Source organism: Ammospiza caudacuta, chromosome 1 (genome assembly GCF_027887145.1).
Source record: "Ammospiza caudacuta isolate bAmmCau1 chromosome 1, bAmmCau1.pri, whole genome shotgun sequence".
NCBI lineage: Eukaryota > Metazoa > Chordata > Aves > Passeriformes > Passerellidae > Ammospiza > Ammospiza caudacuta.
In genome coordinates, this window is record NC_080593.1 from 97,304,302 (window position 1) to 97,448,480 (window position 144,179).

Sequence of the window (144,179 nt, forward strand, 5' to 3'; positions counted from 1 at the left end):
CAAGTAAGATCATTAGGAGCTTTAAAATCCCAATGAATTCTTGAGGATTGGCAAGCTGCCCATGTGACTTTCTGAACTCTCAAGCCTAATGCAGGTTATGTAAGACAAGCTACAGAGAGAAGACTAGATAATTCCAACTATTTGACACAATTTACTTATACACTATTTGACTATACTGTATAAGAGCCAGTGTCTGGGACGCATTTAATATGCTGCAGGTGCTTCAGTGCTAAACCACAACCTTCAAGTAATGACAGATGTGATGCAATCTGGGATGCAGAAGCCATTTATGAGTATTAATACTGCATGGGAAAAACAATTGTTTTTCTGGGCCCATCAGACTGGCTTTGATTAGAGGAACACAGAAAAAATATAAAATTAAACAGCGCTTTCAGAAAAATGGCCTGTGCATCTTATTATTTGAGTATTTCCAGTGTGTAACTGGACCTGTATAATTTCCTGTCAGACTTGCCAACTCCTGTTGAGTTTTAACTTCTGCCTTGCTTTCTTTAAATATATTTCATTTCCAGGCTTTTTAACAAGCTGAATTAATGTGTCATTGCAATCATTACTGAGTGAATAGCACAGCCTCACCACAAGGACCACAGCAGAAGGTAAGGAGACTGAACCAGCAGCTACTGCAGGGATCTACATCATTTAAGTTAAATTAGTCTTGTCTATAGATTGTGTAGGTGTCTTTCAATGTTGTGTATTTTTATAAGCAGCGAATGAAATGCCTTGTTATATTTAAGATGTAGCAATGATGACATAAAAATGTCCTCTCATCAAACTTTCACTATAGGCCTGGATTGCATTTCCTATAAGATGGGGAGATCTTTTCTAAGGCTCTGAGACATCACTGACCTTAGGAGTCCAGACTCCTAGTCCAGACACTGCAGCTGCTTTCAGGCACAATAAGCAGTGCTTTGTCAGCCCCTGCTTGCCAGCTCACTTGGGAAGATATTTGAAAGCACAAGTCAGAGCGACCATACTTCAGCAATTTCTGTTAGTAGGGCTTGTGAGTCTGAGGAACTGATGAGGAACCTGTCATCTTCTCAGATGTTTTTTACACATTTAACTCTCAGCTGAGTGTCCTGGCTGTAGGAAGGTTTTGGGTCAGACACAAAAAAAACCTCAAATCCTTTCTCTGTTATATTTATCACATTTCTTGCCAAATGTTAACTACAGATAAAAAAAGGGAGCTGATATTTGGGCTCTGTGATCCCTCATCATAGTTTGTCCCTACTTTGAAAATGTCCTTATTAGGGGAAACACTTTGCAAGTGGACAAAGAACATGAATATTCTTCCTTGACTTTGGGGTGAGGCACCTCCAAGTTATAACTCCATTTATTGACAGGCTGGCACTGATCTAGTCTGCTTAACTGTGAAACCAAAGACATAAGTTTGTAGGAGTGAATGTTTTCAACAAGTTATACAAATAATTGACTGATTTACTTCCCACCCGGAATGAGTAACGAGTGCGTGCTAGAGTTACAGGAATGAGCAGAAGTGTGTGAGTGCATCACTGTGTATTTGCAATGGATAACAACTGAATTTCTTGAAATAATTAATTTCTTTTGTCAGTCCCTCAGATTTGTTTTCTTCTTAGTATTTACCTTCTCATAGCCATCCTACTCATAACTGTGATAATACTGCAATAATCTCTGTAAAGAAGTATGTCTTTTCCAAGATAAAAGACAGCAGCTGTCAAAGTGAAAAGAGCTCCCATTTCTGACATTTAAAAAAAAAATCCCCTGCCAGTTAGAATGGGTATTCCTTCCAAAAACAGATTTTCTATAATACATGAATATATCTAGTTTGTTTCTCAAATAATATCTTTATCAAAATCACATGAATTGTGGAAACATTCAGATAAGCTTTGTTCAGCTTTGCTAGCTTTGTTGAGTGTGACAGGGTGGAGGATGTTAATTTTAGCAGAGATCAGCTGACGTACATTGTTATTCCTGGAGAAATTTGGCCATGTGCCCAAGTCCTTTCAAAGTATAAAGTAGGATCGCGATGGTAGAAAACCTCCTATTCTTTGAGATTTTGTGACAGTATATATATTATTTTGCTTCACTGTAGCCTGAGTATTCCAAATATTTTTTCTGATTCCTTCGCTTTCCCTTCCTCTCAGTCAGAAATAAAATTAAAAATTAACTAAGTATTTATGTGTAGTGCATAAGTGCCTCCCATATTCAACTCAAAAGGAACATAATCCTGTTCAAAGCACTGCAAAAATATACATAGCATTGTGCATATGGGATAGGCAGAACCAACTGAAGATTCTCACTTTTGCTTCTCTTTTAATTTAAAAATACCAACTAGAACTCAGGGTTTTGGGCACCAATTTCTCATACCTTTCCTAGCAAATATTGTATAAAATTTAATAACATTTCAATTTTCAGTGGCTCAGTTACCTGTAGCAGGGCAAGGCAGTAACACAGAGTGAATCCTTTAGACAGGGGTATACCCTAAAGGAACATTGGAGATTTGATGTCTTGCTGTGAAAATGTCCCAAGACTTTTCTCTGAAAACTTTGTTTGGTACAAAGTCCAAATTCCTTTCTTTAACATAAAATGAAAAAAGAAAAAAAAAGAAAAGAAAAAAAAACAACAACCAAAAAAAAAAAAAAAAAACCCACAAAGAAGAAAGCTGTCCTTCCTTAAACTTTTTAAACACAGTGGTCTGTCATGAGATTCATTTGCTGCTAAAATTGGAATCACTTGTGCCTGAACAGGTACCCAGGATGCTCTTTCCCTCAAATGGTCTCTGTAGAGTCCTTAACTGTAGATCAATGTTTCTGAATTTTTATAAAGGCTTTAAAGGGAGTACTGAAAGGAGATTCTCTCTTCCTAGATATAGTAATGTACTGTTGTATTTGGAGAGATTTTACAAAACAATTTCCTTGCTGGTTTACCTGAAGGACCTGTTGGGAAAAGCTTGATATACCTCATTCTTTCCACCCTGTTCATACTACTAGACACAGATAAAATCCTCAAAGTCTTTGTAAACATGAAAAGAACTTCCACTGCTGGAAAGACTGCTGGAGACAGTAAGGTGAGCAGATAGAGGTCACCAAAAAATGAAGGTATTCCAAATAATGAATGAAAAGTCATACGGAATCAGTGTTCTTTTTACTTAGTGCCTTGTACGGTGTGCTTTCTTGCACTCCTATTATGTATGGGATTTTTGTTTAAAATTTCATCCCAATTGTTCTTCAGGCCTGGCAACTTCAAGGAAACCTGAACAAAGTGAATAGGACAAAATACTTTAGATTTTTCAAGAATTCCAAAAGTCCTTTTACTTCAAATTCCTAGTTCATTCACAGTCTTATTAAGCTGACTGTCAGTAGGTTTGTTTTCTCTTCCAGCCCAAAGGAATAAACCCTAATTCTTTTAATTTTCTTTGATGTTCTTTGAATGCTAGCATTCCAAAATATTAGTCTTGTTGCACCTTGCACCTGTTCTCAATGATACAATAAACTGGTTTTGTGAAAATATTTATGTAGGAAATCCATAGGGTTTACACTGATAACTTTGAAACCACACATATTCCTGCAGGCTTATGTTAGCAACAGAAATCACTGACAAAGTTGTGCAGAACTAAAAATGAAAACCTTGGTTGATGCAGATTTTAAAGAGTATTCTGGTTCTTGAATATGCAAAAGTTAATTCAAAGATTCATGCCCACTGACAGCTCAGCATAAACTTTGTCTGTGTGCTCCCTGATTATTTGTATTAAATTTTACAACTAAATGTATTTGAAATCATGCTGACAACATCCTGTCTCTAATTTACCATACCTGGGATTTTTGGGGAGCATTGGTTTTGGTTTTGGTGGGCATTTTGTGGTTTTTGAGTTGTGTTCGGTTCGGTTGTGGGTTTGGGATAGTTTTTCTGGGTTTATTTTGTTGGTTTTTATGTTTTTTAATGTCTAAAATCTATCTGAACACAGACACAGCAGCTTTATATTTACAATGTGTTGAAGTGTAACTCTATAATCAGATCTTTCTGAATTTCAATCTTTTACACCCTTAGAGCTCTGGGTGTGGATGTAGCTACTCATGTAGATCTCTAGAGTGTTGGAATTTGGGAACTAGTAGAAACATTTAACTTGTTCCAATTTTCTTCCCATTTCTTCTTTTTTCCCTCCATCTCTCACAGGGGAAATAAAAAGTGTAGAAAACTAAAACTAAAACCTTGCACCTGTTTTTGACAGAGTTTTGCACAGTTTAAACTTTAAAATAAGAAATCATCAGGATCCAGACCAGAAACCTACATCAAACAGGAATATAATGATATGTAATATAATGTATAATGAAATAATACATCCCAAACAGGATGAAATATGATAAAATCATTAATAATGTTATGAGAATGTAATCTGCTTTGTTGTATGACACTCCCTACCAATCTTCAGTGAGTTCCTTAGGAATAAAGATGTCCTACCTCTCACAAGATTCAGGATTAGCAAAGCTATACTTATATAAAGGGACAACACACTTATACTTAATAAAGGAACAATACACAGTGCTTGTTGCTAAGGGAGCAAGAGAAAACCTAATGTGTCATGCTGTATTGTCACAACTGAAATCTTCATAAATGATTGCATTTGATCATTAAGAGAAATTATCTCTGGGACAAGATCAGAGAATTACAAAGTATTTAACTTGTGCTTTGAACAGAAGCAGAAATCAGTCAGTTGATGTTTGCTCATGCAGGAAGCTCAGCGCTGGCAGTTTTGTTCTGTATGACAAATATATCTGCAGGCATATGACCTTGAGTGCCATAGTTCAGCTCAGGAGCTTTTGAGCAAATTAAACTGCAATTAGAGGAGAACAAAATGAGGAAGTGTCGATCACTGCTCTCGGTCCATTTTTAGTGATTGATCTAAATAACCACTACCACTGTATCACTTCCACTGATTCAGTAACATTTCTGTAGCTGCAATACACATGTATGCACACACACAAGAGGGTGGCTCAGCTACTTGTCACATTGTTTAAGCCAGTGATTTTCAAGGGATTTGATCAAATATAATGAAGAAAGAAATCTCATTAGTTACATCAGACAAACAGATGTACTCAAAGGGATGGCTAAAATGGAAATGGTTTTGTCAGAGATTTTAGGGAGGAAAAAAGCCTCACAATTAGATTTATTTATTTTTTTTAAATGTCCATGAAAACTCTTGATGGGTATGTCCAATACAGTAATGGGCTTCTAAAATTCTGTTTTGGTTAGACTCAGACAATAAACTTATGAAGATCTTTCCTCTTAAATATCTTTAGAGAGCCAAAATCTGTACTCTACAAATAAGAGATTCTAGTTATTCTTCTGCACCCTTGTATGCCTGAGGCTATTCTACTTCCCTCATCAAGCAATTTAATTAGGCCATTGACCATTTCAATATAGCCTTCATCCAAGAAAACCTTCTCTGGCTGCTAGCATGCTAGCATGTTTCCAAAGCAACACAGAAGTATCTTGGATAAGAAAGGCCTCCACATGTTTGAGATATTTACTTGAAAAAGTGGAAACTGTTCAGTAAATCTGACCTATTGAGAATGAGATATTAATTTATTTCAATTCAGAAATCAATTCAACTTTCAGTCAAATCAATTTTAAATCAACTTGATTTTTTTTCAGTTTTGAGTTTCACTTAGACCTTGGCAATCCCTCTCTAAATGAAACCAATTTTTACCATGAGCTGGTAACTGGTGAAATGAATCAAGAATAAAAATTAAAAAAAATAAAGCCAGATCAGTTCCTACATCTGGTTCAGTGTCACACAAAGGCAGAAGTGAGTTGCTAGGCTGAAGGAAAAACAAGACTTCTCATAGACAGTGATGTCTCATTCTGTCAGATGTTTCAATAAAGATTTGAATTAATTCTTGTTGCTTCCCTCTGGCAAATTTTTCCTCTTTGACTTTTTTGTTGCACTCCCAACAACCACTTCAAAATGCAGATTCCTCAAAACCAGCCACTAACTACATTAGGCACTATTTGTCTCAACATTCTCAGTGTCAAATGTATGCCTTCCCTGTCTAATCATTACCAAAGACCAGAATATTTTCTCATGGGTTAAAAAGTTGAAAACTATAGCACTGCTAACAATATCTGATCAAGAAGTGAGAGCAAGTAATAAGTAAAGTACGAGAGAAAAGATGTGCTGGGAAGAAAGAAACTCGGGGGGTTTCAGGATAGTTGAAAATGTCAGAAGAAGAAATCAGACCCAGAATTGGCTTAAACCTCACCCTTAAATTAAATCACCTAAAGCTGGCATTTTCATATTAAAAGGTGTAGGATAATTAAAATTAAATTTGGGAGAAATTAAATTTTGACCCACTAGTCACAGATTATCTGAATGAAATGTCAGGGCATGTTGCCTCAGTCGTTGCATGTCACTACTAGACAAACCTAAAATATCACACATCATTAATTTAGTGTGGCTATTGGTTGATAAAAACCATGCAGGATATCCTAGATTACTATCTTTATCAAGAGAAACAATTCCAGATTCTCTTAATATCCTTTCTACACTTATGTAGTCTATGTAAACATATTTTTGATTTTTTTATAGTTCGTTAAGTTCTCCAATCATGACTATTTTATTTCAAATTATGGAATATATATACTTAATTTAAGTTGGTTTTTTGTTTTAATTTCACTGCATGTTCATCAATTCAATATAATCACAGCTAGAATAACTGCACTAAAGGCATTTGCAGAAGCAGTTTTAAAATAAAAACCCTTCTTGCCCTTCTCAGTGAGTGACTACTGCTTTGTAGGGCAGCAGTCAAAGATGGGTTGCCAATGAAAACTTCCCACATGTGAAGGAAACTTCAAGTACCATTATGCAGATCATCATTTAGGAGCCACTCATATCTGAACAGATGGTGAAATCTATTCAAATGAGTATGTAAACATATTTTCAAAGATCACAGCACCCTAAATAAGAGTGCTAGAATTTATTTATCTTGAACAGTTTTTGTTCTTAAAATAAGACAGAGGTAAGATTACTGACACAAAGATTTGTCAGGGATAAATGCCATTTCAGATGTCAAAATCCAAAATTTAGATATTTAAAATTTTCTCATGGCTACAGATGTTCCAGAATTACTAAAGCACCAACTTTTAATGCCAAAAGGATCTTTACAAGCCAGTATTTCTGAAATGTGTCATATTTCTGCCTGACAAAATTTAACCATGTCTTGATGCTAGTACATTTTATCTCATTAAGTGCTTTGCAGGTTCAAACTAATGAGCATAGAGAAAGCTGAAAACCTTATAACTTTGATGAAATCTACTATATATATGTAAAGAGACATTGCATTTAGGATATTAATTTATACAGAATGAATGGCAGATCTTCTTCCTGTTTTCAGTGAGTTTGAATGGCCATTAAGTATTTAAAGGAACGGAATCATTGCTCATATTTAACTGACTATATAATGAAAAAATTTTAATCTTGTTATTTTCACCGAGATCTATTGTTACCATGGAGAACAAAGTAAGGGCACTTCTTGCAGATAACTATCCTGTTACGTGCCTTTGTTGAATTATGACTTTTTGTTTTAACTGGTATACCAAGATACTTGAATCAGAAATTATGCCATTTATGGTGCAAATACATCATTTAAAGCCTCAAAGACACTAAAGATTCTGTCTAACAAATAAGGAGTCCATTCTGCTTCCCTATCTTCACTGATTTATACCCTGGAACTACCAGAGTGCTCCTGAGAAGAAAGCAAGGACTAGCTTTCATACGTATTTTGCAAAAGCATTTTGAATCATGCACAATCCTTATGTGTGACACTAACACTTGGAACAGACAATTTAGTCATTGTGAAAATCTTTTGAAGTGTAAATGACTAACATCTCTTTTTATCTTCTCCATGATTTCAGTTTTATCTGAAACATGTGGTTAACAGGAAAAAAGAGCATCCTTAAAGCCATCTTGTCATATTCTTTTCAGCTCTCACTGAACCAAGAGTTCCCATTTCAGTTCAGAATATCTTTTTCTATTTCATGTGGTTCTTTTCCTTGCTACTCTACAGTTGCAAGTACAGCAATTTAGAAGAAGTTGGCCAAGTGTTTGCATTTGGAGAGACAATATTAGACAAAGAAAGTCACTTGCATTTAAGTCAGTTAAGTACTTTTTCCTCTTGGCAGTGGTCTGTGTCCACCTGTGTTTAAAAGCAGTTTCCCTGTGCAAAAGGAAATCAGACTTTCTGATGTGAAAAGCAAACTTTATTTTTGTGTGTATTTATGAACACATATTTTTATTTATATAAATCGATAGTAAAGACAAATCTTACAGTGAAGGAATAATTGAAAATTTGTCATCAACTATGAAAGACTTTTATTTATATGGTAAGTTAGAAAATTTTCTGTTAAAATATATTGTATAATAGTTAACTGGAAAGAAAGGTGTACAAAAAAATATGTTTTTCTTATTACTCCAGTGTAATCAAAATGCATCTTAATCAAAAGATTCATTTTTATAATTTCATTTGTCATAATATATGTCTATTGCAGTCCTTTCAGTAGACAGTTACCAGTGTTCTGCTAACATAATGGTGATTGTCTGGGTTTAAGAAATCTCGTGTTCAAATTACTAAGAAATATTACTAAGACTGAATAATTTTAGTATTCTAGAAAAGTGGTAACAGCAACCTGAGGGAATAAATAAAGAAGGTCCTATTAGTTTTTAATATTAGTAATATTGAAAAATATAATGACAGTATTTTGAAGCATACTTTTCTACTCACTTTTACCTAAAGTTTCCAGCTTTCTTTTGCATGCGATTGAAAAAGAAAGGCAAATCTCTCATAACTCATACATTTGCTGTAGCTTTAACAAAGTTTTATTGCAGCTCATCCAGTAACAGAAAAATATGAAAGAAAACACATGTATTAAAAAGAAGAGCACTTTGCTGCCTGATATTATGGACAATTAACGCTCTGTAGCATGTGATTATTCTACCAAAAATGTTTCATTGTCACATGCAACCATCTGATAAAACAATTATCAAAGTATTGTTGTGAGAAAAAAAAAAAAATTCTTTTTGCAAATAAAAGCCAGAGATATTTAAATTTCAGTTTGATTTGCCTGTAATAATCAAGGTAAAGGCCACTGTAAGTTTACACTCCTTGTCAAGGGCTGAAGAGAATTAAGAACAACAACAACTGAAAGGCTGTTTTCCACAATATCTGTTTTTTAGATTTAGGTTTTATTGGTTTGATAAATCCCTTTCCTGAAATCAGATTGTGAAAAGATGTGGTGAGGTCTTTGCAACAAAAGGCTACCACTTCACACTGAAATAAGACTAATAATCTAAATTGGAGAAGATGCAGATTCCGTGAGACAGTCTCCTCACTTATTGTCAGAAAGAACTGAACCATGACATCAGTCATGGAAAGAGAAATATTTTTAGATGGCAAAACCACCACACAGTAGCTCATGAACAGCAGATGTTAAAGGACTTATTTTGTGTTTCAGCTCACCTTGCACAATATGATGAAATAATTTTTGCAATTACTGCAGTGCATCTGGAAATAGGATACAGAATTCTTACAGACTGAAAATCTTCTAAAACAAAATGCATTGAAATTGCAGTGAAACTAAGCAATAAATCCAATATATATTTGGGTAATTGAACTTTGAATGTTCATGGCAGATGATTTGTCTGAATATTAGAAACCTGTGCCACATAGCACTGAGACAATTTTTCTCATTTCCCTTTGCAATCAAGAAATTCCTGCCTGCCTACAATTTAAGGAATTGACTTGTCTGTCTTGTCTATTTAAGTATGCTCTCTGGAAAATCTTAACAATAGGTTTATTCTTTCTATATATTTAATGGCTTCTGAGTAATTTTTCAGGCGTTTGCATGCAGTTGTTGGGAAGATACTAGTTCTGCTTTTCTAAAACCATAATTCGGACATCCCTAACTGGGAGACAGTAAGGTCACAAATGTACTTGGAATTTTGAAGAAAATGGTCGCTGTGCCTAAAACATGCAAGATGTAGAAATTAGGATAATGAGGTGAAGAAAGTCTTTATTTTAGTGTATTTTTGTATATTTTTGTTCATGTGAGAACCTCTTTCATTCACATCTCTGAACCTGTGATGTCGAGACCTGTTGATAAGTTTAGAAATCCACTTTGTCACTAAAAAATTACTGGAAATTGTCTTGGACATAATCCCTATTCATTCTTCCAGTCTGTCATGGAAGAGAGATAGTAAGACAGCTCAATAATTTCTTTTAGGGCCTTAACATGAATATTTGCACAACCTTGTATCTATCTGAAGCTAGAAAAACTGCTATAAAATGTTGGACAACTTCTAGAGAAGTATTTCTTTAGCAGGATAATCATCTGCCTTGAATTAATACTGATTTTACCTTGAGAATTCAATTATCGAGATGGTAAATACAGAATGGTCTCCTTAGTTATAACTCAGCTTAAATGTATCGAGATTCTTCCAAAGGGTCTGCGATTCTTCCCAGGTCTGAGAAAACAGAGGAGCAGTTTAGGAAGATCAGAGAGACGATAACTCCTAATGTATCCACCTGTTATCTCTCAAAGTGTTTCAAAATAGAACCTCATGCATGGGTAATAATTCTTATACGAGTGCAAATGGTGCACAGAGCAATGCAAGGTGGGTGTGCTGGTATTGCCTGGGAGCTTGAGCTCCTGCAGGAAATTTTGGAGTTCAGATTTGCTGCGCTATAATTTGCACATATAAGACATTTTTCTGGTCATAAGCACATATGATCATAAATGTTTCAGAAAATGTTTTGAGAATATGAGTAAAGTAGGTTATGTAGCTGTTTCTTGGATCATAAAAAGTTTAATTTATGTACTTATGCAATTCAGTGTACTGGTTGTCTAAAATGAAATGAATGGAAATGTAACACCCTGCTGACAGTAAATATGATCAGACTTTTTTCTCTATGGACTATTAAACCATATGACAAAGAACACTTTCTTTAATGCATTTGAAAGAAAAAAGGTCTGGCTGTAACTTTTAGAGGTCTTCTGAAAGTGTTTTGATAAAAATAGATCAGAGTGGAGACTGAGACAAAAATGTGCTCAGAAAGAAGTAACTGTGACCTCATCTTATGTCAGAACATTTTTGTTGTATTGCATTGTTTCCCTGTGTTGGTGAAAACATTATCACAGGCTGATTGCTCAAGGTCATGACCTGAAGTTATAAGGTATTTTGAGTGAGATTTTTTCAGTGCAGACAAAAAACAGTTTTGAATCTTACCATCCAAATGAATATCCTAAACTTTACTCTTAAAAGCACACACGTAAAGTGAACAAAGGTTTCTATTTTATTTCCATCAAAAAATAAAATAAATTGTAATAAGAATCAGATTATTGTCTTCTGCTGTTCTATTTACAGATCTTGTAGCTTAAGGCAAGGATCTATATCAGCTTTACAGAGGATTACAGCAGTCACTTGGTAGTTCATAAGACACCAGAAATTCAAGTGGTTGCTTATTTTCAACTTTCAACAAGAAAAGGGCCAAGGCCCTGCTATTAATATCACTTTATAATTCATGTCACTATTACTAGGCTGCCTTTATCAACATTCTGAGTGCCATTTACCCATGAACTGGTACTTGAACAGCTTGTGTAGTGAATCTCTCAAAAATAAATCACTATCAAAGCTTTCATGTCCCCAGACAGGTGACCATACCCTTGGGAATATCTGTTTTCCTTCATGATATTTTTCCATATTTTCAGAATTGTCTTATTATTCTCTGCCATCAGCACTTGACACCATTTGAAAACCCCCAAAATGAGTGTATGTAGGTGTAAATGCTAAATGAAATCTTGTTTGACTTTTCATTACCTTCTGAAGGAGCTATATTCCCTTTTTGCTATGACTATCCTCTGGAAATAGTAGAGTATCTGTTCAAGGGTATTTTGCAGAGAGAAAGGCATTTTTTGCACAGAGTACTTTTACATTATGGAATACCCTGCTGATTTTGAAATGTAATGTTAATTTATCTGACAATGTAAGACACTCTTGTGACCACATGAACCCTAGTCAAAACCCTAAATATATCTGATCATCTCATTTTTTCAAGCTACTAAAGATTGCAGACATGAATTGTCACACATTGCCACAAGGACAGTCAAAGGTAGGTGCCAAAGCAGAGAAGACTAATTAGTCACCTTTCAGCACTTCAGGGCCAGAAGAACAGGTTTTTGTAGCTTGCATAAAGTGACCATCTACACTTTCTTATGTCACACTGTCCCTCTCTGTTCTCCCCACCCATTAACCTTTTTAAGGGAACCCATGGGGAAAAGACTGAGATACTGAGAACTTATTTTTGCAAAGTGCTTTGTTCATCATCACACCTTTGTGTAATACATTATTTTCTTCATGGGGTCAATTGACCTTGGCTGTATTTTGGTAAGTGTGTAGCCTGCTATTTAAGTCTGTTTATCCTCACATGTGTAGACATGTATTTTGCATCTTTTTAATGCATGTCAGGATTCTGAAATTTTAAAGCTTAAAACCATCTTGTACTTTTATATGTTTAGTGTACATGTGTTGTAAATGACTGTCCGTCCTTGTTATAACTTTCTTCTTATGTTGTCTTTGAAATAGCTTAATGCTACATGAATGCAGAAGATAAATTCTTCATACTTTCTAACACAGCAAGTTGGTTGTTCATTAATAGCTGTTCGGAATTTCACTGCGTGTAAGCCAGTCAAAATTATTTTCTATAAAGTATCCTATCACATTTTTAATCATTCATTATTTATTTAGCCATTACTATTACTCAAGTAAAAAATTCACAATTTAATAAATTTTGAAAAATCTCACTATACTCTTGTAGCTGTTAACACGCAATTGCAGTGCAGAGGCATAAATTCTTTTCTAAATAAGTTTATTTTATTTTTGAAAGTAACACAATTCTTCAAGCCTGGCCATTCAAATCAGATCGTTCACATCCATATTATACTTTGAAAAGGGCATATTATATGGATATGATAGATTTTCAAGAGAGTTTTTCTTTTGTGTTGTAGGAGAATGAAAGCAAAGTTGTGACAGATGCTTCAGAAAGACTTCTGCTTATTCTAAAACATGGCCAAATCTTATTAATGCAGTTCTTAAAAATGTTGAGTTCATCAAGAAGAAAACACTCTCTTTCATCTATGACATCTATTGGGCATATAATAGAATAAACTTATGAGCTGATGTCCTCATCATGCTTTTATTTTGATTTTCATTATAATCTCTCGTCATTTAGTCAGTCATAAAAAATCAGAACACTTGCTCCCATCTGAACTGCAGTTTCCAAACCTAAAGCTGCTTAAAAGATGAATCCATGAAGATGAATAGAGTTAGTCTGTAATTAAACATGGGGGAAAATATTAAAATCAGTGATGGGTCCATGTTAAATTAGGAAAATAAAGGAAATTCTGAGTGTGCTTAAGGATGAAAGAGGACTTGGAAATGTAGAATTTAAACAGTTTTTTTTTTTTCCTTACATATAGTTTAGAGTATTGGATTGTATGTTGTAGCTATAGCAAGATTTTGGGAATAGCATTCATTCAATGCATTCAAAATACATTTAAATGCAGAGCACATTGAGGACTAAGGAACAGCAAAACTTATGAATGATTTGCATTTCTTTCCTTTCACACATTGAGTCATACCAAGCAAGAGAGTTTCATTCTTTCTCCTTTAAATGTGCTATTAAATGCGACATTATGAAAAAAAGACAAAAAAAAAAAGCAAGCTCTAGTTTACTTAGAATTATGAAATGCAGAAAAAATTTTACTCAAGGCACAACTTTTATTATATCCAATCTGCTAACTTTTCTGTAAAGTTCTGTTAAGTGAATGTTGATCTGTTGGGTTCTATGGGTTCTGTTTGGTTGGCTAAGGTCTCTTTGTTCTTCACAACAGTATGTAGCACACCTGAGTTGTTGAACTAAGAGTTTGATCTCTATATTGATGAAATTTAAACTGAGATTTTGTCCCTGGGAATGTAAATGAAACAGAACAAATAACAGAGTGTATATTTCAAGGACTAAAGCTGTGTATCCCACTGCAGGCTTTTACTCAAACTGTAGAACAAGCACAGGCTGTGGGATGTTACTGGTGTATTGACAGTTAGTCTGGACGTCAGGATTTCCAGACTCTGAAGATACTCAGTGGCAAAACAGGGACTCCAGAAATCCCAGGAAGGGTGTTTGGCCAAGAAAAAGCCTTCCTGCTAACTCTGGAGGAAGAAGAACCTGAAAACTCCAGACTCTTGAGCTCACTCCAGGAAGACAAGGAGCCCTCGGGACTCAAGAAGGCGAAGAGCCCTTGAGACTCCGAAGAGTCTCAGGGAGCCTTGAATATTGTAAGGGCTCTTTGGTCACCAAGGTAGGAAATTGCTTGTCAAGACTCCCTTGGAGCTCAAGAATCTGAGGATATTCAAGCCCTTTTGAGCTCGTTGAGGGAACAGAGAAGAAAAAAGAATCATTTGGGTCTTTTGTATGAGCTTGTTTAACTTAACAGACAGACAAACAGCTTTGAAAGAGCCAGGATCACCCAAGGGAAGTGCAGTACTTGGCCAGTGATATATAATATGAACAGGTCCAGGTAAAAATTTCCTTCTCTTTAGGTTTTTTTATAGAGATTCCAAATAATATTTTGGTGTTCTTTATTTTTTTTAAACAGCACATGAAAAGCATGTTAATAAGAAAATTTTAAACTATTATGCATTGCATCAAACCAACATCTCATTCAATGTCTTGTCCCTCACAATCATCAAGAGCACATTATTAAAAAAAATAAATAGGAATTGTACTCTAGATTTCCCAATTCACCCACTTCATTTCACTAATAATTCTGTGGGCCTTCCATCTTCTGTCAGTACCCTTTCTCCAAATCTATAGAAGGTATTCCATTTCTCTCAACACAATTCCTGTATTTTGATCCATATTTTTTTTAAAGTTAATTTTTTTAAATGGGATGAACAGGAATGCAGGCAGCATGGAAGAATATGAATTCTAACCAAGTTCTTATTTGTTGCTTTTATATATTCCTGAATGGTTAACATTTATTTTACCTTTTTGACTGCTGAAAATTCTATATGATATTTTAAAGAGCTACCTGCAGATATATTAGCTCTTTCACATCATAATAAAGCAGAACCTTTTATTATGAGTATGTCACTGGTTGACTTTTAAAAAATTAATTACCTGGTATTATTTCATTTGAGTTAATTTGCCACTTTATCTTACATTATTTTGATGCTTCATTTAAATATGATAAGGTCCTTTTGTTATACTTCACATTCAGCTTTGACCCTTCTTCCTGATTTTGTATTCTTAGAGAGCTGTATCACATCATTGCTCCAATAATTTTCAGATTTATTTGTAAACATATTTGACAACAGAGAATAACCAAAAAGGTCTCTCTGACAAGTCCCTGTAGTTGCGAAAACTGACCATTAATTCCCATGTTTTTCTTATTACTATGGCTGAATCTTCCCTTGTATTTCTGACAGTTTATTTAGGAACTTTGTTCAGAATGTACTGAAAAGCCAAGAATACTTTATTAACCAAATTGCCTTTTATTTTCTCATTTATTGCTGTCTTGGAGAACTCTTGTGGATGTGTCAGACATGGTTTTTCTCCACAAAAGCTGTGTTGATTCTTTGTAGCACCAGTATTTATCCTCTTCTTTCTACCATTTGTCCACTGTGGATAATGGTGCTGATCTATAGTTGTCCAGATCATTATCCAGCTTTCTTTCACAAGCTGGAATTGCTACAGTCACAATTTATTCTCCTAACACCAACTCCAGTTTAAGCAGTACTTTGAACTCACCCATAAAGAATAGTTCCAGAGAGAAAAAATATTCATCTCCTTTGTAAGCAAAACCAATAAATGGGATTCGTCTTCTTTTTCTGATAAAACTTTAGTGTTCTCACGTATTCTATTTATTGTCTGTATCTGCCTTATATATCTGATTTGTCAGGTTTTCATTAAACTATGAAGCAATGAAAACTGAAGGAACATATTCCCTTTTCCTCTACATCATGTATTTCAGATTTTGAAAGCAGTATGAAATCCAATATTAATCCTATTAAAATTTTCATCTTGTAACTCAGAATGTGAATGTGACTCGTGGTGGCTTATTTTGGGAAATGCAGCATTTCATTAAATGAAATGAGTGAGATTATGATTTCATTCAGACCTACTGTGGAAATTAAACCTCTTCAGTAGGACTTTTAAAATTGAAATAATTTATTTTGCAAGGGTAGAGACAAGGTAGGGATGAATTTAGGTTAATGTTTTAAAATACATTTCCAAGAGCATTTAAGAGCAGAATACAGATATAGTGTGGGGAAAACCACAAAAAAAAAAAAAAAAAGCAAACAAAAAAACCCACCAGCACTCTATGACTTAGATGATTCTTAAATTAACTTCTAAATCATCTCAGAAATTGTATCACCTGTAATATCCCATCTGCAAACAGCATAAGTGGTGTAACTTAGCTAAAACTAAAATACTTTTCATAGACCACTGATAAATCACTTAGAGCATCCCACACAGAAGCTTGCAGAGGCAGCAGTTTGACAAAGTGTTCCTCTGCAGGTGATTTAGAGGGAAGAACTCTGAGTTTAAACCTGCAGTTGATGTTTGTGGATATCTCAGTTTTTGTACTCTGTTTTTCGTGATCTCAGAGCCAAATACTAGACTGATCATAATGTTAAAGTGCAAAATCCAGTTCCCTTAATGGAGAAGTAAGCTTCAACTGATCAGCATCACTACACCCTGAGTAATGTGAACCTGGAGTCTCTTATTGCTTAAACAGGCCCAGCTGACCTGTGTCATTTTGACAGTATATGGTGGATTTGCATCCAGAAAGATTCAGTCAAATATTAGCAAAAACAGGGTTACTGAAACATGGAAAGAAACCTCCCATTGAGACTTTGTTATCTCCTTCAGTAGAGATTTTAAGGGCAGGCTACATAAGCATGTATCAGGAATGACAAATATATAGCTCATCGAGCCTTGTGCCAGAGAACTCAGTGACCTCTTAAAGGCTCTTTCATTTTTATTTCCCTATGATTCCATGAAGATTAGAAAATAAATACAATAAAAGCTTTGAGATGCAGTAAAGGAGCAATATAATGTTTTGAATAGATGACACCAATGCTGTCTTCCTGGGACTTTTGCCAGGTAAGTGATTTTGAACAACAGCTTTTCTGAACACTTATACTACTGAATCCCTCAATTTATTTTCATTGAAGTCTTCATTCTTAAATCCATATAAAGAAATTAGGCACCTGAACAGAGGAGAAACACATTCTGATCTTTAGGAATTGAGCAATATGCTACAAATATTAATAAATGTAAATACCTCCATAAAGAACATTTCTGTAATAAAATCTTTTCCTATTTGACCACTCTCAATTTGGACTGGTGGGCAGGTCATCTGATTAGTAGTACGTGCTTGCAAATCCCAGGGGGTTTTATGAGTCTTTCAAGCCTTTTAGTACTGCCAGCAGAAAAAATGGTCATTTTCTGTGGGTAAATCCTCATTTTGTATAAATGTTAAAGATAAAATCAAGTGACAGTGTTAATTGATGCAGGGTAATTTAGATATGACAATATATATGAAATTGAAAATTACCTTGAAAAATACTTGAAAACATAAATATAACATAGACTTAAAAGTTAGGTATGCTATGTGTGAGATTATTTTATATCCTGATAATATCTCTCATTTGTATAACAATAATTTAGATCTTAATTGATTTATCAAAATCTATTTTCTTCTAAAAAGATTTTTTCACACAAGAGCAAAGCAATAGCACCATCTAGAAGAATCCTACTTTCAGTTATTTGTTAGTCCTTTCATATCTAACTTTTTTCCTCTTTCTTTTTTATTGGCTAGAAGAGAGCCCTTTTTTTGTTTTCAATTTGGTCAAATTTGTATAGAGTTTTACTACTGTAATTATTTGCATTAAATATTAAAAATTTAAATAAATTCATATTCTTCTATGTAAAGAAAGGTCTCTAAAACATTTCAGATAAAGAATAAATTAGAAGAATTTTATTTCATTATATTAGACTGAGAAATGATTCAACCATTCTTGACATTTTTACAAAGTATAAAGACAGAATCAGAAACTTGACAGAAAAAAAGCTTACACAGGTGGATAAAGCTTATAAAAATATAAGAAACTGAGAATAGACCTTAAAACCAAAAATTCTAAAACATTTGAGATAAGTCTTAATACTTGATATTCCTTCCAGGATTTTTTCTCATATTGGTAATACTGGACCAATATTAATGTGCCATGGGGCCATAGTGCAAATGAAAAAAGATTGTCTCATATAACACCATGATAATTCAGATTAAATTTTCTGCCAGAAGAAAAAAACACCACCACCACCACCAAAAAACAACAACAACAAACAAACAAACAAATGAACAAAAAAATTAAACTGACATGAAATTTTGTCTGGCGGCAGCAAAGAACAGTTGCTCAAGTGTCCAGAATACTAAAAGAATTCTGATGTCCAGCACTGGATTTTCCAGGAAATTTAAGTATATAATACAAAACCCCATGGTTAGATTCTTGATAGTTATTTAGAATGCAGCACCTCTAATTTAAATCTGTAGTCTAAATCAGGAGAAGAAAAACCAAAAACCCTTGAATCAGAATTTCACAGGTTTCAGATCCAGCTTTTCTGTCCAAATCTTTAAAAGTTTAAGAGAAGGTAAGGTCAAAGTGCTGAACCTTGTAGCTGGGAAGAAAGGGGAATATTTTTCTGTCATTTCCTTCACAGTGATGACAAAATTTTGCATCAGTTACTTAAATTTTGCAAGATGTTCTTGCAGGTTAGACATATAATCTGTGATAAAATTTTTGTGATAATCTGTGATAAAGGTTTTGTTTTGGGTAGGTTTTTTTCTGTTTTGTTTCGTGGAGATTTATTTTTGTTTGTTTTGCTTTTTTGTTTTGTTTTGTTTTGTTTTTAATTAGATGATTAAACCTGTTGTCTGTGTCTTCCTTACCAAAATTTGAATTGACCTTTTAGTTTCCCTGGGTTCCTGGCCATAAAGTAGCAACTGAATAAGGCATTATAGAAAAAGTCAAGTATTGTGGAGAGGGAAGGACAAACATAGTCTTTGTCAGCCATCTTGCACAAGCTGGAATTTTCTCCACATGTCATTGTGGGAACATGTATTGCATCACTGCAGTTCAGCTCTGAGGTGAGATAAGCATCACAGACAGGAGCAGTGAGGCAGAACTGCACTGTGCAAACGTCTGTACATGGACACCTGAGCCAGCCCCAGGCCGTGCTGGCACCACCATGTGGTACACACAGCGCTCACGTGGAGCTCTGCCAGAAAATCAACCCTGGGTGCCTTGCAGCTCCAGCTTCTTCAGGCCATGGTGATGATGATCCTGATGCAGATTTCTGTCAGGCAGTGAAGGAATCAGTGCTAGTTTAGAACCAGACCCACCAAAGATGTGAGACTGTAAAGTTGTACTAAATACCAAACTCCCTAAAAGTCTTGTTTCACAGAATCATGGAATTATGAGGGTTGGAAGGGACCTCTGAAGGTCATCTAACCCCACTGCTAAAGCAGGTTCACCTGCAGCACATTGCACAGGATCGCGTCCAGGAGGGATTTGAATATCTCCATAGGAGGAGACCTCACCACCCCTGTGCAGCCTGTTCTAGTGCTCTGAGCACTGCTTCTTCACATGTGAAGTGCCTTCCTTGTGTATAATTTAAGGTCTGCACAAGATGGAAATTGTAAATCTGCAAAGTATGGAAAGCACTTCATAGCTTCAAAAGAGAACCTCATATCTTCTGCGTTTTGGACCTCACATCTGCTGTGGGCTTATAGGTGGCAATAGTCACAGCTGCACTGCTGAGGTCTGGCATCCTACACTGTGCAATTATGGTGCAACTGTTGATATTCCTACTCAGAACAGACTGGAAGAGAATCAATAAAAGAAATGGCACAACATAACAAATAAATATGGCATATAATCTACTTTTTTTTGAGTCAGCTTATAAGGAGCAGGAGCAGGAGATGTGCCTTTCATGTATTTCAACTTGCATTTAAAATGTATTAAATGTAAGTGATTTAGACTTTTTTATTTCGTGTTCTAAGTACAAAGAATCAGGACATTAGTATTTAGTGTTCTTTTAATTAAAATAGCAGTTTACTCTAAGCCCTGGAATTAATTACTTTTTGAACTGCTTCTCTGCTCTGCTAATAATGTTTGACAGTTTTAAAATAGAATAGCTAAACTTGAGGCTATTCAGTTTAGTAGGCTGATGCAGAATGCAGTGAGAAAGATGAACTTTAATTTAAAAAACTGTCATGTGCAAGATCATACTAATCATTTAATGATGGAGACCTCTGTCAAAATTTGCATATGCACACTGTGAATAAAAGGCCATTCAGAAGATGGAAACTGAAAGTAATTTTAGCATTATTGACTTAATGATACTAAATTTTGTCCTAGCTATGACTTTAAAAAGAGCTATGATGTTAAAATACTGGGTTCAGCACATTTTTGTTAATTATGAAAAAGTGTTACAGGACTTAAATGACAGGACATGCATTTTAAACTAGAAACAGAAAAGTTCTCATGTGTAACAACTTGTTCATGTAAATAATAGTCAAAGAAGGACTCCATATTTTGAGTTGCCTTCTTGGAAAAAATGCAACTTTAATGCATACTAACATATTGCCCCAAAGCATAATGCAATAATTTTGTCTTATTTAGAATATTTTGATGCCAGTTCTCTAAAAAAACCCCATGTACAGAGATTCCTAGGTCTGCTAGTATTTGTAATCAATCAATTTTACCTGAGAAAATTCTTCAGTGTTATCCATTAATATCCAAGTATCTCCATTAAAACTGTGCTTACTTGCCTTATATGTGTACTCTTTGCATCTTCTGCCAACCTTCCCCTTTGTCCCCCATCTCAAGATTAAGAAAAGGAAAATACAATAAATGTCTAGATTATGTGTTAGTCCAGTCTTTTAAAATAAGACTTCACTTGGACTGACAAATGTGTATCCAGCAACTTCAGTGAAATTTTGTTGATTTACAACTGCCGATCAAGCCAGGCTTTTCCTTCTAATTCAGTGCTCCCAAATAACTCTTCCCACTCTGCCTTCATCTCAGTCTCGTTTGGAGTCCATCATTTATTTACTTGTAGCTTTGCTGCTTGCACAATGTGTATAACTCATGTGCTGGATATAGCAAAGATGCTGACTTGGAAGTTAGAAACTTGCATGCAGCTTTCAGACTCCATTCCCACAAGAGACTATAAATAAATGCTTTTTTTGAACCAGGTCTACAGTAATTAGTAATTTCATAGTATCTTGCAATAGCTAATTTAAGTCCAAAATCTATGATTTGCCACCACCTCTGCTACTCTCTTGCAAGAATGAAATGTTTGGCAAGACAGCAAGATTCATCCACTTCTTTCCATGGCAAAATATTATAAGTATTCCACTTAAATAATAAATATGACTCACCCTGCCTCCCTACTGTAAAAAAGACTATTTGTCTTAAATGGTAAATTGAGCCCTATTAACAATTCCCTCGAAAAATACATTTAATTACAGCATTCCACTGGAACATTAATGAAATTAGAATTAGTTGAACTTTCCAATTAACCCTTCTAAGATTCCTCACTACTGTGTAGGAGGAATGGTGCTGCTTTGTCTTATCAAGGAGGTAATTTCTTTTATCAGTACTAAAGAGAACATTTCTGAAAAAATCCAAACATCTATATAACTGAATTATACTTTCTCTTAAGTACTCTTCTTCATTCTTACAATGAAGAACAGATTCATACAGTCCATATACATGTCACATTATTTCTAAATACAGTTTTCAAGTGGGATCCCCACTGAGTATTTGTGTTTATTTACCCTAAATAGAGATATAGGAAAAAAGAGTGCAGTAAAAGCTGGAATAGAATGGCTCAGAGGTAAGTGTAGATGAATCAGCTAATTAAAACTAGTAATTTTTGGGTAATTTTTTTATTATGTAGTAATCATAGTAGTTTTGTAAGGAACTAATTATCTATTTTTAAACTAATTTTAACTTTAGACATTTCAGGTTTTAATTTTAAATTATGCATAATTCCCATGATTTATCATCTATTGCTGTCTTCAAATTCTTAACCTGTGATAGATGATTCAGAATACAGTCTTGGGAAGATTTGCCATGAGTTTCATGTGCTATTACAGTTGTTTCTTTGAAAACTGATTATTTATCATTTTTTCTTGTTCTTTTTCTTATTTTCAGGGGGTTTTATTTGATGTTAGTTATTTTAGAGTAGTAATCACAAAATTCTTACTAGATGACTTGCAGAAGTGAAAATTTTTTGAGTCTTCCTGTTCAACAGCTTTCTTCCAGGTTTTGCCAATAACAGGTATGGAATTTCTTGAGCTCTTTCAGATAGGAATATGTCTGTGTTTAATTCATAAACAAAATCAGCAACATGTGAATGAAAAAAACCAAAACAACTAACCAAACAAACCAAAACAACCCCACCTTCTGAATTGCCCTTGTTCTTGAAATGGTAGAATTAAAGGTTCTTGAAAGCTTTAATTTAAGTGACAAATTTATCTCTGTCCTAAATGTGGAATCTGAGCTAGCAGATTCCATTGTTTCAGAGGGGATAGCTGGCATTCAATGCCCTTTGCTTCAGAGGGGATAGCTGGCAGAACTTTAGTGTTTTTCAAACTCTTTTGGTAGCAAACCCTTGTTAGTAAGAGATTTTAAGTATGTGGCCCAATATATGTTTATTTATTTATTTAAAAAATACATACACTCACTACTGCACTAATTCATTGTATTTATAAACGACATACAAAAAAGAGAAATCAAGAAGGATGAGCTAAGGATGAGCTAACAAACTTTTTTAAAAAATAGTTTTGTTTTGTTTTGTTTTATTTCATTTATTAATGGTGTAAAAAAAAAGTTCTTTCTGCACCTAACAGGTTGTATTATACACTCTACTAGTCCACAATTTCTCTCCATTTTGGAGACCACTGTTCTAAATAAAGAAAGAAAACTGAGTACAGTAAGCAACCTTGCCAATTCCTGTATGACCCCAAATAATTACTTTTTAATTCGCTCCATTTCAGAGTGACACTAATCAAACAGGAAAAAAAGAATAAAAGAGAAGAAGAAATCAAAGTGTCCTGTAGAAGAGAAGTCTTTTATCCATTGAAATTGTGTGGTGTCATGTAATCCAAGTTGCACTTACTAAATACAAGACTAATTATGAAAAATTGTAGTTGAAAAGGGTCAGATTTTTCTTCATTCCTTGTTTAAGTTGCTTTCTTCTCATATTTAACGGTTATCCCCCAGACTGGTTTGAAAGAACAGAAATGCACTTTAATTTTCAAGAAAACTGTGTCAGAAGAGATGTTCTAAATATGTTGTATTCAGGAACACATTTGTTGAAAGAGTGCAGACCCAAAGTCCTTCTGCACTCACAAGAGACAGTCTGTGAATGACCAGGAAATGGATAAGAGGAAAGATGTTATTTTAAGGGACTAAAATGTTCCATTATCCTGATATCACACAGGAAGGTATATGTTATGCCTCTCTGTAAGTGTTTCATCACAAAAGAATGGAATATATTTCAGTTTTTCATGTTTCAGCTACTGGCACTGTTGAAAGCAATACTGAATAAGTCCATATTAATGTGCAATTCAGGGCAAAAGGAGCCTGTCTGGAAGGTGAAATTGTTGGTACTGAGCTCTCCATGCCTGCTCTGTCCCTGTATTTATTTAGCACTAGTTTTACTCTGCTCCTGTGGGGCTGCATGCCCTTTAGAAGTTGGAAAACAGACTGCTCTAGGAACACATCTCTCAGCTCAGTTTCATCTGTAAGGAAAACAGCTCACACACTCAGAGTCTGCTCCAATTTGCAATCCAAAATGCAGTAAGTGAGGGCAATTGGGAGATTCATTTTAGAACCACACTTTTTATCTGAACTAAACCATGAATGTAGATGTGCTGATCAGCTTGATGATTCATTTCAGTGTTTCCAAATGTCACACTGTGTATGTGTTATACTGAGCCTGTAGTTTGGATTTTCTACATTCTAGCAAAAAAAAAAATCATTCACAAAGTAATTGTGGCAAACAGTGCCTCTGTGATTACACATGACAGCATAGAATCCAAAATGTTTTTAAAGAAGGCATAAAGAAGAGAAATACTACTCTTGTATGTCTTCCTTCCCACACTCAGAAGCATAGACTGCTTTCCATAAATAAGGAAGCCGGTGCCTTCTCCATTTCATAACTGTGCTGTTTCTTCCAGTTCAAGGAATGTTTGGTTGAAAATGTGGGAGAAACTGGTGGCAATTTTGAATCCTTTCAGTGTTTTATCTATACAAAGAGGAATTAAATCACTGAGTTTTTATAGGCTATAGTTAGAACAGTTGTCAATGGCAGAGTTGGGATAAGACAAGACTATTCAAAGCAGCCAAGAAAGGATGGACAAATGCTGGACAGGTTTTGTTTTCACAAGAAAGAATTTAATTGAGAAAGGTATGGAGTAATTTACCTAAGGTTCCTCCATGCTGGAGAATTTTTAATTGTGAGTAACTTACCATTTTAACAGAGACTGAAAAATCTCCTCTGATTCAAGGAGAAAATAATCGAGATATATTATCTTCTTACACACTAAACTGAAAGCAAGCCAAGTCTGTGCTGAATATTAAGGAGTTTCTTTTTCTCACTGAAACAGTTCCCCCACTTTATGATCCATTGTCACCCACTGTTTACAGACTCAAAGCATCACAGAGTGTTTGAAGTGGGAAGATACTTTTGGAGATTGTCTTTTCCAAACCCCTCCCTGGACAGGGCCCCTTACAGCCAGTTGTCCAGGACTTTTGCTTTTGACATACAAATATATAGGCTAAGCACAGAAGAGGGATACAGCAAAGCAGAATTTTTATTTTCTTTTCCTGACATTGAAACACCAGCATAATACATTTCAGAGGCAAAAGCTTTTTCTTCTATCTATTGAAGAAAACTGTCCAGTACTTCCCATAGATCTCAACAGGAGATTGTACACTACTGTTTTGAACAAAACTGTTAGATATTTTCATGCTTATTTATCTTTTTTTCATCTTGTAATCTCAATTTGGAACTGTTTCACAGTGCTTAAACTGGTCTATAAATGAGTGATGTCCTTTCTGCCAAACCAACCATGCTCAAGCTGATCAGTGTCTTAGGCTTGCCCAAAGATGTTAGACAAGAGGAAGGAAGTGCTTCATGTCTTGCTGAATAAAATATTCTGGGTTCAAACATATTGCTCTAAAAATCAATAGAAAAATTCAGCTGTGAATGTGAAAGAGAGAGGCCGACAAAATGCTCCATATAAAGAGATTGTAATGTAATGGATAGTTTAAAACTACAAAGAATAGCATTGTATATACTGAATCAAGGAACATAGTTGTGTTGGGTTTTCTTGCTCATTTTTAAAAACAAGATTCAGCTGACAACCAATATAGAACTAATAAAAGTACATTTCTAATCTAAAAGTGTAGTTGTCATTCCATATAATAAAATAAGCCAATGTTGTTACTCTAAGAAAAATGTAAAATCTAAAAAACCCTTAAACTCATTTAAAAATCAGTAGGAATTTTACCAAGTAAATCCAAAGACTTCCTAACACTACTAAGATGTCATTTGACACAATTGTTTATGGTTGTTAGGCTTTCCTATTTTTTCAAAACATTTCACGTTTTATTAAATGTCAGTCCTTTTCTTCCTTTTTAAATTTGCTGCCTAGTAGAAGTTTAAGGTTCTGGCAATTGTCTAGTTAGGGGTGTAGAAATACACACTAAGTTTATAAAAATTTAGCTATAGAATTCCAGGGTAATGGAAGATGTGCCCACCTAAGAGCATGAGCTACTAGTTTACTAGAAGGAGCATTTACCAAAACTCACATAAAGAGATTTTGCGACAAAATGAGACATACAGCCAAAAAAGATGGTGGTGAACATTTCAGTAGTTGCATGAAGTTCAAAATTTCAAACTCTCTACAGAAGTGATATCTACTGAGGCAGAGAGCAATTTTGAACAGTCTCTAAATTGCAAGCCCTGGGTACTTGCTTATAAACACTTGCATAAGCTTTTAGCATTCAATGGTGTAGATCCTGAGATATCTCCTTAAGGTCTCATTGCTAATGAGAACACTCAGTGGCCATTGTGGTCATGCCTCATTTATTTTGCGGATGTCTCCCTCCATAATGATGGTTACTGATTACATTTTGGCATAAACACACTTGGTATGTATTACTTTCTGTTTCTCCATACTATTGCAATGGTGTCCTTAGAATTATGAGTGACCATAAAAGATCTAGGAATTTTAAAACTGGAAACATCCTATTTCAGAAAAGGAAAAATGTGAAGCTCACTGTTGTATTATGTGACACAGCACATTTCCCAGAACAGCAAAATCAGCTGTTTTGTGCCTACTTGTTCTATTACCTTTTTTTTAAGTAACTATAACTTGAAACTTAGCCATATGGATGTCTGCATCATCCTGCAGAAGAAACATCTGACTGTCTATAAACATTTGTATGACTATTTTCAACACAACCCTTTTTCTGTTACTCTAAGATAGACTGCACATCCGTATAGAAGTTTATCCTATGGATAAATCAGCTGTCTTTCAATTACTCTACAAATAAAGTTCTGTAACTCATTGTGGATGAGAATAAGGAAGGTCAGAGAAAGTGCTGAGAGGGTTAGAAAGCAGAGTAGGACAGTTTATTGAGATTAACAGCTGCAAACTTGATGTTGCTAATGGCAAGACGGATTACACAAAACACGTGAATGCCTTCACAAAGTCTTACATCTACCATATTCCTTATTATAAGGAGCTTACTCACAGCCCTGTAGCAAAACCCTGTGCCCTGCTCACCCTGCAGGATTTTTAAGAGCTCAGTCAGGTTGAGTGGGTGAATCCTGCTAGCCAAGATCACCTCTGCCTTACCCTAATGTGCACGCTGTTATTGCTGACTGCCTGCAATCCTAAGCATTGATAAGAGATACAGTCTTCATTCCAGAGTATGGGGCAGACCATCCACATGCTGAAAAAAAAACCACTAGGGTTTTTTATTAAAACATGGCTTTTTACTGAGAAAAACAAACAAATAAATAAATAAATTATAAATAAATATCCAGGCTTCCTCATCATGCAGCTTCCAGAATAGCTGCTGTGCTGCTCAGTGCTGTCCCAAAGGCAGCAAGTGTACCCACCTCATTAAAAGGTGCCCTGAAGACAATGTGCCTCCCGCCTAGGCTAACGCAGCCCCCAGCCCGCCAGCAGAGCTCGGGATGCGGGACAGACCCGTCCGGGATGCGGGACAGACTCGCCCGGGATGCGGGACAGACCCGTCCGGGATGCGGGACAGACCCGTCCGGGATGCTGACAGACTCGCCCGGGATGCGGGACAGACACGCCCGGGATGCGGGACAGACCCGTCCGGGATGGGGGACAGACACGCCCGGGATGCGGGACAGACACGCCCGGGATGCGGGACAGACCCGTCCGGGATGCGGGACAGACACGCCCGGGATGCGGGACAGACCCGTCCGGGATGCGGGACAGACCCGTCCGGCCCCGCGGGCACGCAGCCAGCGCTGCCCTCCGACCTGCGCTCGCCCCCCCGCGCTCTCCGCACCCGCGCCAAGCAGGATGCCGGGCTGAATTTCATTTTTAGTTGACTTCCAGCCTCCTTCCCAGCATCCCCCTCCTCTCCCCTGCCCCGGCCGCGCTTCCAGACACACTTTTCTTGTTGCAAACGGCGTGAGCAGCAGGTGCGGGCAGGGAGGAGCGGCGCCGACCCCGCCTCCGAGATGCTGCTGCGGCGCGGGGAGCCCGGGCAGGGGCTGCGGGAATCCCGGGTATCCCGGCTCTGCTCCCATCCCGCGGGGGTCGGAGGCTTTCCCGCAGCCCGGCCGCCGCAACAGCGGTGCAGAGGAGCCGGGGGATCCCATCCTGTTCCCCCTGCACTCCTGTGACACAAATCTTCCTTTCTCCGCGTCCCTCCCCGCCGCCCCAGCCGGGCGCTTCGCTCCCTGTCCTTTCCTGGCGCCCTCCCCTCTCCCGGGCCGGGAGCGCCGGGGCCGCGGCGCTGCGGGAGTCGGAGGTGTCGCGGCTCTGCAGGGCTGGGGACACAGCCCTTTCTGCCCATCCCTTCTTCCTCCCCTCTTGTTAGCCATTGAGACCATTTCAGGCCCTCTCAATACTCTTATTATCAATATGTTTTCTCTACTAGATTCATCCCCCGTCCTTCCCGCCCTGACCACTAGCCCTCCGCAATCTCGTCCAAGGGATGGGTGTTTGGGATGGGTTATAGCTCGGGTGGAAGATAAGTCCTAGACGCGGGGCGAGGGCGGGAGAGAAAGGGAGAGATTTTGCAGTCGTCTCTGGGCTGATTGGGAGAGGTAATCATTGTATCTGCGGCCGGAGGATTAGCAGATAAACTTTTATTGCTCCCTTTAGTGCGTGTGTGTGCGTGTCTTTGTGCGTGCGTGGGTGTGGGTGTGTAGAGGAAGAAGTCGTCTCTCAAGGGGGAAAATCTTTTCAATTTCTCTTTGGCAGGTGCAGGTCAAGGAAGAACTCATGAGCATTCTGTCTGATCCATGAACTGATTAGGAGAGGGGAAGCCATCCCTCTCCTCTTACCCTTCCTTTCCCAGTTTTGAAATCATTCCTTCCCCACCGCTGCCGCCCTCCCGTCCTTCCCCTCCTCTTTCCCTTCCCCTTCCCCTCCACTGAATGAATGGAAGAGTCTCCACGGTTTTCTTCTGCTTCTCGCCCTGGACTGGAGAAGTGAGGGGGCATCTCTCTGTCCTCATCCATCTCTTTCTCGCTCCGTCCATTCTCAAGGGGATTTCAGACCGTGCAATGTGTTTTCAGCCTCCTGCCGCTGCTACCACTTGATACTGTGTTATGCGCAGGAAGAGGGTTTTGCAAAAATGGATTTTTTCTATTTTAAAGGAATTCTTCTCTAATAAGGTTCTCATTGCACACAAATATGACTAAATCCCCTATTTGGTAAATCTTTCTCTACCCCACCCCTCCTCTTTGGGTTCCCTCCCGCCCGCCCCCACCCCTTCAGAGGAGCAAGCACAGGGAGCTGATGACGGACCCATTAATCCCTTCTTCAATGCATCAAAAGAAGCCGAAGGGCTGGAAGTCGCTGGGCTCGGAGTCCTGCAGGAAATGCTTCGATCTGCTTTTGGTTCTGTATGAAACTGGTGACTAGGGGCTCGGCTCGCTCCGCCGCCGCCCGCCGGCACCTGGATGCGCGGGCCGCCGCCGCCGCCGCCGCCTTACCCGCCGCCGCCGCCGCCGCGATGCACCGCTCGTGGCGGTGCTGGTGATCGCTCGGCTGTGATGGGATTGAGCCGGCGGTGATCATTTGAAGGCGGCGAGGGAGAGCGCGGGAGAGGAAAGGCTGCTCGGCTCTGCTGTGTGTGTGGGGGCTTTTTTTTTTTTTTTCCTTTTTTTTTCTTCTTCTTCTTCTTTTCCTACTTCCATCCTCTCCCCGCCACTGGAAGTCCTCCCGTATCTAAATGGAATTAGTGGAGACCGAAGCCCCTTGTGTAAGGAACAGACATGACCCATGGGCGCAGCTTCTTTCACAGTGAGTATCAGTCTCCCCCTTCCCACCCCCGACCGAGCTCCGCCGCCGCGCACGGGCTCCTGCCCTCCGCTGCCTCCGCACCGGCGTGGCTAACGGGACGCCCAGGCTCCCTGGGCCAGGGGGCAACTCCCCCACACCCACACCGCATCCTCTCCCGCACAGCGCTGCGGAGCTCCGGAGGGGAGCCGGTGTCTGCCAGCGCCGTGGGGCGGGCGGCGGGGCACGCTCCGGGGCTGGAGCTTTCACCTGGGCACCACGGCAGCTCCGGCGGCTTTGGCGACGCCGGGAGAGAGCGGCGGGAGCGAGCTGCCCCCGCTGGGGCCCGAAGCGGTGCCGAGGGTGAGGGGGCGCGGGGCAGCGCCGGAGCCGCGGCGGGGGAGGGGGTGGCCGCACCGGGCACGGATCCCGGAGAGCCGCGGGGCGGGGGCGGCGCTTTCGGCTGAAATCCACCAGGATTAGCAAGGAGGCACCGAAATATATCACCCGCTCTTCCAAGACCTTAGGGGCCTCAAGGTGCGAGGTGGGACTCCCTCTCCCGCCTGCGTTTTGCGTAGGGTCCGCTGTTCTGGAGGGGCTTGAGTGGCCCCCGTTCCTCCCAGCACTTCTCTGCGCGCCCACACCTGTACAATAGCGCTATGACCAGGTATTGCTTCTCCAACAACTCTTCGCCAGGCTAAGCCACGTCTGTGCCAAATCACAGCCTCCTAAAAGCCTGGCCAAGAGATAAATCACTTAATGTACAGCTTGTAATGAAAAAAGAATGCACAGATCCAAAAAAGATGGAAAGATGCGTAATCAGAGTGGCACTAGAAAGCGCGATTATAATTACACCCGTGATTAGGAGGGAAAGGGGGAGGAGGCAGACAGTGAGAATGCAACAAGAAATTTTGTGGAAACTTCTTTAAAATAATTCCCAAACCGAGATAATGACAATAATGTTGCTATGCTGCCAACACCTCCCAAGTAACAGTTTTCAGCAAGTGAAGGTTGGTCCCTTTGGGCTCTTGTTTTATTCCCCCCCCCCCCTCTGAAAAGCACTGTTATTTTTCTGTGGCTTGAGAAAGAAAAAGGCATGAGAAATTCAAACCTCAAATTGGGTATCAGGGGTGCATTTGTGCAGTGGGATCATAGAATAAAATGGTCTGCCTTGTCTACTTGAATAATATGTATTTGTGTTGGCTTTTCCCAAGAAGACCACAATTTTAATTACTTTCTGGCAACTTGCGTATTTTGGTGCTGTTGTTAATAACACTAAAGCAAGAGCCTTTTTTCTTTTTTTTTTTTTTTTTTTTTTTTTTTAACATGGGAGAAGTGTTTCACTTCATCTATACAAATGTTAGGTATTATGTGTCTAGAATAAAACCAAAACTCTCAAACACTTAGTTTTTAAGTCTCTGCTTGTCTATTAGACTTTATTATCAAGACTATTTTGACTGCTTATTACTAACAAATACTGATATAATGACATTTAAGTAAAGCTCTATGCTTTATGAAAACAGCTCTGTGGTTTGGAAACCTCTTTTCTAGCAGTTACAGCTGGAACTGAAAAGACCTGTGGGGCTTTTGTCATCTTGGTAATAACATATCTGTGGCTTGGACCAACTCTCTTTACTTCTCTGAACTTCCCTTTTTTTCTGTATAGAAAATGAGGGCACGCCTAATAGATAAAGATGCTTGAAATGAACGTGTAAGAATCAGATATGCATTGGTTTTGTTATTAATTGCCTAAAAGAAACACTTCTCACATGGAGTTTGTTCAGTTATCGTGTGTTCTATTCTAGCTTCCACAAATTTATGGGCAGACAGAACACCAGCAGCTGATTCCACATTTGAGCACCAATCCATTTTACACTATTGAGAAATTAGGTGTAGGCTGCTGAAGATTACAGGTATAGCTGCATTATGATCACTGAATGAAATGTAGCTAAAGGAAATGAGCAACTCAGTAAAGGGGTGACTTCTGCCTTGCCTTTGGATTTTGACAGAGTTGGCAGGCAGAGTCCCAGCAGCCTGTATTTCCAGAATTCATCCCTGAGGAGAGTAAAGGCATGAATGGCTAGGTAGCATTCAGATCCAAGCAGAAGGTGTAGTGTTCTCACTGAATGCCCATGACACACAAGAGTTTTAACTATCAGTGCTGCCAACATCCATCTCTAGAGGCTGTGAGCCTGAACAAGAAATAGTGAATTTGCTGCCAAGCCTTCATTTTCCCAGAATTTCAATCTTACCCTGCTTAATAGGGCAGCCATCATCCATGCCTCAAACCCTCTGTCACATGGGAAAGATCAAAGACATAGAAATAAGGATCTCAATGCCATCAGAATGCTGGAAATATGGAGAATGGCTTCCTTTGGAGTGAAAATTACACATAAATTGTGATAAAAAAGGTGAAAATGTTGAAAGCACTATCTTGTAAAGGATCATAGCTACTAGCCAATGGTGGCTTTTAGTGTCTCTTAGGGAAAATAAGAAGAAAGTATGTAATTTTATTAATTGATCAGTTCCTCGTCATAGTCATCAACAGAATGGTAGCTGACTGATCCAAAATGCTCTGAATAAGCATGCAGCTTCATTTCCACCTTAAGGTCAGTGCAGCCTGGGCACTGTGATTGGGCCTGATGCCAGACTAGCCGGGGCAAAGCCCTAAGCACTCCAAGAACTGATGGATCTGTTCTCTTCTGCACTTGCTATTCCACTTTCTCTGAGAGCCAAAGAAGATATGAATGATGGCAAGAAAAGCAGTGTGTGATTTCTTCATCAGGTAGCTAGCTAGTGACTTTGATCTGCCAAATTAGTCTCATTATGACTCTACTAAGTGTTTGCCTCTTAGCCTTTTCTAGTCAAGCTATTACATTTGGAAATTCCCAGAAACCCAGTCATTATCTCCAGGTCAAAGTCCATTTCAGAAAGGTTGTGTCTGTTTCCAAGAGGCACAGTTGTCCTATCACAGTTGGAGACAGCAGATACCTGTTTGCAAAGTGGGCTGCAGATTCACTGCAGCAAAAAAGCAACACCCTCTCGACAAGTCAAAATAGATTAATGAGATTGTTAAGCACACACAATAATTTACTTCACTAGAGATTTGCAAATGCTTTGATGGATGTGAAGAACCCAACCTCTCTCTTCTTTCCTACTCCCAGTACTCATTTTCAAATTTTATTATGCCATAGTGAGAGACATTAGTACATACAGTGGCACTGAAATTTTGTCTCCTCTGTTAAAAGCAGTCACTTTTCTACTACTGACATGAACTATTATTATATAAATAGGTTTTGGTAAAAATGTTTTTTCTCAAAAAAAGGATGAGAACATCAGTGCCTGTGGGTTTTCTTTTAAATTCAAAAGATTTCCTCTTTATTTGTCTACATTTGCAAAGATAAGTACTTAAAAGAACAGGCCATGAAGAAACTTGCTTATACAATATGTGCAATTAAAAGATGCAAGTAAAATGAAATTTTTCTTTACAGCAATGCTATTTCATTTGTATACTTGTGAGATATATGGGTACAAGTCATTTGACTGCAGAAACTATGACTCTGTGATATTTAATGAATATTTCTCTTTCAGTTGTAGCAAGTCTAATCATCCTACATTTGTCTGGGGCAACCAAAAAAGGAACAGGTATGTAAATATCAAACATTTTTGTTAGAAAATTTATTAGAGACCAAAATATGGATTTGAGTTTTTAGTTTAGTTTTTGAAATTTTTAGCAGCTCATTGACTTCCAGTGTCTACCCTTTGTCCATTTGTTTGGAGTATTCACATGACTGTATACACACAAAAAATCCAGGAGTGCTCATCAGGCTCAGCCTGACTCTAACTAAAGACTATAAAATACTCCTACTTTCAAATTGGGAAGTCCAGTTTGGGCACTCAGCTACCTACACTTAAAACCTTTTTTTCTTGCTGAAGTATAATTAATTAAAAACCTGAAATTTGGTATCATTAGTGCACTTGTGCAGGGGGAGTAGTGAAAGAGATTCTTTAGAGGCTTGGATGCTCAATGTGAGGAGAGCCTAGCAGGGAATGCTGCTAAGCACAGTGTGTGTCTGAACCTGTGTCTGAGTGCACAGTCCCTGCAGGCTGGAATTTATTGCAGGAAATTAGGCTCCATGTCAGACTCTGCCTGGATATGGACCAGGGTGAAAAAGAAATGTAAAGAAAATACATAGTATATAAGGAAAAACATAGTATAAGTCAGATCTCAGATGGTTGTTATCATCCTTGGAAAGTGCTTGTTTTCATCCATTGATCCTAAGAGGGAGCCTCAAACACCTTTACTCTACACACTGGGGACTTAAGTTATATGGGACAGCTCTCTGATTGTTGAAAACCTCATTCAGAGCAACATCTGTCTAGAACCTACTGTCCTTGCCTTTAATAGCAGCCCAGATATATTTCCTTCTGAAGAATCCATCTCATTTTAGCCTACTTGTCAAAGCAAGATGCTTAGGAAGGGATCCCTGATCTTCTTCAGCTTGAGCTGGCCCAAACCAGAAAGAAATGCAAGAGATTCAGGGCTAGGAAGAAAGCAGACAAGACTCTTGCTCTCTGAGGATTCACTGAGACGGAGGAGAGTTCTGGACTGTGAATTCTGGTCTCAGAGCTATTTATTAATTTTACAGCAAACAGTGAGATAAAAATAATCTACGAACCAGATTCCAGGAATCCCCCTGTCTACCTCTGTCCACTGAATATAGACTAAATATGCTGCAGATTTAAAACAACTTCTATATATGATCACAATTCTCTGGGTTATTTCCTCAATTTTGTGGCTGATGTATTCCTGTATTATGGCATGAAGATTGCTGATAGAGCACATGCTTGAGCTTTTTGAGAGGTATGAGCGGGAAATTCATGCCTTCCAATTCTCAAGCACGTGCTTTCCTTAGACGGTTATTATTTTAAAAGCAGTGCAAATTTATTTTCCCCTGGACACTCAAACCTCTCCTCTGCTTTGAAAACCATATTTTGAGTAAGAATTATATGTTTGTACCCCTAAAAAACAGCCTTCTTTTCCCCTAGATCAATTATCATACTCAGTCTCAAGAGATAAAAGGTTGAGGTGACTGACAGAAAAGGGGCTGTTGTATTTATCCTGTTAGAGAGTTCTAAGTGTCATGTGTAAATGATAATTTTTGGGCTAATTATATAATGCTTAATGTCATCATTTCACAGAAAAGCAAAGTGTTTCCGAAGGACAGAGACCAGTGCAGTGTGGAACTTGGACAAAATATGCAGAAGGAGGCATCTTCACTTCTCCAAATTACCCCAACAAATATCCTCCAGACAGAGAGTGTGTCTACATTATAGAAGGTGACCAAAAGAAAAATATTTATATTTTACCATCAACTGTATTAAAAAGAATATGTTTTATTATATGTGAAGAGTAGGTAAAGTCATGATAACAAATATTTTCCAGACAGAAAAAGATTTAGAGAAACCTCTTGATTTCTGTTTTGATATAGCTAATAAATTAGTTAAGGTGTTATGGATGTAAGACTCAGTACTTCAGGAATTTATTCCAGGATGTTTAGAAAATGAATAGAACCTTAAATGCAATGTGACAGAAGAAAAGATATTTTAAAATGAGTAGTAAAAGTGGACATGGGAAACAAAAATGCTTTTGACTTTCATGCAGATATTTTAAACTTATTGTAACTGAACCAGGGATGACAAGCTTAGTACAGTAAAAGAAGTCATAAGAAAAATATCCATGTAGTGAGTGTTAAAATTATTTTCCATCCAGTTGTTCATAAGAAATGAAAATGAAATAAACCCAACCTACAAAATAAAACTAGAGGAGACAAAGCATCTCTAAAACTTAGTTTTTAAAGAGTATACAATTGCAAGCATGGAAGTGATGTAGGAAAGGCTAAAGGTGCATTACAAACAAACTATGGTGTTTCTTTTCATCAGTCTTAGTCTCCAACAATGCATGTTGGAGAGATTTTTGTGATAATGAATCTGTGGAAAGTAATAGAGGTTAGATCCTCTCAGAGCTCAGAAAAGGTGAATCATGTACTGTATAGCAAATCCCTGGAATCAAAAAACTTCTTTCGTGAGTTGTGAATACATGTAGAATAAAACAGTGATAGTCTTCTATCCATGCTTCATTTAGAGAATTATTAATGAATTAATGATGGAGTGAGGAACTACAGAAATCATTATTTTACAAAAGATGCAGGTGGCACCAAGATATATTTCCAAAGATATATAGCTGATTTAAATTGAATGAACTCTTCTGGACCCACACACACTCTGTACTTTTAGAAAGTCAAAAGTCACAACAAAATGACTGAATTTCACTTTGGTGCTAGATAATTTGACTAAAGTCAGAAGAGGTGATTATAAATAATGTAGCCAAATACACTCTTAAAGTAAAATTTAAGCTAGTCTGTATATGTCTGGAATTTAAACAGATATATGGTAAATATTTAAATTCCAGAATAGTTTAGTAATTGGTTTAAAATAATAATTTTTTTGAAGAAGATAAATGCATAGGTTCGAAAAGTACAACTTAGCATTATTTTTTTTCCAATTACACTTATGTTGCTAGATCTGGGTCTTTTTGCATCTATTGACCAAATTATCTAACACTCCTGTGAGACTAGGAAGAACCAAGGCTGTTATATCTTCAAAGATATGAAACACAGGATGTTTTGTCATTAAAGTGAAATGGTGTTGGAAATAACCCACAATTTTGTAAAATTTAGTCCCACTAAATTTAGTCCCACTATTAGTCCCATCTCATGACGTTCTTCCTCACAGTAAGAAAGTGCTTGAAAGCCTAATATAGTAAAGACTTTTATCTTTATAATAGTAATTAATTACTTACAAAAATATAATATGCTGAAAAATTGCAAAAATACACTGTTGAAATAATGTGATCTAAAATATCTAAAAATGCCAAAGAACAATTTAAGAAGGAAAGATTTAATCAACAAACTTCTATGACAAAGATGAAATTCCACATGGACAAGTTTAGAGCAATGTATAAGGAAAAGAGTAAACTCAACAGACATCTTGTTATAATTTATCAGAAAGTTCAATCTTGTAAAATCCAGTTGAACACAATTTTTCTATGGCATGGGTATTTTCTTCTTCCCATCCAGCCTAATAACAGCTTAGATTGCAGCTGGTCATTTAAAAACCCACAATGAACCATAGGCATTGCACAACATTTTCAGCTCTGATCTCCCCATGTCTATTTCTGTCTTCTATAAAAATCAGAAATAGCCATGTCTGTCTGGAAAATGTCAACAAAATAAGCAGAGATATAGGAAGATGTCCGAATAATAATACTTTAAAATGTGTCAAATTTCAAAAAAAAAAGCAAAAGAACTACTGAAGGTCAACAAAAATTTTTTTGTAATTAGAATAAATCATTTGTCCATATTTATTCCTTTTGCAACATGCAGAATCACAGAAAATGATAAAGAAGTCTAGCAAGTATCAAATTTTCCCCACATCTTTTATATTCTGTGAAACTCATTGTCATAAGACACTGATATTAAAGGATTTATAAAATACTTATAGCAATGTATTTGAAATCAGATAATCTACAGAAATTGTGGATAACCCTGACTAATGGAGGAAATAAATATTTTAGAGTAAGACAGAAACATCTCTTTATGCATTTCATTTCTATATTTAGAATTGAAACTTCCATATGCTTGAACAGCTTCTGAATCTTGTTGAATGCCAAGTACCAAACTAGAGGGACTGTTGATATTGTCTATAATATCATCACCCTCATCACTATCTCCCTGCTGTATGCCTCAGGGAGTTCAGCCAGGACTGTATACAACATACTGAAAGCTGTATGATGTGAGCATGAATGCATAAATTAATCACTACATTCTTTCCTAGCTGCTTGCATTCATTCCTTCATTTATTCGCTATCAAACATAGTCTTGGGGCGAATTCAAACACAGTTCCTAGTGATTTTAATGGTCTTTATTGAGCACTCCAGCTTTGTAGTGTGTTGCAAACAGTTGAATTTCATCTCAATTTTTTTCCTCCCCATTGTAGCTCAATGTGGAGGAAAAACCTCCTTTTGTCATGTCAGAATTATTTTGGTGGCATAAAGGAGCTGGCAAAAGTTGCCATGATCATAGACTGTAAATTTCTGAAAGAAAAGGAGATTCCTGACTGCAGAGGCTTTTATCCTAGCAAAGACATAAGCAAGTCTAACAGTTGGAAGTTTCTTAGGTTATTCTGCTTTTTTTCCTTTTTTTTTTTTTATTCTGATTTAGTAGTAGTGATAATGAACTCTTAGAACGACTAAGAGTTGTTCTAAGAGTTCATTATCACTGGAATTTTAAAGTCCAGGTTGAATGCCTTTTTAAAGGAAATCCTTTAAGTCATCTAGAAATTATGGCCTCTGTACAAAAATTGTCATGCTACAGAGAAGTGTCATAAGTGAGGCTTGGAGGAGGGCTGATACAACTCCCCAAGGAGCTTCTGATGAATCCCATCTGCTTTTCAAAATGCAGTGAGAATTTTTTCTTTTTGTTTGGTGTTTTCTTTTTTTTTTTCTTTTTTTTTTTTTTTTGTTTCTATCTTAGTTGGTGTATAGAAAACATAGAAAATGAGCTGAGAAAAATTGGCCAAATTTCACCCTTATTTTGCATATTCATGATTCTAACCTGACAAAATTCACAGCTGCCCAGAACAATCACAGCAGTGACAGCAATAACCTTTGCCAGACTGCAGAACATTTGGCATGTGTGCCATAAAAGAAAATTTGCACAGGAGATTTTGTAGGAGAAAAGGCTTTTATTTGTATTAAAATATTTGGGGAGTGGGATACTAATACTATACACACGATAACTTGAGAATGGGTTTAACAATCCTATAAGAGGAAAACCTGTAAAATTGTAACCACTCTTCTTTTAATAATTGCTTGTTTATAAATACAGGTATGAACTAGAATTGATATATGGAGATATAAAATATATCTTCCACTTTACAAGTTTGTGAACATACAGAGTTATCAATCTTGAAAATCTCATGTTCTCACAAAAGACCATTAAACTCTTTCATGATATTTCACAAGTGTTAGAAAATTGTAATGTTATCACCAAGTGAAAAACCTCTGCTCAAAGTCTTTTTGTATTTCATAGTTATTTTTGTGTTGAGAAAAATTTCACCAAAACAATGAAAGAACCCTATTTTCAAATGAAGAAAAATATGGTTTCCTTATCAATAATAGCAGGATAACCAGAAGGAATGAGGATTATTGAAACTATTAATAGGGTAACAGCTCATAGAGATGGCAGTAGGTGTTGAGCTATTTCTCATTTCCATGCAGTGTGGCAAATTGAAACAGATTTTTGCACTTAACTTCAGCTGTCACTACACAGACTTAGAGGTTGATCAGAATTAAAACCTTAATTGTGCAGTTTTGCTGCAACTGTTCTACTGCACGCTGGAACCCAATGACTCCTTTATTTTTTTCCATTGGATTTAAAATCTTAAGACAGCACTTGTATAAGATAATTAGATGAAAAATATGACAAGACATGCAAGCATTAAGTAGGCCTTTCCATGGTTCTAAACATTTTTTGAAAAAAGGTAATTGGAAATTAAATATGGAAGTTGTGGCATTTGAAATCAAGTCATTTTATGAGACATTATTCAATATATTTCATTTGGAGAGGGCAACAACTTTGCCTGACATCATAGCCACAGAAGAAGGTCTGAAGATGTGAATGGACTTTACCTGTTAATTAGGATACCAGAAATAACCACTCCATCCCTCCTTTTTGATTAGATGGCCAGATGCGAATACAGTCTGGAAGATTTGCAAATTCTGGATTTTTTTTGTTTTGTTTTATTTTTCTATAGGAACACATACACTATTATTAGTGACTATTCTGCACTTGTCCCCAGTTTGTTTCTGTGACCTCATTTACACACACTTTGTTGCAAAAGGTGTGGCACAAGATGTGTGTTTAAACAATAGCTGCTTCTTCTACCTTGTGTCGGGTAAAGAAACCCCTCATTAAAGCCAGAGCATAAATGTGAAATTATATCATTTTTACTTAAAGGAACTTAAAGTTGAGAATTTGAATTATGTGTTTTCATCACTTATGGTCATATCGAGGAAGTTTTGATTAAATTTGTGTCTTACGTAGATTATTGTAAACAAAACATTTAACCATTAACTAAATATGAAGCACAAGAAGAAAAACAGAAGTGCTTTTAAAAGATCCTGATGAAAAGGTCATGGATGCTTGTGCTGCACCCTGGAGTTGCTGAACTGTTCCTAGTGTCATGGCCAAAATGATGCCAGAACATGACTTTACATTTAAGGATGTGAACGGGCAGTGGTCCAGGCCTCAAACTCAATCCCCAGCCTTGTTTTATCCCCAGTGGAGAAGTGCTGCTAATGAATATTCAATGCTCCATTCTTAAAGTGAAGTAGCCTCTACTCACAGGGCCTTCAGGGAAAAGTGGAAACTTGAGCTCTCCTTGAACTGATGTGATTCTCTCTGATCCTATAGCAAGATCTGAGCTTCACTAGGAAAAGCCTCATCTTGACTTTGTCAAAAAACAAATAAAAGCAGAATAGTGTGAGCTATAGCAATATTCTGGTCATAAAACTGGTTGGCAGTGTGAGATTCAGAGAGAGACACGGAGATTAGGGTTGTGGAAATTTTATCAGGTCATTCATTCGCATAGCCAATAGCTCTCATGTGTAACTCAGTAGGCCTGATTTTTATTTATACACAATCTTTCCCTTTACTTCAGAGCCTCCTAGACTGAACCTATAGTTGGGTCTAGGGTTCCTTTTTAACACCAAAAATGATGTCAAATGACTGAACTCTAAGGGGGCCTCGTGGCCTTTTTTGACATTACATGAGTCTTGGATACAGAGAAGACTTGTTAAGGATTTAACTATGGGCCAGCCCTTGTAACCTTCTTCTTGGTATCAAACAAGGCAGCAGAGAAGAAAGATTTTAAAGGATAAATGTGTTATGATAATGGCATGAGCCATTTTTGAAGCAATCACTTTGTGGCTATGGGAAGCACAGCAGCTATGCTGCTGTATGTCAGTGTAGCTGGCAGTCAGTAGTAGGAGAATCGATCTTCATATCTAGTTTGTGACATTAAAACATAATAATAAAGTTCTAGACAGGTTAATAGCATAACATTGGAGTCATGAATGTGTAAGATTTTCAAGCTATGATGAGCATTCTTAAGATTACCTAAAATGTTGTCAGGATAGAGTTTCTGATACCTGACTCTGCAGTCCCTTAGGTGGATGATGAAGAGCTCTCAACAAATCTCCTTAAATGGAATAGAGAATGCAGAATATGATCCCAAATTGAAAGTCACTGATTGCTCTCTTCTGTAGTAGTATTGCTTAGTTGAGTTTGAATCAATAATTTTTATAAAAGTGTAAAGTCAAGGATCGAAACTTCTGAATAAAATAAATCTATAATGTCTTCCACGTATTTAATCTTTTACTATAATCTAAAAAGATTTACTTTGATTTTCAAACCTCACCAAGGATAACATCATTATGATCTCCTTTACAGGCTTTATAATCTGACCTTACTTTTGTAAATTTTTTTGTATTTTCAAAGTAGCTTCATTTCCATAGACTGTGAATTTCATGCAATTATATGTAAAACATAGACCTCTGTTTTTTCTATTGAATTTGAAAGGGCATGAAGATCAAAAATTTCCCATAAATCGGTTTAAATAATGACAAGTCACTACTATTTTCCTGAATGTGAATGTCTTCAGATTGAGAACAGTAGAAAAAGTTTCTTTCTTATGTTAAATTAAATGTTTCAGTAAATATCAATCATCCAATTATATTACCATTGTAAGTAAAGCTGTTAAAATAATTTTCCTTTTCAAATAAGATGTTTTAATAACTTACTTCTTAAATGCTTCTTATAAAATGAGGCTGTATTTATCTACATGAAATAGTAGTAAGAGGGATCTGACTATGTGCTTTTATGTAAAGATTTCAAAATTTATCTGATATCTTCTTAGTTAATTTTAAATAATCTCTCTTCTTATGTGAGTAACAAGTTCATATCAAAAGCTTAAAATTTGAAAACATTTCAGAATCCAAACAAGATCTTTGTTCTTGTAACACTGACAGTTTTGTTATTATTCTTGAGGAAATAAATGTAGAGATACTGACTCCTGGAGTGGCATCAGTTTCTGTGCTAAGCAGTTTCCATGCTAATAACTCAGCATGCAGTTTGATCTTGCATATTTTCATGTGAAAAGAATGGTAACTCTGGCAAAGCTCATGGCAATACAAACCTCTTTTGATATGTGTAAAGTGTAGGACATGATCCCATGAGAGGCACAGCAGGCACTGACACAACAAATCCTTGTGTTAGCAGAAGGCTTTGTCAGCAAAAGGCTCCAATGCGCCATGCTCTAGACATTGAAGGCACACAGTGTTTGCTATGGCCAGGATTGAGTGTAGAAAACAGTGTACCTATAAAAGGTTGCCTCTGATAAAATGTATCAATCAAACCATGGTCTTCCCCCTCCTTGTAAGAATATACTATATTTCTACCTGTTTTTTTTTTTTTTTTTTTTTGCTTTATACAGGAGATCCCAGGAAATATTTGTTCTAGAAATAATTCTGAACGTCTCAAGACTTAAGACCTATCATTAAAGATGGATTTTTTAAAAATGTCTAATTAAATTGCCACTATGAACTTCCTTCAAGTTTTTCAGTATATCATTTGCTCTTCTAATATAATCCTTATCCAGGATCCTTATCCTTCTTTCTTAAGTGAAAATTCACTGCGTTTGTTCCTATGTTTCCAGTGAGAAGTAATTCTGAGTGTAAGCAATTACACTCCAGTTTGTCATTGACTGCAATACATGCAGGCAGATAATCTGTCCTTACGGTAGCACAGTTCTGATCAGCCTTTCCTTCATCATCTTTCTCAGTACTAGGTACAAAAAAAAGTATTCTGATTAACACCCCTCCCCAAAATATAAGAGAAAAAATAAATTCTTCTAAATATGTATGTTTCTTAGAAACATTTTATATTTTATATTTGAAGAAATTGTTCCTGGTTATATTTTTCTGTTCATCATTGGTATTCCTCTCTTACTTTTACTAAGTACTGCTGTCAAAACTACTTTTTTAAAAGGAGAACAGCAGACAAATAATCTGACAGTGTGAAATCTATAAAAAATATAGATGTACTAATTTTTAATAAAAAATATAGATGTTCCAATTTTTGTACAAGTTTTTAAACAAAACTTTAGAATCCATACGAAATGATAAATTTGATTTTCATCAGTTTTGCTTTAATTTTGAAAGGGTCTTGGGTTATAAAATAATAAGACAATTTTCTTTTTTTTCTCTAGCTGCTCCTAGACAATGCATTGAACTACACTTTGATGAAAAATATTCTATAGAGCCTTCTTGGGAGTGTAAATTTGACCACATAGAAGTAAGAGATGGACCTTTTGGCTTTTCCCCAATCCTTGGACGTTTCTGTGGACAGCAAAATCCACCTATGATAAAATCCAGTGGCAGATTCCTGTGGATTAAATTTTTTGCTGATGCTGAACTGGAATCTATTGGGTTTTCTGCTCGGTATAATTTTACACCTGGTAAGTCCAAACCATCACATTTTTAATAGAAAAAGCTTATAATTGTAACTTTTCTAATGATGTATAATCTTGCTGTTGAATATTGTCTTTAGGTGGGGCTTAGTTTATTGTCAAGGCAGGTATTAATAGATAGGAAATTGATAAAAGTCATATGTATATTTTGCATAACAAGTAAGGCTTATTCAACAGAAAGATTTTCAGATTCTACAGTTTTTAAGAGTATTATTTTCAAGTGAATGCTATTACAGAAGGTCATTCAAAATGTTTCATGAGAAGTTTAGTGTTTTATGCTTGGCTGTTACACTGTACAGCTTTTCTTTCAAAAAGATCATTGATAAAGTATTCTAATAAAAAATGTAATTATCTCAGAAAATTCCATCATTGCTTTTCCACTTCACCAATCATTTCTCCAGCTGAGAAGTGAAATAGTTCTCCTTCCTCAATAAAACAAACTATTACAAGTATTACCAGAGGATGTGTGAGGTTCAAATAGTAACATGTATTAAATATTTTTCTTAAAAGGCTGTAAATCTTAATTGCAATTGTTCAAATATTCCTTGTCACTGTTTAATTCATTACAGTAAAACAAAAATCATAGTCATACTTTCCATTAAATCCCCTGTTCCCCCACTTGTTAACAGAAGATTGGGGATTTAAAATTTCTTCTTTGGCTGCAGCTCCACTGTACTGCACTGCAACTGCACTGCTGGATGTGACGTAGTTCTGTGGCTTCTTATGTATTGAGTGATGAGTCATGCTTTAGTATAGCTGACTCTAAAGCACTGTAATTATTATGCAATTGTGTCAATTATGTCACTGTTTTTTCAGCTAAATTGTTGTATTAGGTTGTACAATGTTCTCTAGAATGCTGCCTAAAATTAGCAGACCCAAAATTCTTCCTTAATTATTCCGGTAGCATCATAGAAGATGGCAGGTCTACAGGCTCTGTGTTGTTCTTCTTTCTGGTTTTCTTTCATTAATTCAAGGAAAATCCTTATAAAACTAACCAGCACAGTAAAATTTTCTTTCAAGTCCATGATACTGTTTTTCACTGGCTAAAAATATATAGAAGTTTCAAACAGGAACAGTATGGAGAATTTCTGTAGCAAATAATCTGATAGCCAGGTATATGTATCTGCTGTACATTCAAAGAAAATAGACAAAATTTTGTTATAACCATGCATATCCACTCTGAAAAGAGAGTTAAATTTTTATCTCTCATTTAACATGGGCCTATGGGCTTTTGCCATTTCCTCCCCATGTGCCATAAGTCCTTTTCTTTGGATTTCTTTACTTGTTTTTTCAAAGGTTTGTACATTCTGGTTGAAAAGATATTAATAGCAAAATCTGCAAGTTATTCTGTCTAAAAACTCTGATGTAAAATACAATTTCATGGACCATGTTTTATCCTCATTCCTTTTCTACTGATGTAAGGAGAATTTCTACACAAAGATCAATGCTGGCAAACTAGTACAGCAGCATAAATTATTCTAGACTTCAGATGGAATAGTTATATCTTTTTTCTTCCTTGATTCTTTCCTTTACCCCCCTCCATACATTTCAATAGAAGCTCTGCAAGTAGTCAAGAGTTTCTAGGAATATTGGCCAAAATGAGAATATGATTAATCTGACAAGTGCAAAACAGCACTGCTGCCTCCTTGATCACCAATAAGAAAGAGGAAGAACTTCACATTCCACATTATTACTTGGACAGTCTTTTATTATGCAGGCATGGATAAGGCGTGACATTTTGAGATCTATTGTCCATAGGTGTGCACTGGGAGGGGCTCCTGCCAACTCATAAAACAGAATTATGGCTTTTGAGATTGTATAAGAGAGTAACAGAGAGAGGATTCCACTCCAGAGTATAACAGAGTAGCATAGACAGGACTCCAATACAGAAATTATCACCTGAACCACCTGGAATCAGCTTAGGTAGTGACAGCTTAAAACATTTATTTATGACAAGCGGAGGGATCAGAAGAAAATTTTTGGCTAACCTCTCTTTAAAGAACTTGAAGAAAATGATCCGTAGCAAAGACTCATTTGGAAGCTGTTGCTGTCTCAAGCAGCTGAACGCTCAGGGGAGATGTGGTTTTTGTTGCCACTCATCTCACTTGTCGAGAGCAGGACATTCTTCCTAACTGCAAACCTGCAGAGGAGGCTTTTTCCATCCAGAGACAACGCAGTTATTTCTTGAGTATCAGCAATCTTTGAGAGCCCCCACCTGCCCCCGACGTGTCTCTCATCTGCCTCTTTTGCATTTGAGATCTTAATGGAGAATAAAGAGACATGATGTTAAACGTGTGGGTGTGTGCCAAGATTTAAAAAATAAAAAGCAAATTTGGCTAAATTGAAGCTGCAACTGCTTATTGTTATTTGAATGGTACCTGGAGAAACAGGAAAAGAAATTATTTACTATGTCTCCAGGGTGTATAAAAACAGATAACTGGATGAAGTTGAAAAAAAGATCAGTTAGGATATAATGAAAAAGTCTGAAATGAATATCTATTAGTTTGTGCAAATGGAAAGAGTCCTGCACCTAAGGCATTTAAAATCTAGTTTGGACTAAGTCCTATAAAAAGAAATTATATCTAAAAATCCTAAGGGATAGACTAGTAATTTGCAATTATTACAACTTTTCAGTTCAATAATTTCTTTGACTCCTTGGTAGTGCAATGATTGGAAATTCATCCCCCAAGACAAAAGTCTGGTGGGAACTGTGGTTTCAGAAATAAACGTAACTCTTTTGCCATACATTCTTTTCCTTTTAAATAAACCTTTTTTCAGAGGTATTTTTAGTACTCTAAAAAGAGAGATCTTGCAGAAGAAAAACTTTAGCAACAAAGCCAGAGCTACACACATAGCCAACACAAACACACCCAGAAACTGGTAAAACTACTAAAGGTTTTGCAAAAAGTTCCTTATTAAGAGAATAATTTAGGCTTTTGTTTTTGTCATTCATAAATTATAATGTTAAGTGACACTATAATGAGGTGGATGAATGAAGTTGTACGTATGGTATAATAGACTATTTTCAATGTCAAAACTCTGTGCTAAGGGAAAAAGTAATAATCTTTTGCATAATTACAGCTAATATCAGTAATGAGATGCATTTTAATGTAAATTTTTAGCCATTTTGCATACATGGGAGTTTATAAACAAATGAAAACTTATTTAATTTTGGTATACTATTATAATTTATTTTTTATGTTAAAATTCTGATTAATCATGTTCATTTCAAAATGGATCTATCTGAACCTATTGAACCTTCATAAATGTATACAAACTTTTTTGTTGGGTTACTTTTTTTTAAGGAAATCTAGTGTATGAGAGAAACACATATCAGGCTGCAATATTTTCAGGTCCTGCTGGTTCATTTTGAATACCATATTGATTGGCTAGGGCAAAAAACATGACACAAGGATATTTCATCCTTGCTCTTGTTTTGTCATTCTTTGGGCCGCTGAAAGGCCTACACCTGAAATTTCATTTCACAGCTCTGGGTTCTTTGAATCAATCTATTGCACTCTTTTTTTCTAAAAAGTTTCATCTCAAAACTGTCTTCCAAAGTGGTGTTGAATCACTGTTTTGTGTAGAAAAATTTGAGTACTACTTCAAACTATTGACAGTTATTCTTTAAAAAGAATCTTTTTATTCTTCTTTTTTTTTTTTTTAGTACAGACAAGAATTCAGGCAGAGAGAGGCTGTGTTTATCTGGGCTTTCTTGCTCAGCTAGAATAATCAGATTTCTGTTTATCCTGGTCCCTGATTTTGCAGGACAGTGGCTTAAGATAGCACATCATTACTTTCAGTTCCTTCACTTAGTAGAAGCCATCTGTGTTTTTATTTAGCCTCATTAATATAAACGTCAGTCAGTAATGTTTTCTATTCAACCGCCTGATGATGGAAAATGAAAAAAGATTTATACTCTTGTGTCCCAAAAAGTGGAATATGAAACACTTTCTAACTGGAGTAAAAGTAATTTTACATTCCCATAGCAGTGAATGTCAGAGTAATAGAATAATTATGTCAGCTATCTTGAGGGAAAAAAATAAAAAACAACCCAAATTCCTCCTAGTTGGGGAATTTGTATATTTTAGAACTCATTAAAAATTTAATGAGAATTTATTAAATTCAATCACAATTCTAAAAAAATCTTAGCTAAAATATTATCAAATTATTTTGCCATCTAACATCCATCTTCTGCCTTGAATTGCAAGGGATATTTCCCAGACATCTGGAATAGCTGAATATCCATGTGAGCTAGGTCATTTATGCTTTTTTGTTTACACTTCTGAACCTGGTCTGATTACTTCTAATTTTGTACCAGCAATGGCGATCACTTTTTAGCAACTTGAAATCCAGTTAAACTTTTTGAGAACGAACAAACAATGCCAGAGCCATGTAACTTTAAACCAGACAATGTTCTTCTTTTGGATTCAGAGTTGGTTTGGAAGATGAGAAATGACTCATTACAACTTCATTTAAATTTTTGAGACAGAACCACATGATGTCAAAAAAGCCTGGAAAGTATGAATCTGTTTTATTTATTGAGATATAACTTCCCAGCACTTCAAATTGCAATATGCAGCTTCCTGGTGTTATGAACTTTTATTGTGTTTCTACAAGTGCACTTTGTAAGAGTCAGGCACTTCATTGCTGTTTACAAGGCATTAGGGCATCTGGTCTTGGGAAAGGGAAGAAATTTCTCTCAAGTAGGATGATGCATTACATTGAAAATCATGATCACAGGTTTCTATTAAATTTTGAGTGGAAAATAATTCCTTTTGTGGAGCAAATGAGTATCCAAAATGTCTCATGGTGTTCTTAGATCCCGTAATATTTCTTGCCATCACATACTTATATGTTTCTTTCAACACTACCCAAAAGACAAATACAGAACTTCCTAGTTTAGAAATCTCTGCATGCTGGGAGTTTCATATTACCAACAGAAGGAAGTTGAACACTTAAATCCCTACACTGTTGAACTTTGATGTTAAAACAAAAGCAAGAGAAATATAAGAAACAGTTTCAAGCATTTCTAGCACTGGAGTAAAGAAAAATGCCAACTTAACTAGGGACACTTACTGCTTCCCCTGCCATCAGTGCACTCTGTTCTCTACAAAAATGCCTTCCCTGTATTCATTCCATAGTAAACTGGACATGGACTTCTAGAGAAGGTTTACTAGGATATTCTACAGCAGTACAGGTACAAATAAATCTATTCCACCTCCACAGGAAACACCTTTCTTCATTTGTAGGTGACCTCCCCAATAATGGTGATTATGATGTTGCAATGATAAATATTCTTTTCAGAGGAGCCTCGTTTCTCTGACAAGACATCAGTGTGTTTGGAGTACCTGTGAGGGATCTTTAGGAAGCTCAGATGTACATTAAAAATTAGTCATAGAAAACTAACAGTTTTAGAGTAAGCTGCACTTTTATAATACCGTTGTCATTCAATAAATAGTTTATATTATTACTTGTTACAAAACAATGAAATCTAAATCTTAGAAGCAGCAGAGGATTTTCCTTAAATGTGGTCTTCTTATCCTCTTTTCCCTAAGGATAAACTTGTGTCTTTATGTAAATACTATGCTGAGTTAGATTAACCTTAGGTCTGATATAAAGTGACCAACCTTTGCTTTAAACACTTATAAAAAGAGGAAATAACCAGTGGGCCCTGGAAATTTGTTTTCCCTATTAATTCTTGATTTCTCTGTAACGTTTGTGAAGCACTTGGAAATGGCAGATCAGAGAGGATAATATGGAATTTGTGTTGAACAGAGAGCCTGGGTAGTCGCCTTCCACAAGTGTTTAAAACCAACTTATTTACAATGAAAATTTTCACTACCCACACTCAGCACCTCCAAAGCCTGTTGTTGTGTTACGTGGTAGTTCTCTTTCAAACATTATAGCGCTCACTTCTTCAGGGGAAAAATTGGAAACTTCTTGTCTCATATGTAATGAATAAGGAGTTTTTGATTACTCTTCAAGGTTTTCCAGGTCATCTGATTTTCTCATCTGGCAGATTTTCTAATAGCTCATGTTGGGATGCACTCTAGGGTGGTTGTATTGTGGTCTCCTCCTGGCAACTCTGTTGTCTGTAATAGTTTCTCTTAGGGACCTTGGAAATGTGGATATCTGGACACATTCTGCTGACATTGAAGCAAGTTTTTTCTTCACTAATACTTTTCCTAATTTGTTCAAATTTCATCTTTATGCATTATATCTACAGGTTTATGAGATATTACTGCTATAGCAAATAAATCTTAGCAATTGCCCCAGTGTTTTTGTCTAATCAGTCTGAATGCGCCCCATCAGAATAGTTTTGGGGCAGAAAAACTATTTTTTAGTATGGCCATTCAGTTGTGACAGGTTTGATTCTTTAGCTGTCAGTATTTATTAGGTGAAACCCATGTTTATATAATTTCTTTTCAGTCATTTTTTGCATAGGTTCAAGCAACTGTGATTGTAGATCGTTCTGTCTATTGTCTAATTTATTTAATGGAGCATTTTTAAATTCTAGCAGCAATAAGTAGTGATCTTTATTGAGATATTTACCTTTTTTTAACAGATTTTTTTACTGTTTGTATAGTGCTTCTAGCTAATTCTCCTTAAAGAAATATGCACAAACTACTGTTAGAAGTCACTCAGATCCCTGTAGCTAATAAACAGGCTTCTTGCCCCATATTTAGTAGCTTTGCAAACTTAAGTCTTTGCAAAACTGAGTCGTGTTTCTGTTTCTAGAACTGAATGTTTTGGCGGTATGCAATGTTTAGTAAATGACGAAATGTGCCAGATAAGCAAATTCTCTGTCACCATTTGTTAAGTGCACTCATCTATTGTCTAGTATTGGTTCATTTTCCAAGGGTAGTACTCATATTTTTGTAAAGAGGACAATCCAGAGAATCTCTTTTGCCTACTAGTACTGAGGTGAATGCCATTGAATATTATTTGCATATTTGTAGTTCTAGTAGGTGTTTGTTGTCATCTTAATATATCTTTTTCCATATTGATGGCTGAGACCTTGATTTGTTTACTTTCTTGTTGAGTAATGCAGGCTGTGTAATATATTTATTTCAGATATCACATTTGAGCTTCTTTGATGGTCAGATCTAAAAATAAGATCATGCTTCATTCAACTTTGACACAAATTTTGTTTCTAAGATTTTGCAAATAAAGTTACCTTGCCCATTAGAGCATCTATGCCTCTGATCCATCTTCTCTTTTTCCCCCATTGTGTGCTAAGATATTGAAGAGCCTCTAATTTTTAGTATCATACTGCTGTCATGGGGTAGGGAAATACTATCATGTAAAGTCTTTTGCATGTGTGAAACAGATCATACAATGATTCTGTGAGAAGTAGGTGTCATCTCTTTGATTAAATCTGGTCAATATATCTATTGCTAGACACAAAACTCCTGGAAAATCCAGACTGTGAATCAAGCTTATGAACATCCTGACTTAGTTTGATTTGTTTTTTCCTCCTTTTTTGTTTACTTTTCCTCTCTTTCTGTACAATTATAGTCTATCTGAATCTTCTGACAAACTTCCTTTCACCATACATACTTTTATCCTATACATACACTGAGGAGATACAAACAAACCTCCTATCAATAACATCTGTACAACAAGGTGTGCTGTCCTAAAAATGATCATGACAAGTTGAGGTAGTGAGGAGCTGATTTTTTTAAAGTCTTATTTTAAAAGGATTCAATTTTCCCTATAGTTGGGTTCATGCAAGAGTCACCTGCTCATTGTGGATGTTGTTTAATATACGTGAATACTGAATAGATTAAGAAAGGTTTTTTTTTCCTTATACTATTAATTCACATTGGATAGAGATATACTTAGTCTTTTGTTTGAGAAAGTCAGCAAATAATTCTTTTGTTCAATTGATGTTTAATGTGTACATATTTTCAATTTGCACTTTTTTGTTTTGGTTTTTGTTTTGGTTTTGGTTGTTGCTGTTGTTGTTGTTGTTGTTGTGACAAATCCAAATGCTAGGTGTCCTGATTTTTTTCTCTGCAAAACCTGTGCATGTCATAAAGGTCCTCAGGCCAAATAAAAATAACAGCTACCATAATTTAACACTGTAATCCATCAAAAATCTCTGAAATTACTTTCTGATATGCCCAAGGATAATTCCAAAGAACAGTTGCTTAAGCTTACTATACTCAAATGCTGCACTGACAAGCCACTAAATCTAGTCTCAATTTAGCAAAGAATTTCAGGGAGCCTACATATAAGTATGTGCCTAAATCCAGGCAATCTCTAGGCTTGGGTTCTTACTTAAAAGTAAGCATGTTTAAAGACTGTCCTCTACCTTTCTGTCTAGGGAACTAAGTAAAAATTAATATCTGGTAGTTTTGGAGAGCAAAACTACCAGTTTTTTAACTCTTATAATGAATTAAAACTAGTTATCTACCTTCACACAAATTATGTGGTAGATCTATATCAATTCAGCATTTCCCTATTTGATCAGTATCAAACTAAAATAAATAGGTTCAACTTACTCATTCAGTTGTTTGATTTTTTTTTGTTTTTATTTTTAAATATTCTGTTACAGTAAGCTGAGCTTTTGTTGGAATTGGAAAACCATGATTAATGATTTTTCTGTCTTCCTGTACTATTCTTCCTCTAGATACCCTTGTCTCTAAAAAAGCTACCCTGGAATTGTCTGAAATGAAATTATTTTCTTCAGTCATCTTCTGCTTAGAACATAATCCACATAAGCTTTTTTGGTTAAACTCAGTTGGTCAGTCAGATTTATAAGTTGTAAAATGAAGTTATACAAGTTCTGCAATCATTTGCAGTGAGTACTCGTTCCATTCCTTGGATTTAAAATTTGAAACATAAAATAAATTTCCAGTGCATTTTTTACCACATTCCCACTACAACTTTTGTTCATGCACCCACTGTCAGAGGGTCTTTTTAAAATAAAAATGGAGCAGTACTTCTGGATAGTTTTATGAAAGAGAAAATTATATTATTATATAATAATAATGCTATTATTCTTTCTCTGAAAAACCTTCTTGATTATTTCAGAGGCATTTTGAAATAATTTGCTTACATGATCACAGCATAGTCTGCAATTCACTTGGGAGATGAATGCCCGGCATTGTGGTTTCCTCAAAGAGGTTTGTAGAGGAGGTTTTAACTTCAGTGACAAAAAAAAAAAAAATTGTTTTGGAATACGCATTGTACAATGAATTTTCAATTAATTTTTGTCTTTTAATATATAGGGTGATGAGATTTGCCAAACGATTGATGATGCTATTGAAAGGAATAAATTAATTGTAAAATTGTGAAAATAAGTAAGCAAATACTTTTGATCAACACTTCCAAAGTATTGCTGCAGAGGTCACTACAAATTAAGAGATGCAAAAAGTTTATTTGAATACTTGGATGTCAAAAGTCTATGTAATATCCAGCAATTTCTGTTAAGAAAGTTTGCTTGAGTCATGAATAAGATGATAAAAAGGGAATTGCAAAATATTTTTTGAGAATTCATAAATAAATAAGCTCATTTTTGTGACACATCCATTGTTAAAATTTTGTGCTAGCATGATAGAAGCAGGCAGTGTGAAATGTGTTATTCCAGTCACACATCAGTCCCCTGGATGACACTGAGAAGCCAGAAGATGTTGTGTAACAGGACTTACATACATCATTTGCCAGATGTTATCTGATAGTTGAAGCTCAAGAGACAATGTTATCAAATCTGCTGGTTGCAGTATGTGGGTTAACAAAAGATTGCATTATACTCCTCTTGTTTCCTTTTGGGTTTTTTTTCCCTTTCTTTCCTTTTCCTGTAGCTCATTTCTCAAGTCTATGTGAAACTAATATTAAAAGAGAATGCAGAAAAATACTTCCTAAAAATATTTTATTCCTAAATGTTGATTTCATTATGAGGTTTAGACAATATGTTCTTAACTGCTACTAACTATGAATTCCATACTGAAATTCTACAAAATGATTTTATATATATATTTTTTTTAACAATACTGGCCTACAGTTTTAAAAATCAGATGTAGTAGTTTGGATCTCTGTAATTTTATGTGCATCCTCTACACAAATCATTTTTAGCAATAAAACAGTTATTTGCATTCTAGAATATTGCATATTAGTGATATTTCAATACAAATATAGATCAACGATTTACCAAGTACTTTTAAATGAAAGGTTTAATTTATATTTTACTTTTTTTTTATCTCTAGAACTTTAAATGACTCTTTTAAATCAAGCTAGGAAAAATCCTGTTGTTTGGCAGTCAAAAACTTGATCTGGTCAAATGAAATTTAATTATTGTCTACTTGTTGGGTAAGCGGCTGACCCCTGCTTAACAATCCTGAGAGCTGTGACTGGCCATCATGCTTTGACCTGTTCTGCTGCAAGTCAGAACTCCCCTGAGACCTCATTCCTTCTAAACATTACCACATCAGTGGTAGAACTAGACAATCTCTAATCAGCACCACTTTGCTGTTCTTTTCCCTGTCTCTTCAGCCACTTACGTAGCAGTATTGGGTATTGTGTAAAGCAGACATAAGGACTTATGAGCGCTGCCTTTCGAAATTGTGATTCAAGGAATCACAAAGCCTTTTTCATTAATGTGATGCAGAAGATCGCTATTTATTCTATGTATTAGGCTGAACAAGTCAGTTAGTGTAGGACTCAATCAGCTAAATTCAGCTCAGATTGTGGGCCTAAATTGGCTTCTTTTAGAATCAATATTAAAATTATGAATCAATCCAGTGAAAAGAAAATTACTTTTTCAGACCAGTAGATATTGATCAGAGAAGGAAAAAATGTAAATCAGTTAAATTCCATGTAAACAATAATTTTTAAACCTTAAATCTAAATTTATGATAATAGAATTTAAAATTTACTAATCTATACTTAATATAGTCACTGTATAGGGATAGCAGAATCTGGAGTTTCTGGGGTAAGGAAAAGTCAGAGGCAAAAGAGTTTTATAGACATGCATGTAACTCTGCTCAAATTCTAGGTTCCAAATCTCTACTTACCCACAGACTCGCTTGTTTTTGATGTTCTTGACAAACCACTTTGAGGTCATTTTGTGAACACAGACCATGTGGCATAAATGCTACTTAGAGAGGACTGAGGATCCACTAGAAGAATGTTATTAAAAGACAAAGTAAAAAAGATTGAAGACAATATCCCCTGGTTTAGAATTTATTTTCCTGTTTAATTTTTCCTACAGGCATGCAGTCAAAGATATGTTAGTGTTGTTTATGCCAAACAGACTTTAGTTATTAATTTCAATGAAAAAGTTTGGGACTAGAGTTGGTCTGAATTGTGTTTGGTTTACATGGTAAAGCATACAGTAGGATTTTTCTCATCAAAATAATAGAAGTCACAGATTACCTCTGTCTTGTTCCTAACAGTTTATGTCAACTCTAGATCAGTATAAGGAATTAAGTGTGGTTTGAACTTTCTCTGGCACTTTTAATTGCATGAAATTGCAGAAAAACTATCAATTTGAATAAAATTGAATGTCACTCTCATGAAATTATAACCAACAGGAACCAAATTAACTGTAAGACAAAAAAACCTGGCTGTAAAGTCTAGATTAACCAAAAAATATCTAAACTTTTTCCTCCCATAATCTCGGGGAAGCTGAATTGCACCTTAATGGAAAAAAGGGAATGATTATTACTTAAATCCAATGTATTATTTATATCCTTTTAATATCTGAATGCTACCTTGTATAATAAAATGTAAAATTCATGTTTGTGGGTAACGTAAGTGGGTAATTATGTAGGGAATTCACAGTTAACACATAGCTATGTTCTTTCTGAAACATTTCCTCAGAGAGAGCTGATGCCCTATGCAGTTAAAAAGATGAAGCAAACGTGTTAGAATGTCTCCAAAGATCCTCCCCAATATATTCTGCAGCTAAAGTTCTTAAAAACACATCTTCTCATTCTGTACATTTGGGGAAACTGCTGAGGTCAACAGCTCAGTGTTCCCTAAAAGGGCAGTTTCTAGCCAGAAAATCACCTAAGAGTAACAGACGAAGAAGGAAAGGTCTGGTGTCACTGAAATTTATACTGCTATGAATCCTAAAATGACAGGACAGAAACCTTACTCTTTGCACAGTTGTTTTTGGGACTCGGTGTGAATATGCCTTTCTCAGCAACTCACTGAGCTGTGTGGCTTTTACAATTCCCCTTCTTGTTCACTCAAAGTGTCTGTGGTGGGCATATATAATTACAATTGGAGGTGACAATTGGGTTTAAAAAATGAATTTCACTTTTCCTTTGATATATGCTACTTTTTCATTCTAATTTTTTCCTTTAGAAAGAGAACATTCAGGTTCCAGTGGGGATGAAAACCTAGATTTTTTCCCTTTGATCCTAAAGATTTCTACCCTGGATACAGAATACATTTTAAAAGCATCCTGTGACATTGACTTTTTGAATCATACAATGACTTTGTTACAGGAGAGTAGTAGAACATAATTCATTCAACAACGTGCAAAAATCTAGCAGTTGCACAGTAAACTAATGAATGGGGTTTTTTCCGTCTATGGCTATTTCACTTTTTTCTACTTTAAGAATCCTATTTTCTGTATCATTTTGCCTGTTTCATCTCCTTCTGATATATGGTGAGACAATTAAGCAAGCAGTTGTTTTTACAAACCCAATTCAGCTCTCTTTGGGGCTCTCTGACACATTTCTTTGCTTTAGCAAAAGATCACCTTTCGTGCTTTGCTTGTCTGTAAGAGAAAAAGAAATGGAGGCAGTGGAAGAATTAGCTTGTTAAAGTGGAAAGTGAGTTATTACACATGGAAACTATAGGAGATATTTGAGTTTCTCATGTGAGAGGCAGTTATCTTCAAAAAGATGCCATCACTGGCATGGCCAGCTACAGCAGGAGAATATTAGTAGGTGTAAATACTGTGTTGTATTTCTTTTTTAATTGGAAATGTGCCACAATGTGCAGTGAACAACAGGTTATAGAGTGCTACTTGAAGCAGTACGAGTAGTATATTCTGTTAACTGTAAGAGGTCTAAAAGATGTAACTATTCAAAAGAACACTACAGTGAATGCATTCATTCTGTTAAATGTACTGAGATAAAACTAGGAGAAAACATTTCTCCTATGAAAACAACAAAGGCTATTTTAAATCACAAAGTTATTCTCATAAGATCCTTTTGTCCTGAGAAATCCACCCAGCAGACTGGTACAGCATAAATATCCTGAAAAGGATGTGCAAATTCTGCACTCAGTGGTAGCAAGAAATAACCATGTGTAAATAGGTTCAGTCTGTAGAAGTAATGCCTGGTACTCAGTTGTGGCTAAACATTTGGGCTCATTTTTTCCTCTAGTCATCTGACATGAACTTAAAGTGTTATTTCCTTGGACTGGGCCGGGAGTCATCTATTAAAAAAATGATGAGACAAATCCTGAGCCTTTGGTATTATCCTGCTGAAATTGCATGACTAGGAATACTCAGAATTTAACATTATTCAGGAAAACCACTATAGCGTTGCACATCTCTCTTCCTAGTCCAGTTAAGAGGCCATTAGTCAATTAAAGGAAGCCTCCAGGATATTATCTTGGGGAGACACAGACAAGGTGCTGCCCTTGACTGATAGTCAGTCCTGGCGGTCAAGTCAGCTGCACTGTCACAGCAAGGCTGCATTACTCAGATAAAGTGCACTCCTGAGCTCGTTCAGTCTTGTTTCAATATTTTTGGGCAACCAGCAGGTGAAGGTATATGCAGCCCTTGAAATATTCATCATGGCAACAATTTTTCCCTGCATTTCCACACAGAGTGTGCTGCATAAAGGGAATATAATGCCTAAAAGGAGTGCTCAGCTGCTTGTGTAAATATTGAACATAATAAAAATGATCTCACACATAGCAAGGCTCCAGGAATTCCTCTTTCCACTCATCAGCCTGAGTATGACGTTGCCAATTCTTGCTCTCCTTTTTCACTAGGACAGTTCCAAAAAAGCGCTTCTCACTTCTGGGATTTAGGAGCACATATCAAAGGGTTGAAACACCCTTTGAGGATGAGACCTGGAATGTCATGGACCTTTTGCTTTCCGACATGGCTCCCATCCATAACAAAATTTACATGGGAGAAAGACCCTACTTTTTAAAGGGTTTGCGGAATAGGCAACAGAGACAAGCTGGCTAAAATCTCAAAACCTGCCATTGTGTGCATTAAAACAGGAATAACTGCAACTTCTGTTATGATGTGCTCTTTTCCAGTGGAATTTATTCAGGTGCTTCTTGTCTGCTCAGTTTGGCTAATCTTAGCAATAAGTTACTCAAAGACATGGATTTTGTTTTCCCTTTTTTTTTTTTTTTTTTTTTTTTGGTTGGTTTCTTTTTCTTTTTTGTTTTTCTTTTTTTTCTGATTTTTTTTAATTTCTAAATAGATTGCAGCAAAACAAAGAAACACCTAATTTTGGCATGAAAATGTCCAACTACTCCTAATGCTTGCAGTATATCTCATTTTACTGAGGTCACCATAGCAATACAGTTAGTTTACAAATCACTATATATATATTAATTACACTAAACAAATACATTGTAGGTATGAGCTGAGAGTAGTAAAGTGACAAACGACAAAAATAAAGTATTGTATAAATCAAACTTTTGGATAATAATTTGTGTTATGTTAACAATTTTTGCCTTCATATAACTTTTTGCTGATTTAATGACAGGTAGATGATCAAGGTGAAGTAGCGGGAGTTATATTCATTGCTACATTTGCACTTATCAGCTTTCTGTTCTTTCATGACTATGTTAATAAGGGGAAAAATTTGAGAAGCATTATTTTAAGTTCCAAGTATGTATTTTTCAAAAGAGCTGCAATTGATCACAATATTGTCCTCAAAAAGAAAACATAGAAAATAGAAAGCAAATACAGCACATAATATTGCCAGCTATAATTACTACAGAACTTTTCACAGTGTCTAGCTAACTAGGGGCTTTCTTTGAACACCTTTTGGTATCATTAGTACAAATCTAGAAATATATATGGAAGTTTCAAGAAGACTACAAATATGAAAGGAGCCATCAGAATAAATTTCATTTTAGGCTAATAAGAAATAGTGTGTGAGGGTTTGCATAGCAATTTAACTTCTTTTCTTTTTCTTGCCACTTTTTCTTTACTCTCCCCAGCAGAATAGCTCTTTCCTTTGAACACCACACAAAAAATTTTGCGTACAGAAATTATTTTCTATTTTACAATTATATTTGTAATTCTTTGAGAAGATTTTTATGCTTTTAAAATCTTTTGTCCATCTTCTTCCATTAATTTTACTCTATCATCAAATACTATGAGGCAATGACATAAAATACCTTAGAATAATCATACTTTACTGTGCTGAGCTGTGCAAGCTCTGCTTTTATAGAGAACTATGCCTCAAGCCCCAAGAGTACAAGGCTGGTTTAGGCTCCCAGAAATCATTGTAAAGGAACTTGACTTAGTAAACTTACAGATAAATAACTAGCGGCTTCCTGTACAGTGCAATTCTCTTTACTTTTCTCTGAGTATTTACATGCCAAATCAGGTCTCTAATAAGTTATCTGAAAAAAAAGCATGTGCAAGTGTTAAAATTACTTAAATATTGATGGATAGGAGTTGAATGCCTATTTCTAGTCAGAGACAGAGAAGTGAAAAGATACATCTACAGCTGTCTGATCATTGAATAAAAGTGGACACTTTCCCTACTTCTGATTAGGAAATATGGCTTCAAACTACTGTGATTACTTTCTGTATATATCCATTTAAAAGGAGGTTTTTGTATTCACAAATGGTAAAAACCCCCTTAGGTTTCAAACACCAACACTTTATAGTGTATGGTTTATTCAAATCATTCAAATAATTCCTCCACATCTCATTTATGGAAGAAAAAAGAAAAATACTTCAAAAGTTATTCAGCACCAGAATTTTGTATTACACACTTCATTCCTCTTGACTTTTAGCTATACAGCTATTGCTCATGTTCTTTACTGTATGTATTTCACTTCAGATATTAAAAAATAAAATTATGTAATTAAGTGTACTGTAGCCCAGATATGATCAGGAACACATAAACTCAATCTTCTATATTTTAAAAGAGATATTAAAATTTTGACTTGTATATCTTTTGACTTCCAGAGTGAGATATCTATTTTTTTTATCAGTGAAAGCAGCAGGTTTGAAGTTTGCTGGGTAAGAAGTGCCCAGATGAATTTTACATGAAAAGCTAAGGAAAGATAAAATGAGAGAGATGTACTTGGAAATTTTGCCTTTTTAACAGTAAAAATACTTTTATTTTTCTGTATTACAACATTGCTTTTAAAAGCATTGTGCCATCTCTCTTTGAAGACAAGTTGAATGATCTTTATGTAAGTGTGGGATTTTTAATTTGACATATGATCTTTTAAAATTGATTTGCAATAATACTTACCAGCAGAACATCATGTTGCTAGTAATTAGTTTGAACTTTATGCATTTCTCCTATGTCTTACAGAATTTATTCAAGTAATATAATTTTAAACAATTTCACTTTCTGTGTAAGTGACATGGAATGAGGTATGCATGGGTAGGTAAATGTATTTCTGTGCGGATATGCCTCAGCTGGGCAATCCCATAAGATGCTGCAGTGTACTTGTAAACAAGGTCATTTACATACTTTTTGAAGACTTAATCCAGCTGATGTGCAATTCCTTTCTACTTTACAATTTTCTTCATTTCATAAGATTTTTGAGCAACCAGGTACCCTAACTCCTTACAATTGGCCTCCTGTTTTTCTGTTTAAAGTCTATGTCTGCCAGATGCTTAGAAGAGCCAGACTTCCTGCATAGAAACCATGAAATGACAAATAAAGATATGTAGAATGGTTTACATGGAAAGTATAGATTCCAAAGCTAGCATCCGAAGTCTTGTTAGCCTCCCAGGCAGACCTAGTGGAGCTTTTTGAAACCAGGCCTGTATGTGTTCCTGCAATTCAGAGCAAATTCCGCAAAACCAAGTCTGCATTGTGATGGAGATTTGACTAACTTCTGCTGCTACCTCAGAGAACAGGTCTAGACTTTTGATTGGCTATTTCACTATTATCCAAATCTATTGTTTAGTTATTACAAAATCAGAGGATCAGAAAATGGTTGCTCTCAGAAGGTATCTCTGGAGGTTGACTTGTCCAACCCCCTTTTCGAGCAGGGTCACCTCAAGATGTTTGCCTAGGATTGTGTCTAGACAGCAATGAATACCCTTGAATATCCTTGAATATCTCCAAGCATAGAGACTCTACAACCTCTTGGCTACGTTGGTAGTCCTGAGTCACCTCATACTGGAGAAGTGTTTCCTGATACTCAGATGGAACCTCCTGTGATTCAATGTGTGCTCATTGCATCTTGTTCTGTCCCTGCAAACCACTGAAAAGAGCCGGACTTCACTGCTCTTTGCGCCCCTCCGTTAGGTTTTTGTACACATTGGTGGGGTCACCTCTGATCCTTTACTCCTCCAGACTGAACTATCCCAACTCTATCAGCCTCTCCTTATATATCCCTTAAAAAAACTCATGACCCTCTGTTGGATTGTCTCTAGAAGCTCCATATTGCTTCTTATTTTTCCTCTGTTTTTTTTTTTTTTTTTTTGTTTTTTGTTTTTTTTTTTTTTTTCCTACTTATAGGTGACACATCTTATTTTTCACAGAAAAGTTTTCCAGTCTTGGGTGTTTTCCTCACAGGAACATGATTTTGATCTATTGGAAAATCTGGCCAGTCAGCGTTTATATAACATTAATGTTTTGACCCAGCAAGACTGAGAATAACAATTTGATTGAATTACATACAGACGAGCTTCTAATATCTAATCCATTTAATGGGACACTATTTAAGAAGCAAATATTTGCTAGTTAAATATGCTCAAATATGGGTGAATTTTAAGCATGTGTGATAATACCTTATTTACAGATTTTGTTTTTATTATAGTAGTATTGGTATAATAGCAATATTTAATGAAGGGTTATCACCTCAGATTTCATAGATTTTATTTCCCTTTCAGTCTTGAAACTCTTGAAAGTTAAGAACTTGCAAAAATTTATTTTTTAAAACTGAGCAGGTCTATCATATTTCTAGAATGTTTACAGATTGTGCATTTCTGTTTGTGTTGTTCCAATGTTACTGAATTGTTAAAGGATAACATCCTTTCAGAGCTGTTTTGTGGGTCAAATTATATGGTCTAGATTGTACTTCAGCCTGGATTCTTGCTACTAACATTGTTTTATATGAAAACTCTCATATGGGGAAAATTCTGGCAAGACAGTTTTTGCTTTCTTTCCTCATATGTACTTTACTAATGTGGTGGAGTGTTCTCAGTAAATCAGAGTAATCCTTGCAAACTCAGTAAAAAGAAGAAATGCAATAGTTACATGAGATATCAGGATGGTAATTCAAACCATAAGTAAAAGTAGATTTCCTTTCAGTATCTCACTTTCAGAGCTAGATATCAGCATCCTCAGTACATGAGCTGAATTATTTGATTACCTTTAGTGTTGCTGATAATATCTATCTACTGATCTCTAAAAATATGCAACAATTAATAATAATTGCCTACTCAGCTAGATTTGGAGTCCTGTAAGCTCACTAGTATTTACTCATGATTTATGTTGTGCAACTGTAAAAGAAATTTGGGAAGAACAGCAGTCTAGTTATAGAGGGGCAATATAAAAAGTGATCTTACAACTCCAGATTCTGAAGTCAACACATTTTGACTGTTCAGGTTAAAATGGCTGATCTTGCTTATATAGTACTGAACTACTTTGTTTTATTATCTGGTTATGATTCTTACTGTTCCTAATTGACTAAGGCTAGAGGGAAAGAGAAGTTTTTGTGTCTTGATTGTGAGTTTAATTTTTTTCATTTGACACATCTCCTTCTTCCAAAGCTTCTCTTCATTTTTTGTATTTATAATTCTTTCTACACTGACCCAGTTCTGAAACAACATCAGTTTCATGTGTAAATGAGAAAAACAGTGCACAGCATTAATTTTAGGTAGAAAAGCAGTGCAAGTGATAAAAATTTCTGAGATAAGACCAGTCTATTTTAAGACATCACTTTTTGAGTTGTTTTAGCCTCCCATATTTCTGGTTTTGGGCAGTATCTTCAAACTGAGCCAAATTTTGTGAAATGATGATTTCTATATGGATGGTTGTCTATTGAAGCACATCCATCTAAGACCAGCTCATTTCATCTCTGTATTACACCCGACTCTAAAGGCATGATACAAGCCCTCTCAGACAGTAAATATAATCATGTTTATCTGATGGAAAATAGCACACATATTAGACTTATTAACTTGTCCCTACAATGACTTCTAACGGTAATTCTTATGGTATTTTTTTCCAAAAAGACCAAAAGAATGCTTCTGACAAAAAAAAAGTTTCTCCTTTGGTCAGTAGGGATGGCAAAGTATTCATAAACACAGAATTAAGTTTGGATTTCTCCAATTAAGTTGAGTGTTATTTTTCAAAATGCAAAATAGGCAAAAAGATTCTGAATGGATCTGTAAATATATCTTCTTTCACTACGCTGATGTATTAAAATGTCATGTGGTTAGCTATGTGATGTTCTCACTTGCTAATGTATGCAGAAATATTTTTGTACCCTTCTGAAAGAGAGAGACAGAAAAAAGCAGGATTTCATAACAGAAAAAAATGACTTGGTATGATGGTATCAATAATTTCTGCACTAATAATTATTGTGTTGCCATAGTTTTGAAACAGTTCCCATTTCCAAGAAGTATATGTATAATTATATAACTAAAGCGCATTATAAAATTTGAACATATTAGCATAACATCCTAGATATTGAACAAAACTAATTTTGTCTTTCTCTATTTTTAAGATCCAGATTTTAAGGACCTTGGTGTTCTGAAGCCCTTGCCAGGTTGGTATGTTGTTTTTGGGGTTTTTTCTAACTTGGAGGACTTTATACTCTGCTGTAGAAAACATTTTTGTTTGCTGTTCAAGTTTCATTTTTTCTGGTGTTTTGTTATTCAGTTTGTGAGTTTGAGATGGGAGGACCTGAAGGAATTGTGGAATCTGTACAAATTGTTAAAGAAGGAAAAGCTTCTGAAACTGAGGCAGTAGACTGTAAATGGTACATCCGAGCACCACCCCGATCCAAGGTCAGTCCTTCATCCACTTGCTGATTTACCATTTAATTTAAGAAATTGCCTTTTCTAATATATTGTGCATTTCTTAGTACAGTCAGATCTTGTTCAATAACTTTACAGCTTGAACTGTAAACTATTTTTTTCCTTCTCCTGTGGAAGGGTAATTTGTCATCTCAGCCAAAATAACCACCTTTCTTCATAAATGATGATTTAGGCAATACTAATGTGGTTTTTGTGCCATAAGTAATTTTCTTAAATTCACCTTTAATTTTGCTCATATTTTTAAAGAATCAATATGTGTTTTAAAATGGGATGTAATCTTATAATTTTAATTTTCATTATATTTCAAACACCTAACATAGAGACAACTAAGGGGGCACTGCTGGCTCCCTGAGGTCATCATTGTTTCTCATCTGGGAACTGTGAAAATGGACCTAAAGTAAATTACTGTTCCTCGGTATGAAGCCTTTATTTCCTTTGGTTTAGAGACACAGACAAAAAGAGTATTCTCATTTCTTTTCCTTCACAGTCAGCAAGCCAGAGCTTTGTAAGAAACATGAGAGGGCTGCAATGAATTCAAAAATACTTTCCTTGGATTCCCCTTGATTTTCTCTCTTATCCATAACTTATCAGTTATGATATGCATTAATTATTGCTGGCTACACTACCACTTCTCCCCTCTTTGCAACAGGAACAACTTTATGCCTCCCACCTACTTGCATTCACTGCGTAAAAGACACCCCACAGTATACTTTTTCTAGATATATTTTATTGGACAGGAAAGGTTTTAGAAAGTAGGATTTATATATTCACTACTCTCTGCTGCCTTTAAACTGATAAGGGCTTTTTTTGTATAACCTCATTGTGGAGACTGTACTGAATATGTAATTGTTTCATCATCAGAATGACACATGGATGAATGTTGAAGGGTTCTCTTCAGGAAAGATTTTCAGAAGAGAAAAAATCATTAGTATCAGCACTTTTGTATTGGGAAAGTGTAGGAAAAGAATTGGCTTGTAAAGACTACAGATAAATGATTTCCAGAATATACTTTCATCTTATAACACTTTTTTTTTACTTTTGGATAAAATTAATATTGATAGAGGTTTTCAATTAAGTAGATGAGCTTCCCATTTTGCTGCATTAAGTAGTGATATGGAATTATTGGACTGATGAATGATTATTCCATGTGTTATAGGCAGTTTATATTCATTCAGCGTAAATCCCAGTATCGATACAAACTTCAGGAAGAACAGGTGAAGGGCAGCTCTGCCGATAAGGTTTTGGGGATTCTGGTGGATAAGAGGCTGAACATGCCCCAGAAATGTGCACATCCAGCCCAGAAAGCCAATTGTGTCCTGGGCTGCATCAAAAGCAATGTCATCAACAGGGTGAGGGAGGAGATTCTGCTGCTCCGCTCTGGTGAGACCCCGCCTGCAGTGCTGCATCAGCTCTGGGGTCCTCAGCACAAAAATTGACCTCTTGGCCAATGTCTCCAGAGGAGAACCACAAAAATAGTCAGAGGAATGGAGAATCTCTCCAGTGAGGAAAAGCTAAGAGATGAAAGTTTGTTCTGTCCAGAGAAGAGAAGACTGGGAAGACCTTATAGCAGCCTTCCAGTAGTAAGGGGGAGCCTTTAAGGAAAAAGGGGACAAGTATTTTAACAGCAGTGGTAAGACAAGGTGCTTTAACCTAGAAAAGGGGACATTTGGATTAGATATGAGGATGATATTTTTACACTGAAGGTTCTGAAATGCTGGATCATATTGCTCTGAGAGTTGGTCGATGACCATCCATGGAAACATTCAAGGCCAGGTTGGATGGGGTTCTGAGCAACTGGATTTAGTTGAAAACATCCTTGCTTATGACAGGGAAGTTGGACCATTTGACCTTTATACATCCCTTCAAATTTAAACTATTCTATGATGCATTTAGGTATTAGTAGAAGGAAAGCAGACAAACAGAGAATTATTGTTAGAATCAGCACAGTTAATTAAGCCAATAGCATTTCCATTTCCCTATGGTTATGGTTGATCCTATAATGTAATTGTGATATTCTTACTTGGTCTTACTCTGAAGTTCTATATGATTCATAGCCCTGCTAAAATCACAATTTTACTTACCTGTAGTATTTATCCATATTTCAATTCTAAAATAAAACTCCAAACAAGGTATTTATGTAACTGAAAATACATTGTGTATCAGAAGAATACGAAACTACTACTCTTAGTAGAAGGCTAAAAATAAAGTTCATTAATTCTTCATAAACTTCCATATCTACATTTAGTTTTGTTGCATTCCAAAGAGCATATCCTAGCTGAAGGGCACCTGGAATGGAGAGCAACAAGGAAGTTTTAGAAAAATGAAGTAATACTGAATATTATTTAATGTCATCTAGAAATTATGTGAATGAGAGTAATATAATGCAATAACAGGCTCTTACAAGGAAAAGGAAATGCTGTGATGCCCATGTCTGTAAGATAACTCAGGGCCCCACACTCTGGAAGAAAGTTTCAGGTTAAATACGAAAGAAGAAAATTCAAACATCAGGGAGGGCTGATTGGTTCACTGGCATTGTTAGTGGTCTGAAAGTGCAGGTTGGATAACAACCTGTGACAAATGAGAGAAACATTAATAATCCTCCCTTTAGGCAGAGGGCTGGACTGGGTCATCTCTTGATGGATCCTGCTGTTCCCATCTTACAGAATTACCTGCTTGGAGAGATTGAGCAATATAAAAGTATATAAATCAGTATTTCCTAATGTGGAGTTGAAATGTTTCACAGCAAGCTAGGGAAAAAAAAAGATTTTTCAAGGCTAGATCCATCTTTGGGGGGTAAGTCCAGTGGTTTTTCAAACAGATGTATTTATGTACACACAGAAAAGTATATACATGTATACATGCACACCCAGTTATGGTTTCATCACAATGGGACAAGTTGAAAAATATACAGATATTAAGGGAGGAGGGACAGGTGGATGAATTTTTAAGAACTTTATATGAAGTCAGGTTTATGATAAGATTATTTATGGGTCTGATTCAATTGAATTGGAATCTGCTGTCCATTTTTTACAGTCAGCTTCCTTTGTCCCTACCTAACCTTGAATCAATGACATATTCAGTACAGTGACTTAATGACATCATTTTAATTTATGTCAGTTTGCACCTATGAAAACAAGCTCTCCTGCTAAGAACAGTGAGAACTACGCAGACGTCTTTAAACCCACACGTTCCTGTACCCTGGGCTGCACAGTTTGTTACTGGGAATTATGCCTAAAAGGCAAGAGTTTCTCGGAGAGAATTTGTGTTGGATTTTTTCATCTTCAGTTACTTAATTAAACTGTGCCAGAATGTGAGTTGCTTGCAATTTCATTTGGCGTAAGCTCATCCAGTCTAAACTGTCTGCAGAAGCAAGATGCAAGTGCTTCCCTTGGTTTCCAATTCCAGATTCCAGCCAAGTCTGAGCTCAATATATGAACAATGAGATCAGCCAGGAAGTATGTACTTGAGGTCTCTAAGCTTGAGCTTCAAACTGGCAGTCTGGGTCAAATGCTTCTATCCTCAGTGCTCTGGAATGGGACAGAGAGCAAAAAATTTGTTGCACACCCTTAAAATAGAGACACCATTAATTACCTTATATCACACACACACAGAAAAATAAATCTGAAATGCATGAAGAAACCAAACCTTCTCTTAAGTGCAGAAGGCAGTCTGAACACAACTTATATGCAGAGCTAGAGTCTTATATAGTGAAAGTGACTAGTTGTAAATTCTGTGTTTCTTGTAATCATTCAAAGTCAGTTCCTGCTGAGTAAGATAGCTGTGAGTTTTGAGTGGAATAACACTACGGTTCTGCACTTCATGTTGAATGTGACGGCAATTAATATTCAGAGCAAGAATGGAAAATTAAAAAGAGAGCTGCTGACTGAAAGTGCTAACCCATCCAGAACAACAAAGTTCTGGAGGGATTTCCTGATCTGAAAATTTGTTAGTGTAGAACAAAGCCCAAAGAAGGAAGTCTATAAGGTTATTGCGCAGTGATTTGAAAAATTTTTGGGACATCATTCTCTGCAAGACGTGGATACACAAAGATTTTGTATTTAGGACTAGAAAAAAAGAAATTCTTGCTTTCTGTTAAGGGTGAAGTATTGGAGGATAGTGTTTTTCAACACTGTGTTTTTCAAGTGTTTTTCTATGTTGGATGGGTCAGCATAGTTTGACAAAGCCCCCAGGAAGACAGAACCATGTTTGTGCTTTCTTTGGTGGGCAACTTTCCCAGCAAGGTACCTTTGTGTCATGCCTGTTTTTTGAGAGGCTCTGTAGAAAAAATAACACAGCAGAACTTGATAGTAAGAGTAATAAAATATTTACAAATATGATATTCTTATGTTGGGAAAAAAACCAAACCAGTAAGCAGTGCTATAAGAAACACCATTTATTATCAGATGCTCTGGGCACCTCAGGAAACAGCACCAAAACAGGAATTAATTTGAATCTAGTCCAGTGGAAATAATCTGCTCTGGAGGAATAAGTTAGAAGTACATTTAGACTGAATAAATAGTGGGAGTAGCCTCTTTATTTGCACCATGAGAAATAAAATGAAGTTATAAGGTAGTTAGACAAAATGGTGTCTGATTCTCTTGCCCAACCTAAACTGTGCTATACTGGACAAAGGTTATAGCACACGAGATTTAACACAAGAGACTAAGGAAACCCAAAGCATCAATTAATGAGTGTCTAGATTTGGCACATCATGGCAGCATTCTTAACCCTGAGCTGCCAGGCAGTGGTGGCATCTGTTTCAAGCAAATTCAATTGCTTGAGCCACGGGGCTGCAGTGGGAAGGGGATGCACAGCACATGGGAGGGGGCCAGGATGAGAGAGGCCACAGTGCCAGGACATGACAAATGAGACTGGGACAGGCCTGGCCATGGCGGCTGGGCTTGCCCAGGCAGTGGGGCCTGCCCAAACACAAGGGGGCCAATATAGCTTGGCAGGGCTGGGGTGGTGAGGAATGAGGCTGGGAGCAGGGCAGTGGGACCCAGTGTGATCAAGACACTTGTATATTTACTAAGGGTTTGCACTGCTACCTGGCATGCTCCTGACCCAATGGAGGGATGACTCTTTGCATCCAGGTGCCTGCCTTCATAGGGAGTGCAGTCTGGAGAGAGACTGGGCTGTTATATATGCATTTCCTAGGCAGTCAGGAGGAAACATCAGGTGAAGGAAATTGCAGAGCTGTGAGTGAGTCTGTTTGAACTGATCTGACTAAACCAAAACATTTGCTGCTCTCCCATGTGAAGTGGAAATTTGTACTCTTAGATGAGAGGCCTGTAAGACAAGCAGTTTAAGCTGTTGGCACTGGAAGACTAAGATGCACTAATTTTTGGAGGCTTCTTAATCAGTTGTAGAAGAGAAGCTTTAAGTAGTGCACTAAAACTTAATAAGAGCCATCTGAGTGGTGATTCTTGAAATGTTAGAGAAAAATAAAATTTAAAGGCTGAATAACCTAACAGCCAGAGATACTTTTGCAAACTTTAGATGATCTACTTCTTTGAAGAAACTCTGAAGCTTACTAACCCACAGATAATGCAAAAACCATTATTATTTTAATTTTTTAAAGTACAGCATTATACTTTTAAATTATATATAAAAGTATTATAATATATATTTATATATAATAATAAAAATTATTATTATAATTTTTAAAAGTATGTGTATATGGTGAGTACAAGGTGAAAAAATTATGTTTAAACAAGTAGAAAATATTGTTTACCTACATTAAACTAATAAAATCCCTTATGTGAAATAGTTTTCTGAGATGAAGGTGCAATACAAGTACATGTTTGGAATCATGTATATAGAATCTCTGCTATGAAAGCATGTCAATGCACATGCCAGAGTAACACTGTCAAAACCCCCACTTTTAAATCACCATTGATCTATTCCATTCAGGTATAGAAATATAATGAAACTCAGCATCCTCAAACCAAACAGCTATTAAGAAATGTAATTTTGAAAAGGTATTAAAGAAAGTAATAAAATGTCTGTCAAAGAGAACAGCAGAATCAGGATTTGATTTCCTGTTTTCAGTGTTAAAAAGCAGAATAGTTCCAAGGAGTTGTAAATATTGCTCACTTGTGAGCATTTTTGGACTGTAAAAGAAAAAAATGAGGATGACTTGACAGAGTAAGTGTCAACTATTGGACAGTCACAGAAGTTTGAAGAAACAAATAGGACAAAGCAAAGAAATCCAGGGTTTTACCTGTCTAGAAAAACTGGTGTTCTGATATGTGAGCCTTGGCTGTGAATCCCAGTATCTTAGAAGGACCATATAAAATTGTCATCTTTGACAGACAGTATTCTCCAAGCTCCAGAACAGAAGAAAATATGAGGTATGGAGCTCTCTGTTTGTACAACATGGTCCCAGACTAGTAACAGAAAGACCAAAAATGTAGAATAATCCCCCAAAATAACGAACAAAAATGCAATAGATCGTTTGTTATCAACACTTTTGCACTGAAGTAAGGCTGATTGAAAAAAAAAAAAATAGCATCCAAGCCATAGGACAGACCATTTCAGGTGACAAATTCAAGCCTCATTCGTAACATGCTTTTTAGGCTGGTGTACTTGGTGTCTGGTTGCCTTGAAGGAGTTCAATTAATGTTGCACAATCTGCTTTAAAAAAACTGTGTTTCCCAGGCCTAAATACTGGAGGAATCATCTTGAAAGTACTTTGTTAATCACACAGAGCTGAAAAAGATGCAGAATAAAGTAGGTGTCGTGACTTACCACTGAGCAACGGGACAATTTAACCCAGTCCCGTGCTTACAAGTGAATTGACTGAACCAAGAAGGAGAGTGTGTGAAATCTGGACATTACACTAGGATGAAGAGGAAGTTCTTTTCTTATGTTTAAATTACTTTTGGCAGATGAATGATGGCTTTTTGTTTGGTTTGGTTTAAGGCGACTGAGTGTCTCTGCAGATATATTGAGTCTGATATGCTGGGATATGGTTTGAAGCTTTTCCTGACTGGCCTGATCAATCATGTTGTCATCCCTAACCTTCAGTGATTGATTAAAAAGCAGAACTCATCAGAAGTGATTCACTATGAGGAGATTATAATCTGACTATTTTACTGAGGTGATATATTATTCATAGTTTACAATAATCTTGCAGGTTTTTTCCGAGTATGTTCAGTCAGAGATTTTTGTTGTTTTCAAATTTAAATGAAAATAAATAGTAAAACTTTCCCACTGTTTCCTTTTTTGATTATTATTTATGGTGACCAAACAAAACTTACAGGCGACAAGAGAATTATTTAAAATATTATGTGACTGAGTGTAATATGACACAGTTGCAGTGAGGCTTTATCAGTTTTGTTGCTAATGACATTGGCATTTGCAGTGACATCTCAAAACTCAGTTAATCTAATACTTGAGCAGCCCCCTCTCCTAAGTAATGTGGAGCTGATGACTTGACAAAAATGTCTTATTAAAACTTTGCAGCAAAAATGTGAAAGAAGATATGGCAGTTATGCTTCTTTCAAATAAAATGTTCTCTTCAGCAAGAATGCCTCGACTATGCTAATATAACGTGTCAGTATCTATGGAAATGCTCATTCCAAAAGCTTATATTGGCATCAATGAAAAAATGCTTAATGAAGGCAGATGGTGGTGTTTGAGTCTGTGACCTTTGGTTTAGTTCATTTTCTTTCAGGGGAACAAAGTTTCTTATCCACTGATGGTAGAAGTAATGGCTAAGAACTCTGTAAATGAAATAACCAGTAATATTGATAATTTTTCTCTCACTTTCTGATCCATTTGTTTTAGTGAAATCCACATATCAGCAAAAACAATGAGAATATTTCTCTGATTTCAAAAAAGCTATGTACAGGGAACATTTTGCATTAAATAAGAGTTTGTCATATAATCAGTTTTATTCTTTCCCTGGGGAACTCAATTTATTATTAGTCATTTTCTTCTGCCAGTGTGGGTCTTACAGCCAGTGACAGGAACAATGGCAAATATATAGCAATGAAACCATACAAGTTGGCAGAGGCGTGCAGATGCAATTAAATTATTCCAGCTCTTTAAAATAAAATCTGATCCAATATCAGGTTGTCAGTTTGTGTAATCAGTTTCCAGCTTTTAAAAATACACTGCAGTCTTAAGCTAAAGGTCTGATTCAAAAAAATAGATTGAAATATACCCCCTGATTTCAGGGTGAGCTGTACAAAGTCCTCAATATTTTATATAAAGTACTAGGAGGGGTCATCTCCAAAGACAATGAAAATGAAGCTCCAACTCACCTCAGAATATCAGTAGCTTATTTTCTCTAATTAATGAAACTTCATGGCACTGGAGAAAGTGGCATCTTTCTTCTACAGGCTAGACATATATTTCTAAGTCAAATATTTCTTTCTAGTGGTTCCATTTCCTATCAGGTCTATATACGTTACGGTGTTGGCTGAATTTCCCACACAGAGGAATGAACAGGTATGACTGACAGCAGAATTCAGGCTTGGGAAAAATGGAAGGTTTTGGCTTCTTCCCCTGGAAGACTCAAAACAAAATGCTGAGTTATTATTCTCTTGATTCCTTTTCAGTATTTATGACTGCTACTCTAAGAAATGCTTTACTATTTTATAAGGCTGGTATGCCTCCAGAAACTAAAGAATGTCAAATGATAAGCCCATAGAAATAAGATTTTATCTGTGCTGCTATATGAACAGTGTTTTTGAACAGATCAGGAATAATTGATGAATGCTGGAAATTGCTGGGAGAGCTGATATTTTGTAACCGCAGTGAGGATTAGCACACATTTCTTGTAAGAATGAAAACTCATAAAAATTACATCTCCATGCTGAAATGGGGTACCCTTTAAAAGAAATACATGTGCTTATATATATGCACATGCAATTGTACATATAAATGCATATATAAAAGGCAACAGGATAGAAATAGAGAACATGTGAACAAGTGTGCAAGGCCTTTCACCCAGTAGGTATAGTTTTATCATTTTTCTGCTGTCAGATTAATGTAATATTTTTTGCTGGAGTAAATATGAGCTTCCCTGAAGAGGGGAATAGACAAAAATGTGATGTGTTACATTGCAGTATAACTTTGTGGTCTGTCATATACATATATATATATATATATGGCATATAAATATAAATGGTGTACATATGATAGGCATATGCAGACAGTAAAGTAATGATTCATGACAAAGCATGTTGCAAGCCCTCTGTTCTTTGAGAATAATCTATCTGACTCATTTCTCTTCCTGGGAAACAGTCATATGTATGCAATAATGCCTATAATCATTGCAGGAAAATTTCATTGCATTACCTGTGACAAGGCTGGCAGGCACTGGGACACCTGTCTGAAGCAGAGTGCTTCACTTAAGTGAGAAAAGAAAAGCAAGGGGCACACTTATTTCCCTGAGTGATGCAGAGATGTACTCTGGGCTGTCTCAGCAGCTGCCCATGAGAGGCTGGCACCAGGGTTGCACAGTACCTGTTGCACCCCTCCTTGAGAAGGAGGATCTGGTGTCTGGGACACAGAAGCAGCTCTCTGGTGTTCCCAAATTTGGTCAGTTGCTGGGTGTTGGTATCATGACCCTGTCTATTCCCATACCTCCCTCTCCCTTGTGAGATTCCCCCATGTGGGATCTTTCTCTCTCAGCACAGTAGTGTGTATCATTTCACTGTTTTACTGAACAAACAGTAATTGAAGTGAAAAACACTGTAAAGACTATACCTTGATATAAGATATTTCCATCTCCCTACGTCTTTGTGCATCTCTGTTAGTTGCTCCATTTTGTAGAGACTAGCACAATAGATTCCTTAATTTATGGTATGCAAACTCCAGGATACATGGGGAAAGTAAAGTAGACTTATCTGCACTTTAATTGAAATATATTCCTCTGAACTTTTCTGGAAGATGGAAATGATGGAATATGAGTAAGAATCACTGTAAGAGTAACAGATTAAGGAAAAAAAAAGTGCTGTTGGTATACCTAATTTCATTGGCTAGTTAAAATTTGTCACAGCTATTTTTTTCAGAGGGACATTTATGCAAAGCATAACAAGGAATGAAAATATACAATAATAAAATACCTGAAAAGGCCCATTAAAAAATCTGGGCTATTATTAAACTGTAGCAGACTGCTTGAGAGCATATAATTCTTAAGCCATAAGAGTTTTAATATATTAATGAGGTGAAATTATGAGGCTTGTTGCTACTAGGATATGCACTGCTTGTGAACTTTCTGCAAAAGCAGAGGAGCTTATAAAACATTTGTTTTTTGCATATGAAAAATAACTAAAGTCAATAAAATTGTTTGGAAATAAGTATATTCGATGTCTAATACAGTGAAGCTTCTTTTTTTAGTAATTTTTTCAAGTGAAGATGCATACAGCTCTATGCTGTGTATGCTTATTGACTTTTTATACAATTTCTGGCCTAATTCACCTTTCTGTATCATTCTCTTGAAATCTGAGGAGGACCCTTGGCAGCTTGATTATGTATCATGTATCTATTGAAAATAGTACTTCTCTGTGAATTGAATATTTGATGTTGCTTTTATAATCAATTGCTTTTAAAATTGGTGGTTTACCCTAAAGTCCTTATACACTTGAATATGAAATAATAGTCTTTTATCCTCACCCCTGTTTCTTTTTAGGTAGTTTTAAAGAATTCTTTGCAAAGGGCAGTGTATCTTTTACATTGTGAGACAATTAACTTGTATGCAAGAGACATAAGTTTCTAGGAGTTTACACAAAATATGCTTGATTTCAATCCACTTAAATTATAAAATGTATACCATAATGCTTTGTTTAGAAGAGCTGAGATGGTGGCCAGATCCTTGAGGAAACCTAAAAAGATTAACGATGGAGTTTTGCCTGGCTCTTAGATTCTCACTTCCTGAATCAGTGTAGCAGAAACTTATAAGATGACACATTGACTCTGGGGAGGGAGCAGCAATGATTTGCCTTATTATTTCACATGTCAGTCATGTAATAGAGCAATACTGTGCCAAGCAGTAAAAGAAGAAATTTCTAGCTTATCTATCCTTCAGCTTGAAGAATCATTGCACACAGTTCTGAAAAAAAAAGTATGTATTTGCAAATTAGGACCTTACTGTAGGTAAGAACAAAGAAATATCTAGATCTTCTCAGACATTCTACTTGGAAGCAAGACAAAATACCAGGAAGTAGAAACAGTGCTCAGTTTGCATATTAATGGCCTTCTGAAGAAGTGCCCTGCGGATCACCAGCTCCAGAAAAATTATTTTGAGTGAATTGCTATGTACTCTTTCTCCTTCAAATGTAGAGCAAAGTTGCTTAATGTTTTTTCAGTCATTCTCAAATGTCTGTACATGTTCCCTTTGTTGTTTGATTGATTTATAGATCTATTTGCGATTTTTGGACTACGAGATGCAGAATTCCAACGAATGCAAAAGGAATTTTGTAGCAGTGTATGACGGAAGCAGCTCGGTGGAGGATTTGAAGGCAAAGTTTTGCAGCACAGTTGCTAATGATGTGATGCTGAGGACAGGCCTGGGTGTAATCCGCATGTGGGCAGATGAAGGCAGTCGAAACAGCCGATTCCAGATGCTCTTCACATCTTTCCAAGAACGTAAGACCCTAATCAATGCATCTTCCTTTCAGTTTGTTCAATGATACAAGTCCCAAAATCTGTTAATATTTTCTTCATGCAGAGCAGACACTGAAGTATGTTGCCAAACAAGCTATATAAATATTTAACCAGTTCTTATTCCAAGCATTTGTAGTGAGTAATATTTTTTAATGCAGCAGACAGACCACAAGATTCAAAACCAAGAAAGCAGGTACAAGTGGTCATGACCTGTCCAGTCATATAACTGTGACTTTTGTCTGATCCTCAAGCTACATGAAAGTTTTTCCTTACACAAGATGGAAAATAATATAACTCTGAAAGTTTTTATCAAGTCAGATCATTTTCTCTGAATTTGGTTTTTTAGATCTCATTATGATATGCATTTGAAGAATACCTTATGATTATTTTAGCACAAGTAGTGGGTGTGTGCGTATAGCAGTGAACATATGTGTCAGATATTGTTAAGCAAAGAGTTTAGGGTTTTTTTGTAGCAACAAAAGCTTTCTAAAATCCTTTCATATTTTGGTTAATATTCTCTTCATGTGCCTTACTTGTGTTAATATTTTATATGACATCTGGACTCAGATAATAAGCAATATAACCTGTAAAAGAAACAAAATGTAGTTCTAGCCAGTTTAAGAAAAGAAACAATCAAATCACAAAAATCCCTCAACAAAACCCAATAGCTCCAATCACTGAAAACTATTGACCCAGATAATCCTGTGAAAGCCCTGTGAGAGATATCTATTTGTTTCCTTTGATAGGAATAATACATATTTGGCCTCTTTAGAAAGGTGCATTTATTTTCACGTGCTGGTTCGTGTTAATTTTTATGTGTTTTTGGTTTGTGTATCGTGTGTCTGACAGAAAGAAAGATTTCTTTGTGACTGTCAGTGGTTGGAATGAAGGCTCAACCCACCAAACACATTCTTCATCTGTATTCTATGTGTGTGTACCCTGCAATGAGGCAACGAGTCTCTGTTGAGAACAGGCTCCGTAATTCCTTAATTATGGCTCTGATTAAAAAATTTCTGACATTTTACATGCCTGAAACTGCATGCACCACTGTACTCTCACACTCAAAGCCTTAGGGTGGATTATATTGTTCTTGCCTGCAAACCAGGCTGGGGTCCAAAAGACATTGAGAACCCTTGGTTGAGATATATTGCCCTTTTCTCATTTCTGCAACTGGAGATGTCTTGAATATTCAAGATCTGATTCATTTTTTTCACAAGGCATCTTGATCTGTTACCTTAGAAACAACTGCATAGACACTGGAGGTTCACGGCATATAAAAAGCTGGAGAATGAAGCACTATGATGACTAACTTGAACTGAAGGTTTGAATAAGTGTATGTTTGCAAAGCTCTCATATTTTAAAGGATAATAAGGAAAAATGTGGCATTTTTTCCTCTTACAATATTCCTAATATATTTACCTGACATACTACATCTTATAAGCTACTCCTTTCTTGTAAGCAGGTGATAGTTTATAGTGAAAAATATTCTGACTGAGAAATTTGAAATACTAACATAATGTGCTTTCTGTAAATTTGCTCTGAAGAGTCATTGCTCACTAAAAGCAGAAAATTTATTAAAGGCTAAATAATATTTTGAAATATGTCTACATAGCCTGCTCATAAATAGTAGAAGATACTGCATCTGTGATTTTAATGCTGGGAATTACCTTTAAAGATTTAAAGGTGATGCAGATGGTATTTTCTGTGTCTTGTCAGTTGTCCCTAAGTGCTGCCCTATGCCACACACTGGTGCTGGCTGTCAGGAGCTGGCTAGAACAGATGTCAGTGAGACACACTGAGACACAGCTCATGGCATGTAGACTGCAGCGCCTTTCAGCAGCGTGTGGGAATAATTAGATCATCTGCATGGAAGAGAAGGAATGCCAGACCTCATTCAGGGAGATGTGCATCAGGGAACAGACACCTGTGCGTCTCTTCAGGGACAAAGAAAGAGGAAAAAAATCTATTTTGTTTATATAGAGCTGAGAAAAGAATAAAATAGAAGATTACATTTATGTTGCAGTAACGCGCATGGTAAAGAGTGACAAAGTATTTTCTGTTCCTGTGGGAATGACCTGGAGGTGTTGTGATCGGTTTCTCCTATAGTTCTCATTGTGGAGTTAGGCTGTTGAGACTCTGAGTTTTCCCTTACACAAGGCTCTGTGTACTGGAAGTGGTATCTTGTGGAAACAAGCTACTAAGCCTGAGCATTGTTTTCTTTCAGTGTAAGTCTATTCAGTGTTTATTCCAGTTACAGACCCATTTCCTGGGGACTTGACATTTGTGCAGAACAGAGAGATCTTAAAGAGATTTCTTCTATGATTTTTTTTATATGTTTCAATCAGGGTGTTCCAAATCCATTTAAAATATGTATGCATTTTTTGTTGGCATCTAAAAAGTGCTCTTATAAGTTCCCAAACTTCTCACAGTGATGCTTTCAGAGCAGCAGTGCTGTAAATATGTCTGAAGGAAAGGCATACAATGCATGAGGTTGTTAAATTTCCTGCACCAGAAAATCAGGAATGATTCTCATCATTGTCAAAATAGTAGTTGAGCTCTAAGTAACTCTTAATAACTGATTAATTCTTAATAGATGATAATTTATAGGGATGCTCTGATATTTCATGGTCAGCATTATTAACTATTCCAACTGTCATTTTGGGGTTTGACTCTTTGTGTCCTTACTTTTTTATTTTTTAAGATATCTTCTAACCATGATCATATTTTTGTGCATGGGATTCAGTATTACACTAGTTTTTAAATATCCAGCAAATTAATATAAGAATCAGTAAAAGGTAAACAAAAATCTGGTATAATCAGTAGGTGTCTGTTCATCTGATAAGAAGACTTGAAAAATGAGTCTTTGTTTTCCCACCCACTGACTAAATGTTCATTTCATTTTCCATGATTGAAGAGTGATCTCCAGCCTGATTAATGACAGACATGCTACACCTACAGCTTCTTCAAAGAGCTGCTCCTCAGCAGACACACCTACGCTTTAGCCTAAAAGCAGATTTGTAGAACCAGGGCATATGGCATAAGAGAAGAACCCTCTGTATGCACAGCAGACAAGATATTCACTTTCTCACCTCTGACTGCCCTTTGGTAGCACGACTTTTGTGCCCAAAACCCTGCACCAGAAACCCCCGACCAGAAAGACTTCATTCCTTCCTTATTGTCCCGTTGAGCTCAAAGTCTTTCTTTAGAGCCCTGTCATATGCAACTTTCCTAATGAAGCACAAGTTCTATCATTCTTATTTTATTTCTATGAACAAAACTCATATTTGGACAGAAGTCCAAGGCCATGCTTAGAAGAGTAGTGTCCAGTTTGATCAAGGAACAGCACTTAAGTTCTTGTTGACGGACTTGAAGAGGATCACCCAGCATGGGCAGTTCTTTAATGGGGAAGAGGGACTGCAGGTATGCAGCGCTAGGGACTGTGTTTTTGTGACAAAGCTAAGTACTGAAAAAGGGAACGGCAAGTTGTTTAGTGCAACCTGTGGAGAAGCAGTTTCTTTTTGCAAGGACTTAGGCATGTAAAGAGATTGCAGCTTTGCTGGTTTTGCTCTCTGCTTCCACACTAATATTTTAAAAGGAAACCATTGGGATTGTCTTGTTACTGGTGAGCACTCATCTGTGATTTTCTTCCCTTCTGTGCTATTTGCAGCTATCTCTAGTGAAAAACCCTCACTGGCTAAGCATCCCAGTGACTCTCTGACCCTGAACAAAATAATTCTTTATGGTGCCCAGAGTGTATTAACAGAACACAGGTTGGAGCTCTGAGCACAGGCTCCTGACCTGCCATTCTCTGGTGAGTTTGTATATCAAAAAGAAAATCCTGAACAAAAACCCATGAAACCACACATTGGTGTTTTTGAAAGACTAGATTATTGATCTGTATATGATAGTAACTACCCATAAAAGTTACATTTATCTTTCACAGAGCTATCTGAAAGTGACTGAGAAAGCATCAGTATTAAGTCCATCTCATTTTCAAGTTTCTCATAGCTGTATTTTAACAAGCCTTTTTTTTTTTATTAGTGGCAAATTATTGTATTGCACAATCCTATAACAATCTTAATAATTTTATTATTTTAATAAAGCAAGTGAAACTGTCTCTCAATAAATATTTTTCCTTGAAGAGACTGATAGGCAACTTCTGTTTCAAAGATGATTCAAGGAACATCTGAAGAATTTAAATTTTCCTTCTCTTATGGAGGAAAGTCTTATTTTTCATTAAAGAACAATGGGAAAATCCAAATGATCTGTACGTAAAGAATTCGTGTGTGCAGAGCATGAGGCAATGAGCTATCTTGAGGAGAGGAGGAGTAGGTGTGAAATTTCCAACAACTTCAGTGTAAAATGTTTCTCACATCTAACCATTGTTAAGATTTCAGAGTTTTCCCATTCACCCTTAGGAGGAAGCAAGACCTTTGAAAAATGTTATGACAAGAAAGGAAAGGGAGAAAGGAGGGAGAGAGATAGGCCTAAAAATAACAAGTAGGGTAGGACATTTGTCTAAGATTATCCCATCCTGGCCTGAAATCCCTGCCTTGAAACAGGCTCAAAGGGTAAATCCACAGAGTTCAATGAAGTACAGCATAGACACCCAAGCTGGCTGGCTCAGCTAGTTCTCACCCTGGAAGCAAAGGAGCTGCACTAACTGTGGATGGTGCTGAGAAATAGTGAGAAATGCACTCGAGAAAGCGTTGCACTGAAGAGGAGCAGCCAGGCTGCACACCAGTTCCATAACATAACAGATCTGCTTTTAGCTCCATCTTGTAAGAATATTTTGGCCTGTCCATGACTGCAGTTGATATCCAGAGTATCCTGCAATGCCCAACAAAATGATTCTTAATGCACAGAGATAGTGTGTTTTGTTACTTATGTAATAATATCTCAATGGTATAATAATTATTAATAACATGGAATATTTAATTTCTATACTGAAATGAAGAACTGTATGGAAGAACTATTAATACACTTTATATTTCTCTCTCTTAGGGCTATTCGGGATTACAATATTAAGGTTTTTTAATAAATTAAAAAGTGTAGATTATGGGCACCTGTATTTCTAAAACCTTCCTACAGTAAGAAAATATAGGCTACTACATTGGTTTAATTTTTAAGAATTTTGAAAGCAGTAACCTTCAAATACCAAAGAGAAGCTTTTTTTGAATACTGTGGTGGAAACCTTCTGGAAATACAAATAATATAAGTATCTCCTAATTTGTTCTAGAAACAGAACTTTTTTACATATGTTCAGATGTACTAGAAACAGAACACATTTACATTCTCAGTAACAGAGAGAGGGTTGTTATCGTTACAGTTGGGGTTTTTAAACATTTCCTATACCTGAAAAAGACCAGTATAGCATATCTATTCCTGTTAACATGCTTATATATCTTCTAGGATGAGAGCACCATCTTGTGTTCAGTGTAAATAGCGCTGTTGCAAAGCAGGAAATGTTGCATATACAATGAATTCAAGAACTATAAAATTTGTTTGAATATTAAGATACAAGGTACTCTTACATATAGCGCACACAGCCATAAAAAGAAAATATTTTCATTAAAAATAATGCGGAATGCAAATGTTTAGTATTTTTTATATTGTATATATGATTTTATAAAAACATTTTATATAAAATTAATTATTGTTTAAATTATAAACTAGAAAGAGAGCTTTTAATAAAATTTTTCTTTAATTATTGATTTAATTTAGAATATAGTATTTTAGTCCTGTAAAAATCAAAGAATTTATTAGAGACCTTATCAAAATATATCAAGTTGAATTATATGTGTAGTTCTAATTTTCTCAGTTGTGTTACAATTATTATTAATTATTCATTGTGCTGAGTATGCTATCTCACTTCTAGGCCAGTACCTTGGTAGAGCTTGACTCAAGGCAGCTTTGAGGCACAGGAGAAATAATACAATTGTGTGTTCCCAGCTGTTACTTTTGATCTAAATATAATCAGGGGTTTTTTAAGAGCCATGGAAGGGATGGAAGGGACTCCAGGATATGGTCTAGTCCAATCCTTTTGCTCTAATCAGGGTCAGCTACAGCATGTGACTCAGGGCTGTGCCCAGCTGGGTTTTGAATATCTTCAGTGATGGAAACACCACAACCTCACTTGGCAAACCAGCTATTGCACACTGTTTGACCAGCCTCAAAGTAAAAGTTAGTTCTTGCATTTAAAGGGAATTTTCTATATTTCCTTTAGTGCTCACTGCTTTCTGTCTTGTCACTGGGCATTGCTGAGAAGAGCCTGGCTCTGTGTTCTTCACTCCCTCCCAGCGGGTGTTTGGATGTATTGACAAGAGCCTGCTCGAAACAGTCCCAGCTTTCTCAGCCTCTCCTCTCACCTCCAATATCTCAAGCCTTTAAAGGCCTTCATGGCCTCTTGCTGGGCTCACTGCAGGCATCTCTGTCCCCCGTGTGCAGAGGAGCCCAGAACCTGACACAACACTGCAGATGTTGTCTCTCCAGTGCTAAATAGAAGGGAAGCATCAAACCTCTTGGCCTGCTGACAATTCTGCTTTTAATGCAGCCCAGGACGGTGGTGGCCTTCTGGGCCACAAGGGCACATTGCTGGCTCAAGGTGATTTTCAAGGTGACCTTATTGCATACCAGAACATTTTCTGCAAGCTTGCTTTCTAGTTGGTCAGTCCCCAGCACATACTGGTGCATGAATTCATTCCTCCCAAGGCACAGACATTTCCCTTTGTTAATCTGCTTGAAGATCCAGTTTACCCAGCCCATTGAGGTTTCAGTCAGCAGGACTTTTCAGAGATAGCCAAGAGTGGCTTCTCAGTGATGTGAGTCACCTACTGGGGGAACCATATTAGGACCCAGGAGTTCATGTCTGTCCAGTTGATTGAACCTTCCTTAACCTTAGCTCCTTCCACTCAGAGAAGTCATATTTCTGCTGGGATCATGCTGCCCTACTGCCACCACTTATATGTATCCTTTCTAACTTTGAGCTTAGTCAAAGTTATTGACTAAGCTCAAGTTATTGACTTGATCATAGTCCATCCATGCAGGATAACTGCAACCTTCACCTGATTTTTGGGCACTCCAGATATTCAACTGCTGAGCTCGGAGGAGGTGATCTTGCAGAATCAACCAACTCTCCTTGAACTTGTATCTTTCCAGGACCACCTCCCATGGCATTTGTCCCCCCATACCCTCAACAGTGAACTTTTGCTCTTCTGAGGCCCAGAATTATGACTGTGCTTTTTGGTTTGTTCCGTCTTTGAAACATCCCAAACTCCATCATCTCATGCTCCTGACATTCACCTTCCCAAATGATTCTTGTTTAACAAAAGTATGAGGAACAGCAGAGCTGCTCTCATCAACTCTTTGATTAGCTGTGTCAGGAAGTTATCGATGCACTCTGGAAACTTCCTGGCTTGCTTGTACCCGGCTGTGTTGCCCTCTACAGATTTTACGTGGTTCAAATCCCCATTAGGACCAGGGCCTGTGATTGTGAGGCTTCTTCCAGCTGCCTGAAGGTTTCATTGACTGCTTGTTCCTCATCAAGTAGTCCAGACACTAAGTATAAAGTTGGTAGCTTTCCACTGGGCTTTCCACTGATCATGACCAAAAAGTCACTTGGCTCCTCACCTGGATGAGCTCTCTGCATTCCTGCTCTCCTCTATAAAGGGCATTTATATAGTGATGGGTGAGACCATGGAGTGATAGAGGACGGCTTCTGGTGTGTGGAGAGGTTTGTGCTGCTTTATCTAGTTGAAGTTAATGATAGCAGTAGTTTCCTTTTGTGAAAACATCTACAAGCTTGCTGTCACATACTGCTTGATTCCACTGTCATGCTGGATTCTGTAACAGCTTTAAGACTGCATCAGGACCAGATCCATCTTGTTGTGAAAGAATCTAGTTTTCCATCAGTTCATTTATCTTTTTTGTATTACTAGAATGTCCTTGATGTAGCATCCCAAGACTCCTTTGCTGAGCCTTTTTTTTTGGGCAAGAAAGCAAATTTTTCCAATGTATAACAGGACTGACAAGTTTTCAGCTACCCTTTATGCTTTCATTCATTTCAACAAAATACCTTAATTAGAATAGGGAAAACATATTGACTTCTTGTCCAGTTAAATCACTCTGCGTTCATGGGACCATAGAGAGAACCTGGCTATTTTTATTTTACAAACATGAACAAGGGGGGCCTGTTTGTCATTAGTTTTCTGAATTTTACATTTGAGTTTCTCTCATGCTAAGTTTGCTGTAATGTTCTGAAATTGCTTTGCTTCACTATTCATCTTGTTTTGACATTTATTCACATACTATTTTTTTTCTCCATCATTCAATAGCACAATTTCAGAAAACTTAAATTTCCATTCTTTTTTCCTCCTTTCTCTTGCTTTTCATTTCCAGAGATCCCTGTCACCTATTTGCAGAATTATTCCTTCTTAAATCTGAAAAAAGGTCTTTTTTAATTGCTCTTTATTTTTCTCTCATCTGTGAAAAATTTTCTAATTTTTTTTCATTTGATAGAAAATCTCACTATTTCTTTTAGTGCAGAATAAAATAACCATTTGACACTTTTTTTTTTCCCTGTAGATGCCTCTCTTTCTTTGTGTTATTTTCACTTCCTTGCTGCCTTCTTTTAGTTCTTCTTTTCTACTTATCACCACTATGCTTCTGAATTCAAACAGCACTCTGTCCTTCTGACTTCATTTCTAAGATCCTTCATTCCACTTGGAATGTTTTTTGGCATTTTGGTTGGGGTTTTTTGTGTTTGTTTTCTTGTTGGTTGTTTGTTTGTTTTTTTTGTGGGCTTCATTGTATAACCTATATTAATCCTGCAAATGATTGTTTGTTTGCTTTTGGTTTTTAATATTTCCCCATTTTTCCTGTGTCACTTTGTGAAGTTTCTCTGTTTGATATTTGAGTCTTTTTTTGGATACACTTTGTATTTTGAATGCATGCCTCTTTAGATCTTCTTAGGTTTCTCACTTCTTTTTACTCAGAGTAGGCAGTGAGACTGTTCCTGCATGTGGGAAACATCCTAAAAGATCCTCACCTTGCCTGGTAACAGGGATTGCAGCCAGAGCGTGAAAGGACGATTATGCCTTTGATGTGTTATCTACGTGATGTGTCACATCAGGATGTGGCACAGCATCCTCCAGGCTCAGCCTTCATTGTCCCCAAATGACAGCAACAGATAGATAAGGACTGTCCCTAAATATCCTCCCTTTCTAATATTCACATGTGCTCTTCTGATCTGCCCAGCATAAAAGTAGAATCCTTTCTGTAACAAACTTAAAATGTGACCAGACTCCCTGCACTTCAAGAGATGGTATCCCAGATTTAAAAACAAAAATTGAACAGTGGACAGGCTGCTTGATGTCTTCTGGCTAAGAGATAGATTGTATATATAGTGTTTTATCTGAGTGAGGAGTTACATGTTTGGGGTGTGCTTTTTGATTTTTATGGCATTTATTCTTTGCTTAACACACCATAACTGCTCCAAATATGCCAGTTATGGATATCTTAAACACTTATTGGTAAGTAGATTTATTGACATGATCTATTGAGTCATACAAATCCTTTGTGCTGTCCTTCATTTGCAAGCCACTAAATCATTCTCTCTGCTATGCGTTTATGTTGTCATAGGAACTGCTTCTAAAGTTGCAGAGGAGAACAATTTCCGTGAAGTATCAAACTCGAAGTTTCAGTAATACTGTGATAGGAGCATCATAGCTGCTTTCTGATTAGCTAGGGGTCTTAGTTTATTATTTATCTCTCCCTTAAAAATAATTATAATAACACTTTTGGGTTGCTTGAAATAAAAAAATAAATACATAAGGAGTTAATTTTTGACAATTTACACTGACAAAGTTTGTAGCTCTTCTAAGTTATGGAAGTCTTTCTCTTTTAAAGAAGAGATATGAGGAGTAATTTATCTCTACTATATTATGCACTTTTGGAGCAATAGCTTCTCAGCCCCAACACCTAACGATCTCCCAATACTTCCATAAACACCACAGTTTAGCAGCATCTTCAGTACCTTCCAAAGGTTTTCAGGCAATTTCTTCATAGTAATAAAACAGAGCCATCAGTAAAACCATTTTCCTGCAACTTTAATCTGCATGATTCTTCCGGGCCATGGAAGAATAGCCTTTTTTATGATTAAAAGGTTTTTTAAATAATTTTACTTTCTCTGTGTATAGCTGGTCAGACACCATTGATATGTGCCATCAAGTACATATCTTGTTTGAGTCACAAAAGTTTTCTTATAAAATTGAGGTTTCAGCAAAAAATTTAGAAGATGTTATCTGTCACTCATTGGATCAGTCTGGGATACAGTTAACTCTTTTCATAGCAGCCCATAGGGTGATATGTTTTGGATCTGTGGTTAAACTGTTGATAACACATTGGTGACTTCCTAACAATGTTTAGAATCCAACCTGCTACATCCAAGAGAGTCATACTAGGGGAAGGTTCAGTCATTTTTGGCAAAACTGCGAGCTTCCTGCCACAGAACAATAAAAGAGTTTATGGCTTGACTGCTCTCCATGTTGCATGTCAAATATTTAATATGCACAAGGAATATATGCTGTATAGCTTTGTCCTATTATAGAATACATGTCCGCTCCTAGATGTCTTTGTAGAGGAGAGCTGAATGGTTTGCTAATTTAATATCCATTGTCATTTTTCTCATTTTTAGCCCCTTGTGAAGCCAACACATTCTTTTGCCACAGTAATATGTGTATAAATAATACACTGGTCTGCAATGGACTCCAGAACTGTGTGTATCCCTGGGATGAAAACCACTGCAAAGGTAACATGTAGAATTGAAAAAGTTGGCATTTGCACTGCATGAGATACAGCATATAATCTTCAGTTTCTTGTTAAGTATGTGCCAAATGGGTGAAAGCTCAGAAGAGTGATTCAGAGAGACCATACATTAAGCAATAGAGAAAATGAAGGAAGGTAAAAAAATGCCAGTGGATTTTACTTTCAGTGTTTTCATATTTTTTTTCTCTGATGTTGCATTGGTTATGTCCTGCTGTCTGTTTATGCACTTCTAGGAGGCTTTCTGATCACTTGGTCCCTGCTTTCCATACAACCTAAAGTATAATTAAATGTAATCTTTTGGTTCTTTTGACATATTTGCCTTTGTAGTGGAGTAATATATGAGTAGCAGGTGTCTTTTAGCTGCATGCTATGCCCATAATAGTAGTCTTATAAAGGAAGGTGGAATTAACACTGTAAGAAAGCAACCAAATCTACCTATAATCTTGTGAAATTGAAGTGCAAGGAACAAGCTTGTAAATACTACATCTGGGAATCAGATGTAATTTTTATTTCATAGGCAGGGAGTGATGTTCCTATCCATGATTTCTAAATATTTCTGTGGTTCTGTTACAAAAACCACACAAACAAGCTCCAAAACAGCATCTGTGTTGTCTTCAGGGAAAAGAGCTTAGCAAACTTACATTGCAGGCTAGGGAGAGAGTTCACTTCTGTCTTGTATCCCCCTGTCTCCCCCCTACTGAAGATTTGTTCCTGAAAGCATGGGATATGCCAAATTTAGGAACCAATCAAGAAAAAAATTCAGAATGAAGTGGATTAGCAGTCAGCCCATAAATCTACTGAAGCCTGTAGAATCCTGACAAGCAGTGAAATAGGGTAAAACACAAATGAAAACGTACACTTCAAAAGAACACAGCTAAACTGTGGCATAGCTAAATATTCTTCAAAGAAAATAAACAGACAATTGGGAAATTATTATTCATTCTCTAGTTCTTAACAATAGAGGAAAACAGAAAACTTTCATCACTCTGCAATTTCCAGAATGATTTTTGTCTTTCCTTCGTCAAGTATCTTTTATCAGGTCTTGTGCATTTATCCTCTCTTGTTTTTCTGACTACAGAAAGGAGGTTTGCTGATTCCAGCAAAAATGTTGCTTGCCGCAGTGTTGCTTTTCCTAACTCTGCTTTTTCTCCAGAGTCTGTGTCAGTCAATTAGAGAAACACTGAGTGAATCTGCAAGCTTAGACAATGATCTACTGAAGAGTTAAGTTTTGGTAACTAGGAGATTTTGAAGAGATGAATGCTACTCTTTTGGTGCCAATAATCTCCATTTCAAAAGCTTTTTCTTAATTCCCTTTATATGTCTTGGGTTGCCAGGAAAAATAACACTAAACTGGATGTTGAAACTTAACCACAGTTGTCTTGCTATGCCTGAGAGAGACTGATGCAAACACTTTCAACTTGAATTTCTACAAGGCTCAGTCACCATCTTGTGCCTGCAACCTTGTGAAAGCCAATCACAGAGAAAGATGCACAGGAGGAGGGGAACTAGTTTTATTTTATTATTTTACTGTGTTTTTCTGCCTTATTCACAATGCAGAATTTGCTGATTAACATATTAGAGGCTTCTGAGCAAAGGGTAGTAGGTATGATCAGCTTTTGGATTTTTATGCCTGTTTAGAAAGGTTCTGGTAATTAATGGGGGAGGGGGGAACAGAAATAACTTGCACAAATTTGCTTTTTTTTTCCTTCTGAAATCTAAATTTGAATAACTTTTCTATTTTCTCCTGATTTAGCTTTTTCATTGAATGCTGCCAAAATTCCTACTCAGCTCACAAATATTAGACTTAAATCCTGTAAAATCTTGTTCTTTCATAGGACCTAATGTCTTAGCTGCATATATTTACTGGGAGAGAGAGAAAATAATGAAGAGAACATCTGTAAAAGTCTTGGGGGTTTTAGCAGCCAAATGGAGTTCAGAGGTGACACTGAAGCCATCTGCTTGTTATGGTGGTTGTTTTTTACAAAAAATTAAAATAATTATGTTGTTTAATTAAACTTGCAAGATACCCTGAATAAATAAGTTTCTAAGAGAATAGACACATAAAGGATTTGTGTGCTGCTTATTTGGCTTTCACAAATATCTGATTTCTTCCCCTTTTTTGTTGGTGAGATTGATTAAGTGAACTCAGAAATAGACTATGCTCAGCCTTGCAGTAATCTGTGAACCCATCATAGTTGTTTGTATTCTTGAACTGCAATTAATGCTGTGCTTTTTTTGTTTTTTTTTATTCCCTGTTGCACAGAAAAAAGAAAAGCAAACCTATTGGACCAACTTACCAATACCAGTGGGACTATAATTGGGGTGACATCTTGCATTGTGATCATCCTCATTGTTATCTCTATTATAGTACAGATCAAGCAGCCTCGTAAAAAATTTGTCCAAAGGAAAGCAGACTTTGATCAAACAGTGTTCCAGGAGGTGTTTGAGCCTCCTCATTACGAGTTATGCACTCTTAGAGGGACAGGGACTGCAGCTGACCTTGCTGATGTTGCAGATGACTTTGAAAATTATCATAAACTGCGGAGATCCTCTTCAAAATGCATTCATGACCATCACTGTGGATCACAAGTGTCTAGTCTTAAGGGCAGCCGTAGTAACCTCAGCACAAGAGATCCTTCTGTCTTGACAGAGATACAACCCCAGCCTGTAAAACCACTTGTTCAGCCCATGAACAGGAGAAACATCCTTGTCATGAAGCATAGCTACTCACAAGATGCTGCTGATGCGTGCGAGATAGACGAAATTGAAGAGTTGCCAACCACAAGTCACAGGCTGTCCAGACATGATAAAGCTGTTCAGCGGTCAGTATCAATAGATTTTTGATGAAGACTAACTATTGTGTAAGGACTTGATTGCCCAAACATATTCATTCTTTGATCATTAAAGACATATTTTTTTCCTTCTTTATTTATTGTTTAAATTTCTGTTTCCTGATAGCACATGCCATTATATTATCTATTTCTGTCTCTCTTTCTCATCTCTGGTCCTCTTTCCTGAAGGATCCTGTATCTCTGTTTTACCTTTCTACTTTCTTTCTTTCTTTTTCTTTTACTGTTTTACATATACCCCTGTGCATACACACACAGGTCAACAGAGAACAGGTACAATTTTTAAAAACCAAAGAAGACTGTGTGAGTTCAGATTTTTGGAACAGCCACATTACATTTCCTTGTAACTGAAGTGGCCTTGAATATCACCCACTGTTGGTCTAACCATCTCTAAACAAATTCATCAATAAATAAAAGATACATGTATCCATTTTGAGGCATGGCACAAGAATGAGGAACACAGTCCTGGGGCAAGGAAACCCCTTTCCTCATGGCACATTACCTTTTCTGTAATGAATGACAGTATTTCCAAAACTTAACTGTATCTGTTCCATTATTGATCACAGAATTTTGGTTTGTCAAATAAACATGGATAGATAGATTAGAACACGAGACCACATAATGAACACATACATATTTATATATAAAAATGAATTAAAGGGAATATTTCTAATCAATAAAAAAGAAAAATCAAGCATAATATTTTTAATAAAAGAACTATTTCTTCTGTATATTGCACTTTGAATCACTGTAAATACGAATGATTAACAGTTTACAAGTAAAAGAAAAAGAAAACAAAAAAAATTATGAACAATTTATTTGAAAAAAAGTACATAACCTTTTATTAATAGATTTGTGTTTTCTCTTGCATGCACTATTTATGCATTTCTTCTTATAGTTTACATACCCTCCATATTTTCTTTGCACATTAAGGCATTTCTTTATCTTAAAAATAGACAGGTTTTTGGTTATTTTAATCCAATTGCATGTCTGTGTAAATTACTTCATGAGTAATATCAGACTATCAAAGTGTACTGTTTATAAAGTATCTATATGCAGATATTTATTTTCTTCTATGCAAACACTATTATTTTGAATGAAATAGCCGTAACATTCCAGGTTCTGCCTCATTGGGTCTCTAAGCAAACATGAGTCTGAGTACAACACAACTAGGGTCTAAGAGAAAAGCCTGAGGTAAGTAAACATATCTATACAGCAATTGAACCATCTGTTGCTTTCCATTTTATTTGTTACATTGCTAAAATGCATATATAGGTCTCAAATTGTATGTCATCTTATACAGAAACAGGTTTGAATCTTAAAAAAACTGAAAGCCAGATGACCACTTCAGCATTGCAAACTAAACAAAATCTGTTAGTTCCTTGTTCTTGACAGAATTGCAGTCAGCCCTTAGTAAGAACTATCTTAATTCCAGCTGCATAATAGTCATGTGCTTTGCATGGCTTTTGCATTTCATTTATTTCTTTCTTAATTAATATTTATGGAAATAAATGTTAGAGCCTCAGTATGTGAAATAGAATGTAAAACTTGGCCATTTAATTCAGGTCAGTAAGATGTGGAAGTATTTGTTTTCAGTTAATTTTTTTCTCATCCAATCTTGTGAAGTGTTGGGGGAAGAGTGTGTGTTAGTACTTATAAATTTAGAGGTTCTGTAGCACTAAGGTTAATGTTTCAAATTAAACTTACTTTCTCGAGTATTTTCTTAGACTTTGCATTTTGCATAATTTTTATCAGCACTTAATAAACATAATTTCAGATGTTTATAATGGAGCTATGGATAACTGCTAGTCTGTCAGTTTATATATGTGTATATATAAACATAGATATGCGTATATACATTTTTATGTGTATATATGTATAAAGCAGTTTTACAGTGAAATAATCTATTAATGGTTTTATTGCCTGTAGATGGTTTAAGTAAATATTTTTCTGCATTTTTTTTCCTCAGAGACAGCATATTTTAACTTAGTTTTGATTTCAGAAAACTATTCATGCAGTAATGCAAACTCTGAATGGAGAAATCTATGATGAACTATCTCAGCTCTCTGAAAGAGAGAGTGGACAATCTTCCAATTTAATTTAATTGCCTTTATGCAAACCTAAGAGGTATAGACATATATATATACCTCCTTAGCAAGATATTCCCATTGCACAAAAATACATTTCTTTTTTAATCTGGTTTCTGGCCACAAAGTGCTCCTTAGTTATTAAATATATTTGCAGATTCGCTGGAAACTTTAGGAAGAAATTAGTTCCTGAGATTGTCCTTTTATTTATTTATTTATTTATTTATTTATTTTAAGTCATAGTTTTCTTTAAGTTAATCTATGTCTGTTATTTACTTCTGTGTTGTGTGATATGTGGAAGAAGATTTACATTGAACTTTTGTTGTATGTACATTGTTTTCATTATATAGACTGCTTGAGAATAGTGCGCTCCTGGGTGATTTTGAACATGCCACAGTGAAATGTGAAACTATCGTCCTTGGAAACACCAGCTAGAGGTTTTATGGACTCTGACCAGCTATTCTCTTATCATGAAAAAATTCAGCAGTGTTGAGTAAAATTACTAGAAGGCAATAAGACTTTGGTTATTATGCTTATCAGTCATTTATCTTTTTGTTTTTCTCTCTTCTTTTTGTTGCAAGTAAAATTCCCAATTTCAGGAACAATTTATTGAAATCAGGTATTTAGCCATTCATAATCACTTCAATAGAAACGTTTGTTGGATAAGCATCTAGCAATATGACTGAATTTGACATTGAGAAATTAATCTGCATGTATGTTACTGAATATTTGAGTTGGCAAAAATCCCTTTATTAGATACATTGTAAAAAGCATGCATTCACAGTTATTGCTGTTACTGTTCCATTTCTGTGTCATATGCTTGCTACTTGTAACTTTTATATAAAAATACATAAAATAATGTATAATAATTTCGTACCTTGAGTTTAATGCAATGTTTTCTTTTACCTATTTATCAATCCTCAGGAGATTAAGCTCAAAATGTAGTTTCTAGGAAGTTGAAACACAGATAGAGCAGAGAAACAACTGTCTCTCATCCCTCAATTACTGAACAGAATACATTAATTTTTAGAGATTTGAATGAATTCATAATAGGTTGATCACCTAATTTCAGTTAAAAGCTGTGTGATAATCTATGTATTCCATTCTGTACTCTTAACTAATTTATTTCCACAACATTTATTAGGAAGTTTGCTTCAGTAGAGTAGCAGATTTTTGTCAGTTACACAAATCTTATGGTTGGGTTCCAACTTTAGAAATACAGACACAAACCATTTCCTTATGCAAGATGAAATTATGTCTGTAATTCCAGCTGTATTAGTAACCAACACCAAAATCAAAATTGAGAAGTTACGTTTTTATAGAATTACTATAGTTTGAAGAGCCACTAGTATGTAAAGCTGAAAGCCTCCTCAGCTAAGAACTCAAAAGCCATGCATAAAATCATAGTATCATTATCAATTTAAAGTCTATCTTTCACGTTCCCTTCCAAAACAAAGCTCAGCTCCTTCTGAATTATCTTGCGTCACTCATGGTTCTTAGGTTTTTCTGCTTAAAAATGTTGCTAGATTTACTAGAAAAATTGTAAAGAATTCCAAATATGTTCCTCAACTATAAGTACATGGGGAAAAAAGAAAACCTAAAAGACTGATGTAAAAAAATAAGGTGATCTATATGAGCTATTTAAATATATATTTGTATAATTAAAATACAGAAAATCTGATTTCTAAAACTGTGACATAATAGTGACATGAGAAGAAGGGTTTCAGGTATTTGACTAACTTTTCTATTTACAAGGTATTTTAAACTTTTTTTTTACCTTGAATAATTTGTTTTCACATATTAGCTGAAAAACAGTCCTCTCTCTTCTGCAGTCATTGAGAGTCATTGAGTCATCCCCCAGTTACATGGGTTTGCAGCATGCACTAATAGTTCATTTCCAGATCAGTATCTCTTCACAAGTTCATATGATTTATCCCTGTTTTTTTCCTTAACCTTTCCAAGTCCTAGTTCATCATCCCCTTTTTAAGTATATGTTAAAATATTTGCCATGTCCATGCTTAAAATGGATGCACCCATGCGTCCTTTATAAAATAAAAGTAGAATTAAAGGCTTGGTAATAGAAATACATATACATGCAGACACTTGTGTGTATATTTATAGATATTTAATATTGGAGATAGTGTATAAAATAAGGAAAAATCTAAATATGAGTTTAGTTTTGAATGAATTACATTGTTCACATATTAAAATGCTGAACTTGTTTTTTAAAGTTGCTGTATAATTATATCTAAGTGCCTCAATCCCACTGTTACATGGTGTTTGTCTAGTCCCTCCTAGACAAGTACACAATAAAATTAAGATTTTTCCAGTGAAGTGTTAACTGAAAGAACTGAACTGGAGAAGTCATGGATATTAATAATTATATTGCATGGGCATCCTTCTTTTCTTTTAAAAATATCTAATTCCACCACAGAAAGAGGAGGGAGAAACATAAACTGCTGTGTAAATGGAACAAGTCAAGCCAAGTGAGAATGTTAATGCTTGATCCTGGAAAGTCCTTTAGAAACATAGTGTCTAATAGCTACATATACCCTTAACCAAACAAACTACTGTAAGTAAAAAATACATGTATACTGGAGTAACAGGGTCAAATTATATCTATTCAAATATAAACAAAAATTAATTCAAACACAGATAAAATACTATAATTAAAATATTTAATTTCTAGTAATTGAATTCTTTCTGTAGTCAGTGTGAATAATAGCCTAGTCCACCATACTGCAAACAGTAAAGATAATATTTGCTTCTTATCACAAAATAGTAGAATATTTTAATGTGATCTATGAAACTCAAAATATTTTAAAAAAGGGGTTGCTGCTGGGGGTAAATAGTTTTCCTTTCTTATCAGTATTTTTCATTATTAGAAATCCAGTTGTTTAAAACCAGAAGGAAGTTCAAACAAGCTTTAAATTTTATGGAAAGGACGTTTGGGTTAAATTTACAGTTGCATGTGTTAATATTGTATAACACAGTGAATTACTGAGGATTATCTGAGCTACCAATCCTAGCTTCATGCAATTTACCTCATGTTTGCCTTAAACTAAAATTAAGAATTATATTTTCTTGATAATTTTGCTTTGACTGGTGCAATGAGTGTGATCTACAGCTATGTTTACAGTATGGTTATTTCTTACATACTTTTTTAAAATGAGGTTTTCTTATCATAGTGCATTGAAATATTATTTATAGTTTTGTGGTCTGTTTTTTTTTTCCTCTCCATGGATACAGTATTATGGATATACTTTTCTTTTTGCATGATAGTTGAACAGCCACGCCAAACCTTTTTTCTCTGCTCCAGGAAATATGGTCTTTGCAATTTGTCAAGAACTCTCTGCAGCATCACTTAAAAAACTCAGGAAGTTCATACTGTAAATCATCCTCATTTAAACTTTTTCTATCTTCACAATTCTAAAAACAGCTTGGAAAAAAAAAAAGACTCTGATAAATGTTTGCACCTCATCCTTCAATTTTTCTCAATTTTTATGCTGGAGATATTCTCTTGAACCTATCAACAATGTAGCCAGTAAAAGGGAATAAGAGAAAGTAGGAAGATTTCTTGTTAAAGAGAAATTGTTAGCCCCCACACCCCTCCCACACCCCTCAAAAAAATCAGACAAAGAAAAGAAACACAGAAAGGTAGTATAATTAGAAGAAGAATATAAAGGACTTTTGCTCATACCTATTCCCAAATTTGCAAACATTTTTAGGACAGATAAATTCTTTAACCACCAAATAAAAGCATTCTGTTTATGTCCAGCTCCAAAGGACATAATTAATACTTCACAGAACACTGTCCTACAGACAAAATTTGGGGATTTTGGTGTGTCTTTTACTTTATGTGTTAATCTCCCTGATACCACAAAGATATTTCAGCTGAGAGAGCGCAGCTTAAGTATACAGGCTTATACAAAGGATAAAAGCTGCACCATTCAAAACTCTTTTGAACATAGAAGTCTATATCTGATCTGAAAATATCTCCTCATTTGTAGCTCAGCACTTGATGTGAAGTCTTACATTCACAACTCCACTGCCCTTCATCATTACCTTAGGATCATGTCTCTTTACTCTTTGATGATCACTTTACATCTTTATCACTTGCTGCCTTTCATTTCTGTCCACAGTGAGTTTAGTTCCAGTTTAGTTCTGTTCCCATCTCACCTCAAGATTCACTGAAAATGCTGGAGTCCTACCAGCTCCCTGCCTTTGTGTTACCCTTGAATCCATCGCTTCTTTTCCCATCTGTCACTTCAGAGCCATCTTAATCACTCCTTGCCTATAAACAGCAAAACAAAAACATGAGATCTCAGCATATCCTAATCACCCTCAATTTATGTAAAACAAAAGCTATGAAGGTGCACTGGAATGGACAGGAGGGTGGGCTCATTGGGGTGTACAGGGTCTGTATTTTAATGACTGTGCATCAGTGTTGTCTGGGCTGTCTACCCCCATGAGTTGGCGTGACTGCTCCTGTGATAGCCATGCCTCAGTGTTCACCCACCATTTTTCTTCTCCCAGTTAACACCATTGTCAAACCATGTCCAGCACTTCTAATTTGTTTTCTGTGCTGTATTTATATTAGTATGTATCTCCACACAACATAAATCCATGTCGTTGCCTCCTTCACATACCTATTAAAACAGTGCACAGCCTGGCAAACACCTGCCAATGGTGCGGCAGAGGTAAGGTAAGAGCAGCAAGGTAAGAACATCAGCTACCAGAAAAAGCAGGAGTTGCTGCTTCCATCCATTTTCTTTCCCAGGAAAAGGAATTGTGCTGTTCCACAATCTCCAAACAAGGTCACTATGGGGGAAAAAAAGGAAAATTGCTATCCCCTTCAAGCAATGAATCCTAGCTGGGAGAACAGAGATAAATTAAGAAGCCCATGATGAAAAAACCAGAAAGAATGAGACTGCTTAGATTTCTTTACCAAAGTAAAAGGCCTGATCAACTCTGTGCAGCATCATTTCATCCCTTCATTCTCAGATAAAGGAAAACTGTGGTTCAAGTCTTCTGTATCCCAAGGAGAAGGATGCTACAACTGTGAGTACCAATCCTATTCAGACCTCTGGAAGGACTTAAAAGCTTCTTGCATAAATGTGGGCAGACAAGGACTGGGCCTATCAGGGTAGTCTTGTGCTGCTACATGCAGCTTCTGCAACATCGAGTTATTTAGATCTTTTAAGTTTTCCATTCTTGAGTCAGTCCTCCAGGAAGGTACATAATAAACAGACTAAGCTACTTAAAAAATGGTGGCTTTACAGGAAAGCAATTACTTGGTATTTAGTTTAGTTGGATGTAAAAATACTTGTGTGAAAAACATCAATAGCTATTGTGAAAAAAATAGGTGCTTTTCTTTTTCAAAGATGCTAGATTAATTTATCTCATTAAATGAACCATTCAGTTGGATCAACTGCATCACTAAATGAAAACACTTTTCATCTGAGATTTTACTTGTGAAACTGCAGTGTCTGATTCATACTTTAGTCATATCCTTCGTCTAGATTCTGGTTTTCTTCTGAGTTCAGTGAAAGTTTCAGTTAGGAAAAATCAGTTTATTGAAAGTGAATGATTTCCACTATCTTTAGTGAAGCCAAAAATTTGATTTATACTGGGTAGGGAGAGCTTCATTCTCATTTCTCTGTGCTAGAGGAGCTTTTAACACAAGTCATCTACTCTTTCTCTTTGTTTTAAAAATCAGTAATTTAAAGAAAATTTAATGTTCCATACTTAGGCTACCCATATAAGTTTGAAAAGAGAAGTAAACAATGGAAGAGAAGATTAGAAATCTAAAGTAAGCCTATTTTCCCAATGATCAAAACAAAAATAATATTTTCAGAAGTTACAGTTGAACCCTTGGTTACTATACAAGCCCAATCCTAGCCTTCATTTTTAAATTAATTTCATATTATCATAAGATAAAATTCAGCTCAGTAATATGAGTGATTTTTATTTTTATATCAATTTAAAATTAAAAATTTACATTTAAAAATATGTAAAGTGCTGATATCCTTTATTTTAAGCACAACTTATTTTGCTGGTCAGAAAGAATTACTGTCCTTCTTTTTTTTCAGAGACAAGTCTCTGCATTTTGAGTTTTCCTTGCCAAATGGAAGACATTTTTAATTTCTTTCCAACATTTTCACTCCCACATTCTACTGACTAGTTTTGGTGCAGAAAACACCCATGGGGAGATTTTGTTTGATATTCTGAGCATATCTGGCACCACTTTAGTAATGAAACAGTACATTACAGCTCTGCCTGCAGGAAGAATTTCTTCAACTCTTATCTAAGTTGCATGGCCAAGATCCAGGCCCAGAGACTTGTGCCGTCATTTGAGAATAACTTCAGTGACATAAAGTATCTTGTTAGCTTTTAGTATCTTGGTAGAAAGTCTACACTAATCTTGGCAAATATTATTTCACTGGAAATAATTTAAATCTTACATTTTTAAAATGTCAACAAGAAATCTCCATTTGTTCATATCACCAGCTCTTTGATGATTGAAAAAGAGAGTGATGTTAACATGGAAAACTGTTAGTTCATAGCAGAAGGCAGCAAGGATTTTGTGACATTTTTATTAAATATGCAACAGTTTTCAGATCTGGGATTTTTTTCCTATAATTCAGCTAGGATTCTTAGTTTTACTCCTCCCTTTTGTGATACAAACTTCGTAGCCTTTATGTGTCTATCAGATTAGCATCTCTTTTGCAATTCAGTAGCTTACAGGGACTCAAAAAGACAAAAATTCCTGTGCTGGCATATAGTATACAGATTTATAAAATGTCTATCAAATGTCATTAGAGTTTATCTTGATCACAATGTGCTGCTAGAAAATTATCAGATTAGAGATGCATAAAAATAAAAATAGGAAATTACTCTAGAAGTTCTGCAGAATTTTAGTTTTGTAAGATTTTATTATTCAACTGGATTTGGTCAAAAGAGAAATCTCAACAGGCATAAACTTTTATGGAAATCTCAACAGGGACATAAACTTTATATAGCATGAAGTTTTAAACACACATCTGTTTGGAGTATATGGAGTAAAAAGTAAGGGAACATTTAGAAACTTTTTTAATGCTTTGAGAAAATGAGTGTTTCTTCTGTCTCAGAATTAATCAAACAAATTTTCCACAAGCTACTTTCTATACAATCTTTGCATGGTGGTGAAAAATTCATTTAAATGGGGGGTATAAAATGCAATATTTTAGAAGGAACAGAAATAGATCATGGTAGTGAAAATGTTTGGAAGTATGGTGTGTGATTCTGAACCTAGTAAATACACCTTGAAATACTGCAAAATTTTAGTCCCTTTGATTTCCTTACTATAAGGCATATGATTTAAAGCTGTGACATACCAAGGGCATAATAGCCAATTAAGTAAATGGGAAGGTTCTCTCTTAGAGTTCCTGGATCAGAATCTTGTCATTCACACTCTGAGCTCAGCACCCTCTGCTGCTGGTGGGACTAAATGAGCTGATGATAATTGAGAAGGCTCCTTCTGATGGACTCTTGTCATTTTTCTTAGCACTACACAACCCACCTCCAGCTATGATGGTAATAACAGAAGTTAGTACGTGATGAAAACTGGTTCAGTTAACCTTTAACATAACTGTATTGCATTTTATTTGTCTTTACATTTTACCAAATTAAAGTAGAAATTAGAGGGTAGCTAATTTAATTTGAAATACATTCTGTCACTCTCTCTGGATTTTCTTTAGTGTTCTTGAAACCTGTTCACTGATAAACATATATCAAATGTTTCTTATTTTATGCCACGGCTCAAACGACATTTAGCTTGAGAATGAAGTTCTGAAGATTTAAATTTTGTTGTTTTACCTCACCACTTGACATTTATTAACATTTCAAAGCTCTCCAGCCTCTCAGGATCTACTATCCAGTTTGAAGCTGATTTTTGTCAGCGCTGAATACCAGCAGTGCCAGAAGAAAGGAGAAAAACTTTTCATCAGAAGATTAACAATCCATTTTCTCAATGAGAAGAAAAATCCGAGTACTAGAGCCATGTGGGGCCTTCTACTGCTAGGTGGAAAAACCCCTAACATTTCAATTCACCAGGCTGTATTTTTGCTATGTGAAAACAGTCCTTGTCTTCAATTTCAAAGCTTATTGAGGAGAGAGTGGAAGTCAAAGAGGATGATAAGGGCAAAAAAAAAGCAAAACCCCAGCAGTGGTAAGTAAATAAATAATTGTACACTTGTGCTTAAAATTAATGTACAACATAATATGGGGTGGAACCATTTCTGTTCCTTTTGGGTAATTTGTAAATCTTCTAATGAGTTTATGGAGAGTGTTTTTAGACCTGGATTGGGCATTGTCTGCTAACACTTTAGTTAAGTTGTCTTCATCTACTTCTAAGACTTATGGACTCTCTACATTCCTAAATGCTGTTTAAAGGTGTTAGAAGGATAGTTCTGACAATTTCCACTACTTCACTAATTTTATAAATCATATCTAGATCATATATAGATCACAGGAACTACAATATGGAACTCCTCTTGAGCCTAGACAAACATTGCATAGCTTTGGCATCTAGTCAGTATTGTAATCATCGAGCATTGTTTCAACAATGGGGCAAAATAAAATGCTGTTTTATAATGTCACATTCAAGGATGCAATCCACAAAAAAACGCTAGAAAAGGACCTTTTAGAGAAAAGGCAATACAGAGTCACCTAGAAGGAGTTTTCTTTGTCCTTGTTCATATGCAGATTTCTACAGTAATAGCAAATGTGAAGCGAGAACAAAAGCATGAAAGAGATTTTTTCTTTTATGATAATAGTAATGCTTATCTCTGCATCTACTGCTCGGGTAATGTATTGTTTGGGGAGAATTCTGTGCTGATAGAGACTTTCAATCATAACATGCAAGGATGATACTTATGCAAGCCTTCCCCAAGATCATTATTGAAGTTTCATAAAATTCATAAATGCAATAAGCATGAACTGACAATATTGCAGCATTTTGACTTTGTTGATTTCAGCAGGAAATTCATTCTAGATTAAAAAATCTGCAGAAAGCTCAAGTTTGAACAAAAGTCATGAATCTCTCCCCTGTCCAAGTCATGCATATTGTGGAGTTTAATACTGCCTAATTTGTTAAAATGTGGTGCTTATGCTGACATATGCAATCAATTTTCTCTTGTGGCATGCTTTCCATTACTTATTATGCACATCTCCCAGATACATGGGTATTCCATTATGAGCACAGGAGTTTGTATGTCCCCAGACAGCAATAAGCAGTCATCAGCTTGCTGAAAACTGCAAATGTGCCCAAGCCAATGCTCCTGCAAGTATTTGGACTGATATTACACAAAGAAGTTGCCCAGAGAAATACAAAGGAAGTCTTTCATCTGTTTCTGGAATATTTTATCCTTGGCATTACAAAACGTATTTCAATTTATATGATGATGAACATACATTAAAAAGACTTATCTGTTCACTTTCTGAAGGTGCTGGTAGTGTTTTATTCTGGGGCAAAAAAGATGCAGCTAAAATATCATGATGTTTAGGAAATATCTGTTCAACCAGCTCATGATTAAGGAAACTCCACCCTAACTTTATTTGTATTTTGTTATTGATTTCTGTGTCTTAAATGCCTCTTCATGAATGCTAGTTACAAGTATTTAGTATCTCAAAGCTGAATCTTGGTTGAAATCTTGGAGAGTTGGACCTTTTCTGGCTTAAGCACAACAGAAGCCAAAGGAAAGATGGGTCCTTGTCATTTCCCCAAGTCTGTGCCACTGCAGGGAGACTCAGGAAGGAAACAGCCTCATCTGAAAAACTTCAGGAGTTTTTTAGACTCTTCAGCCTATCAGAAACCAAAGTACTGTAAATAAAGTCCTGCATCTGTAAAATGCTTTTTTTACTGTCATCAAAAAAATCCCCAAAAAACATGAGAGGAACGTTAAGGCTCTCTGACATTCTTCTAATGTATTGGAGGTGACATTCTTCTAATTTATTAGTAGGTGATTGATCATCTGCATTCATTTTCATGAAACTCTGAAACTGCTGTGGGAAGTTTCAAGCTTAGCCTGCCACATGAAAGAAAATGGTCTCTAACCAGTGGGCCAAGGAATGGGATGCCTCTTTGCTCCTTTAATTTTCCCTATTAATGTAATGAATGTTTGTCTTTAAAAAGAAAAGGAATAATTCTCACATGAGTTATTTAACAGAGAATTATGCAAGAACAACTACAGTGTTGTGCTTCAGGCAATTAGTTTTATAATTTTTTTCCATTAAGCTGAATTCACAGCTTCAGGTAACAGTATCTGAAACCCCTAACAGTTGAAGGCAGTCTCTGATATTGCTTTTGTCTTTCCATGTTTAAATTCTGCTATTTCAATAGAATTTGGGAGCTTCTACTTCTGAGGGCTGTAAGAAAATCCCAGGAGAAGAAGAGATGCTTCACAGCACATGCCTTACACAGCAGCCACCCCCGCTCCATGCCGTCCCTCTCACAGATGACCAAGGTCACAGCGTAGTAGTAACCAGCAGCAGCTGGAGGAAAAAGACCGTGAGGGGGTGTTGAAAAAGGGAAACTGAGGTCTTTTCCTACTGTACTATTGCTGCTGCTTTACCAGTAACAACTGATAGGTCATCTTGCAAACAGTAAAAGGGAGAGAAGTTTTCCTTTGTCAGCCCCTCCTTCTGTGAACTTGCACCTTATCTGAGCTTACAGCAAATGCTGACTGGCAGAGGGGATTATAAACACAGTAGTGATCTTTTCCTATCAACTAATCTTGTATTTTCACTTATTTTTTAGAGGACAGTTCTGTATTTTTTGTGTTTAAATAGACCTACCCTGTCTCCAAGGTTTTCAGACAACTTAGGTTTTAGTGCAGGACAGGTTTTAAACACTTCAGTCGAGTAGTCAGTTTCTACTGAAAAGCTCAGTGTCCAGTATTGTTATTTAAATGAATTTATAGTCAAAACTGCTCTCCTCATGAATACTTATTTCTTTTGATCCAGGTCAAAACAAACTCAAGTGACTGCCTCTGTGACGAATTTCAATAAATCTTTCTTATTTCTTTTTGCTAAAATGGGAAGATGAAGGAAAGAAGGTAACATATTTTATCTGAAGTCAGTTTCTAATTCAATTAGAGCTTCATCTTGGCCCCATTGAACTCACTGGGCTTTTTGCCACTGAATTTAATAAGGTTAGAATCAGACTCAAAACATGCAGTTTCTTATTTCTTCCAGATAACCAATTAAAATATTAAATATCTCAGGGTGAACATTTCCTTCTCGTCCACATGTTCTTTGATATTGTGTTATTGCTTTTTCGTCTGTCCTTCTGTAACTTTTAATTAAGAGTTCCTTTGTGTGTAGGTAAAGGGAGGCTGGTTTATTTCAAAACTTTTCAGGATATGCTTTAGTTTTGATGGTTTCTAAAGAGAGAAAAAGCAGGAACAATTTTTTTTTCCTAGTGGAGGTTTAATCTACCAGATGTGCTTGCTTGAGGATGAATTGGGAAATGAGATGATGAATAAAGGGTATGAGAGCAAACATACACTTTCTCTCCTATTTTAATTTAAAAAAGAAAAAAAGGGAAAAATGTATTTGATTATTAAGAATCCTTGTTATCAGACTCTCCAGAAAAAATAAACCTCCATTATATTTAACAAAATGTTCATTGTGAAAACTAGATTATTATTACTGATAGTTGGATTAATTTCTGAAGCCTTATTACATTTATCCATTCATTCTTTTTAAATCTATCAGATCAGTGCTTACACCAGGGATAAGTGAAAATAAGGCCTTTTGATCCAATTTTTTGTCATTAGTTGCTATCCCTGACAATACAGGTAAATGGAATGTGATATCAGGGGCTGAAGATTCAGATAAGAGCTTGAAGGAGGACATGTGGGCAAAGCAACACCTCTAAAACATTCCTGAAGTTTGGTCCATTCTTGCACAAAGAAGGAAGCTATTTCAGTGGTGGAGAGAAGAAGGGAAAGGGAATGTGGAGGCTGAGGGGGGACCCCACTGCTCTCTAAAACTACCTGAAAGGAGGTTGTGGTAATGTGGGAGTCAGTCACTTCTGTAATTTTTTAGTTAAAAGAATGTGAAGAAACGGCCTTATGTTGTGCAAGAGAAAGTTCCAATTAGATATTATAAAAACGTTTATCACTGGGAATGATGGTTAATCATTGAAATAAGTTGCCCAGGGAGGTGGTGGAGTCATCCTCTCTGGAAGTGTTCAAGAGCAGTCCAGGTTTCTCACTTGGGGATATGGTTTAGGGGTGATTATGGTGGTGTGAGGCTGATGGCTGGACTAGATGATCTTGGAAGTCTCTGACAATATTTACGATTCTGTACGACTCTGGCTTGATTTTCCTTCAGGTTTGTTCTGGTGACCATGTTCTTGTTGGATGGCAGAGCATGTACCAGTAGCACTGCCTGGCTAATACTAGAACAAAGATACCCTCCATTCAGGCAAATATTTGAAAATCCTAACTTTGCTCTAAGCAAAAGTTTTGCACTACAGTTATTGGTTTGGGCTTAGGTGCAAGGCCAAAAAAATGCTCGTTATCATTTTTCTGTGCACATTCACACAGCATATTGGTATATGTGAGATGGTAACTGAAGGTCTTCCTAGAGCGTTTGAAATTAAGGAAAATTTAAATTTTTACTTGGGTTTAATAATATAGCAGGGGAATAGAAGGGGAGAAATTAAAATTCCACCCAAACTATTGATGTGCCAAGTCAGTAAAACATAATTTTTAATTGGGTGATTAAGTCTATTTTTTTTATTTTAAAACCTAAATTAAAGAGTCTAGGGTGATAGATGCATTAAGGCATTTCCCATTCCTTGTAAGAATTAAATTATTGGCTACTTACAAGGTTTTCTAATGACAAAACTGTCTTGTAAATTCATTATAGCCTTGTTTATTGATTTTCTAGGTCTCTAAGGAATATTACAAACTGATCTGAAGTACCTGTCTCATATATATTGAAAAGACTTAAAACTGCTGAAAAACAACCTATTTGATGTCTGCATAACTTTGTCTAATTGTTGACTTTAACACTATATATTGGATGCTACCATGTCATTAACTTTTCCCTCTGATGAGGGTTCTTGAGTATTTTCCTGCACACTCTAAGTTCCTTGCTCTAAATGTAGTAAGGGTAAGAAAGAATTTTTTTCAATTCAGCCTTTTGCTGTGAAGATCTCTCCAGTAAAGCATTTCCTCTTGACTGATATTTTTTCTTTTGTCTGAAAATCAATGTACAGTCTTTTCTACACATTGTACATCCTGGGCAGCTTCCGGGTTTTGAAATCTTGCCAATGTCACTGTAAGACAGGAATGTAATATTTATTTAGTTAAATCAAATAGGAGCCACAGATCAAGATATTATTTATAACCCAATGGCACGGGCTAATTTTAGTAGCTGAGCTATATATGTGTTAAGGAAGCAGTTGCTAAACCTTGCTTAGAGAGCTTTGATGTCTATTGATCTTGCTGATTGTAGCCACACCTTTCATCTGAAAGTGATAAATGGATAAATTGAAAACCACATGAAAACAAATTAATGACTTTTATTTAAACAAGTAGAGGGGAAATTATTTTGTCTACATTAGCTCCAGAAAACAGCATTTAAGCTGTGCTAATTTTCTCTTTTTTTTCACCTGATCCAGGTGGTGGGATCCTTTCATTTTCTTTTTCAGACTATGGCTTGGATGAAGCAATGTTGAATAAAATTAATTTCAACAAGAATGAAGGGATGGAAAAAAGACACTGAGTTAAACTGAAAAGAGTCCTTGGATTTGTTCAACGAGTTGCAATTGGGGTAGTTTCTGTGCTACTAAATACTATATTCTAAGCTAAAGTAGTGTATCTGGCCAAAATTTTTAGATGGAGGAGAAAAAGGACTTAGAAGGACATGTTAGACTCAACTCAGGTGTTCCTTGACGTTGGTCAATGACTATGTGAGTTTCAGATGTCATTAAATTTACCTTGTATTACAAGCAAATTTTCCTTTGGCAAAAACTAGCAAGATTTGAAAAATTGCATGTTTATTTTACAGCAAAGGAATAAGATTACCTTTATTTTCAATTCATCTAGGCAAAGAAAGAGGTAAAAATGACATCATTTTATTATTCAGATATTTTGGAGAGAAATATACGTGTCCATGATGATTCATACCATGGATCCAAACATGAGTTTTTGGGAGAGTCCTTGGCTGAGCAAGTTTTTATTTATATATATGGAAAATAAACTTATTCCTCTGGAAAACTGATGCATTTTGATGTGAAGATTTAAGATCTCCTTCCTTTATCTCTAAAATTATTAAGTATAAGAGTTGCCAGCAGGCTTTTAAATTGCTTAAAACTAAATGTGAGTGGTCAAAGAGTATTGAAAAAATGTCACTAAAAAACAAAGTAAAACTGAAAGCACAAAACCTTAACACTTCACTGGCTTATTGGGAGGATGGTGACATGTTTGCAAGAATTTATAGGTCAATAAATATATTTTAATAGCAAATACTATTGAATTTATGGCAAATTTCCATTGATTTCTTAAGTCCTAGAATAAAACTTTATAAATATCCTTATAAGGTACATGGCAACTCTGCTACTATTTAGCAGAACAATTAGTAATTGGGTTAAAAAACATGCTTCAATTTTTGATCCATTTTTGTCAGTATGAATAATCAATGTAAAATAATAAATAATGCTAATGGCAATTTAATGAAATATGAATAGTGAATAGCACTAGAGATCTTTGGAAATGGCTGATCTATCCATCACTTTATCAGAAATGCAATTTTTAAATAGTAATATAATAAACTGTGTTTCAGATTTTTATTTTTGAATAAAATGAATCCTATTACAGATATATTTTATATCTGATTTAATAACACTATTCTTATTCTATCCAGTTTCTGTCTGTCTGTCAAAGTTTGTACTAGTATTACATTCACAATTCACATCTGCAAGTTCAAAAAACTTAGTGGTACTATTGCTATTTGTAATGTCTTTTTATCACTTTCATTATTTATGAACTGATGGTGCTTTGTTGTGCAAACTGAGAAAACACTTTGAAAAATGTCATGTCTCTCCTTATCTGTTAATTTTGAAAAGTAGAGCAAAAACATTATATATTTAAGTATGTTATAATTTTTTAATTTGCTCTTTGTAATCAGGCCTCTTGCTGATCTCTCCAAAAGCGTGAACATTCATTGGTCAAACCAGAGTCTACACTGTATTTCTAAAGTGTGCCCTGAAAAACATAAATTTCTTTGGCTCTATTTGCTCTTCCTGTTTTCTCATTAGGATGCCCAAGGATTTTCACTGAACTGGGTGGATTGACTATAACCAGGAACTGAAAATTTAAAGTTTTCTTCTCACTGAAAAAGATCAAGACTTCATATTTCCAATTCCAAATGGAATGACAATCTACAGTAAACTTGTTCAGCTGAAATTTCCGGGATCTTAGGCACTCCAAGCTACTGGAAAAACATCCTGTTATTAATCCTGGATTAATGAAGAGAACGGACTTAGGGCATGATCCAGAGCCCATTGTAGTCAATGGGAGACTTTTTCCATTGACTTCATCGGGGTTTGGATCAGGCCTTTACTACCTAAAATGAATAAACTCCCAGCAAAATCTGCTCTAAGCAAGTGGCATCCTTTCCTGAGATCTTAGAAGATATTGAAGACAATAATAGCCATGCCTCCCCCATGACTATGGCTGTGTGTGTGGCTCACTGCTCATGGGGAGCACCCAGTGTAGTTTAAAAACACAGAAAACCCTTAAAAGTCTAAGCATTGCTGGTCACATTCAGAATATTTGGTCTAGGAAGTAAGGATTTATGTTCCTAAAATAAATTGTGAAATTACGAGAAACATAGCTGATACATTTATGAATATTTCTTAGTTTCCAAGGGAAAGGGGATTATTTAAGTTTAAAACTCTCAGAACTTTAGTATGTGAATTCTTGATGTTCAGAAGTAAAAACATTAATGTCAACAGAGACTTTAATTTCTGTCACCAACCTGTAATTATAGTACTAACACAAATTCATCAATTAGTCTATGAAGAGTGATGATTTTCAAGTTTCTCTAAAGAATGTCAATATGGTACAAAATTGAAGGCAAATAAAGGATTTGTTTAAAACTAAAAAATAGATGAGATTTGCAAAGTTCTTGTTTAGTACTGGTTGTGGGTTTCATAGGAAAAAAAACCTCCCCTAACTCTTGAACCTGTGTACTTTCCAAATAAAAAGTGATAATTAAGTCATGTAAATGTCTGAAATTCTGAATTCCTGATAATACAGGCAAAGCAATGGCTTCAGGGCTTTTGGCTTCATAGTCTTGATTAGTTACATGATATCTGACTTGGGTATCTGCAGGACTGTCTCTGTCTGAGATGCCTCTAAAGATAACACTTTTGTAGCAGAAAACTTGTCATGCTACTGCAGTTGTTTAATATTGATCTGATTAATTGTGTCCCAAAATTACCTCTATCTCTATATTTGGTTATGAAAGAAACAAATATGGCAACTAAAAAATACTTTATATATTTGAGCACATAATTTGCTTTCTACTCCATCTTCATGACACAAACTGAGAACCTTAAAACACTTCAATCAGCACCAACCAAAATCCAGAGGTTGAACAGTGAAGTGATTGATACAGCCTTTGGACTTCCAGAAATCCTTCTTGTAGCAGTAGAGAGAAGTTAGACACTGCCAATTGTAATTTTTCACAACTTCGAAGCAAGTGATTTACAAAGGGAAGAAGAAAGAGCTTGAAAGATTTTTGAAAGATGTTCTTAAATCCAGACACCCTTGTTACATTCTTCTCCTTTTCCTCCTGTGTGAAGGTACTCATATTTTCCATTTCTTGCCAACACTCTGAAGTAATTGCTGCCTTGTACTTGTAGAAAGTTCTGTCAAAATGCGGCATTTTTTAACAGACCACTTTGTTCCTCATTTCCATGGCATAATGACATGCATAGAGAGGAAGAAAATTTTTTTATATGGCACCTTTGAAAGAGTTATTTGTAATGCTTTATTTTTTCTTTTTTCTTTTTTTTTTTAATCAAAACTAATAAATAATATGGGGCAGATTGTTGGTGCTTCTGAGGTAATTAAATCTTTTACAGTAATTCCATAAGGACTGAGTTTCTTGGTTGACTAAAAGAGAACTTAAGTGGAAATGGACCTGCTTGAAAAATCTCTTTGGGAGATATAATGATACAGTGAAACTCCTCAAGAACTCTTGCTTGCTTATAATTAGATATTATAATCTAAATATAAATTTAGATTCTATTTAATCTAAATTTCTTTTCCCATTAGAAGTTAAATGCATTGATCTTGCTGGTTTACACACATTTTGGGGAAACATTATAATCAAAGCATGTATTGTAATTGGGATCATTATTTCACCCTATAATTTGTTTTCTTATAAGAAGTTCAATGCCTTGCTAGGTGACTCTTGTCATGGTTTGTATCTCCCTTGATTGATGTGATCCTATTAGACCCCATTTTTGCAGCTTAAAATGCTGTATAGGACAAAAATTCTATTTGAACACTGGAAAGATTCACCATTATATTTTCCATTTTCCACTTATATTCTATAAGTCCGATTGATATGACTGTAGATGATAATGCAATTATACTGTAAATCTCTTTATGTGAATTACAGATACAGTTTTGAGGTTGACTTTGGGCCACTGGTTTTTGAAATTTGCTATTATATTGGCTAATTTTTAAATAAATGTTAAGACTCTTCTTTTATATAATCTCTTCCTTTCATTGTATTATTTTCTTATTGCTAGTTCTTAGATTTCAGTAATAACACTTAAATAACACAGATTAAAACTATTTATATATTTCCCTCTGTAATTAATCTGTTTTCCTAACTTGCACAAGAATGTTGATAATATGCATCTTCATATTCTTGAAAAAATTCTATGATAATACTGCCAAAATATTTTGGAATTGTTTTCCTTTAAGCTCTGTAAATTATTTCTGTCATTTATGTTAATATATTTTAATTCAGTAAAAATAAGCAAACAAACTGTGAAGGGCAGAAACTATAAACCTCTCAACAACTTTGGCAAGCAAGAAAAGGCATGAGAAAATATGAATGGGGATTTGGAGGATCTGTTCTCTGAGTGAATGATGTTATAAAATAAGGACTTTATGGATGATGAGTTGCATCTACAGCTTGAAAAAGAATCTGCATGTGTTTTACAGCACATAAATTCAAAGTGACCAAATTACAGGGCTGTCACTAAACTTCCTTTTCAGTTGTCTACCTAAGACAAATCCCCTTTTTCCTTTACATCTGCTTTGGTTTTGAGGTTTTTTTAAGCATACAGAAACATGAAATGTAAGAATTCATTCAAGCATGTCACTGTGGTGGGGCAAATTGCATATTATCCTGGTTCAGACAGTGCTCTGCAGAAAATTTATGTGTTATATCTAGAAATTTGTATTATCTACACACCACCTAAGACTTGCACTCTTAAGAATCTTTGCAGTGATGTTAGCTCTGAATTTATCTATGAAATTATCACTGTTTCAAATATATCTGGAATACCTTATTGCTAGTTTCTCTTTTCAAAATAATGTGTATGCATTAGCTCAGAAGAGAGGTGAAATGGCTGAACATCAGAAAACCATGCTGATGGACAAGATGGCATAGAAAATGAACTGAAAATTATGGGGAAGTGAATATTTATGTAGGTTGGTCTCATTGGTTAAGGTTTATTTGCTACTGAAAGTCACAAGCACGCAGGAAAATAATTCTCCTCATGTACAAAAAGAGAGCAAATGGATTCTGATATGAAAATTAGTTACTTAAGCAGCTATTACATAGAGGGATATTGAATGAAGCATTGTTGTTGAAAAGTGGTTTTGATTTTTTTGTACATCATGTAATGGTTGAAATAAGGGTATAAAGCAATCCATTAATGTGTTGTGGCATTTTTTATAAATACCAGAGAGAGAGAATTTTGATTTTGTATAGGAGCAGTGCATGTATCAAGACCTCTTAATCTGACAATTTATACCCAGAAACTGAAAAATTATTTTGATTCACAGCTGAGATTCTCAAATTGATTTCTCCTAGGAAATCAGTTTCATTGCTCAGAGCTTATATATTTGAAAGTACAAGTAGTACATAGGAAATCCTGTGTCCTGAGAACTTGAAAGAAAGTTTCAATTGCCATACTTACCTACACAAGGGAAAAACACTGTTCCTGAACTGAGATGTGAAAATCTGCCACACACACACAAAGACATTCAGACACCTAAACACCCTCTTCACACACAGTCAATACATTTGCTATTCACTATTTTAATGGCTCAGTTTCAGTACTTCTGGCATATCTTATTTCTGAGAGAAGTTTTTGAGAGAAAATATTCCATTCATTATAAGAACAGCAAATACAGATATGACATTGTCACATGTAAGAATAAGGTTTAGGAACAAACTAGGTCTAGTCTGAGAAACACAGGTGTGTTTCTAAGATGGTCTGCAAATGTCAATTTTTCCGCCTTGAAACCTGCATTATTCAGATCAGAACTAAAGTGGATAAACCAACGCCTCTTTACTTTGATAGCCACACACTGGGGTGTTTCAACAGTTTCATTGTGTACAAAAAATGCAATTTTTGGGCTTACAGTGGTCCTCTCCTGTTATTTCTCTAGCTAATGAAATTCTCAAAATGACATATCTTAATTTTTGCTTTCTTCCATATCCTTAATAACTGGTTATCACTAATAAACTTTGAAGCTGAATTTCTGTATTGTTTTCAACTCATGAAAGCTACCAAGTGAAGTTGGCAATTGTAAATGTCATGTCAATATGGTGTTGAAGAAGACAATTACTGCAATTAACAATTTAAATTTAAAATTCTCTTTTTTCAGTATTCACTTAATCTCTCAGATGAAGACTGAGAGTGTGATGTTATTGAATTATTTTTAATAGAGAATAACCTGCCCATACATTCTTTATGGTATATTAGCCTGAAAACAAAGATGATGAAGGCAGTTTAGGTTTTGAGGGACAGACTGGAACCTTTTCATTTTGGTCTCTATAGCATGAAAATTCCATGCCCCCAAACGTCTAAGGGCCAGAAAAGACAAACTGTTTGCATTAATTAATTTATTTTGAATCTACTTCTACATACCAAACACTGAAAATACAGAACATAATTTTTTAAGGAGATCTGACAGCTGAGTTATCAACTTTCCTTTATAATCTTATCAGGTAAAAAGGAGGCAAAGTTTTCAACAAACCTCCTTCATCTTTTCAGGTATTCATCTCTGTCTGTGTGTTCTCTTTAAATTTCCTTAGTTAAGTTTATGGCACACCCTTTTCCAGACTTCTCGTTTATTTATTTTCCAGATCTGGCCCAGAGGACAAAACATCAAGATGGATCTGATTTTGCATATTAATTGTCAGAGCACTAACATATAGCATAGGTGTTTCTGTTTTAGTAGGAGATAAATTGCATCCTTTTGGCCTGTGGAAATATTGAAAGTACTGTAAGCTTTCATGGTACCAGATGGTTTCTAATTATTAATGCCATTGCCTGGAAGATTGTTTTTAGTCAATGGCAAACTCACATTATATTTACATTTAAATGGCTCTCAGATGTACCCAATAACTTCTCAATACACTGTCAGTAGGGACACAACTCCAATTCTGTACAACACCTTCACCAAAGCAGCTACTGGCCTGATGTCTGTGCATAAATTGAATGCACTGTGGCTCTAGTGATGTCTGATTATCTTTTACTTCTTTCACCAAAACAGGGCTTTGTCCCCTCCCATGATAAACAAACCTCTGTCTTTAACATGACAACCTATTACGTCTCTTTCATTATAATTTTTCCTGGGCTAATGCATCCTTCCCTAATGAAGTTAATTACCACCAAGTACTACAGATGCTGTGCCTAAATATCTATGTAAAACAGAAAAAAAATCCATTTGTTTCACTAAAGCTTTCGTCACGGTACTGCCAAAGCAGAGTCATTATTGCATTTCATCTAAAGTTGACTGAAATATGGTTTAAAAATAAATTCTAATCAGTGCAGATTGACATCATAGCATAGTGCACAAAACTGCACTTTACTTTAAAGGTGTTTGTATTGCTGTGTTGTGTTGCTGTGAAACCTTTACAGGCAAAAATTTGTTTGGAGGATATGTTTAACGTAGAAGAAAAAGATATATTAAGCATTAGATAACTGTGTTCTCCTCAAACTGACCAGTGACATAGGAAAACTTTATTTGAATATTTTTTCAATGTTTATGCTCTGAATTTCAATATTCTAAGTTTTTTTTTCTGATTTCTATAATTTATTGAACATGATAGTGTGTTTACACGACTTTATGATATTCATACAAAAACAATCCTTAAAATTTTCCAAATATAGCAGTTTCATTTGTTTACAAATTTACCGCAAGGGTTTTCTTAAGTACATAATTTTATCATTAGAATTCATAAAGACAAGAAAAATATTGTCTTTTCACTTCCATTATCCCAGATAATGGCATGTCCTATCAATTTCTGAAAGCTCTTTCTTTCAATTTCTGTTTCAGTCACTGGCCATGTATTTGTCTATCTTGTTATAGTTGGCTTACATATTGTTGCTGTTAAATAACCATTGTCAGCAAACAGCAATGTCGTATTACCACCACCTCAAATGCAATGGCAAGACCTACTGTGAACAGTTTTCATGAACTGTAGAGGAGGTGAGCATGCTCTGATGTAAAAGGAATTGTAACATGGGTAATTAATTATTTGCATATATTTTATTGTTATATTGTATGCTTTTAGTTTAGAGTTTTAGCCCACAGAATGGGGAGCTTTTCAGAGACACACTCTCAGTCTTGCTGAATTCAGTGTTAAAAGTCTCACAAAGCTCAGATTTCTTCCCAGGTACCTTCATTCACTGCAGGTGAAAAGGTAAAAGTTAGTGACCGGTCTTCTCTATTGCTCTGCTTGTTTTGAGGGCAGGGGTTTGAAAATAGCCAAATATGAATGCAGACAGCTGTGACAGGACTGTTTTTATGAGTGTATGAGAATGAATCATATTCTGGATCAGGAAAACCGGCTACCAGAACTTCCAGCATATGCACCTTTGAAAGAAATGCATACTTTACACAGGCACATTATTGTTGTAGGGCTGGTGGCAGTGGTCCTACAGCTGTCAGTTCACATGACAAAGGATGGAGGCCCTCTAGCAGCTGACAGTGATGGAATTTTTTTCCCTAACTTCAATGTGATTCTGGAATTAAATATGGTCCTACATACAAGTTATCTATTTTGGATTTTGCTCAGTTCCCCTTGCAGCTTTCAAGAAGGTACAGGTTTCTCTGGAGAGTGACTCATTCCATCCAAAGACAAGGGTGAAGATGTGGAGGGTGATTCACCTAACTATTTCCTTCCATTCACTTGGAGGAGAATGCAAAACCTGACTAATATAGACAAATCAAATAACCAGATCTTTAATAAATTGCTTAAACAGGATCTTCAAAATATCATGTTAAAAAATTCTTGACACATCTAAATATTACAGAAAAAAATAAGTCTAAATTTAGTTTTAGGGTCAAGCTTCAAATTCTCCTCAAATTTTCTAGATGAACAGGAGAGAATGATGAAAATAGTTTTCCTTGTTAAGTCTTGGCTCCTATGTAACGTGCTTCCTACAGTGCAGGCTGTTTTCTCTTCCAATAACGTTTTTAAAACCATCTGTATAAACAGGAGCTGTCAAGGGTAAAACTCCATTGGTGTCTACCAGACAAGCTGGGCAAGCATATGCTCTTTAATGCTGGGGGGATATAAATGCAAGCATTATCCCCCCTGCTGTCTGTGCAGCCAACAGGCCTCAGAATATACATAAAATCATGGTTTACTTAACACGTCGGTGTGACTTGTCTCGTTCTAATAAAAAGTAATTTTCGTGTCAGTACTGTGATGGTTGCCTTTAGGGACATACATTTCTATAGCAGTGCTGTAGTAGAAAATACTTGTAATTGACCCTGACTAAAGGCTACACAAAATTTTCACTGCTGTTGCAAAGACCCTTCCTTGGGAAAGGCGAGGACTTTTTTGTAAGTAACTATGTAATGATGAGTAAATAGAGAAAAGCTACTGTAGACTACAGATCCAGGTCCTGCATGAAGAAATGTCCAGCATCTTAAATTCAACTCTGTCCAGCAACTTAAATTCAACATACACCTTTCAACTGGAAGGGCTTGATGCAGGGCTCAGAAGCATTCAGAGGAGTTGAGCAGCTCTTCACTTTGGAACTCACAACAAAGAAGAGCATTTACTGGGGTTATGCTGCTGAAAGAGAACCAAAATTAAACAAACTTTTGCATGCATTGGGCTTGTGTCCTGCTGAGGCGCAATTTCATTATTTCATTTACATTCTGTCCAATGTCAAGTGTGAAGAAGTGTGTAGAAGGTGATGTGCTTAAACTATTTCATTCCATCAACATGAAGGGGAATGAAAAACGTGACTAATATATACAAGTCAAACAATTAGATCTCTAATGAATCTTCTAATTGGGATATTCTGTAAGTTTTTAGAGGGGTATTTGCATCTGTACTTTTTGACCATATAAAATCTGTTTCCTCTAGCCTATTACTACTGGTCACATCAGGCCAGTTCAAGTAGAAGTTACATGAATTCATCAGTCATAAGACAACATGCCAATTAGGCATTAATGTTTCAGATTTTGAGAACTGTAAAGCATATCTGGGGAAAAAAACCCCAAACTTCTGAAAAGTGTTTACCAAAACTAAGTCCTGAATTACTTAACCTGAGTTGCATGGACAAGAACAGAAATTTCCCATTTTGTAAGAGTTTGGTTGCTTCGCTGTGTTTCTGTTATTTCCTGCTTATTTGATTTGTGCTGGTCCCTTCCACAGTCTCTGAGCCACAACTTTATAAATTTTTCAGTTTTGACATTCAACCTGTCAAGAACAGCAACACACTGAATGCTAACAGAACCTTCCGAGAATTTTTATCTTAATCATAATTATCTTAGGCCTAGAAATAGAAAAGTAATTTGTATTTAAAACTAAAAGAAATAAAAAATAATGGAGAAGAATGGTTGTTATCTCAGCTTTGAGCACAACATTTATTAATGACAGAAAAAATGAGTACTAAGGTTCATGTCTTCCTCACTGCACAAGTCTACAAACATCTGCTTTTGATAACTTTATATATATTTCTTTCTCATACAGAAAAATATTACATAAATATACAGAATATATTTCTAGATTTTTATTAAATGGACCAATATATGTCAAATCTTTTAGAAGTGTCATATATTTCTGAAATAACATGACTCTGGCTGCACAGATTTATAGAACCCTAATGTAGTTTGTGGTAATTTTTTGCCTGCGATCCACATCAGAATATGTAAAGATCTGTAAATTTCGAGAAACTAACTGAGTAGAGAGCTGTTTGAATTGAAGCTTAAAAACAGTGAAAAGACAATCCTTGGCACTAATTGGAGTTGATATAAATTAGATCTAGGAAATGCAGTATGCTCAGTACTCCTGAATATGAGAGCAGTATCAAAATCGCTATGTACAAAATAGCTACAAGAAGTGTTTTGCTATTTTACATCAAACTAAGCAATGTTATCAGAGGAATCTATTAATTTCAATTTTATTATGTCAGCCTACCTGAACTTCCCTTTGTTGTTGTCTATTTTTTCTTTTTATTTACTTATCGATCAAGTCTTTCTAAATTTTGGATATTTCTGTTAACCAGTGGAGCAATATCACATTCTTTCTTTAATGAAGAAAGAACTATGTCTCTATACAAAGTGTAAAAGGGTATGACTGGTATGTAAATTAACCAACAAGCAGACCACAGTCTAATCCATTTATTCATTCAAGTACCATTGACTTGTGGACTTGTTTTGCATCAGAAACAATTGCTACTGTCTTATATAATTAAAATAATAAATCTTTTTGCTTTATAGCATTGTTCAGTAAATCCAAAGCCTCTTTCAAATCTGAAGGATGATTTCATTTACTGTAAGGAATCTCTTCCCAGCAGAATTTAATATGCATATGTGTGCATACATATTTAAGCTAGTTTGTTACTGAATTTCTCTGTTGCCTCTGTTGTAACTACTGCTTTAGTGAGATACATGCTTGGGTACAGCACTGCGGCCAGGAGGGAAGATAAGAAAACCTTGTGCATATCTGATAACTGTGAATTTATGGAAAGCTCTCTCAGTATGATTTTTAAAAGCTTATTAAACAAATTAACACTCCCCTGCACTCAGTAAATTGCATTTATGTAACAGTTAAATTTGAAATTTTCTACATTTACCAGGTAAAGAAATGGGTTTGGATCTGAAAAACTAGGAGCAAAAGTTTTGTCATATAAAGCAACAGCTCCTGGAAGAAATCTATATAACTGAATTTAAACACAGAATCAGAGTAATGTTATCATTTTGAGCAGGTTGGTTTCCTTTAGTTATTCATTTTCCTTTTGATACAGTGTGATCATCTCCAGTAATAAAATCCTGAAAAGAGCTAATAGAGTGTAGTCACTGTCATTAATGATAACAGGACTTAAGATGGGACAGTTAAGCATCAATATGTCTCCCTGCTGTTAATTATTTAAAGCTGTTGTCTCTGTGATGGCCTGGATATGGATGGAAAGGCCTAACATGCAACTTTTTCATGAACTTCGTTATTGAAAGCCATTTTATTGCTTGTCTCTTAATGCCTCCTACTGAGGATATAAAGTTAATCCTTGCCATCTGTAAAGAAGCAATTTTATTAGTGGTGGAACTGCCAAGAACATTATAGGGCTCCCTGGAATTCTGTCAAAGAAATGTCAATTCAATCAATACTATGAAAGTTGAAGGCTCTATGAAAGTAAGGCAAATCAGGACAAAGCACATCTGCCACATGAAAAAATACCCTGAAGTTTCAAGAACAGTTCTTTTGCGATAAACATCTTCAAATGTGCAAGTTTACAGTTAGATTCAACAGTTTAAATGCAGGGTATGTGTAAGTTAGATGAAATTAGATAAATTTGTATGCACTAGACTTTCACAAACTTCCTAACACCTTTCTCTCAGAGGAGTACATTCACATGCCACATGTCAATCTACCAGCACCACCATTGTCCTAATTTATCAATTTGCACCCATACTTTCAAACACGTTTAAATAAACAAAACAAGCAAATATTATAAAGGGAATCAGAGGAGCCAGATCAGACTACCCAGATTCTGGATTCTATGAGACTATTTTGCCACTTGTTTCGGATAATTTTGATAGCAATTTTCTGCTAAATTAACCCAAACTAAATTTATATTTTATAAATTTTATACCTATTATTGACCAATATTAAGCACAGGTACAGAAAAGTAATTGGGCCCGAAGTTAGATTAGCTCTATTTAAGTAGAATTTAATTCATCATGGGTGAGTAATACACAGGGATGCTGAATTAAAAACTGTGATGATTTATAAATTGTATGTTTTCAATGAGATCTGAAAACTCTTAAAAAATAAGTGGCAATAATTATGTGCTCTTTTTATGTTCTATTATTTCAGATTAGTGAAGATAAAAAGAATCTATTTGGTGTTCTAGATGACTAACAAAACTAGCAAAAGTTCCTCACCAAAAGGCCAAATATTAATAGACAATATTTAAAAGATTTCAGAGACTCCTTTTCTGTTTTCTTGAACCATTCAGGATGAGAAAATATTTTGCAGATATTAAAAGCAATGAGATACCATCTACTAGGAGAGAAATGAAACATGGCTGCTATTAATGATAATAGTATAAATAAAATTCCTGAATAATAAACATGATCATCCAAAGAGTTGAAAATGCATATTATATAGAGGATGTATAATGTTCAGTATTAAAATGAGGAAGCTGTTATAAGGATTCACTCCTTTGTGGGTCAATATTGAACTTCTCAAAGGCAGCTATGTTCATTTGTTGGGCTGTTATTCATGTGCCATGTCTCAGGACAGAAGCATTTACAGAGCCAAGACCTGTGCTATAACTCACGTCATTGTAGCATCATATGGAGAGTAAAAAATGAAGCGTTATTTGGATTTTTCTGGAAACTTTTGTAAACTCTTTGTCACAGGATCTCTTCTAAGGAGATACAGACATAGATAGATAGATAGATAGATAGATAGATAGATAGATAGATAGATAGATAGATAGATAGAGATAAATACACATATGCCTGATGATATTTTCATACCACTTCTCTCATTGCTGTGTACAAAATAAAATTAGTTCTCCCAAGATGGAAGGGGTTAAGTGAAACTGTGACTCTATGTGTGCCTTAGATGGAAAATGCTTCCCCCACCATCATGTGGGCCACAGAAATGAGCTTGCATTTGCCTGGCATGGGGTTCATTAAAAATCTTTTATTGCCTTATCTTTTGAGAACAGCTGGCTTGTAAAAGTTGCATATTGAATTTATTGAGCTCATTCATATTTCAAAACGTGTTTATATCTGTCAGTGAGCAGTTTTGATAACATCCCTCTTATATTTTACATCAACAGTATTAACTACAATTCATGTTGTTCAATTGCTATTAAAAGCAACAGATGGTACACTAAACTGTTTTTTCTACAACATAAAGCATCTACTCAGTTGACACTGAAATGTAGTTTTGCTCTGAAAAGTGACTTTCATAAAATGCACTTTTTGGAATTCACATTTATCACTTCTTGGTGATGAAGAAAATGGATGGATGAAATAAATTCTTTTTTATAACTTACACGTTGGATTTTGCAACTGCTTGCAAGTTTGTGTGGTTTGTATGAATATACCTGGTTTTAAAATACCAGAATCCTTAAAGGAAAAAGGATTTGCAACGAGGATGTATGTATCAATTTTGATCATATTATACAGTCAGGCACAGATTCTAGCCCAGTCCCCAGACCTATATTAGCTTTACCAAATAAAGCCACACCAAAATAAAAATATGCAAACCAGAAAATGACTAGATTTCCTCTTAGATCAGCCACATAAACTCTAGAAGTATTTTTGACAGCTTAATCAATCATGTCTACACCAGCCCACAGCTGGAATTGCTGTCACACTGTCTGTCACTCCTCAGAAAGCCCTGTGGGCTTCTGGCCTTTGCTTTGGAGGTATGTAATACTTAGGCAGATCATGTGTCTTTGACTAATCTGGCAGATGTGGTGTCCTTGTGCCAAGATAATACAGATTATTATGAAAAAACTCTTGTTTGTGATTTCTATCTATGTCAGGATTATTTTCTAAGATTTCTGTTTTGATTGGGCAACTTTGATTAATCTCTTATTGCAAAGTAACAGGAGTTGCTGAGAGATGCTATGCTACAGCTCTTTTTGTTTTCCTAACTCCTTTGCTCAAATACCATGGTGGTATGGATGCATCTTGCACAAACTTAGCTGGATGGTTTACATAAAAGAAAACATTGATATTATGGATAGCTTTGATTTAGAAAAATAAAATTTGGTATATTTTTATTAGAAAATCAGTCAATAATTACATGATAGTAGAGAAATCATGGGGACATAGAGATTCAATAGACAATGGATACCTTATCTTTGTAAGACCTTATGTCTCAGTTTTCCTCGACTTGAGCAAGAAGTATACTAGGGAAGACTTTTTATTGATTTTTAAATTTTATTTTAATTCTGACAAAGCAGCATGAAGAAATTCCTTACCTTTCTGTGTTGAGATGCAACATTGTAGAATTTTTCCTAGTTGTTTTCTTTAAAAATCCCAAATAAAAGCATTAGAGAGAGAGTTAGAAAGAATCCTGACTTGTACTTAGGAAACACCGAAAAAGTCCTGCGACATATAGTGCTTTACAAAGGATTAGAGAGACACCTAATGGCAAAGAAAAGGAACTTGTTTAAACGCAATCATGGACGAAACATTCCTTTCTGAGAAATTCAGGGTAATGTGAACAATGTGCCAAACCAAATTTTCTTTTTGATATTCTGGTCTGGATGTAATATAAATGAATGCAGAAGGGAAAGAATTTATGCGCTGGAAAATAGCTGGTGATAGCTGTTCCCTAATTGTTCATTTCATTCAAAGTTCTCACCTCCAAGCGATCAATTCTAATTTTAAGATCCTTTTCTTGTCTTCTGTTCAAACATCATAGCAATAGTGATTGGTTAGTGGTGAGAGAAATATGTTTTTGATTTATTCAAAAAGATAACACAACCAAAATATAGTGCTTTACCAGAAATTCAGTGAATAGGATTGATACAAGCCAAGACAGACAAAAGATGTGAAGAAACATGCTCTGACAGTTTTCTTGAAAAGAAAAGCAGAAGGTTTAAAAGGAATCAACCCTTTCCTCTGTCTCCTTTGTAAAACTGCCATGCACATGTAAATCAATTGGCAACTGAAAATCAGGTTTCTCATGTCCATTAGGAGACAAAGATCAAATTCAAACAAGCACATCAGGTTCACACATAAAGCAGATATAGACACTACCTGAAACTTGACACAGTTGGAATACCTGCCTTGCTAAGGAAATGCTACTTAACTGGTATCAAGCACACAAAAATCACAGTGATACAATTGAGGTGAAATGTTGAAATTATGTGATTTCTGGGTACAGTGAAGAGAATGGAAATAAGCAAAGACTCACAGTCTACAATCTCTGTAAAAATCCCATGGAGTTATAGACTTGCATAAAACATGCTGGACTTTGGTGTTATAAAAGAAAGGAGTTCATGGATGGTCTCCAATGTGTTTAAGTTATTGGGTTGCACAAGAGAAGAAAAACAGATACACAATGCCTCCTCCTTGCAATGAACTTCAAGTCTCCAGTTCGCCAAGATAAATCTCCTATCCAATTTATAAAATGGCATCGAGTCCTATGGGGTTTATTACATGGAAACATATGAGTCAAGAGGCATTGAGTGCTTCAAATAAAAACTTGAACAGGAAATCTTACATGGACAGATCCTAAAACTAGTTTGGTTTCAGGCACAGTAACCTGTATGAACTAAACACACCTAAACCCAGAGATGCCTATTAGACTCAATCCTAACCTCATCCCTAACTTTAATCACACCCATGCAGCCCCTGCTAGACCAACACAAATCTGGCTGCCCCTGCAGATTCTTGCCTTAAATATGTTTTAGTGTCCATCCTACAAAATAGCTATAAATTATCAGATGCCTGGAACAAAGAGATCAAAAACCAAAACCTCTTACTCATATGATGGAAAGAGATTGAACTAGGCTGGACTCATTATATTCTTGCCATGGAACTTTACAAGAGGTTAGATAGGCTTTGAGGAGAAGGCAAAATAGTTGGATTGACCTGGTGGATCTTCCAGAAAATGACTTTTACCTCTCTACTCCTTAGAAGAACATTCCTACAAAAATATAAACATAACAAAGGATTCCCATGTCCAAAGACTCGCAGGGGAGAGAGACTGAGCAAGAGTCATACAATGTGTTATGCTCAAATATTTATATAAACTTTATTTTTTTCATAGATCTGTCAGCTGAATGAAAAGTTACTTTAATTACTGGTGTGCAAAAAAGAATTACGGGTTTCATCTAAAAAAGGTTTCATGTTTTCTTTTGTATGTGTGGATTGGTTTATTTTTGATCTCTGTCTTCTCTATACTCAAAATTATATTCGGTAGATAATTGCTGACATGATGGAAAAGAATAATTTCTAAATGACTGTTGCAACTACAGCGCAGATCTGCATTCAGTATAAATAGTATGTACAGCCCTGAAGAAAATGCAGAATAGAAACTAAAATCAAAACTTACAAACAGCACACTAAATTTTCCTTACCTGATGAAGCAAAATAGACATATATATTCATGGGAGAGAATGAGGGAGGAAAGACCTGAGGACAACTAACAGATATTAGTAAAGAATATTACCAACCTTGAAAAGTCTTAGCTGGCAGTTCCAGAATTCTCCCTCTCAACTTAATTGACTCTAAAGACCATATACTGTATGAAGAGACTTTAAAATTCATGTTCTGAGGCAATTTCAAACAACTGCTGTGGTAAGCTGCAGTGCAGAACATGTGAAAACTTCCCAGAATAATATATATTGATGTAAATACAAAATTAATATTGCATAGTATTTAATGCTGCCAAAGATTAAATTATATTGTAAATATTTAAATGAAGAGCAATTAATTTTTTAGATTTAGTTTTAATTAGAATTGGGTAATTTTTAGAAATATGATCATCCTTAAACTGATCAATCAGTAGCTAAATTATTACCTTGCTAAATAAATAGTCTGTTTTCCAATTCCCCTTTGTACTGAGGAGAATGGCAACAAAATTTAAATCTTGATCTTAAATTCTGTACTTTTAACCACCATGAAGGCTAGCACAATCTTTGCAAATAAAATTTGGAGAGCTTATCTGGTGTCAGAGAGGGCTTAGGGTAAATGAGGACATTTTCTCATCAGGTTAAGAGGATGTTGTTTCTTTTCCACCAGTAGAAATAAAGTATTTTTCAGGTATACCTGAACCATAGAGTAGTGCTGGCTATATAAATCCAGTAGTGCTGGCTTTTCCAGGACGTGTTCCGAGCAACCTTGTTGGTGTTCCCTTACTAGGTGTCACTACTGGAAGCGGGAATGAAGACAAAACTGAGGAATAACCCCAGCCCTCAAAAGTGATAAATAATGAGGAGTGAAGTCAAAACCCCAAACTTTGCAAGACCAATATTTCAGCTGTTTAAGGAGTTGGGAAACTGTCCTTAAGGACAAAAGGCTGGCTGCTCTTTAAGGCCGCTTTTCTTAGAGCACAAGAGCTCTGTGTCCTGATGTGTAGGAAATGGAGCGAGGCAGTCCTGAAGCTGTCATGGCTGGGCAAGGATCTGCTCCTCAAACTGAGCAGTAAGAAATGCACAGACAGTGGAAGCAGAAGGAAGTGGTCTGGATAGAGTACAGGGATATGTTCTGAATATGTTGGGATGTGGTTAGGAAAGCCAAAGCAAAGCTAGAGCAGGACTAGACAAGTGACATGAAGAATTTTAAAAAGGGATTCTAAAAGTACACAAATCAGAAAAGAAAGGCCAAAGACAATGTACCCCTCTGAGAAACAAGAAGGGTAAACTGGTGGCAACTAATAGGAATGCTGAAGCAGTCAATGAATTTTTTCTCAGTCTTCACTGGTGTCAGGCTTTCTACTTTTCTCAAGTTCCTGATCCTCTGCATGGGTGTGAGGGGAGTGAAGTCCCTATCACTATAAGCAAGTAGAAACTTCAGGATCACTTGATGGTGTTAAACAGCCACAAGCTATGGGACCTGATGATATTACTGTGGGATCAAGTGCACACCCAGAAAGTTTGCAAATAACATGAAGCTGAGTGAGCAGTGCAGGCAACAACATTTGACACAACAGAAGAGTGGGATGCCATCTGGGAACCTGGAAAAGCTTAAAGAGTAGGCCCATAAGACTTCCATGAAATTCAACAAGTTCAAGGTGCAGCACTTGGGTCATGGAAATCTTATTGAAAGAATTCCTGCAGAGAAGGATTTGGGGGTTCTTGTGGATAAACAACTGGACATGTGCCAACTGTGTGCTCACCATCCAGCAGACAAAGTACATCTGAGACTGCGTAAGACAAGATGTGGCCAGTAGGTCAGGAAGGATGATTCTGCCCCTTTATTTCGCTGTTGTGAGACTCAACCTGGAGCACTCAGTCCAGCTCTGGGATCCCCAAAACATGAAAGATAGGAACCTGTTAAAGAGGGTCCAGAGGAGGCCATGAAAAAGATCGGAGGTATGGGGCACCTCTGCTATGAAAACAAGCTGAGACAGCAAGGGTGGTTAAGCCTGGAGAAGAAAAGGCCTGGCTGCTCCAGTGGTAGGTCCTTTCTCCATGGACCTCCCATGGGTTCACAGCCTCCTCTCGGGCCTCCACCTGCTCTGGTGTGCGACTTCTCCATGGGCTTCAGGTGGATCTCTGCTTCCCCATGGACTTCCATGGGCTTCAGGTGGATCTCTGCTTCCCCATGGACTTCCGTGGGCTGCAGAGACACAGCTACTTCATCATGGCCTTCACCACAGGCTGCAGAGGAATTCTAGATCCAGCGCCAGGAGCTCCTCCTCCTCCTCCTTTTCCACTGACCATGGTCAGTGGTCTCACTCCGCTCTTCTCTGACTCCAATTACAACTGTGCAATAACTTTATTTTCTTTCTTAAATATATTATCAACGGAGACATCAGCATCACTTCTAATTGTCCCAGTCTTTACCAGCAGCAAGTCCACCTTTGTAGCAGCCAGAGATTGTCTCTGCTGGATGTGAAGGAACCTTCTAGCAGCTCCTCACAGAAGCCATCAGTGTAACCTTGCCACTACCAAAGTTTGGCTGTGCAAACCCAATAAAACAAATTGTCTTGCAGATCCTAATTTTAGTTTCACTATATATGAAGTAGAGAGAGGTAATAATCTCCTCTTCATAATGGTGATCATCAAGGATGATGACAGAAAAACTCAAGAGTATTGCCCTCTCTACCAGCCTACTTCTGATATAAGCAAACTGGGTCCAAAACATGGTGGATCCCTCTGCTACTGTATCTCCTTTCTTAAGAGAAAGTGCTCCCTTTCTTAAGAGAAAAGGCATGATCTTAATTTCCATGAAAACAGCTACAAGGCTCTGTTGCCATTATGGAAAAAAACATATTTTTTCATTAGGAAAAGATGATGCAGATAATTGTTTCCATTGAACATTTCCAATTATTAGTTGGCAGCCAAAATGGCTGTTGGAGCAGCTTTAAACAAACTGCAGCTTCCACCTGTACTTCACAAATGTGAATATGTGTCTGCAAAAGGTATGAATTTGAAAAATCGGTCATCTCTTCCCCACTGGTTCATGTGCTGTCAGAGTAATGGCCATGACATTCTCAATATTGTCAGCAGCAACGCTCCATTGACAAAGAGAAAAAAAGAATGAGGGCACACACAGCCCCAGGTCTGATAATATTTGCCTTATTGCCCTTCATAACATGACATGTGATGCTTACATTTCTGTGTGTTGCCCTTTCCATGAACAAGTGCTTTGAGGGAGCTTACATAATCTTCTGCATGACCAGGTAGGCACCAGCAAAGCAGCTTCCTTGTTCCTACCTGTCAGTCAAACCAATCTGAAATTTGATTTAGATTAGCTCTGTCACTGAAATTTTACTTTGTAATTGTAAAAAGTGAAAAAAACCCAAACGAAAAGCCACAAAAAAAAAAAAAAAAAAAAACACAAACAAAACCAACAAACAAAACTAAACAAAAAAGTTGAATTTAATACTATAATATTTCCTGTAGGAAGACACACACACACACACACACACCTAAGAAAGTAACTGTAAGTTTCATAGTCCTGGTATCTTCCTATTTGACATCATTTTAATTGTCTGTGGTGTTTTTGTAAACTTTCAGCATCTTAAACCAAAGAAAATATAAAGTGTAGGCTGGTTTCAGGTTGTCTGGTTTTTCAAATGTGTAGGTAGGGACTGAGAAAAGTAATGGCTTCTTCTTAGTTGTTTTTTACTTTTTACAGTACAGTGGGTTGAAATCTGAGCAGCTGAATGTAGTTGAGTCTACTTTCAGAACTGAGCAGGGTTTTTTCCCAGGGCTTGTAGGTGATTTTGTCATCACTGCAGAAATCAGTACCACACATTTGGTGCTGCTTATGGCATCTGGGGAGAGCTGTGAGCAGCAGGAGCCACGCACCACCAGAGGGTGCCAATTACTTCCATAAGCAGGAAAATAAACTTGTCAGGTATGCTCTGGAATAAATGTCAGGGGAATGCTACATTATTTACTGAGTGGATGTGTTCAGGAGGTTGTGTTGGGCATTACACTGACCATCAAAAGCCTCTGTGTGACCCCTGTCATTAACATTAAGCCATGTGAGCCAAAGCATGCAGCACACAGCTCTGGGATGAGGGGCAGTGTGGCAAATGCCTCTGGGTGCAATTACAGAGACAAGATGAGGTGCGTGATTTGAATGACTGCCTACCAGAGCTATTTTAAAACTTATTTTGCTCTACAGCCAGGAAATCTGCAGGCAAACAGGTGAGTAACAAGGTGTGAGGACTCAAGGATGAGTTAGGAGTGGTTTACTTGCAGAGCAGGCAGCAAGTACATACAGGTAGAATTTTAACTGTGATATGTGGAAAATTTGGTCATCTTTGTATGCACTGACCTCTGCGTGGATGAAATTTAAGACTGTGGTGGCACAGGAGGTCTCTGTGTTAAAGAGCAATGAACTTGATAAGGATCTTCCCTAACCCTTTCCTCTCCGCCACTGTTAGTTTTTTCTCCCTTCTGCAAATGCTCCCATTATAAACAGCTTTAGTGCTTCTCTGAGTCCCCTAGGAATCCACTAGTAAGAAATGGAGAGAAAGTCAGACAGGATTATGGGTAATCATATTAAGGAGCAATTATGAGTTATGAGCATTTTAACATGCTAGCAATCAGAGTTGTACAATATTAAACCAGCCTGTGTTCCAGCAATTTGGATTTTTGATTTGTTTACAGAAGATGTACTCTGGGCTGAACAAATATGGAGAGCTCGAGCAGAGTGAAAAACAGAGTGGTGGTCCTATTTTGTTTCTTTTTCCCTTTTTTTGTTTTTTGGGTGGTGGGGCAGGATGTGGCGGGTTGGCCATAGCTGGCTGCCAGATGCCCACCTAGCTTCTCTCTCCCTCTCCTCCTGCACAACAAGACAAGTAGAAAATAGGGTGGAAAAGCTCAAGGGCTGATATAAATAACAGGTAAAGTGCTTATTGATTAATATTACTGGTAAAACTGACTCACCTTGGGAAAGATTAATTTTTTTCCAATTAAGAATAGAATAGGATAATGAGAAATGAAGACAAAAACCAAAACACCTTCCTTTCATCCCTCCTCCCTGCCAGCATCAACTTCACTCCTTCACTCCTTACTCCAAACTTCCTCCCCCACAGTGGTGCAGGGTGATGGGAAATGGGGTTATAGTTAATCCATAACAGCTCCTCTTTTCTGTTCCTTCCTCCTCATGCCGTTCCCCTGCTTCAACAGGGGTCTTTCCACTGGCTGCATTTTCTGTTCCTTCCTCCTCATGCCATTCCCCTGCTTCAACAGGGGTCTTTCCACTGGCTGCATTTTCCTTCAGGGCACGTACATCTGCCTCAGTGTGGTACCCTCCCCAGTGAGAATATCTGCTTCATCATGGTCCTTTCTGGGGGCTGCAGAGAAATCTCTGCTCCAGTGCCTGGAGCACCCTCTCTCCCTCCTTCTTCTCTCACCTTGGTATTTGCAGGACTGTTTCTCACACATTTTTCTCACTTCTCTCTCTCAACTGCTTGCAGCATTATTTACCCTTTCTTAAACACACGTTCTCAGAGGCACCACACCTATGATTGAGGTGTTCAGCTGTGTCCTGGAAGTGGGTGGGTTGGAACAGATTGTGTTCCTCGTGGGAGGCCCCCTTGGCAGCCCTCCCCAGCCAGGCCTGGGCACCTGTACACAATGCAAGGGCTTAGGGATAAACTACAGCATTTAAAAGGCTGAAGGAGGAGGGGGCAGCTATGGAGTTAACCAAGAGGTTGAGGTTTCATGGCTGAAAGAGGGAGCTGCAGGCAATATTGCAGGGCACTTGGGTCCAGCAGGGCACCAGACAGGTTGTGCTGTAGCCAGAGCTCTGGAAGAGTTTGTGAAAGGAGAGAGGGCTGACCAACAAATGAAAACACTTTTTAGGCAGAATAATAAAAAACAAACATTATTTCATTTACTCTGAGGCGTTCTTCTCTCAAAAGAAATATCAGAACCAGCTTAGGAGGAAGATAAAGCAAGAACAAGTAGAAATGAATTTACATCAAAACTTCACAATGTCCAGTGGCATCCTATCCTTGCAGAAATTTGCTAGTTAGTTCCACAGTTTCACTATGAGATACTTTAGTGTTTTACCTGAAAGCACATACATTAATTTATGTGCCCACTCACATCCCATGCCAAGCCACTGTCTGACCCAAGATAATGTTATTGGCATCTTGACTTTCCAGCAATTTAGTTTCTTCCTAGACAACAATGATAAATCAATTAATTGTCTAGTGATTTAGTTTTAGAAAGGTTAAGAGCTGCAGGAAGCCAAATGTGTCTGTGATAAGTAGGTAAAGTGATTCTTGGGATGAAAAATCTACTGGGATTGCTAGTGAGTAGCTTTGACAGTAACCAAAATACAGCAGGGAATGTTCACTGTTGCCCACTGCAGTGAACCATCCAAGATATCACTGTTTTAGCTGTGAAATTTGCCCTATTTTAAATGTGATAGGACATCTGACTGGATTAAAGTTAAGACACAATCTCTGCTAAATCTAGGTCAAAATGAGGATGGGAAGGCACTTGCCATAACTAATGTGTTTGTGCCACATTCCCCTCTGCCTCCAGCTCCTCAGGAGGTGTCAGGTGTCCCCATGCAGCTGCCTCTGCTCAGAGCAGACAGAGGAAACACATTAGAAAACAATTGTCTATATGTGAGGAAATGTTAACTCTTCTGTCTTTCCAAAGTGTTGTAAGTGCCCATTAGTGAGGAAGTCAAGGAGTCAGTTTTTCACTGCAGTTGTTGTGTAGCAGACTTTGTAATGTGACCCGTCCCTCATTTCCTCCTAAGTCCATATCAGATCTGGAGTTCATGTGCTTCGGAATGTTATCAGGAAAGATATAGGAGACAACATCTGCAAAAACAGTGACTCATTTGGCTGTCCTGGACCTTCATATTCTGTAGGTCCAGAATTTCAGAATCTGCACATTTTATAACTATAATAGTGGCTGTTTTTACAGGAGTTTCATTCTGTTTCTATTATACATTAAAATATTAATTTTCAGCTGTTCTATATTATCTTTGGTATGATGTAAATTTGTTTAGGCTACTAAGAATGTGACAGAATGAATCAGACAGATTTTGGCAGAAAATTGCCTGTCTGGCTTTGCATGGCACTCCCAAGGCACTGAGTGTAGGTTCATTCACATCACACAAAACCTTGCCTTTGAGGCAAGGAGGCCACATGAGAGACCTGAGGGAAATTCCAAAATTATCTTTGATGTCAGTGGGGTATGTAAGGGTTCATGAAGATCCTTTGGGGGATGGAAAGTGATTTTAAGTGTATCACCCATGACTTCTGACCTGACAAGACTGTTTGAAATGTTGTACGGAGGAGTTCAGACTGATTTCAAGAGATTGTCAGATCAGTCGTGGGTGGGATTACACATAGAAAAGCATGCCATCCTCCAGTGTTAATGAAATTCATCTGGTGTTTGTGGAAAATATGGATATTGGTGAATGGCAGTATCTGATCATTATTTGTTGTCTTGTTTTCTATTTCTGATACAATTTTAATACAAATAGTTCAACTTAGTAGGCCATCAGGAGAGGTAATATGTGTCTTTTTCCTCCTTATACATATTTAGATTATGTTCATTCCTTAAATACTGTGTCAGGCAGAGCCACTTGAAAGTAAGATTGATCCTTACCATCTGTGACTACTGATCCTGGTCAAATACAGAAGAGAAAAGAAACTGCAAGGAATATTGGGAAGAGCTGGAGGAAAGGCAGTTTGAACAGCATGATTGCTAGGCTGCTGAGAGGAGTAGGGAGATGTCAATTTTGATGAAGAAGGAAGGGCTGCTATAAACTCACTTTCTTAGCTGTGCAGAGTTTGCTGCAGCGCAGAAGGTTACTGAGGGACTCAAACCAAGCCTGGAAGCAAGATACACTTGCAAAGACATATGAGGCAATGGGTGAGTTGGGTATAACCCCTTTTATCCACATTGTGATTGCCCATGTCACGTTGATTTTTTTTTCTGTTAAAATTTGCTATCTTGATTTATAGTCTAATAAATTGGTGCTTTCAAAACTTGTTCCTTGTAGGGGACCCTCTATGTAGGATGATCTGGACACAAGAACTTCTGAGAGGTCTCACCAGCTCAGAGGTCCACCACAGGCTCTTAGGACAATTATTGTTTATGATATTATCTTTTATGATCTTTCCCTGTGTGTACCTGAACTTTGACTGTGTTTTGTCTATGTAGCTTTCATATCCACTTCCTTCTTTTCATTAAAATTGCCATTGAATTGTCCCTAATGATGTCACATATCAACTGTCAATTACTTTGTCAGCATACATCCAGTTGATATCATGGACTACAATGAGATGCTTTCATCTACTTTTTCTAATGTAGCACTTGAAACTTAATGACTCATATTTATGGCAAGTTGCAAAAAATATCCTAGTGCACTAGTATTTGTGTGTTGGTCTGTTGACTTGTCTGAAAACTCAAGGCAGTGTTCTGCATACAACTATATTTACTTCCTTGTGATTAAGATATCCATTTATAAATAAATAAATAAATAAATAAATAAATAAATAAATATAAAATGTCAACTTTGAAGATCTGCAGTATTGTGCCAACCAGGCATAATTTCCCAAAAACCTGAAGCTATGTGAGCTCAGCCACAAGTGGCAAGTAGATAGAGACTATCATATTTAATTATTATTCCTCTCCATGTATTTAGATAATTCTGAAACCAAAATATTTATTTTCATTTACAGAATTAAACCTATCTGAAGGCACTTAATCAAAAATTTTAATGAAGGAAAAATAGGCATAAAGATTAAATGTTAAATGGGTTTTTTGCCACTTTTTTACTATTTATTTCAAAGCAAAGCATTAAAATACAACCACAAAAATTGCAATTTCCTCTAGAAATAAGTTAGAAAGATTGCAGAGTTTTTGCTTCATATAAAAGTAACTGTAATTATCTGAAGGCCTTGATTTCAAAAAAGATAATATAAAGTTTCAAACTCCAGAGATGCATTTTAGGCCAAATGCAAAAAATGTGGCACAGAATGTAAATATATTTATGTAATGTGCTCATAAATGATTCAGTGTTTAGACACCAATCTAATTTTGTTTAAACTGTACCACTTTATTGTAGGCTACAAAATTTTGAAGTTTGAATTAAATTAATGGGCAATATAGATATAGCTTCTGGGTGAGTTTTGTTTTCTTAGTTTTGGTTTCTGTTATTTTTCATTTGAGGGGAAAAGCTTATTTTTTGGGGGAGGAAAAAGTAAAAAGGAAGAGAGAAAGATCTTCCTGAATAAATCTCTGTTCCTGAATTTCTCTCTATATGACAATCTATAATTATGATGATAATTCCCCATGTAAAGCAGATGTTCTAGCATATCTCTTTGGTCTTTTTCACACACTTAGCATTTTTTGGGGCAGGGAATGTTATCCTTTAGCAAGTTATTCTTGAGATCTTGACAGACTGGATCTATGTGCTGAGGACAACCACATGAGGTTCAATAAGGGGAAGGTTTCTGTCCTGCACTTGGGTCACAAACACACCCTGCACCACTACGGGCTGGGGCAGGAATGACTGGAAAACTGCCCAGTGAAAAGGGACCTGAAGGTGCTGGTTGACAGCCTGCTGAATGTGATCCAGCGGTGTGCCCAGCAGGCCAGCAAGGCCAAAGGCATCCTGGTGTTGAAGCCCCAAAACAGATAGCCTTCAAGAAATAATGAGTTAAAACATAGAATGTGAGGCATTTGAAGAAAAGCATAGCATTTAGGAAACACATAGAGCAATAAATCGGCTAAAGCATGGAACACAATGACAGGAAAGAGAGATAGGGATAGGGGAACTGATGGGCTAAGCATGTTCAGAGCCAACAATGTCAAACTGACCCTAAGAACTTTGCCAAGCCATAGAGACCAAGCCAAGTACACTGGGAATTGGCCAAATTAGGAAAGAAGTTCAAAAGTTTAAGGAGGAAGACTCATCAGGAGACCCCAGCCCATGATGAAGGCAACCGGAACGACCACCAAGATGATCCTCAAAAGAGGTGTCCCCACCCACGCTCCGCCTACACCACGCCCCATATGAATATTCATGCAAAGATATGATTATGTATATGATCTGATGTAATCATATATCCAAACTGTATAAAAGGCTTGTTTTTGTTACAGAAAACTCAGAAATCCATTTTGTGATTTCTCCGACGCGTCGCAATAAAATACCTCCTGCTTATTTGACTTAAGCTGAGTCTCTTAAGCAGTTATTCTCGCCTTTGAGGTGCTGGAGCAAGTCCAGAGAAGGGCAACAAAGCTGGTAAAGGGTCTAGAAAGCATCAATTAGGAGCTGCTGAGGGAGCTGTGAGTCTGAGAAACTAAACTTCTCAAAGTACTATCCAAACAGACGTGATAGTAATGAAAATAAATGATGAATGTATTTCTATTGATGCAGTGGTTCTCTGTAGGTAAGTATGATCTGCCACTTGTTTGCCTGCATACCAGTCTCAGGGCTGCCCAAGATTTTGGAGGGACACACTTTGCAAATCTCCTCCAAACAGAGGAAGCTAAATGCCTGGATGCATGTTTCCTTGCGTAATAGAAATCTTCCACTTTTGGAAAGAGAAGTTTTCTCATTTTTTAATAGAAAAAATAGGCTTCAATGGAAAGTTATGGAAAGGCTTCCCATCCCCATTAAAAATGGACCATAATAAAAAGCAACAACTTCCAGGGACTGAACTCTTAAATTAACAAGAAATAAACTCAGTAAAAAAACCCCAATCAGTTCTAATATAGGTGTTGGTTTTTGTTTGGTTTGTGTTACAGGGGACGATTTTAGGTTCTGGTATTGGGTTTGGGGTCTATTCTTGCCATAAAGTAAAAGCCTCTAGATTCTTAAAATGGATTAAGATGTGAGCAAAATTAAGTGACCAACATATGATCAAAAGAAAAATCCCAGTGAGATGCAGCATGAGTTACTAGATGACACTGATTTTTTTATGCTTAGAAAGGGAAAGAGAAACACAAAAAAATAATCTGATATAATGTTTGAGACAGAACAAACAGCCAGAGGAGTAGCCAACAGAAAGATCATAACACATGGCAGATCATAAATGGCAGATTGTGGATGACACAATCATCTCCATATGTGAGCCACCCTTAATGGCCATCTGGGTTAAAAGTTCCTGTACAGAACTTTTTTTTGACCTTCAGCATGGTAGCAAAATGTTTGAAATTTTACAGCCTTCAAGGAAGAGCCAATTATAGAGGCTTCTCTGCAGCTGGGCTGTCAGAATATGGGCAATAAATTTTGAAATGGGTAAGAACTTGGAAGTGAGGAGCCCTGTGTGTCTACTTCTCCAGTCATGCACAACAGGAGATTGAAGGTCAGGATTACTGGGAGATGATTCTATTAGCTAATCATATTTAAGTTTTTCTGGTTGATGTGGTCATATTCCCTTTATCTCTTTTCACAAATCTTGTCTGATTGAACGTACTTGTCATTGGGAAAGAAGAACTGATAATTTCCGAGCAAACAAATTAAGAGATACGGATGTTTCTTTACTGATTCACAACTGTGCATGATTTTCCAGCTACTTATTGAATCTAATAGAGGTCAGCCATAATTACTTTCATGCCTTAAAGAATGTACCAACATAAATATCTGGAGAGGATATGCATGTTCTGAAAAAAAATTATGGTAGATAGGGGAGGAACACGTTTGAAAGTCTTGTTTTGTGCAAAGGAATACTGCTGGAATGAGAACAAACGGGTATAATAGACCTCAGGAACCACTAGAGTATTGAGGTTATAACCCCCAGTAAAAGTTCTGCAAAATATAGTGAATTCTAAGTAAATTTTAGATGAAAGAATACATTTGTAAAAGTATAGCAACAGTGCCATTAGCTCCCTGTTATGATTAGAAAACACCTGAAGTGTCCCTTAGTCTTACATGTTGAAACTTGGTTTATTTATATTTTGTCTTTTCTATTCAATTTCTATTTGGTATCATTTAGTTGTTGGCAGATTATTACTTATGTTGAAACGTCTTGACTCTTTTTTAGTTTTATTAGCTAATTAATTTATTTTTCAAGTGAATCACTATCTTTTTCTTCTAAAATACATGGCATTGTATATGAAAAAAAAGGGTTATTTAATGTTTGGTGATCCATTGGATATTCTTGTTGCTGTTTTTTTCGACATAAAGAAATGCCTGTTCCCATAATCCTGCTAATTTTCAGTTTTGACTCCAAAGAGTCGATATTTTCTATGTTTTGGAATATGAATTTTTTCCCTCAATAGAAGGAGATCATTTTGGAATTTGTAAGAAAATATTTCATTGCACTGTAGAATAACAGTCCTGCCTTCCTTTTCTCTGTAAAGCTGTCTCATGCCTCAGAAGTGGTTCTCCAATATTTCTGAAAACTATAGGGTCAGCTGTGACATGAAGTCTGGAAGTTACAGAAAAGTTTCTTATGTTTTCAAAAGCACTTATGTTTTCACTTACTTTTTTTTTATGTGCAAAGTGTAGTTTCTTTAATTCAATATATAATCTTGGTTTAATTCGTTTTAGGGGCCTGCTTGTTTCTTGAAATCATCTCAAGAAAAGGCTATGCTGCTCAATAGTATTTATTTTGCTTAATGTTGGAGAGAGACTTTAAAACATATTTAATGGTCAAGCATCTACCATCATGTGAAGGTTTCAATCTATTCAATATTCTTAATATCTTGATGTACAACTGCAAAACAGGGGTTGAAGAGAATGTTCTGCTACAGCATTCACTACAGTCATGTTTTCTGTGTAATTAAGTCCCGATAATGGCACAGGAATTTACATATGATATTTTAGGTAAAATATAAGAAGTATCATGCAGAAAATATTTTATTATTAACAAATTAGCTGTCCAAGGGTTTGTTATTTCAAGCTGTCAACATTTTATATTTGTATTGCAATACTGTAAATCTTTCTGAATGAAAAGAGAAAATCTCAGCAAGTATTATGATTTCATCTGCAGGTTCTATCCATCTAGCTAGAGAGGTTTCATCATGTAAATTAGTTTGCCTGAAGTGCCTCCCTACTCCTGTCCCAGCTTGAGCTCCCTGTGTACTCAGAGCTGTATGGAGTATTTCGCTGGTCATTCCACCAGAGCTTCGTGCATGGCTGTGCTTCTTCCCTATTCCTACTCTGAATATTGGTTTTGTTTTCTTTCTTTCTTTTTCTCCCTCTGAGCTGACCAAAGGGAAGGTTTTTTGTGATTTCAGTCATTCTGAACCAAACGACAATAGCTTTGTAGTTCACTTCTGTAGATCTGTTTTTCTGAATTCAGTCTTGAAGGCTTTTAAGACCACCTCTGACAGTATGAAACTTTTCATAATGGAAAGTTTTTGTTCTTTTATGTTACTGTTGCTCTTTGTGCTCCCAGCATTTTAATTAGTTGGATTATTACTTTTTCTGGTTTTCCCCAAAATGAAATCTATGGGAGCAAAAATAATTGGAAGAATGATAAGTCTAAAAAGGAACTGAAACTGAGATGCAGATCTTTTGCTTCTTTTTCTCTGTATACTCTTAAATCTGATAGCACCTTCAGACATTAGCATCTGACTAGATTGAATACTCCTGACATTTAAAGACATCATAAATATCCATTTAACATTATAGGCCATAAAGATTTGAACAATTCCTAAGTAAATTCTCTGTGTGACAAAACTGAGTGTAGTGGCTTCACTCATTTGCTCAGGCTTCTTCTAAAACATAATTTCCATTTCAGCTTCAGACTTAGAGACACATATGACTTACCATGAGAAAATATTGAAAACAATTTCTTGGAAAAGGAAGGAAATCCACCATTGAAGTGACTGGGAAATGAGTTGAACATTATGTCCTTGCATAAGGCTAATACTTTAGAAGTAGTTGGGATAGCTGGAAAGCTTGTGGTCTGGCAGCCTTTAGCACTTGTGTTAGACTGTGATTTCTTTAACTTCTTGCAGCATGCAGTTAGCTTTTTCTTTTTTGAATGAGCAGTGTGTAAACATTTGCATGTCACTGTTAATGAACCTTGTCATATAATTGTCTAAAGTCCCATTGCACTTCTGCCATTTAAAAAAAAAAATCTCCTCTCATGATCAAAACAGGAGTTTCTGAAAGAGCTATAAAAAGAAGAAAAATTGCAGATTGGCAATGTCAGTTTGGGAAAGATATGCTTTATTACCATAAATACCAAAAGAAATAAACATTTTGCACAGTCTTTAATTAACACAATTGCTTTTAAATGTTGGTAGTTAGAATTAATTATGGTGGCTATAAAGTGCCATTTTTTTCTGCCACAGATAAAGTATGAAGTTTAGATACTGAGCATTGGTGTGCTGACCTTAGTTTTCCCCAGGGCAAAATAAAACATTATTCCGACTCAGGCTCCTTCCATCTTCATGCCAGAATGACATAGATATTAATGTTTTAGTTTTGCCTTTGTTTGTTTATTTTCTTCTTGGCCTAATTTAGTGTGTAAATTTCCATTATTTAAGTTTGTGCTACTTTCAGCTGCAATATCTTAGCATTAAGGTTACAATCATTATTGAATTTTAGTGCATTGGATAAGACAATAAAAAATTAGAGAAGACACAGAGGAAAAGAAATTGTCCATATAACTCATGATAATTAGGAGTCTTATTAGACTGCGTTCCAGTGACCACTTAGTACTTTCTGAAGACAGAAGAGTAAAGCATATGGAAGAGATTTCTTCAAACCACTCTAAATTATAAGGCCCTTAATGTGTTTCTTATGTTAATTCTCCATAGTATTCAGCCTATAAACTCTTACTGAAAATGGAGGGAGAGGTAAAGGTTATGGTTTTCCACACCTTTAAAAATGGTACACAAGAAGATAATAAGAGCAAAACCACTTCAGCCTTTTCCAGTGCATGGCTTCTTCTTTTATTATGTCTATTTTGTGAATACTGCATTGAAGGGTTCAGGCACGAAAGATGCAAGATGCCACTTACTTCATAATATTTCTTCTGAAGATATCAAATCCATTCTTATCTGCAAAGTGTAAAGATTAACCCAACAAAATGTGATAACTTGACAAGAATGTGTTAGAGGTATTCATTGATGTCAGTGTCTTGGGTTTTCTCAGTATCGTAGTCTTGAAGTTAGGGACACTTATGTTGTCCACTCTATATTGTTCATGTAAGCTCTACAGGGGTAGATACATAATTCATAAGTTAAAAAGTATAAACTCTCTACCCTGGTTATTTATAGAATTAACTCTCCATTTTTGACAAGCATTTTAAATTAATAATGTAAAAATCTATTGATTTTATTTATGTGTTTCATTTAATATACAGGAATATTTGTTGGGGCATTTATGGAATAGTAAAAATAACTCAAAGAGAGGGATGATAAATTTAAAATTTGAACTGAAGAGTAGTTTGGATGGCTGTGATTTTAAATTATTATTGCATCTTTTGAACTTCAAAGCAGGGTTACATACACATACTTGGGAGTGCTTTAAAGTCTTGTACCAAGTTAACCCATTCATTTTTTTCTGCTAGTGAGTTAGCATACCACAGACAAATTGGACCTTACATTATGAGATACAACAGAACACAACAGAGGGTGTTGTCAGGCTTTTTGAGATTTGTAAGTCCTGTGGCTGTTTTCTTTAAATATTGATTATAGGAATCATCTTTCTGAAGAAAACCAGAACCAGTTTTATTCTAAGTCAAAGAGCAGCTACACATTACTCCATATTCCAAAAAAACCAACAACTCATTATTAGATTATTATAAACAGGAATGTTGCTCTTGGTCTTCATTGGTCATGTGGTCTACAAGAACAACTATGAGCCAAAATGATCTGTCAGCTTTTTTGGCTTGTGTGATACATACTCATCTAGTGACCCATTTTCCATTGAACCTCAGGGCTGATATATTGTAAGAGTTAGTGCAGCATTCTGTGGACTGCAAATGGAGCAAATTCTAAGCTGTGTTGCTGTTTTAATTATGCTTTTGAAAATATGCAAGCATTATGATGAGTCTTTATTTTGTAAGAATTACTGAGCAAATAAATTAGCTCCACAGTGAGTTAGTTCAAGATAATAATTAATATGGTCCATTTCTGCTATTGCTGAATGACTTTTATTGCCTTATGACCTCCCTTACTCCTTTACAAGACATTCAGCTTGAGTCCTAAGAAGTTTCAAATGCAATTGCTAGCACTTTTTATGGACTAATCTCAAACTAAGGGTAAAACTCGTGTACTAAACTAATAACTCTGTAGAGAAAAAAAATAGAAAAGGTAGCTCAAGAGATCATTTATAATAATTTATTTGCATCAGTACATACCTAATATGTACTGTGAAATTAATTTGCAGACAGTAATAATGACTACTAGTGGCCCATAATGGTGTTCTGTCCAAATTCTACAACAAACTAAAGCTAGTTACACCTTTTTGTTTTCTGAACTCTTTAGAAGTTTTTTTTTCTTTTATCCCTTTAATCAATGTAAATTCAACCAATAAAGTACAGAAGAAGGCATTAAAAATGTTTTAGTTTCAGATGGTAGTGAGATACACATGGCTTCACTGGGCTCCTTTCCCCTTTCTTTCCTCACAATGGACCTCATGTTACTTTTCCTGTGCATGAGGTGAGATGCTTCCATTCTTAACTGTGAATCTAGGGAGACTTTAGTAAAAGTAAAATTAAAGGTAAATTTATTTTAACATTTGAAATATCCAAATACCTCTTTTTAGTCAAGCTTTTATCTGGGGTTTGTGTGCATGGAGGGAAAAGTTGTTTATTTTTATGTTATGCCTTCTCAAGCAAATTTTATAATATGCTTAGATGTGCCAGAAAATGCACTTCAAGCATTACTAGCCTGATTCTTAGAATGGTATAGCCAAAGACTCTCAGGTAATCAATAAGGTTATTCTAGAAGGATTCACATAAAGTATCTTGCTGATTTCTTTAGATTCATAATGTAAAAATCTATTTCTAATTTCCTTTGCTGTTGCTAAATTAGATGCTTTGAAAGGCATTTTAATCTTGCAGTGACTAAATACATTATACATCAGTGTATGTGGAATGACTACCAAGGGGAAGACTTTCAGTATCTTATTTTTAAGCAGTATAAATTTTGATCCTTCTGATACTTATGAAGGAATCAAATGAAATATTTGTATTTCCAAGTGCACTAATTCTACATGTTTGGGTCTATCTGGGCTCAGTTGATGTTACAGGTTAGACAACATTATCCCATCTTAAGCATTGGAAATAGCAAGACTAATTTCACTCTTTCTTATTAATATTGAAGTAATAATACTGGATGTTTTGTTTCATTTATGCTACATTGTCTAAAGACAATTTCACTCCAGCAGGAGATTCTTGAGTCAGTTCTAGGGCAGAGAGAGGTTAAGGCAGCCTCTCTGAGCTATAGGTATTTGTTATGTGTCCTAGCACTCACTGTAATGTGAACTGTGTACTTTTTTAGAAATTAGGTCTATCAATGTGCTGGTTTTGGCGGGGATATAATTAATTTTCTTCACAGTGGCTTGTATGGGGCTGTGTTTTGTTTATGATTGTGCTGAACATAGTGATAATATTTTGTTATTGCTGAGCAGAGCTTACACAAAGCCAAAGCATTTTCTGCTTTTTATACTGCCATGTTGGTGAGGAAGTTAAGGATGTATTGGAATTTGAGATGACACAGAGCCAGGACAGGTGCCCCTAACTGACCAAAGGGATAATCCTTACCCTGTGGCATCACACTCAGTATGTAAAGTGGAGAAAGAAGGAGAAATCAGGGCACATTTGGAGTGATGGTGTTTGTCTTCCCAAGTCACCATTACATGAGATGGGCCCCTGCTCTGCCTGAGATGGCTGAACAGCTTCTGTCCTATGGGAAGAAGTGAGTTAATTCCTTGTTTTTCCTTGTTTGTGTGCACAACTTTTGGCTTTTTCTTTCCCTTTTAAACAGTCTTTATCTCAACACATGAGTTTTCTAGCTTTTGCCCTTCTGATTCTCTCCCCAGACTCACTGATGGAGAGTGAGCAAGTGGGGTGGGGTTTGGCTGCTGGCTGGGATTAAAATGGGACAATTGACAGTGCTAAATAGCAGGCCTTTTTTTTTTCTTTTTTGTATTTTCCCCCTACAGCCTGTGATCAATATTCCAAATGTTGAACATTCGACAAAGAAAATTATGTGTTAATTACTTTTGTCAATTCTGCCTGCTATGGTTCTTGGACTTTGTTTGCTACCTTGTATGTGCTCTGTCTTTTCAGGACATCTACAAATCTTGATTTATTTTGGTTGCACAGTCTCCCATAACCAATATATTTTTAAAAAGGAATCAGGCTCTCATCTTGATCTTTCTTATTTTATCTATCCTACTTTGTTCTTTTGCTTGTTTGCTTGTTTGCTTGTTTAATCAGTTTTGTTCTTTTTTTATCTCTGCTAAGGTGATCAGTTCAATATAGAAACCCATGATATTGAGCTAAAGGCTATACAGTATATAATGTCATTCTTAATGTTATGTTTCAGCTTATCTGGTCTTTTCCTGACCTTTCTCCAAGGTAATGAACAAATCTAACTGCAAAACACTTGATCAAGCCTTCCATAAAAATATTTTCCCTCTCCCACTGTAGCTTTCAGGCCATTCATAGTTTTCAGAATGAATTTTATCTAGCAATTAAATTAATTTTCTTCATAATTATTGATCTGCCTCTGAGAAAATACTGAAAGTCTCAAGTAGGTTTAGAAAAAAACGAAGAGCTTTAATTGTCAATAATCATGCAGGAGAGTGAAGTGCTGAGATAGTTATTTGTCAACTTCCACCTTTTTCAGACAGATGTGGAAATGTTTCTAATATGTCTTTCATCTAGGGAAAGTACTGACAGACTATCTTTCTCTAGTGGCTGCAATAGTTATTGACAGCCTAATTAATTATATTGCAGAGTAGCTACAAAAGTCCATTACAAACAGAAGAAATAAAAATTCCAACCTGGTATTTCCCTGTGATCTTCTCAAAAAAAACTAATGCACTATTGTCAGATTGACAGGAAACTTACTAATTTAATTGGAAGGAAAAAGAAAAACCTGAGTTGCACTTTTCAGGACCTTTCAGGCTAAATGCATGTTCATAATAATATGCCCTACCTTGCTTTTTGATTTAGAGTACAAGCTGGTAGGGTTTGCCAGATACATCATCTTTTTGCTGGAGACAGAAAATGCTAAATGGGTGTCAGAAATAATGACTTTCATAGAAAAAGAATCATTCCTAGGACAGCAATGCTAAGAGCAGTTGAGGACAGAGAAAAGTTTGAGCTGAACTTTTTCACATTATGGTCATTATTTTCAACACAAAGCTCTAACAAGATAGTGAGCTTTTCACTCCATTAATGTTCAGAGTCTTTTTAATGCCAAAAAAAAAAAAAAAAAAAAAAAAAAAAAAAAAAAAAAAAAAAAAGAAGAGGAAGAGGAAGTAAGGTGGAAAGCAGCTCCATACACTGTTGTTTTGGTCAAAGGAAACATTTTAGAACTAGTTCCTGGTCATGTGTAGTTTCCAGTTACTGAAGCTATGGCTAGGCACAAAACAGCAAGGATAAGTGTGACAATGTAGAACAAATTTCCCAAGGACAAATGTGCTTGGCCAACATGATTGCCTTCTGCTGAAGGGGTTATTGGCACTCTACAAGAGCAGAGCTCTGAATGCTGACTTTGATTTCTTCAAGGCTTTTGACATGTTCTTCCATAGTCTACTTATGGGCAAACTGAGGAGACATGGATGAAATACATAAAAAGAAGCCTGAATGAAAATTGTGGGAACCCAGGAAATTCCTCTGGCTGCCCTGGAGGACTTGAGACCCTGTCAGGGGGCTCAGAGACCTTGGCACAGAGCCCAAGACCCATGTGCCTTTGATTTAGACCTTGGAATAAACAATTAACAACCTTATATAAAGAATTAAAAGCCACAAAAGTTTAAGGAGAATGATAGTGAATTTGTCACGGGGTAAAAAATAGATTTTTGGGGTTTTTAGAATCGGGGTTCAGGGGGCAAGATGGAGGAATTGGGGCCTTTCTCCTTCTTCTTCCTAGCCTCCAACTTCTGGGTGATGTTGGCACTTTTAGATTGGTTTAGAGTAGAAGCTCACTGTCTAACACAGGTGATAGGTATTGGAAAGTAATTGTAAATATTGTATACATAATTTTTAGTATAAAAAGATAACACCACCCTGGGGGCAGGCAGAGTGCCTGGACTGTCTTGCTGAACAGACCTCAGCTGGACAGGAGAAAATATTTTATAGATAAGGAACCATAAACAACCTTGAGACCAAGAACTGAAGAGCTCTGACTCCTTCTTCAAGCAACAGGCTGGGAAAAGAGACTTTCTAACATTTTCTCGGGGTCGCTCTGACCAGCAAGACTCCCTGAGAGAAAATTTTCAGAAGCCCTGGGCTAAAAACGTTGGGATCAAAGCTACTAAATTCATGTGGAAATTGGTTACAAAAGGCATTTTTCATTGTGCTTCAAAACCAAGCTGAGGACAGTGTTCAATACTTTGGAGCGCAGAGTTGCTGTTCAGAGGGATATCAAATGAAGAAGTGGGCAGACAACAATCTCAAGCACTTCAACCAAAGGAGATGAAAAATCCTACACCTGAAAAGTGTGTAGGAAAAATCCAACACCTATCCATACCAGCATATAGACTGGGGCATAGGGCAGCTTTGCAGTAAAAGATCTTGGGCACCAGGTGGCCCACAAGCTAAACATGAGTCAGCAGACTCTCCTTGGGGTGACATATTTTCTAGGTGCACTCTGGGCTGTATTAGCAAAAATTTAACCAGCAGGCTAGAAGTAATTACTCTCCTCTAGCCAATGCTTTTGTGTCTGGAGCCCTGTGCCCAGTCTGGGGCTCTGCAGATGAAGAAGGACAATGTTGGACATTTTTGGAAAGGACTCATGAGGCCTGAGGGGGCTCAAGGCAAAGAAGCTCAAGAAGTTCAGGAAAAGGCTGAGAGATCTGGTTTTCTTAATTCCTAAAAAGAGAAGGCTAAGTTATCTAGTTGCTGTCTTCGAATCTACCCTGATAAAAGATATAAACTTATCCTAGAAGGGCTCAGTGGCAGGTTGAGAAGCAAGACACACAATCTATAACATGTAAAATTCCAATTATATATTAGGAAAACGGTTTAATGTGACACAGTACAGATGATTAGTTGCCTGATCTAAATTTTCCCTGCTGTGAGAAGAAAGTTGAACCTAATAACCTCCAGAGGTCACTCCAACCTAAATTATTCAGTGATTGCATGCTAAAACATATTTTCCCTTCCCTCCCTATTAAATAATATTCAAAGTCATTAAGATAGTCTTGTGTTTGTTGATAACATCTGGGCATTTATTAGTAGAGGTTTGTTTATTTAGGCAGAAGATGCAGAGAGAATATACAATTTCTTTGAACCTAGCAGGGGCAAATGCTAGAAGGCTCAGCTTCATAGTTTAGATTTTCTTTTCTATCTATCTATCTATCTCTGATAAAAATTCTCCATCTTCCTTGTGGTTACAATTCCTCTTCGTCCAGCTTCTCTAGGTGTTTTTTTGGTATCAGCACACTCCAGCTGATGTACCACTCTTGCTTTTCCAACTCCTTCCAAGGAAACCAAAAGTGAGTTTGAGTTGGCCCTTGATCCAGGTTTCATGTGCTATGAACAGTGGCCTGTCTTATATCACATAATCCTTAAAAGTGCTTTTGGTTCGTTCAAGGTTTTTCTTGTCTGTTTGGAATGTTGGCATTTTCGTTTGTTTATTTGTTGAGGAGCTGGGCTTGGGGGTTTTTAATTATTTTTTTTTAGGCAAAAATAAAGTCAAGTGATACTTGCAACACAACTGCCTGTCTAAAAACATAACATTTTTCAAAAATGGGTGCAATAGAAATTATCATAATTTAGATGAAACTTCAAGCCTTGACATTTCATAACTGCATGATTTCCTTATGGAAAAATTGACATTCTCGGTGGAAGATGTGAAAATAATAAGAGCCCTTCAGACTGGGAGTTGACTTAGCATTGTGTCAAAATTATTTCACAACATGTAAATTTCACTGTGGATGTGTTTGCTTATTGTGATAAGCATATTTTAAACCATAAATTCATATTTATTCCAGACATAACATCAACAAGTTCTGTCAAAATCTGTAATGCTCAGAAATGAAAGATATGATTGTGTAAAGTCATCAAGAACCTCTATAACAATACAATAGAAATATAGCTCTGTACTTCAGTAAGAAATTTGTTGTGTCTGTTAGTTTGGGGTTTTCTCTGGCATAATTTGTTTTAAAATGCATTAGCTTTCAGAATTTAGTGACACAAAAAACCCACCAAGGAAACATTCAGGTGTTTCTTTCTTATTTTAAGATATAAACAATCTCTTTGTAGACAAACTGTTTG

General features: G+C 36.1%; 1 protein-coding gene across 3 annotated transcripts; it reads left to right on the forward strand.

The window, feature by feature from the left end:
- Positions 1 to 29,583: 29,583 nt before the first annotated feature.
- On the forward strand, positions 29,584 to 91,775 carry NETO1 (neuropilin and tolloid like 1). Of its 3 annotated transcripts, none has more exons than XM_058811784.1 (11): positions 29,584 to 29,709; positions 33,277 to 33,330; positions 34,888 to 35,025; positions 43,075 to 43,323; positions 63,208 to 63,249; positions 63,333 to 63,490; positions 74,893 to 75,121; positions 85,833 to 85,946; positions 88,227 to 88,785; positions 89,932 to 90,006; positions 91,250 to 91,775. In XM_058811784.1, exons 1-10 carry the CDS (start codon positions 29,682 to 29,684, stop codon positions 89,990 to 89,992), a joined length of 1,632 nt encoding a protein of 543 aa, XP_058667767.1. In that variant the 5' UTR covers positions 29,584 to 29,681; the 3' UTR covers positions 89,993 to 90,006; positions 91,250 to 91,775. The 3 variants fall into 3 exon arrangements, with proteins under 3 accessions (XP_058667767.1, XP_058667774.1, XP_058667783.1); XM_058811791.1 differs by having other exon boundaries at positions 89,956 to 90,006; XM_058811800.1 differs by having other exon boundaries at positions 63,363 to 63,490.
- The last annotated feature ends 52,404 nt before the right edge of the window (positions 91,776 to 144,179 follow it).

Coding starts and splice junctions, on each gene's coding strand:
- NETO1 (XM_058811784.1), top strand. CDS start 29,682: ATGACCCATGGGCGCAGCTTCTTTCACA. Junction 33,331..34,887: donor GGCAACCAAAAAAGGAACAG/GTATGTAAATAT, acceptor ATCATTTCACAG/AAAAGCAAAGTGTTTCCGAA. Junction 88,786..89,931: donor CATGATAAAGCTGTTCAGCG/GTCAGTATCAAT, acceptor GTAACATTCCAG/GTTCTGCCTCATTGGGTCTC.